The 126,486-nt window shown below is 37.2% G+C and overlaps 1 protein-coding gene and 1 long non-coding RNA gene across 5 annotated transcripts in view; one reads left to right on the top strand and one right to left on the bottom strand.

The window, feature by feature from the left end:
• The first annotated feature begins 19,003 nt into the window (after positions 1 to 19,003).
• On the top strand, positions 19,004 to 86,409 carry lrrc4ba (leucine rich repeat containing 4Ba). Of its 4 annotated transcripts, XR_015480892.1 has the most exons (5): positions 19,004 to 19,099; positions 32,152 to 32,323; positions 68,455 to 68,956; positions 79,025 to 81,343; positions 86,331 to 86,409. XR_015480892.1 is itself a non-coding variant. In XM_087244618.1 (4 exons), the coding sequence occupies exons 3-4, from the start codon at positions 68,711 to 68,713 to the stop codon at positions 80,966 to 80,968; spliced, it is 2,190 nt and encodes a 729-aa protein (XP_087100744.1). In that variant the 5' UTR covers positions 19,004 to 19,099; positions 32,152 to 32,323; positions 68,455 to 68,710; the 3' UTR covers positions 80,969 to 82,991. The 4 variants fall into 4 exon arrangements, 2 of the variants coding, with proteins under 2 accessions (XP_087100744.1, XP_087100745.1); XR_015480891.1 differs by lacking the exon at positions 32,152 to 32,323; XM_087244618.1 differs by lacking the exon at positions 86,331 to 86,409 and having other exon boundaries at positions 79,025 to 82,991.
• Positions 86,410 to 105,956: 19,547 nt separating this feature from the next.
• The window catches only part of LOC147845653 (uncharacterized), a 32,004-nt gene continuing 11,474 nt past the window's right edge, over positions 105,957 to 126,486 (bottom strand). The window contains exons 2-4 of the long non-coding RNA XR_015480911.1: positions 109,346 to 109,481; positions 107,918 to 107,973; positions 105,957 to 107,829 (exon numbers count right to left, since the gene is read on the bottom strand). This is a non-coding gene — a long non-coding RNA (uncharacterized LOC147845653). The remainder of the gene's footprint in view (positions 107,830 to 107,917; positions 107,974 to 109,345; positions 109,482 to 126,486) is intronic.

Genomic DNA, 126,486 nt, shown 5'->3' with positions numbered 1-126,486 from the left:
ACAGTAAGGTGATGATTTCAGAATATTCATAATTCATAAGATAAATTATTGTGTTTGAGACATTTGACATTGACAACAATATTAGACCATTTATTATCAGATTCCCTCTTGAATAATATTTAAGATCATATAGGCTAGAGTAGTTATATTGACCCTTTAAACATTTATTTTCATGCTGAACACTGTGTTCACTATGAATGAAAAAACATCAAATGTTTGACTCGTGATCATAACTAAAATGCGATAAGATCATTTAAATGTTGTGTGCACTTTCAGTTTCACTTTCACTGCAATGCACTAACGTTATGGCTGCCATTACTTTGAGGAAAAAACATACATGCAAGTCACCCCCCCCCCCCCCCCCCCCAAAAAAAACTGTTTTTTGTACAACAAACTGAATGTTATTTATAACTTTATTACCTGTTTTTCACAGCCTAAGCAGGTTATGTTCACTAAAGTGGTCATCATTTGCAGGCATGCATACGTCCTCTCGGTATTAAACAAACAGCTCATGCGTGGCTTTGCGGCCAAGAATACTTCATTACATTGACACAAATGACATTTTGGGGTAAATTATACCTTATAAATACAGTATGGGACACTTTTAACACCATTTGGAGGTGTCTGTGTTGCTGAGCAACGTATATAAAAATGAGTGTGAACGACAGTGTGTGGATGTTTCCCAGAGATGGGTTGCAGCTGGAAGGGCATCCACTGTGTAAAACATGCTGGATAAGTTGGCGGTTCATTCCACTGTGACAATCACAGATTAATAAAGGGACTAAGCTAAAGAAGAAAATAAATAAATGATTGAATTTAACTATTAGATTTTTTTCTTCTGTAAGTTAATTCTACTAATTTAATTTAATTAATTTGGTCACGTTGTCCTGTGAACCCCTGGGGGGTCCTGACCCACACTTTGTGAACCACTGATTTATATCCCACATCCTTTATTTTTGTTCTCTCCCTTTAAGGTTTTATGTAATAACCTGGTGGTTGTGTGATAGCAGCGCATGAGTGACTTAAATAGACTGAATGATAGGTTGCAAAATGCTTGATTCAGCCAAATGGTGTCACAGCGTTAAAATTAACCACTCCAATATGTCATGGAACCATACAGTGGACCCCAGTGCCAAGTAGTTCTACCAGATGGCAGCACTTGGCCACGCTTTCCTTGGCATAACACATAATCAGGCTGGACATAGACACAATGTACAACTACAGTCCACAGATATACGCAGATATCTTGGATCTGAGCGTTCACATATAGAGAATCTGACACTGAACCTTTCTGATTAAGCATCTTGTGTGCTGAACAAACATTTTTAATGACCACCTCATTATGCTTATTCTCTTCGAGCACCCGGAGGCATTAATTATGAAGCTTTGTGTGAGGCATTACTACATATCTGCCACATTAGAAATGCATGTTCTGAATCTGAGAACATGAGCCCGCAATGCAAGTTACCAACCAGTAGGACGTTCAGGAGAATTAACCAGCCTCCAGTTTGAGACTAATCAAGCGTTTCTACTTGCATGCACACTTTTGTTTTGCATTTTTTTGCATGCCTGCAGACTTCTTAGTACACAGACACACATTCTCACACAGACAGGAAGTGATGTTAGTCCCTGTCACCTGGGAGACGGAGACGGTTGCTAAGATACGCTGACACTGGGATCTGATTCTAAGCTTTCTCTCCATCCCTTCCTCACACACGCCGCATACACTCACGGATAGAGGCTCTTCTGTCTCGCGGTGACGGCTGCTCATCCCTTTCGCTGCCATCCAGGTCACGTCAACCACTGAACAACTGTGGGCTACGTGCCCTTGCTTTTTTCCTTTTAACTTTGCTACTTTCTAGTCTGCGGTTGTACCTATTTAAAGCCAGCTTGGTTTAGGCGGCACTTCTTGGGATATGCAGACTGTTTGCACAGTTTGATGGGTGTCGATGCACACTTTCTGCCTCGTTATTGTCTAAATAAAGCAATGGAGTAGCATCGCAATGAGTGAACGGCTGCAGTGCAGACAGTGATGACTGGTGCTTCCGCCTCAGTATATTAAACGTGAGGAGTCGGGCCATTCTGCTCACTCATCTGGAAGAGCGAGTATTGTTGCAGTTCCAGTGGCCGTATGGCTGCATTTAATCTTGCAACGTCTGCTCAATGGACGCGGAGCTGTGGCCAAGGGAATAAGTGGGTCATGGAGCAACCGAGAGTTTGTTTTAAGGGGGCGATTGGCTAGACTGACTTTTGCTTTAACTATAAAACAATGGCAGACAACAGTATTAGTTCAAAGAGGATAAAAGCAGGTAAAATAGATTAAAACTATCGTTTCAAAGCTGTCCAAATGTGACTGTTTACACGCATCAGCTGCCGACCGGAAGTTCTTCGCATTCTTCTTGTGCATACACGCAAAGCATCATGGGTAATTTTGCGTTCCAAGAAAAACGTCTATATGTCGACGCATTAAACACTACGCTATTAGCGTAGACTTAGCCAAAATATTAATAACCATGCTACACACATTAGCTATGTTTCAATCCAAAAATGCAAATTAACTTTATGCGCAAAACTGGAATGTTGCATAAAATATGTGCAAATAAAGCAGCATTTCCATCCAACTAAAGAAAAGAAGAAAAATAAGTCAAAGAGATCGTAAATCGTAACTTCCTGATCAAATGCTGGCAAATATCAACAGTAAAGACAGAATTTGCTGCGGTTGGAGAAGCTGAAGTATGAACTGTTGGAAGAGTGTTGTTTTAATGGAATGAAAACCTTCGCATTTCTCGATGCAGGTGTCTTTGGTCTTTCACTGACTCAGTAAGTGCAGAGAATAGTGTCAAACGCCAGTGTGTATAGACTATCCTGACAGAAAAAGGTGTAGAAAATCCTACACGATGGTAATAGTTTGGTTGTGGTGTTTACATGTCTGTGCTGCACTTCAATAATGCAACTAAAATCGGCATACTCCACGTCTAAATTCCATTTCTGTTTAGTTGAATTATGACTTCAGTCAGATTATGCTAGACTCTTAATCAGAGTAGTGTCTTATTCGTATTATTGGTGTCCCATGTAAACATACTTACTGGTAATTGCTATGAAGGAATGATGTTCAAATACAATAAGCCTTGCCCCCAATTCAATATGCTGTTTAGTCCTAAGTTCACTTGAACTTTAAATTGGTACACAAATCACCAAAAACTGGGAACTGAAGACATCCAACTGAGTCTGTTCACAAGTCAACAACCCACTGATTCAAATGGACTGCTCGGTCAGAGCCCAGAGTCAACAACTCGAAAAATGATCAATTCACAGCAAGTCTAAAGTTAACAAACCACTGATTGAAATGATCTGCTCTGAGTGAATTACCAGTTGGACAATGTACTGATTTAGACGATCTGGCTGGAGCTATCCAAGTTTATCGATTCAAACTATCTAAACAGAATCTACAGTTAAAGATTCACTGATTCAGTTGATGTATTCAAATCGAGTCTGCAGTTCTCAAACTATCTGTTCAGAGTGACTCTACGGTTTACTGTTCATTGATTCAGAGGATAGGGGGAGGTGTAAACGTTAATAACTGTAAGGGTTGGGTTTAGGATTGGGGTAGGTGTAGTCATTCTGCAGTTAATGAGTCTCTGATTAAAATGATCTTGGCAGTTAACAATTCACTGGTTCAGATAATCTGATCTGAGTGAACTATGCAAAAATCAGGTTATTTTGTACTTGGGTTAAAGTTGAAAAGGAGTACTTGTAACTGGAGTAATACTTTGTTTGGATATCTACTTTTTCTCAAGTGCTTGATTTGTGCAGTTCTCCACTACTGCCCCATAGATGTTTGTCTCGCCCTGACAGAAATGGTGCGGTCATTGGTCCTCTAGGGCAGAGTTGCCTCTGTGGTCTTAATGGATGTGCATTGACATGGCTCAGCGTGCAGGTGTTTTCCGGTGCTTTTTAAAGACCTTACCCATTCGACTTGCAAAACACACTGTCTGGGGTGAAGTCTGAGGTTTTCATGCCCATGAGGGAGCATTTGAAGGGTTGGTATTCTGACAGTGGAGATGTTTATTGGGTGTAATTGCACTGCTGTGGGGAAACTGATCTCTTTCTTGTGTCATGAGCATCTTGGCTTGGTGAAGCGAAGGCATTCGAGTTCCAATGGTGAGATGGGGCAAAAACTCTGGCCGTGATCGGGTCAGACCAATTTAGGAGGGAAAAACTGGACAAAGAAAAAGGTAATACATTTCTTTCACAGCTAGGCAATGCCTTCTGCAACTCCTGACCTGATGTGGTACAGCAGCTAACAGGCAGCTTAAGAAAAGGAAGTGCAACCGAGAGGTCTGATAGGAAATATTATTAACCAGTAGTATAGACAGGCAAATTATCATGCAGGCTCAGTGGAGTGTGGCTTTGATGGTACTCGTAATGGTCAAGACTTCACCGGGTCTTGATTGGTTTGGCTCATTCACTTTCTAATCTCACTATTATTCCACTCAAGGTTGTCGTGTATTTCTTTGTTTTGAAGAGGCAACAGAGACATTCCTGGCTCACTTATGTCTCAGACATGAGTCATTTATGTGAACAAGACATTAAGTGCCCCTATTAAGTATTGTAAAAGGTTCATACTTAGTTTTAGGGAGTCCTCAAAAACAAGCAGATATACACGCAATGTCAAAATAAAGTCTATTTATTTTACCTAATTATTCCAATGACTTCCGTTTGATTTGTTCAGCGATTCATTTTTCCGACCACTCTTTTGCGTGCCGCTGCAAGATCAATATGCAATGTGATTGGTCTACTGTGTGCAGCGCTTGCCAAAATCGGAACACCCATCACCATTACTCGATTACAACTCAAGTATTGAAATAAGCAGCAAACATTTTTCCTCAGTGCAGAGCACAACATCTTCGCACCGTGATGCAATACAATTCCCCTGAATCTGCTAGTGTCCTGGAGTTCATCCATGAAGTTGTGTGAACAACATCTGCGCACATCAGGCAATCGGTCAGAGCAGTAATGGTGTTAATTGGTCTGCTTATGATTAAAAATGATGTAGACCACACATTTGTAATAATAATAATAATGATTTGTTTGATTTGCATATTACTTTTCTGAGCACCCAAAGTGCTTGACAGATTTAGGGTGGGGGTCTCCTCAACCACTACCAATGTGCAGCATCTACCTGGATGATGCCTCTGGAGCCATTCTACGCCAGACTGCACACCACACACTAGCTTACTGGTGGATAGAAGACAGAGTGATGAAGCCCATTGTATGATATGATGATGGGTAGAAAGCCAGTGGGTAAGTTTAGTCATTATTTCAACACATTGTAATGCCCACTATGGTAATAGCCATGATACTGTGATGGATGGGTTTAGGGCAGGGGTGTCATGCAGGGCCGGTGTCCTGCAGATCTTAGCTTCAACTTGCCTTGACACACCTGCATGGATGTTTCTAGAAAGCCTAGTAAGAGCTTGATTAGCTAGCCTAGGTGTTTCTGGGGTTGGAACTAAACTTTCATGATCGAGTTTGGACACCCCTGGTTTAGGAATAGGGGGAGGTGTAAACGTTAATAACTGTAAGGGTTGGGTTTAGGGTTGGGGTAGGTGTAGTCATTCAAAACACACAATGAAATGGTTAATTTAATAATTAATAAATAAACATTTTCTATCATCAACTAATATTGGACAAGATTCAGTACATCATCATGCTACACGCTGCAAAGACGTAATTTTAATACATTTTTGGCTTTGTTAATTTTGAGCTTAATCTCATCCACTTAATTGAAGAATTTTGTTTGAATGAGGTAAAAAAAAAAATGTAAATATCTATTTTTGTCATCATTTATTACGATAAGATGTTATATATTGACAGGAAGTGAAGTTCCTCAAGAGAGAGAGGGGGATGGGATCAGGAAAGGTCAGGACTCTGGATGCCCAGAGCACAATTGGACTATATGTCATCGGACTGACCACTAGCTGACTGAATGAGGTAAAGTGGTAATTGCAGTGTGGCCTAAACAACAACACAACAGAAATATTGATTTTCATGTTTAATACTACTGTAGTTCTGCAGTAATCATGTGTCAACTAGAACTGTTTAATACCTCAATAAAGGGGGTTTCTTTTTATAATCTTAACTTTTTATTGATCATCTCATTTGCAAATAATACAGATAGATTTCAAGTATAGAAACGTTCAAAAAGACAGTGTCAAACAAATGTATATGCTTATTAAATAATAAATAATTTTTTTTTATAAAAGGGGCTGTGTTAAATTTTTATGTTCTCTCTTTATTCATTCATTCATTCATTCATTTTCTTTTCAGCTTGGTCCCTTTATTAATCTAGGGTCACCACAGCGGTGAACGCAAACTTATCCAGTGGATGCCCTTCCAACTGCATCCCATCACTGAGAAAGATCCATAAACACTGATTCACACACATACACTACGGACAATTTAGCTTACCCAATTCACCTATAGTACATGTCTTTGAACTGTAGGGGAAACTGGAGCATACGGAGGAAACTCATGCGGACACGGGGAGAAAATGCAAACTCTACACAGACATTCTAACTGACCCAGCCGAGGCTCGAACCAGCAACCTTCTTGCTGTGAGGCGATTGTGCTACCCACTTCGCCACTGTGACAGCCATTGTTTCTTTATATTGTCCTAATTTAAGAAAATAAATTTCAATCCACGTAGACCTGTAGGAAAAGTTTTTTGAAAGCTGCCACTCATCCTAACTCTGAGATCCACTCAAAGATTGAAGATCTTCTGGCTGAAATTTCTCTCGCGACTGCCATTTGCGCCTTCTTTTCTTGTGTAAATCTACCAGAGACCACTGTTGACTAACCGAACCCCCCACCCACTTCCCTCCCTTAATCCGACCGATAGTGTTTTTTAAAAGCACTGACTGACGCGCCCACCCCCTTCCCTAAACCCAACCGATAGTGTTTTCAAAAGCAATTGTGAAAAAGACAAGCCCTCACCTGATTTTTACCATGTTTTCAGGTCTTACCACAATCTCACCCTGTTATTTACTTGTTTATTTTATTTTTAGCCTGTTGTTTTTCCCGCTCTCTGGAACTGTTCTTTGGCAAACTCAAACCCCATCGATGCAGTCAACTCCTCTCTGCATTTCAAGTCCGTCGACGCACATGGCGACCTACTGGGTAACAGAGGAATAGCCGTCCACATGGAGGTAAGCAGTCAACTGGTATCGCAAATAAAAACAGAAGCTATCAGCTGCGTTATACCACTCCGTAGCGTTAGTTTTAAAGAGGAAATGCAGCCATACATAGCACTGGTTACATAATTTGTGCTCTCCAGAAATGTTTACGGGGGTACGTTTTCACAATGAGCCTGTGTTAAAAAAGTTGGGCATATACTCAGTCTGGGATATCTTTACCAGATAATTACGCACTTCTCTCTAATAATACTGGACTACTGGAAATTGCCATAATAATGTTGCCAACAAGCGCAGTGGGTAGCACTGTTGCCTCACAGCACGAAGGTCGCTGGTTCGAGCCTTGGCTGAGCCTCTTGGCATTTCTATGTGGAGTTTGTATGTTTTCCCTGTGTTCGCGTGAGTTTCCTCTGGGTGCTTCGGTTTACCCCACAAGTCTAAAGACATGTGCTATAGGTGAATTGTGTTAGCTAAATTGTCCATAGTGTATGTGTGTGAATAAGTGTGTATGGGTGTTTCCCAGTGATGAATTGCAGCTGGAAGGGCATCCGCTGTGTAAAACATATGCTGGATAAGTAGGCGGTTCATTCCGCTGTGGCAACCCCTGATTAATAATGGGACTAAGCCAAAAAGAAAGAATGAATGTTGCCACAATTCTGGATTGTTTAAAATATCTGCTCTATCTTAATGCTACATGTAAATTGACTGGAAAGGTAATGCGTTCCTTCACACAACATGAAGATAAGTAAATCAATATCTGAATAGGCTAAATTAAAACATGATCTGAGAAAGCTGTATCAAATGAACCTGCCAAATTTGGAGGCTTAACACTTTCTTTTACTTAATTTTGAGTAATTTAAGACTTGCATGTTTAACGATGGAAATATTTGTGAATGTAGTGCCAGAATCTCAAAGAGACTACATTATTATAATTCTTTCTCAAATTTAGTATCTCTTGAAACCCTGAATGCATATATATTGTATACCCCTGAACCAGAAAAAGCAACCTTTAAACAAGTTCATGAAGGGAAAAAATTATACTCTGTAATCACAGCAAAAAGGGAATAATGCATGGCTTAGGGCCTGTGTAGATTTTTTTCAGTGTGTGTGAGGGGAAAGTGTTTGTAGTGCAGTCCAGCTCTTGATTTGAAAAAGTAATGCTAAGCTTTCATCCAGAAAATATTTTCTGTCAAAGGGAACAGATTCATCTGCACATACTAAGATCTTAGCAATCAGCACAGGAAAAAAAACTGCTAGCATTGCACTAACATTTCACAGTTAGCGGGGGGAAAGTGTGTGTTGTGCTAATGCAGTAGTTAAACTTTAATGCAACTCTAAGTAACAGCAAGATGGACTGCAGAGAGTCACACCTGGTTACATCACACATCATGTTGCGTTTTATTGTTCAGTATTCTACCTTTCAAAACCGCATGCAAAGAACAGTAAGCCCAACCTTTCTGCCATCCAGAGAGGACAACGCAAGGGGTTTGACACAAACATGGCATGAATTACTTACTGCGTTGGATATATTCTGACATGCCCTTGAGAATAGCAAAATTTCATGTGGCTAAATCTGCTGACATTGTTCAAACCAACTGAGAGAAAGCAGGCTTGCAACATGTCTGGTGGACTTGTTTGCAGAAACAAACAAACAAAAAGACTCTGGAATGCAGACTACTTGAAATCTGGTGCAATAACAGAACAATTTCAACAATAATTCTATTTATATTATCTGCAACTTCATATTATATTCAAAATATGCGTTCACTTTTGAGGATGATTTTTATTTCAAGAATTTTTTTTGTAAATTCAATGCCATTTTCCTTGAATGTACTTCGAATACCTAGAATGCGTGTGTGCGTATAAATATCAAAGCAGTTCATAAGTGTATCACACTCTTCAAAATAAGAGTTCTACTTAGAGCTGTATCTTCCTGAATAACACTTAAAGCATAAATAATTCTTCGTGTGAGTTTAGGGGTTTTTATTTCTCGCCTTTTTGTTATTCAGATCTACAACAGACAAACCCATTACTGGATTTCTTGAACTCAAGTATCAGCTACACAAACTGTCAACTGTTTTAAAATGGCTCTGTGTTTTCACAATCATAATGTACTGTTTCTTATCAAACATGTTTTTCCGCCTATTTTTAATTTAACAGAACATGTGTGACCAGCTTTGTACAGTTGAGGATGTCTGCTCTCTGCAGGTTATGTAACAGAGATATTAAACTTATGATCCATACCAGTATGTTTCATTTAGCGCTTTCAATGCATAGTTTCATATGGAATCTTATGGAAAGTTCCATTTAGCATTAAAAAGGCTCCTCCTATTCTTATATGCCAAACCTAAACCTAACCTAAACCGTTTCCCCTAAGAGTGTACAAAGTGACAATATTTATTTATTTTTTTTATAAATACCTGAGGATTAATGTTTGTAATATTGGGTTATGAAGGTATATGTGTATTGTGTACAGTTTTTTTTTTTTAATTATTTTAAAAATATATATATATTATTTATATATTTGTTTATTCAAAATAACAAATGATTACTTTATAAAAATAATAGATTTTTAAAATTAAGTTCTGAAATGTAATATCCTAGACTAATGTTAAAAATTAAAAGAGTTTATTTAAGAATTCTTGACCTCATGAGATGGTAAATTTAAAAAATATATATTATTATACTTTCTTAATGCTGGACTACATATATTTATATTAGACTATATATATATATATATATATATATATATATATATATATATATATATATATATATATATATATATATATATATATATATATATATATATATATATGTGTGTGTGTGTGTGTGTATATATATATATATATATATATATATATATATATATATATATATATATATATATATATACATAAATTCTTGTTTTGTGAACAATAAATATGTCAGTCAATCATTGCTTTCTATTTTCAATGACAGGCATTATGCCAATGAAAAGGTACAAGTTCCGGTAACAAGTTCATAAACAAACATTGGCCATGAGACATTATGTTTTTTTATTAAATATCCAAGCCTTTTGCTAAAATATCACAAAGCATCCAATATGGGACATTGCTTGTCTTTCACTGTGACAAATTACAAAATTAAATGATTGATTTCTCTATTTAGTGCCTGCACTGTAAAACCCAACAGTCAACTTTATCAAATTAAATGAGTATAGGTTACTCAAAACTGATAGAAAGTTAATTCTACTCATCTTGAACTCATTGTTAAAGGTAATGAGTTAATTAAATACTACATTACTTCAGCTGAAATGGAGTAAGTTCACAGTACTCATATAGATTTTTTTTTTTTTTTTTTTTTTTTTTTTTTTTACTCAAATGGTTTGTAACAATCGTTTTCCTCAAATGGTTTGAGTTGTCTTACCTTATTGGGTTTTACAGTACTCAGTTGGTTTAAGTTCTCTTCATTTATTGAGTTTTACTGTGGTCAAATTGCTTTGTTTACTCAAATGGATTAAATTCACTGTACTCGTTAGGATTAGTTTTTGAATTTAAAGGGTTTGTTGCAATCGGTTTCCTCAAATGGTTTGAGTTACCTTAACGTATTGAGTTTTACAGTGTGTCAGTAGCTATGTTTCCATCCACCTATTTTATGCGCATTTGATGGAAACGTCATGATGCGCATAAATTTTGAAAATGCGCATAAAAAACTTATGCGCCTAACTGGGTAGGATAAACTTTTTATTCAATAAGAAAAGATGCGCATAAACTGCGATGGAAACACTTACCGCACAAACTCCAGCATGCGCATTAAAAAAGGTCATGTGATTTTGTTAAAAGAGATCATGTGATGATTAAAATATGTGTGAATGGATAAATAATCGTCAGGCTGAGCACATTATAAAACATTTGAAATGTTGTTTTGGTCAATATACAACGCCTTACCGTTTCAGTATTAGTGTTATTATATTATTAATGACCTCCAGAATCAAGAGCACATGTGCTCCGCTTCTGACACCTTCAAACGCCACTGCGCGCTCACTGCTTGTCAGGATTGTCTTCTGAGGCGCATTCATTTAGAAAAGATTGATGCTGCTTCTCCTACTGCTGCAAATGCAGTTTTTACTGTTGATATTTGGCGCCAGTTAATCAGGAAGTGACGATTTTGTTCGCTTTGACTCGTTGGATGGAAACGATGCTTCGTTCGCACAACTTTTATGCGATAATCGAGCATTTTTGAATGGAAACATAGCTAGTGTCCATCAAACTCTATGCCTATCAAAGTCTATATTAAACAGAACATTACGACAGTTGTATAATTATCAAGATTGTTTTTACTTCATTTCTACCCTTCAAAAAAAAATAAAAAAGAATATGAATATTTGAGAATGTCCACATCAGGTATGCATTGTTGCACTGATTTTTATATAATTTAACTATCCAGGGTCAACTATTGACCTTATGATGTGGTTACCGTATCTGAAGACGTTTGTTCCGATGTTGCATTTAAAGAAAGTTTTATGTTCTTAAACCAGTTCTGTGTGCAGTACTAGTTTCTTACACATCTAATCCAAAACACCCATTGCTGATTCCGAAATGTAATTTTAAAGCTATAACTGTGCCTTGAGCCATTAATCGCAGGCTAATGCATTATTTGTTATCCTATTTATATGCATTGTTATTCTAGCTAATAGAGAGAGAGAGAGAGGGAGAGAGAGAAAAAGTGTTTGCTTTACTTGTCAACAGCGTACCTAATAGTGAAGTTTAAGAACACTCCAATAATACAGAGGCTTGAGCCATTGACAGCAGACTATGCAGTTGTTAACGAAGTTATTCGAGGAGGAGTATCTTCGTGTTTTTTTGTTTATTTATTTGTTATTGTAAGTTGTCGAGTGATTTGAAATACCTTTAATTATTTGGCATGATGATATGAAACTGTAATACAATCAAAACTTGTAACTATTTCTCCTTACTGTGCAAAATAGCTGCACACCTTAGAAGATACATCGTATAATCATAATCATTTCAATCAATCATAATCAAATCATCAATCATAATCCATCATTTTTTAACAGACCAAAAATATAAAAGAAAATTAAAATGACAAATCTGTTAGGAATGACCTGTTAGCTTGGCATTGGCAATAATCAACATGTGACCGAAATGTTTGCTTTGCTTGTGAGTAAATTTCTTGTCACTTGATCTTGCTTTTTGAGAGTGTGCTGACTTTTTGCAGTTATTTCATGAATGTTTTTGAACAAATGAAGAGAGTATCACGTCATTGACCCACATGACAAAAGCAGACAGCAGGCAGGCACTGCAAAACTGAGCAGAAGCTCATCCTGCGAGCACCGTGTTGTCCCACACTCTGCTTTGGGAGTATTTCACTCTGCAGGTGAGGACACGGCAGTGAGCATTAATTCCGAAGCGTGGCGTGAAACGCACTGTGCTAGTAAAGCAACGTCGCCCTCAAAGGCCCCAGCGGTTTCCCGCAGCTCCCTGTGAAGGGCGGTAATCACACACACACAGGGCCTATAGTGTTCAGCGCGCTCGCTCTGTCTTCATCATGTGAACTGCATTAATCCTCCAGCCGGCCCGCATCACTGTTCATTTAATGGCCTGTGGTGTCCACATAATCAGTCACATCTCTGAAAGAGGAGGAATTACCTAGAAAAGCACCTAGTGCACATGGCCGGCATACACACACATACACTGTGCAACTTACACACAAGAATAAGAGTGTTAGAGGGGGGAGCTCAGAGCTAGAGAAAGGTTTTGTTTTAATTGGGGTGAAAGCGGAAGAGATGAGGCGATTGTAAATGAGGAGGGGGACAGCTTGCAGTCTTAATCAATGGAGATTGAGGGCTTTGACTCGGAGAGAGAGCAGTCAACAGGGAGACATACAGAGATCCAGGAAGATTTTAACATAGGAGGGTATCTGTGGGAGAGGGGAGGAGACTGGAAAGAGGAGAGAGAGAGAAACCGGAGGGAGGGAGGGAGGGATATCCACTGCACTGTTGTGTGACTGGAAATTTAATAGAGAGAGAGAGAGAGAGAGAGAGAGGAAGGAGCAGGATGCTAAAGCTGGACAAGCAAGAAGGAAGAAGAGAGAGAGAGAGAGTGAGCACCCACTGGTGTAGAAATCCAGGGTTGAGCTGTGGGCTGTGAACAATGCCTCCTCTACTACTGCATAGAGCGCAGTTCAGGGGCAAAAGGCAGGAAGGGGAGAGGTGTGGGGGGGTATTTTTAAGAGAGCTAATGGTATAGATGTGATGTCAGTGGAGCGAGTGCGCTGCAGAGAGCGACCGAGGAGGGAGGACGAAAGGGAGTTTGTTCAGGGGCATGCTGATCCTGTGGGTGCCTGGATTGGCCACTGGACCGTACGAGCCCCTCCGAGGAAGCCGTAGCTGAGTGTGAATATCATTTTAGGCTGAAAGACACAGCAGCTGTGTTTCATATCCGTCGACAGAAAAAAAATTCGAGGGGTAAAGGGAGGTAAAGTCAGCCGCAATCTCATCTCTCAGACTATCTGCAGAGTTGGAGGTGAAGAGTTAAACGCGGAGAGGCAGTGACTGATTCCTTGGGTCTGAATTTAGAACGTTATCAATTCAGTGCTAATCAGCCATCTGATATCCCTCATCCCTCTCTCTCTATCGCTCGCTCTCTCCTCTACTGACCTCTCTCCCTCCTCCTCTCACACCTCATTTACCCCCCAATTCTTCCCAGCACCTACTCAAGTTGTCACGCCTCCGTGTATCGAGCGATATCCCTCACAATTATTTATTGCAATCTTCTGCGCAACCTCGCTCTAAATTGGTAAGAAAAGGTGCTCGGTGGAAGTGTTTAAAGGCAGATGCTGGGCGCTCGTGGAGCGGGGGGGCGGATTCGGCTACTGTATGCACCTTGCCGTTGCTGTGGCAACGCAACATCCAAAGCGGAGCACGCGCGCGTTGTGGCCGCCGCATGCGTTCTGTACCTCATATGCACACCTACACAAACACATAAAGTGTGAAGCTGGAGATTCTGATGCTTTACTAGGCCTGTAGGCAGAAGAACAGCAGTCTTTCTACCTTAGAGCGCATCGATTGATTGACATGTGCTGTGTGTTCTGATGTGACATGCATGAAATATGGTCTCGTCTGCGCCATTGCTCTTCAAACAAGTAATTGCCCTTGGGTATATTTACATACATGTTACGCATTTGCATATTAACATTTAGTTAAATAGTGATTCGCTAAATAATTTACTAGCTTTCATATTCATTTTAGGGGTGACACGGTGATGCAGTGGGTATCGCTGTCGCCTCACAGAAAGATGATCCCTTGTTTGAGCCCCGGCTGGGTCAGTTGGCGTTTCTGTGTGGAGTTTGCATGTTCTCCCCGTCTTCATGTGGGTTTTCTCCCAGTGCACCGGTGTCCCCCACGAGTCAAGTTGAATTAAATAAGCTAAGTTGGCAATAGTATATGTGTGGGTGTGAATGTGAGAGTGTGTGGGTTTTTCCCCAGTGCTGTGTTGTGGCTTGAAGGGCATCCACTGCGTAAAAAATGTGCTGGATAAGTTGGCGGTTTATTCTGCTGTGACGACTGAAACTTAAAATTAAGTGTGACCCAAAATTCTCTCCAAGTATAACAAAGTATATCACAATATACAGTTGAAGTCAGAATTATTAGCCCCCTGTCTATTTTTCCCTCGATTTCTGTTTAACGGAGAGATTTTTTTCAGCAAATTTCTAAACTGCTCTATTTCTATTTTTAAACTGTTTTTCATCTAGCCTAAATAAAAACAAAAAAGACTTTCTCCAGAAGGAAAAAAATGTTATCAGCGATACTGTGAAAATTTCCTTGCTTTGTTAAACTTCATCTTCAACTGTATTTTGCAGAAAAACAAAATATCGCAATGTCAGATTTTTTTAATATCATGCAGTTCTACCTGGAATCTGGAATAGTTGGCAGTTCATTCATCTGTGGCGACCACTGATAAATAAGGGACTAAGCCAAAAAAAAAAAAAAAGTTCATTCATTCATTTTCTTGCTCGACTTTGTCCCATTATTAATCAGGGGTCGCCACAGCAGAATGAACCGCCAACTATTTCAGATTCCAGCTAGGGCTGCATGATATTGGAAAAATCTGACATTGGGATATTTTGTTTTTCTATATTGCGATATGCTTTGTTATACTTGGAGAGAATTTTGGGTCACTTTATTTTACATTTCAGTTCTCATTCTTAGCAAACTATTTCGATTTTTGTTTCAATAAAAGCACAGATAAATGCAGCAAAGCAAAGATAAAAGGGAAATAAACAGTGCATGCATTATGGTATTGTATATGTAAATGTAACAATTACACTGCAGTCAACTCAACATCGCATATTTTTTGCGATGTGACTATTGTGGATGCACATATTGTGGTATTAATGTTGAAACGATATATCGTTCAGCTCTAATTCCAGCAGAGTTATGCAACGGATGCCCTTCCAGCTGCAACCCAGAACTGGGAAACAGCTATACACTCTCACATTCACACACACATTCATAAACTACGGCCAATTTAGTTCATCCAGTTTACTTGTAGCGCATGTCCTTGGGGGGAGAAACCAGACCAAGGACTCGAACCAGTGATCTTGTGGCTGTGAGGGGACAATGCTAACCACTGAGCCACCCAAAATCATTTGTATACAATTTTTATTTGTTTAAACCCAAAATTAGTCAAATATGAACATGCTTAACTGTTGTGTTAAAACATTTAACCCAAGAGCTAGGATTGTTAATGTTTGACCATTTTTGACCAAACAACCCAGCATTATTTAGAGTGCATTCAAATATTTTAATGAACAAAACCTTAATACTGATTATACTACTTGACTGTTGAATACTTGATTCAGATTGGTTAATGAATGTCCTGAGGTGTGAAATGAAGTGCTTGTGCCCACCCACATTTCAGAGCTCCTAATTTCAGAAGTATTTTTTGCATTGATGTTTTTTTCACGTAGGGATATTTAAAAGGTCTTCTTAAAACCATTAAATGCCATAAACCAAACCAACCAACTAGGAGTTGATTCACGTTACAAATTTTGATTTGAGGCAGTGTATGAAAATCAAACAAAAAGACAAAGATACAAATGACTTCAAAGAGGCGAAGGGAGGGAGAGGGAGATCGACTCCACTACATCATTAGCAGTGCTTTATGGGAGTGGGCACAGCTAAAGGTTTCTTTGAGTGCAAGTTGCTCGATAAAGCTCTCTGATAGTTATTATTTCTGCACAACAACATGGATAATGTAACCTCTTTTGTGCAAATTCCACTAATAAACATGATTTTTTTTTAAAGAAGTTGCCATTATGTCAAATATGGTATAAGCTAATTTGGTAATGATTGCCTTAAGGTTTACCTGTGGCTTGTTTTAAAGGTTTTAAATTCAAAAAAGTGTCTATGGGAAGCCTAATCCTGTCAGTGTTTGACAGTTTTATTTTGTATAATGTAAACTACTGAATATATAATAATGAAATGAAATATTAGAAGCATACAAGTTTTTTTTTTAAATAGCAATATTGCTTCACTTTAATATTGCTTTCCTTCCATTGTTTCCTTTCCTTTCTTTCCTTCTTTTTTTTTTTTTTTTTTTTTTTAAGCTAAATAACATTGCTTAGGACAGATCTGACCAGCTCTGCAGTAGTTCTATGCTTCTGTTGAACCTATTTTTTTCCTTAAATTATTATTATTTTAAAACCACTAGCTTTAACATAATTTGCACAGGAAAAAAAAAATTCTATACTGGAAAATCATTCAGTCAGAGAGTCACAGCAGGCAAAGTTTGCCAAAAGGCATCACCACCTTATGTGTGTATTATTTTCTAATAATCTATCAGTCCCTTGTTAAGTATTTAACATTAAATTACTTACATTTCAAATGTTTTAAACTAAGTTTTCTGCCTGAAGTATAAAAGCATTGCCAAAATCATGTCCATGTCAGAGGAGCACTTCACCATTACCAAGCAACAACCTTCCATGCTCACCACAGGTAATTACTGTCATTTCTGTATGACAACATGAGGCTTTCATGCCTTCAGTTTAGACTCTGTATTATGCCTTTCAATGGCAACACTACCAACACAGCTTAGGTGGTGCATGTCATGTGATACAAATCTGAGGTCTCATACAATTCCCTGTGTATACAGTAGATGGAGGTTCAAGTTAAATGAGGATTTGAATGCTTTGTATTAGTTATGATTTTGTAACTACTGCAACCTCCAACCCTGTTAAAAGTTTAAATCGTGATATGAAAAGAAGTCTGTCTGAAAGTGTGGTTGACGTAATAATTTCAGCTTAGTTTAGCAACCTTGTTTAGACAACATTAAGTTTTTTCATCAACTTTAGGCCTTACTTGTCAATTATTTTGGCACGTTCAAAGCAAGAAGTGCCTCAGAATGTGGCATGTTGCAAGAACTGAGAGTTGTGTGAGTGTGAATTTGCAAAATGTTCACAATTTCTCAGTTGTCAGCATCAGCTTTCACAGTCCAAAATGAACATAGAGAAAAGAGACAAGAAAGACCAGAGGAAAAGATTTTAGTCACCGAATGGAACCGATAATTTTAGTAAGGAATTTTTATGTTAGTGTGTTGAACTTATTGGAAAATAATGCACGCTCAAGTTGGTGATGTGGTCAAGGCATGAAGCGAAGTGGCCATTACACCATGGGTGTGCATTATTTTCTAATAATTCAAGGAACCAGTGTCGATTAATACAGTTAAGCCATTAAAGACAATTTTTCAGTCGTATTTCAAGTCAGTTGTCAGGTTTTTGTTCTCTAACTACTGCTGTGCAAAATCAGAATCAAGGATTCAAAAGAATTCTTTAGTTAAATGCAAACTCAGAGCTTTTTTCTTTCCTTTTTTATGATTAACAGGTAGGCATACTGAATATATGATTGCTATGGGTTGGTCTGATTTTAGATGCTGAATGATCAGCCTCGCTTATTGTGTAACTGTAAACTTTCAGTAAACTTGATCTTCAATCAAGCAATAAATAAAAAAATAATTATATATATATATATATATATATATATATATATATATATATATATATATATATATATACATACATACATACATACATACATACATACATACATACATACATACATACACACACATACACACACACACACACACATACATTTATATATATATATATATATATATATATATATATATATATATATATATATATATATATATATATATATATATATATATATATATATATATATATATATATATATATATATATATATAGTTTCTATGTTTTTTTTTCAAAAAATTTTTTTCAATGTTGCTTTAAAAAATTCACTAAATTTGGACTAGGCTACTAGTTTTTGGATGTTATTGTAAGTTATTTCGTAAGTTATTTGTCCACATTTGGCTTCAGTGTCCTACTGACTAATTTAATGCATACAAACAATTTGTTATTATTAAACCACATTGAGGTTCGTTTGACAAACGATGGCACAACTGAACTTAACAGTGGACTGTTTTGGCCATTTAATATTTATTTCACGGTCCCTTGAGCCAGTTTGTAATATTTCCGTCTTATTGATTTTTTTTAGCACGTTGTAGGTACAGCATGCTCATTAATACGTTACTTGTACGCACTGTCGAAGTTGGCTGTTTTCTCTTCTTACGTGTATTTTTCCATCTGACCCGCCACTACTCGCAGGCAGACAGTGCTGTGCTTCCAGCTCTGCGAAAGGGTGAATCAATTTAAGAGAGAGAGAGAGAGAGAGAGAGAGAGAGAGAGAGAGAGAGAGAGAGAGTTGAACAGGGAGAGAGCTTGGGAGACGGAGAAAGACAGGCTAGAGGAGACATCGACTCCGCACCAGAGCTTTTGAAGGATATATTTAAATTAAAAGCAAAGAGAAAAGCGACAAGGTAAGCCTGAATAGATATATGTATATACACTACTTGAGAAACAAACCTTTTGTACGCATGTTCGCTAGTCTTAGAAATTTGTGCGCAATACCCTCGTAAACAGCTGCGTTTAAATGCATTTTTTTGGATTTGTATAGTTTGTCAGTTGTATTTATGGCCATAACAGGAAAAACCTTGTTTGCTATGTAAATGTGTGCAAAAGAATTAATGCGGCAGTATGTGTATGTATCTGTGTATGTGTCCAGTTGCGCGCGAGTGCGCTCACGCGTGTGTGTCCGGGCGTCGATGTACGCTAATGAATTTGTGCTGTCGAGACACCTTTTACCAATATTTAGTGACCTAGAGTCTTAAATTATGAAGGGATTACTTTAGGATATAGGACTACTGATTGCAAGACGGAGGATGCGAGGTAATTCCTTTTAAACACCTTGCCTTCTAAAACTAGTCTGCAAATAGACCGCAGCGTCTGTTATTTTATTCAGTGCTGGGAATCTCTGCAACAATTCTAGACTTTTCTACACAGCAGCACGTAAATATCGGCCGGTCAATGCGTATTCGTCGGAGTGTTAAAGGATGCTCACCAAATGCGCATTTTCTTTAGTTTACTTGTCACGCAGTTTTTTGGTTTACCAATAACCAGTGTGACAACTAAATCTGTTGCCTTCAAACTTTGGATCAGACTTAGGTTTGCGGATGGCGATTGATGTTTCACTTTGCAAGACGCATTGCCCAAATATTAAGGTATAAATACTGTGTGGCCTGTGATAAATCACTAAAGCGCGCGAGCGGCTTGTTTGCGTGAGCTCCACCGCTCGCGAACAAGAAACAAACAGATTAAGTGCAATGAATGAAGATCAACTGCTGTTATCGCTGACACGTGAAACGACGTGGTTTAAATCGTGATGTGTTGTTTGCGGTGCTTCATTTAAAAGAGAATTAACCCATGGGCATGTGCGTGCGTGTGTGTGTTACATGAGTGGTGATGACTTGGGCATCTGTTGCTGAAGGAACAGGGTGCAATTCTTCACACTGGTTTCTCATGCTGCATCCTATTTATGGAACGAACAAAGCTCTGCCTCATGACTGCGTGCTGTTGAGTAGTAATTGTAGATGCTGTCGATAAGATATGTCGTTGCTTTGTTTTGTCACGGGTACATTTGTATGCTAAGTTTGAAGTTTACGATGGGTGATCAGACTCTGAATTTGAGGCATGCTGTAAAAAAAGAAGTGAACGATTGAAGCTTTTTTAGAAGGCTTCAGGGGAGTGCATATAAAAGAACAGAAATGTGCTTTCATTATCATATAGGTTCCCTTGGCAACATAAGCCATGACACATCACATAAATAAAACTATTTGAACGCAAGCTTTGAGGGAGACATTTCACATTGAAGCCAGGTATCGCTGGACCAAAATGGCTGCAATCAGAATCATGACAGACGTTTGTTGGTAAACAAGTTGTGTTTCTGCTTGTCAAGTACTTTAAGATTTATTTTGTATGATTTCTTGGAACTGCTTAGAGCTGGAATAATTGTTGATTGATGGAAATGAGAGTCTTAGTCACCATTTACTTTTATTGAAATAAACCAGGCCTGTCATTCCCTAACATTTTGTTAGATAAAAAAAAAAAAAAAAAAAACTTGTGAAAGTTATACAGCGTTTGAGCAGCACAAGGCCAAGTAAGTGATGACATTACTTTGATTCTTGGGTGAACTACCCCTTTAAACTCTAGAGTCACCCAGGGCTGTATTCATAAAAACCATCCACCATGTTGGAATTAACGCACGTTAATAACTCTCTAATGCCTCTTGAATGGTTTGAAGTGAGCCATTTACCTGCTGTGGATTTTCCAATGGCTTCTCTTAACATGCTGGTGTTAAATTTAAAAGTGACATGAAGTTTTATGAATAATCATTTGAATGTCTTTGTTCACGCTCCAATCCTCTCCGTGACTCTGACAGCCTGTGCAATGTATCGCATGTGAAGTTATAACTGATAAATGATACCTAATGTTTTCTTTTTTTACATCAGCTTCAAGCTTCTCTTGCTAAAAGGCCTTTTTAAAATCATGCCTTTTATGTGAGCGTGCTAGTCGACCTTTGATGCCTCACCATACTTTTACGTTTCATGTGCCTTTTTTTAAACGTATGAAGGGGCTTTTAACTTCAGTGGGTCAAAAGGTGACAGACATCAGTCGTCAGAGAGGGAAAGGCGTATGTAGACGTGCTTTAGGGAGCAGTTCACAGAGAGCATTACACCCTCAACCCTTCTGCTCCAATCAGACCCTTCAGGGCTGCAACTCAGCAAGTTGCTCTTGAGCGCCTGCGGCAGATCTAAATCTAAATAATTAGATAATGATTAAAAGGTGGTTTAGAGACACGCAGAAAACGAGGCGATGAAAGTTGGTTGACATCAAGGAAAAACAAGAAGCAGCTGCAGAACAAAACCATCCGCTTTAGTGGGATTAGATTATGTGCATGTGGAGAGCAAGGTGCCGTTGCATAGTGTTGCATGATAACTTTGTTCATGTTACAGCCTTGATCATCTTTTAAAGGGATAAACTGCCAGAAACCCTTTTTCTTTATTTTTTGTTGTTGTTGTTTTAGGTTGAACAACAAACTTTTTTTGTTTAGAACCCAATAGATCTTTTATTTATTTGAAGAAACATTTCAAGTTCGGTGTAATATTAATACCAGGTTAAGAATATACTGTAACATTAGAATTTGCCCTCTCCTCTGGTTTGTAATGTAATGGGCAGCACACATGTCTTGATACCTCAGGCTGTTGATGTTGCCATTGACTCTGCAGATCTCTTGTATGCCCCCATACTGAATGTAACCCCAAACCATGATTCTTCCTTCACCAAACTTCTGTGAGAATCTTGGGTCAATGCTGGTTCCAATAGGTCAGTATTTGTGATGATTTGGATGAAGTTCAACAGATGATTCATCAGAAAAATCAACCTTCTGCCCTTTTCCAAACAATCAACTAGAAGTCAAGTTGTTATTTGATTTTACCACTGGTATCGACGACAAGACTTTTGTCAGGTAGTACATACACTAAAAATATCTGTTTATTATTGTATTTTGTGTATTCCATTTATTTAAGATTGTAAAAAAGGGCATTACTGTATGTTGATCTCTGCTCTGTTGACTTTCGATGATGAATATTCAACTCTACAGCTTAACAATAGGACTTTTATTTACATTTTAGTCATTTAAAAAATATAATGTATAAGAAATAATATATAGAGAAATAAGTTTGTAAAGTAAGAGAAAATGTACTTGCAGTTTATTACAAGGTTTTTATTACATAATTTACAAGACCATCCCAGAAAATATATCACTTTAAACTATTAAGAATGTTCATAAAATTAAGTTTAAAAAATGTCGGTAGAAAGATCAAGGTCTTAGAATGTGATTCAAAAGCATTTAAAAAAATATGAAAATCACAAAAAGATGAATCACATAGTATGGAAAACTAATTTTTTATTTATTTATTTTCTTTATTGTATGCCAAAATATTAACATCAAAATGTAAAAATGCGTTACAGAGTGTCTTCAAAATGGAGTGTAACAAAGAAATTAATATAGAAAAACAAACAAATAACTGTTAATTTACGGATAATTTTTACAGTGTAGCGTTGTATAGTATAATTTTGATTAACATAAATAGCTTAACCTTTTCTTAGGAAAAATTCCTGGTTTACTATTAACTGTTCATAACGAAAGTAAACAAGGGATGATCTGTTACAAGGTTTTATAAGGACTGTAAATATGATGATTTAAACAGATTTGCAGCTCGTAAGTCATGCAAGTACTTTTATATACTTATAAGTATAAGCTATACATTTCTTTTAAATCTATAAAACATTTTAATTATATTGTTTTTCACAATAACCTTGATTTTTGACTTTTATTGAGCTTGAAAAATTCAGTTAATATAGCAATCATTCTTATCCCTACAGGATCTGCATGTCCAGGGAGAAAACCTCAATTTGGAATGTTTAATTATATATTTATTTCGCTTCACCCTTGTTCACCTCTATTTCCATTAAGAAAAATCAATGATGGATGTGTACAGTAATGCATTAATTAAACCGGAACGCTCTTTAATTATTAGAGTCATAAATCTGTCTTGTTTACTCCTAGACAATGAGAATGATAAGCAGAAACACACACTCACACATGGGACATGGTTCAGCACACCTGCACACCTGTATCTCAGCAAGAAATTTAGATGACTCACTGAATGTTCACACTAACACACCACTGAGTTACCTCCCTCACAGGCTTCTTCTTTTACATACCAGTGTTCACTTTACTCCAAGTCTGTTTTTTTTAAAGCCCAACAATAAAAGGCCTTTTCTAACTCAGAAGAGGCGTAGGAGGGTTTTGTAGCATGTTGGATGATGTTAGCCATTCGCTAGTCTTTGGTGTTTTTGTGCCATGGGATCTGGAGCTAAAATTTGGCTGATGACATGCAGAGAAATTGTGCAGTATGATATTACCAATTGTAAGACTCCATCTCCGTCCGTATACAGTGGGTTTGACTAAAGCAGTCATTGTTGAAAGACTGCGAGCTTTCACAGACCTTTGTTTGAAGCCAAAAAAAAAAATCCGCCGAATCTTGGTTTTTATTTTCCATAAGCCATTACATTGCCGGACGATTTCCCCTGGAGATAACGACATAGGCACCACTTAGGCTGCACTGACCGTATTTGTAGTCTGCATTCAAGGCCGTATAATACTATGCGAGAGCAGGGTGTTTAATGCATCTTGCAACGTGTTACGTCTACTGCCTGACTGAATTATGACATTGAGCAAAGTTATAAAAGTGTAATGAATAAGTCTAAAGCGATGTCTAGGGACAACAGTTACACCATCATGGCAAGTGCGAGACACTTCTGTCTTATTTTAATACACCACACATAAAATATAAATTCCCCTTGTTTAAGAGAAAGAGAAGGATGACCATTCTTGGCTGCCTTCTTAATGTAGCTTGAATCCTTTTTAAGTAGAAGCCCAGAAATCAGAGTTTTTATGCAAAATGCCTCGGTGGTGGTCAAGTTTGAGTGAAGGCCATCTTTAGGCTTCAGTCAAAGACTGCTGAATTGAGCACTGCCTAACTTAGCAATCCGGTGTTGTCGATATGGAGATGGTGTCGTATAAATCATCACATGTCACCTTGTGTGCACAGACGCAGGGCTGAGGTGAGGCGGTGAGTGGTCTGCATACTCTGGCCCGCTTTCAAAACCAATAAATGAGGTGGATTGACCCGACCGTAGTGCTGATTCTGGCCTCCTTCGCTCTCCCCGCAGAGTGGGGGGCGTGGAGGAAGAGGACCACGGCATAATTAGCCATGATTGCTTTGATTGAGTTCCCCGGTCCAGGCATGTGTGCTGGTCCTTCAGGGGAACAATGAAGACTGTCAGACCTTTAATTATCGAGTAATTGTCAGTAAGGAATGGCAGTGGTTAGCGATATAAAATTAATACCGTAATCCAACCCTGAAGTGACATAATTGGAAATAGTGGAAGAGTCTCCCAAGGCAGGAAGCATTCGTGGTGTTCGAGTCTCCCATGGCGAGGTCTGGAAACCCACTGGAGCGATGGAAGTGCGCTCATGTGGAGGTAAAAGGCTTTGGGGATGGGGGGACTGGGGCGAGAGGTCTGTCATGTGTGAAGAGAGGGAGGGGAACATCTTGATCGTGTGTTGGAGAAGACGGACAGTGGGCATGGATGGCCAGTGCTGAGTTAAGTAAATTGCCCATGAGAGATTATTAATGAGTCTATGTGGAATTGAGGCGAAGCAGGCAGCCGTGTGTTAATAAAGCAGTTTCTCTCTGTTTAGATTAGTATACATTAGCAGATTTGCATGTCTTGTTCATGCATTAGCGCTGGTGTGGCAGGTGAACAACGCAAACAACGTTTAGATTTGTTTCAGGCTGAGCATCGAGGGATTTTAAGGTCACATGCGGTTCTGTGATGTATTTTTGGGATTTCGCTCTGTAAAATAAGTTGAGTCATGACAGATGCTGGCCTCTGTGCGGCTATTTGAAGAAAGCTCGCCAGCCGAGATGCTTTCAGAACGTATTCTCTGCACAATGTGTTTGTAGTGACTGCAGCCATGCTGAGGTTTATCCATGCGTGACTAATGCTAACTGCAAGTGATGGCGCTATGTTTAGCTCATCATGTTTGACTCAAAACACAAAGAACTGTACATCTGGAAGTGTTTTAGGCATGATCCTAACACGTATTGGCAAAAGCGCCGGGTCAACTGTGAGTCAAGCGAAGATTCAGCCGTGTGTTCATAAGTCATTGATTCCAAGGCGACACGAGGCTGTCGTAATATGATGCTATCTAGATAATGGATTGTCACATTGATATTCCGTAATGGAGACTGTCAGGAGCTGCTTATTTCATGGTAAACAGCCCGAGTCTTGACTTGTAAGGGTGGTCAGACAATGGCTCGGTCATGTGTGAGTAAAGCGGACTTGGGGTAATGCAAGTGGTCAGGCTATGGTTAGCTCATGTGTTTGGAGAGGCAGTTTGGTAATGAGAGCATTCAGGCTTCAGTGACCTCGCAATGCAAGCACTATGGCGGTGCCGTCGCATTGAGCTACACTATCTGGAAGGAGTTTGATTCGGGTCACCGAAGGAATAAGTGAGCCAGGGCAGGAGGAGAGCTCAGCGCAGCAGTGTAAACTCAAGCAAAGGGGCTTTTCCTGATGGAAACGTGCATGCAAGAGGATGTGCTTTTCTATGTGAGAATAAGCACGTTGGTTGGGATTTACCAAGCAGGCCAGCCAGAATACAATATATCAGCATGATAGTGATGATGTCTGATTAGACGTCCCAGATTCAGTGCCTCATCTGGGCAGCTTTTCGTGCGGCTTTATGCAGACACTCTCCCTCGGGGAGAGTTTATGTACTGTGAAGTGGTGGTCTTCATGAGATGTGTGTTTAGGGATCATCTTAATGCCGTCTACTGGGGTGGGAGGACTTTAGGGCTGTCCAACATAGTATGGACAAAATAAAAAGCCTATCATTTCATGATATGCTCTAGGGCTGGGCGATTAATTGAAAGTAAAAGAAAAGTAATCGACAATCAGAACCTATAATCAAACTATTTTTTCCGGGGTCAATTTTTTCAATTATTTCCCTATCACGTGTGGAGTCATGTGACCCTATAGGCCGATTTATACGTCAGTGTCAAGTGAATGCGAATGAGGTGCAAGTGCACCTCTAAAAATGTAACTACAAAAGACTGTAAATAAAGGTTACTACATGTTGCAATGATGCGTTGCACAAGCTCTGTGATTGGTTGGCTTGGAATTGGTGCTGAGTGTGGACAAGGCAAAAATCCACAGGACAGGAGCGAGCCCGTTGGAGTGACGAGTCCTGTGAAGGACCTTGATGTATACTTATGTTTAAAGGAATGTCTAACGAGGCTGATTTATACTTCTGTGACCACTTTGCAGCCACATCTGAACTCTGGTCAAGTAGGATGATTGACCCATTCTTGAGCCTTACTTTGGACTTCATAGATGATGATGATTGGAAGCTGTGCCAGAGATGTCTTGGGAAGTCATATTTTTCATTATATTAAAATCATTTACATTAAAATATTTGTTTACATGTTTACAGAAGATGCAAGAAATGCACTGTTTAAAATATTATTTTCAAGTTATTTTATTTAGAAGAGAAACTGATTATTTTCTATTTAAAATTAGAAAAAACACTGAAAATAATTGATTTTGTTTTCAAAAGTTATATGAACTTTATATAATTATATTATACTACATATACTATATATTAATTAACTTTTATAAGAAAAAAGTGACTTTTTTGTAGGCAATGTGTGTTTTAGTTTCAGTTGTTCAACGTTGATGTTCAATAAATAATCATAGATAGTAGTTAGTGTGTGTTCCCTTCAGTCAAAAATCTCTTACTTGTAAGATGTGAGCATATTTACTGTACAAATCCTGTCAGTGAACTTTGAGGGCAAAAAAATTTAATAAATGAATAAAATAATCGTTGATTATTCGTAACCGAGTTAAAATGTTCCATTAATTGAGATTTTGATTTTAGGCCAAATCACCCAGCCCTAATCATGACATATCAGGATATTAGATGACTTGTATTGTTATGAGAGTTCTGTCATATCACCCAGCAAAAGAGGACGTAGTCACACACACACACACACACGCACACACACACACACACACACACACACACACACACACACACACACACACACACACACACACACACACACACAAAAAAAGAAGCATAGGTTGACAAACATGCTAAGCAAAAGATAAAGAGGTGAATGTATTCCATTTAAATGAACGTCACTTAAATGATGACGTATATTTGAGGTAATCATTCCTCATTGCAACCCAGCACACCTTGACCACTGTGTCGATGATAGCTCAATGCGGATCAATGCAGTGCTGTTAAATCTGTTTAGCTTCTGTAACCCTAAGTGTCAAGATTAAAGTGAGATGACTGACAAGATCATGGCAGAGGATTTGGTGTGTGACAGATCCTGGGAGTCGGTGACAAATATATTATCTTGTGAAATGTGTGGTCAGTATCGTCACTCATAATACAGAGAGTGCAAGTGCTTGTCAATTAGAAAGTATAAGTTATGAATGCATTTGGAAGTGATTTCAATACCCCATAGTGGCTCCTTAATGTATGCTAATTGTACTGTATGCAATTTACATTGTGATTAATTGCGTTATGCCGAAGTAACATGGATCAGTTGGTTTTAGCTGGTTTTAACATTTTGCTTGGTTTGTTTGGCTTGGTTTTAACATTTTGACTAAAGCAGTGCAATGTATATTTATTATATGTAATATGGTAGTGGGGTAGTTTGTGGATAGAACAGTGATTAACCAGCAAAATTAGAAATAACACTTCAATCCCAACAGGTTGTGAAGAAAGACATTAAATTATGCAAATTTATTTCACCATTAAATTTGAGAAACATAATGAAATCTTATATTTAAATCTGTGTCTATTGTAAATAGACTTACTGCAAATCAACTGTCCCGCTGACAGAGGTTATTTGGACTGGTTCTGCTTACCAATGACCATCTGTAACAGTTAAAATGTCTCTTTAAACACTTCTTTCTGGGTAGTGTTAAAGTTACATTAAAACTGGTTGTGTTCATCATGCTACAAGAGTATGTGCTATACATAGGTCCATTACAGAAAGAGGTAAATTATGAAAATGGCACCTTTGCTCATTTACATTTATTCAGATTTAAGGGTGAGTGAGGTGTTTATGAAAGTGATGAGGGAAGGTGAAAATTTGAGTTCCCTTCTTGATGTGAGAGTGTTGTGGAAAAAAACTAAAAAGAAATAGCGAAGGAGAATGGAAGAAATATGGGGAAGGGTAGAGCAAGGTAGTTCAAGAAGACAGAAGTGTCCGTAGTGTGACGTAAACCCAGTTTAGGTGATAAATCAGAGTCTTGGCTCCATGTTTAGAGTGATTATGCAGAGTGCCATCATGCCAATGTGCGGTCCTTCACCCTTACATACACTACTCTTTCTCGTTCTCTTGTTTTTCTCAGTACAGTACAGTACAGGCCTCTACAAATAAGGATGGCCTAATGGCCTGGGGCCAGTTTGAGAGAGTTTTGAGCCAGTTGACGGAACTGTCAGTTCCCCCTATCAGACCAGTGCCATGCTGTCACTGCACATTACAGTTGTTGAGCTTTTACATGTTTTTTTTATTCCTCGTAAACTTAAACATGTAGACTCATGGGATGTTTTACACTTTGTTGGTGTATTCTGATGATTAAAAAAAAAAAGACATTCAGCAAGTAAGAAATATAATTTGAAGTTGGTGTTAACGTTTTTGTAATCTTTAATTTAAATTTAACAAATTTCATTCATTCATTCATTCATTCATTTTCTTGTCGGCTTAGTCCCTTTATTAATCCGGGATCGCCACAGCGGAACGAACCGCCAACTTATCCAGCAAGTTTTTACGCCGCGGATGCCCTTCCAGCTGCAACCCATCTCTGGGAAACATCCACACACACACTCATTCACACACTCTCATACACTAAGGACAATTTAGCCTACCCAATTCACCTGTACCGCATGTCTTTGGACTGTGGGGGAAACCGGAGCACCCGGAGGAAACCCACACAAACGCAGGGAGAACATGCAAACCCCACACAGAAACGCTAACTGAGCCGAGGCTCGAACCAGCGACTCAGCGATCTTTTTGCTGTGAGGCGACAACACTGCCTACTGCGCCACTGCTTCGCCTTAACAAATATCATCTTTAATTGGATTTCTTTTCGGCTTAGTCCCTTTATTAATCTGGGGTCACCACAGTGGAATGAACCGCCAACTTATCCAGCACATGTTTTACGTAGCGGATGCCCTTTCAACTGCTACCCCTCACCGCAAACACCCATTCACACTCATTCACAGTGATACACTATGGACAAATTAGCCTAGCCGAATTCACCTGTTCGCATGTCTTTGGACAATGGGGGAAACCGGAGTACTCGGAGAAAACCCACATGAACTTGGGGAGAACACGCAAACTCCACACAGAAACAACAACTGATCCAGCCAAGGCTCGAACCAGTGACCTTCTTGCTGTGAGGCGACAGCACTACCTACTGTTCCACCGCATTGCCCCCTTCATCTGACAAAACTTTTCTTTTTCACTAGCTTTTAAGACATCACATTCTGGTTACATAATATTAAATATTTAGCTTTTATTCATATTTAGATTCAATTTAAGATATTTACTTAATTATTGAACAATTCTACGTTTTATTTTACAATAAAAAACGTTTTGTAATGTCCAATTCTTAGTTGAAAAAAATCTCTTGTGAGGATTTTTGCTTTGAGAAATTACATACAAATATCAACCTTGTCATGAACAAAAATGTTTTCATCGAAACCCTTTCTAGGGGCTTGTATTTTACAGTACTGTAAAAATACGCAAAAATGTTTCTGTCAATGTTTTTAACGTTTTTATTTTAATTTCATATAACGCATCCATAACTGGTTTTTCTTCATATTCACATTCAAAGATGTTAAATAAAATATATTATTTTCTTATTATTTGTATTATTTTTGTTGGGGTTTCTACAAATTCTACAAAGTATGTTGTATACTGGCGACACAGTGGTCAGCACTGTTGCCTCACAGCAAGAAGGTCACTGGTTTGAGTCCTGGCTGGATCAGGTGGCATTTCTGTGTGGAGTTTGCATGTTCTTTCTGGGTTTGCGTGGGTGTCCTCTGGGTGCTCCATTTTCCCCCACAGTACAAAGACATGCGCTATAGATGAATTAAATAAAATCGTCATAGTGTACGAGTGTGAATGCGAGAGTGTATGGGTGTTCAGGTCCTTAGCCAGGGGGGTTCAGCTGGTTTGGAAGACCCACCCTTCACTGACAAAGGTCCAGAATTTGTCCCATACATGAACTCACTTGTCCTATTTTGACTGCCATGCCATCATAAGTAGTGAAAATAACTAATCGAAAAAAGGTTTTAAGACCAGCGGAATCCTCTGTTGGCTGTTGCTAATCAGTTTGATCAATGCTAACACATATTTTTCATGAGTCCAACATCCAGCTGTGCAAGAAAAATTTAACAGTCATTTTTCATTACCATATTGTTTTTAAAGACAGAAAACATTTTACAGGTAACTTTTATTCTAAATCTTGGACCGTATTCCTGAAACAAAAAACTGAGCTATTATCAGGTGTGAAGCCCCAAAAGTGAACCATATTAATATTCATTTGAACCCTAACTTGGCTGGTGCTGTTATCCAGTTTCCAAATGCACTTTTTTTTTTTTTTTACAAGAGAGGCTATAGTTAGAAAGATTATGAGGCTCTAAAATATTATTATGGTTATTATTATGATTATTATTATGTTTATAAGTATTTTTTTATTCAAATGGCCAAATTCTAACTGAGGACAGCTGAATGTGCTTTTGGTTTGTTTATTTGCCTAATAAATGACGATAGGCCACAGTTTTTTAATTTAAGACCTTAACAGCTTCCTATTTTTTTCTAATGATATATTATGTAAAAAATATGTGTTTTAAAATCAAGCATTTTGTCATTTTTTTCTTTATTCTAAATCTTTAGGAAATATTTTTGGTCCATCAAAAATTGTGGTTATGATGACCATCTGACAAGCTAATCCAGCTAAAAATAGTGCTTAAAATGTCACAAAGGCAGCATTTAAATCTTATAATTAAATAGAAATTGAGGTGAATAACTGTAAAAAGGTCTACTTTTTGAGAAAAAAAGAACCAGCCCTTACAGCAGGCTGGCTACGGGCCTGGTGTTTCCCTGTACTGGGCTGCAGCTGGAAGGGCATCCGCTGTGTAAAACACATGCTGAATAAGTTGGCAGTTCATTCGGCTGTGGCAACCCCTGATGAATAACGGGACTAAGCCGAAGGAAAATTGATGAATGAATGTTGTATACTGTAAACTCATACTTTTTTTGGTAACATTCATGACACATTTATTTCCTTCATTTAAAAACATAAAACATGTTTAAAGATTGATATTTTTCTGATCCCTTACCTCTATGTTTAATAGTTTTAGAAAATATAAACTGTTGTTTTAATAACGCATTACCATATATACAGTCTCTGTCAAATTAAATTTCATGTTTTTCTGGGAAATATCACATCCATAACACTGGAGTTGCTCTTTTCTCTTTGTCTATTTATTTAGCCATCAATTTTAGTTTTTGCTGTCATTTCCAAAGAGCTTAAAACATGTTTAATAAAATGATCCAGTCATAAATCAGAATATGTCACTAAAAATAGCTTTTTTTATTTAATTGAGATGGTGCCAGTATAAATGTTGGCATGTAAGTACAAATCTGAACCGCTTGAGCAACCTGGGCCAGCGCGAAAAAGCTTATTATTGAGCCCTGCTGTGGGTGTTGGAAGTCTACAGAGAGTTGACTCAGGCGTGCAGAGTTATTTATTTCATTAAGTTGCCCGTTCGTTAATTATTTGGTCGACCTTGTCATCTCTCCCTGTTTAGATACAGCCCCATGTAGCAGCAGTGGCAGCGCTGAGAGAGAGAGACAGAGAGAGAGGGAGTCCCAGGTGGGCTTCTGAATTCCCAGAGCAGAGTGATGGAGTTGCCCCAGACTCATAGCCTCAGAGCTGGGCTACACTCATCAGGAGCTCCTGTGATGGTGACACGCAAGATGGTGAGTGAGCCTGTTACTATAGCAACCCCAGGCTCTCCATTTCACCCAGTGTGGGAGAGAGACTGATGGAAGGAGAGCATTGAAGAGAAGCTGCCATGAGCTACAGAATAGGGGCTTTCAGGAGGGTCTGGAGAGTGATGCGCTGCTGTTAATGGGAGAACATCCTGGGGTGGGCATTTGGAGATGTTCTGTGTGGGCAACTAAAGATTATGCGAGAGGAAAGCAAATTATAAAAGTTGCTTTGAAAATGACCAAATCTAAAATCTAGTGAAATGATGGCTGTTATACTTTCATTTACTTTTATTTAAGAAGTCAACCAGATTTGTGTGTCTAGATGTAACTGGTGGCTAGCTCTCTGCAACTCTCACATGGTTACCCACTGAAGCTAAGCAGGGCTGTGCCTGGTCAGTACCTGAATGGTAGACCACATGGGAAAACTACTGGCGGAAGTGGTGTTAGTGAGACCAGCAGGGGGCGCTCAACCTGCAGTCTGTGTGGGTCCTAATGCCCCAGTATAATGATGAGGACTCTATACTGCACAGTGAGTGCCGTCTTTTGGATGAGATGTTAAACTGAGGTCCTGACTCTCTGTGGTCGTTAAAACCCCAGGATGTCCTTTGAAAAATAGTAGAGGTTTAACCCTGGCATGCTGGACAAATTTGCCCACTGACCTCTGTCCATCATGGCCTCCTCAATGGTGTGCGATCTGGCGCAATATGGCTGCCATTGCATCATCCAGGTGGATGCTGCACACTTGTGGAGGATGAAGAGATTCCCACCAAAAATGTGCAAAGTGCTTGAGTGTCCAGAAAAGTGCTGTATTAATGCAAGGAATTGTTATTAATTATTAACTAGACATAAAAAGCATGTGCTAAAAGAAGTGTGAGGGTTTATTAGTCCAATGCCCCTTTTCTTTGAAATTTGTGTAACAAAGGCCACCTTTAAAGTGCTCAGATGCTAGAAGCCTTACATAAGGATGCCATGGTCTTTAGCCTCCTTGGTAGAGCAACCGAGTCTGATGCTGAAGGTAGCCAATTCAATCACACCTCAGAGTGGGTTGGGTAGTATAGTACCAGGGGGTTTACATTGGTGCTGTGACCTGAATGGGAGTGAGGTTTAGGGGGGTAAGTGTAGCAGAGGCCAGCTAGTGAATTGCTGAGCTGGTAAACCTCACTCCTCTGACCTCTAAAGATGCTCTAGCGACAGACACTAGTGCACATGGTCTTTAGCCTCCTTGTTAAAGTAACCAATTGCCATGTAGAAGGTTGCCAGTTCAATCCCAGCTCAGAGCGGGCGGTATAGGACCAGGGTTACACTTGTATCCATAGATGTTCTGTATATCAATTCAATTACCACTTTTTTGTAAAATAAATAAGAAATTTAAAATGTGTAGTGGTTGATTTGTAGTAGAGTTGCATCATAAGTTAATCATATCACACCGGTGGTAGGAAATATTCAGATGAGTATCAAGCAATTTTGTAGTTACATTGTAGCTGTAGAATTTCAAGCTTATTGAACATCTTTATTTTATTAAACTGACTTCCCAAGTCTCCTGCATATTCATAGGGGTGATTACCAGATGCCCGCCAATAAGATATAATATCCCAGAAATGGCAGCGACCACCCCCTTTCATCTTCTTATGACTGCCCCTGCTCTTCACCTTCCAATGACCCCACAGCCCCCTCCCATTCTTTATCTTTGTATGACTCGAGTCGGCCCCCTCCTGCTTTAAAGTAGTCCTTCCCGTGGTACTACTTAGGGCAGGCTGGGAAGTGTGTTATTGAAAATTGTTAGTTTGTTAAAAAATAGATATTTTTATTTGAAAATAATGCAACTTTGTAACCTCTCATTTAATGAGATTATTTTCCATGCATTCATGGCTAATTTTTTTATTGATAATTCATTTAAATAATGAAGGCTCCTGGGAAAAATGTTGGCAGAGTGAGTAAAAATATTACAGCTCTAAATACCTACTGCCCTGTTGAAACAGTTTTTTATGGTTGTGCCCTAGTAGGGCTGTCCAATAAAATCGGTATCGGTATTTATTGACTGAACACCATTGTTAATATTGATAAATAAAAAGGTCAGTATGAAGCACAATAGTTATATTAAAATGTGGCTCCTTAGCATGCACCTTTGAAGCAATGCCAATAAGCTTAGGGTGTTGGGTTTGTCATTTTTAATGGAGCCGGCGCACACATGACACTCAGCCATTTTCCAGGTACACCTAGTTAAAAAAACATAAGAACTTTTTCAAATGCTGCGAGCACACTGCGATTCATGTAAGTAGAACTGACCAATCTGCTTTACATTTTGAACAGAATGTACACATTTTACTAATGGCAGACTAATTACCTCAAACACAGCTCATCCAAACACTGCAGCGCTTTTTACTTTTCTCCATAAACTTGCATCAGTGCTGCAGCAATGGGTTGTCCATTTGTCATCCTCTGAGACAACGTTTGATGATTATCTAGTTACGAGAGACGCCATAGAAAATGGTGAAAGAAGCCACACACTCACCACTTTAGGTCAGAATAACAACACGCGCATAAATAAGTGCCGTATAGCAGCAGTGAGGAGTTTGTAAATTAAAAATAATGTAAGGATTTCGCCAGAGTGGCTTTTTGATTTCTTTTCTTGTGCATCCCAGCCACTAGCTCCCCATCTTAAAGTTTATTTTGCATAGGGGGTAATGTAGTCAATCAACTTCACAATTTGTAATATTGCAGTATGTATTTGAATAATGATGGCTGGTTCCTTTACCTAAAAGCTCAGATTTGACTATCTTAATTTGTGTTGTTGAAAGGGTTTGAGGTTTACTGTATCATTATTATTGACACCTTACAGATGCTGATCTACCTTTACCAACGTTCACACTTTGTAACATTTTATTTATCAAGTTTAAGAGTCTCTTTAACACTCATGTTTGTTTTATTATAAGGAGATCAGACGTTTTGTTTAAATGTTTTTGACTAATTAAACCTTTTTGCTTTAGGAATGTTGGTAAATTATAATAAAATGTTTTTTTTTTAAATCCTAATATTCCCAAATGTATTGTTACAAAATATTCAATAATTACTAATATCGAATGATATAAAACATGATATCGTGATTTTTTTTTTTTTTTTGCAATATCACCCAACCCTATGCCCTAGGTAAGGCTTTACATTGAAAATGTGGAAAACTGGTTTAAATCCCCTTTTTCTGTGGTATTTTACCTAATTAGGAACTTGATACTTTTGAACTATGTTTAGTCTGTTTTCAGACAACAACTTGGACTTAATCTTGCAGCTTAGACTGACTCCCCATTATACAGTGCTGACTGTTGACACTCAAATAGCCAATAATCAATTGGGAAAAATGTACAAGCTAAAGCTAAAAGTGTAATTTAATTGATTTTCTATGGGGTGGTAAATCAGCCTGTCTGTAGCCTCGCCCCTGAAGTGATGGAGAGAGAGAGAGAGAGAGCTGAATGAGGGAGGAGGTGGACAGAGAAGAGAATGGACAGAGATGAATATGTCCACCTACAGAACAGTGAAACAAGCCGACAGGTTCATATGAGGGAGGAGACCTCCAAAGAAAGCACTGCAGCATTGGCTGTCAGATAAACGCAGCTTTTCTTCTGCTCTCCTCTGTTCATGTCCATCTCTCCATACCTCCCTCCCTGCTGCTTTACTCGCCCGCTTTGATTCTGATGGCACTGCGCTGAGAGAGACATGGTGTCTGTCTCCACGGTGACAGGTATCCATGGAGACATCCATCAGTCAGTATGTGTCAGCGTTTCCATGGGGAAGTGGATCTGGGGGTGTTTGTCAGCGAGTTTTGTGCCGCACTCTTATCATGTTTGTCATAGATGGTGTTTATCTGTGTATGTATTAGTCATGGTGTCACTCAGAGAGTGGGGTGCAGCCTTATGGCCTTCTCAGAACGCCACCAAAGTGTGTTTGAAACAATAGACCCTATTCAAAAGAAGTGATGACACAAAAGTTGAAACCTTGAAAGTTTTAAGATTTAGATATATATATATATATTTTTTAATACAATTACATAAAAAGTGGTTAACACTTATGTCAGGTGTTTCTAATGCAGTGGCTATGGATGGGACAGTAAATTTTATATTGTTCTCTGTTCTGGCTGCCATTATAAATCTCACTCTTTTTTAAAAGTTGTGAAAATTCAGTTCAATTCATGTTTATTTCTATAGTGCTTTCACAATGTGTATTGTGTCAAAGCAACTTAACATAGCAGTTCTAGTAAACTGAAACTGTGTCAGTCCAGTTTTCAGAGTTGAGGTTCAGTTTAGTTCAGTTCAGTGTGGTTTAATTTTCACTGCTGAAAGTCCAAACACTGAAGAGCAAATCAATCGATGTGCAGCTTCACATGTCCCAAACCAAGCAAGTCAGCAGTGACAGTGGCAAGGAACAAACTTCACCAATTTGAATTTAAATTTTAACAAATAATAGTGTGGACTTTTTCTTTTTTATTTCAGCAAATTGGAATGCATTTTGTTATTATTATTTGTGGTACTCATTCACTGCTCTTTAAGTTTACCCAACTATGTTGATTCTGCTGCTTATAAACCCTTACACTCGAAAAGGAGATATCTTTAAACCACTTTCTACTGTATACCAGTTTAATGTGCAGTTATGAATACACTATATGTGAATTGCCCATGTCAAATATACATTTAAAATATTACAGTTTTTCTCAGTGACTTTGGTGCATTTCTCACTACACTATTTACATTTGCACAAGAGTTAATGCATTTCTCAAAACACTTAGTCATTTGTGCACATCATACTAGCAGTTTCTCATTTCTTCCAACACATTGCAAATGCTTTTGGACATGCATCAACTGCTTTCATACAACTCTTTGCTGTTTTATAACATTAACATTTGCTTATGTCATGTCAGTCAAAATGAAAATTACATACAAAAATGTTGACCTAGTTGTCAAAATATGTCAAAAAAGTTTTATAAAACAATTAAAATCTTTTTTCCCTGAAAATGTCTTTTAAATTGAACAACTTCATGAATGATTCACAGACCTAGGTATGTTGGTTCAGTTCCAATATGTACTGCAATATTGTTTACAGTTGTGCACAGCTCTACCCAAAGGAAGTTTCTTCGTTGTAAATAAGGGTGTGTTTATTCTTTTGCACAATGCTTTGAATAAATTAGAATTGCAAAAAAGCATATGCAGTAAACATGTGAAACATACATATTCAGTGTCTTGTACTCAGATGCCTCACTAAATTCAGTGATGTCTAACTTAACTGTAGTTTTCAAATGGCTGTGCAAACAGTATATAGTGCTGTCTTGAGCATTTTCAGAAAGTGTCACCAAAATCTGATTTTATTGCATTGGAAAAAGTTTACAGAGTAAAGTTTCATAAAACATGACAGCCATTTGACTATCCTGTTCATAAACATTGGTGTCAGGACTTTTTATCTTAATGACACTGACACTTTCATTGACATCAATGCTTGCTTTTGAGAAATGAGCTCTCCATTTTGAGCAAGTGACACCCTTTTGCAGGTTATTATCTAGGTTTTGCAGTTTGTGCTAATTGTTTTGAGAAATGCATTAACTGTTGTGAAAATGTAAATATTGTAGTGAGAAATGCACTAAAGCGACCGAGAAAAACTGTAACTGATGTTTATTGTAGCGGTTAAAATAGAGTAAATCAGTTTTGCATTTAGAACATTGCTCTGCCTGTAAGTGGTGACAAGTAACTATTAAAAAATTGGATTTGCTATTGTTTTAGGCCAAAACCAAATCTGGCTCTTTTCAATCACACAAGGGCATGAGCTGAACATATGAAAAACCACATGTGCTTGATAGACACCAAGGTTTCAATCAAAAATCAAAACAGTACAAATAATACCAGTAAATGGGGAAAAATCGGCTATCTTTGAAATGCCTCTCGGCAGTTACTCTGTCTGAATAGGAAAACATCACATTCTCCAAAACTGTTTGCCAAGCTTATAGTTAAATGTCATATTAGGAATCAATAATACAATTAAACAAGAAGTTAAGTGTGGTTTAATTCGACTCACATTCAGGGACTTTTGCACTCAATGAGGTTTCAGGTGAGTCATGCCAATATCAAAACATGATGTGTACAGACACTGTTGATCACCGATTGCTCCAAGAGAATCATCACTACTAGCATCATTGGATTCACGGAGTGAGACACCCATCCTGCTACATTTAAAAAGTCGGCAGGTGCCTTTGCTTAAGAACCCCATTGCATTGGTAGCATCCATTCGTTCTGTGTTGTGACTTGGTTTGCGTCATACTTTCGTTTATATCACTTTTATAATGATTAGAACAACTGTGACATGCAGGCATTAAATATTTTTTTCAAGGGTATCATTCAAATTTGCTGATCCATCCAGAAATGCAAAAGAACAGACTGCAGCAAATAATTGTCAAGCAGTTGTAACGTACAGTCCGGAGGTAAAATTCTGTATTGATTCCTAAAAGGGGTCTGGGTTCTGTTTCTGCGTGACTTTATGAATCCTGGCGTCAGCAAGTCTGTCACTCTTGGCCTACTCACACTATGCTATCCGAATCGTGCCCAGGCCTGTTTCCCGGATCGTTTGAGAAGTGTGAGTGCTCCGAATCAGGCTCAGGCACGGTTCACTTGGCCGGCCCTGGCCCTGGCCCGGTTGGAAGAGGTGTGCCAAAGTGCGGTACACTTGTAGCCCGAAACTGAAGACGAGACGTGACTTTACGTGACTGTTTGATATGGATTTATTAATCATTCTTACTGTTTAATGAAAGCAAACGGTCGTAGATTATTAAAGACGCAAAGCCCTCACTGCACGACAACTGCATCTTTAGCAAACCTCATAATTCCTGCAGCACGAGGACTTTATGATTGTTTATGAGCGTCAAAGTTGCTGATCTGCTTGGTGAAAATATTTGACTGTGTCACTGCATCCCAAACGACTAAAAATATATAACTAAAGAAATCTTCACTCCACAGCGCTTCTTAGGGCGTACTCACACCATGTACAGTTGCCTTAAACCGGGCCAAAGCACGCTTGTCCCCACTCCTGTCTCCCCCGATGGCCAGCACTCATTTTCAGGCCTGGGCATGCTTACCTCATCGATGATAATGATGTATTATATAACTTGTATTAATAACTTGTTATTATTAATCATTATCAATCATTAACTGAACTAATTTCACTATACAGTTTTCTTCCATGATTTGATTTGTTGTCTAGTTATAATTGCATGAGAATCATAATCTTTTTTTGTGAATTATCAAATTGTGTTTCGCAATTTGTTGTAAGTAATGTGTACACCCAAAGCGGTTTACAATCATGAGGGGGTGTCTCCACACCACCCCCAGTGTGCAGCAACCACTCGGATGATGCAACGGTAGCCACAGGACAACACCGCTAGTGCACTTACCACACACCAGCTATAGGTGGAGTGGAGAGACAGTGATACAGCCTGTTCTGTGGATGGGGATGATTGGGAGGTCATGATGGGTAATTATGGGAATTTGGCCAGGACACCAGGTTTACACCCTTACACCTTATGAGTAGTGCCATGGGTTTTTAAAGACCACAGAGTGTCAAGACCTCAGTTTAACATTTCATCCGAAAGACAGCGCTCACTGACAGTTTGGTTTCTCCTTCAATTTACTAGGAGCCACAGTATGGTGTCTCCTTCTCTTTACACAGGCAGCAGGTTGAGAACTCCCTGCTGGCCTCACTAACACCACTTCCAACAGCAACCTTGCTTTCCATGTGGTCTCTCATCCAGGTGCTGACCAGGCTCAGCCCTGCTTAGCTTCAGTGAGTAAAGTCTGATACTGCATCGAGTAATCGTTGTGACTCATGGCACCTGCCTTGCGCTAGCCGTGCATTTATATTTCGGCATGCTGTTTGTGTTGCTCTGCAATAACACTTCTGAAACGCTAGCTGGCAGTAGGTTTCTGTTTCTCTGTGTCGAGTTTCTTCGAGGGTGTTTTGTTTTTTCTGAATGCTTGACACAAGCAAGTTTCTTGACGCAGAAGTATAAATCAGCCCTAACCGGTCTTGAGCTGCAGGATGATATGGCTGTGGTTTTATCTCAAATTTATTTAATTTATCTAGCTCTAAGCTGATTTTCATTATATAAACAAAAAGTCATTCTTCAAGAGTCATTCTTTAAAATATGTGTTCCACTCATGAACAAGAAGTCATGTTTAAAACAACATGAGGATGAATAATTAATGACAGAATAATCATGTTTAGTTGATTTACCCCTTTAAACTCATGCAAATACACTCGCCAACATGTTTGTAGAGAAAACACATCTAAAAGGAGCTTTTATTTCACTATAGAACACATCCACACACCCCGCTGGCAGTCTGTATGGACCTAGCCTGCAGAGTGAATGAGAGAGGGGATCAAATGTGCTGAAGTAAGTTTTTGTGGAAGGCCCTGGAAACACGGATCACGGAGATGAGCTGGCAAGGCTGCGACTGCACTGCCACTGCAACAGTGTGATAGTTTACATGCTTCTGTAAATGGCTGAGAGACACTCTGATTAATGGCTGCTGCTCTGCTCCCCTCCCAGCCAAACAGGAATCAAGTGTATCAACACTTTTAGCACTGCAAAGTGCCAATTAATTGTTTGCCAGAAGCACGTGTATATATGTCTCACAACCTAGGGGTGTTTCGCTTCACAAAAGCTCTTTTATTGCAGAGATAGTCAAGCGGGGAAGAAGAAAAAACATTGGCTGCACACCCCGGCAACAGCAAAGATTAAAATAGAAAAATGAAAGTTCTCCAAATTAAAAAGCCTTGAGCGTTAAAGGTTGTTTAGCCCCTATATGGACATTTCTTTTCAGATGTAGTTTTCTTTCCATAAACAAATGCAATTCATTGTCATCGTTACCCTCTTGAATGGCCTTGTGGTATTTATTATTGTTTGGATTATACATATTTTGTTGCATCCACATTTTTGGGTCATTGTGAACTAGCCTTAAGGGAAAACTGTGAGTCAGAAATTTCCAATAGAAGTCTAGAGGATGTTCAATCATCCACTATAGTGAGACAGTTTGTTCTTTAGAAAAGAAAGTGACAACCCGAGGCAGATCAGGCTGAAGGACTGTTTTGAGTTTGGTGACTGCAGCTGCGAAGTTCCTTTTACAAGTTTTGTTCAGATTTGTCATCCGAGGAATGGGGAAGATTGGCTTCCAGCTCACCTGTGTCATCCAGTGACAGGCATATTTAGAGCAGGAATCATTTGATGACGTTAAAAGGCTCTATTTAGGGATCAGTCGGTATGATTTAGTTGTTGTTGTTTTTTTTGGAGTAGAAGAATCTCATGCTCACCATTATTTTAATAAAAATAGTGAATTTAATTTGTTTGCAGTTTAAAATAACCGTTTTGTATGGTAACATTTTTATTCCTGTGTTGGCAAAGTTGAATTTAAGTACTATTGCTCTAACTTTGAGTGACATGGTGGCTCGCAGCAAGAAGGTCACTGGTTCGAGTCCCAGCTGGGTCAGTTGGCATTTCTGTGTGGAGTTTGCATGTTCTCCCCGTGTTCCCATGGGTTTCCTCTGGGTGCCCCGGTTTCCCCCACAGTGCAAAGGCATGCGCTATAGGAAAATTAAATAAACTAAATTGGTCATAGTGTATGTGTGTGCATGTGTATGGATGTTTCCCAGTACTGGGTTGCAGCTGAAAGGGCATCGGCTGTGTAAAACATATACTGGATAAGTTGGCAGTTCGTTCTGCTGTGGTGACCCCTGATTAATAAAGGGACTAAGCCGTAGGAAATGAATAAGTGAATGAATTAGAATGAACAGTTGCTTAATGTTTTTGTTGAAACCTTGATGCTTTATATCAGTAATTGGTTTTATAGATCCCGTTAAGTGCTTCAAAATGTGCATTTTTTATTCAGTGTTTGATGAAATCTCAAATTAAACATGAAGATAGGCCTTCTCCCCTAAAAAAAAACTGCCTATAGATTTCATTTTTATCACAGCTTTGCCACTGAGAAGGGTTGAGATCAAACATATCAAATAAAAAGCAAATGAGAAGCTTCTTGAAGGGGCAAGACATGTCAGATACTAGAAATCATTTGAAAATCATTTGGTCAGAAAATTTAATGAGGAACTAAAGTATGAGATGAAGTCAAAAAAGAAAATTGTTCATACATTAGAAATAATAATAGATAGCTTATAGATATCCTTAAGGCTGACATGCTGATGCTTGCGTCTAAAGTGCTTGATTTTATTTCACAGGGACTTTTATGAATGTAATGGTGTTTAAAAAAAGCACTTTCTTTTACAATATTATACCTGACAAAAGTATTGTCACTGATCCCAGTTGTAAGAGCAACAAATAATAACTTGACTTCTATAGTTGATCATTTGGAAAAGTGACAGAAGGTAGATATTTCTGATAAATCATGTTAAACTGCATCCCAATCATCACAAATACTGAAAAAGACTGGAACCCTCATGAACCCAAGATTCTAACAGAAATCAGTCAAGTTTGGTGAAGGAAAACTTATGGTTTAGGGTTAAATTCAGGTTGGGGGCATGTGAGAGATCTTCAGAGTGGATGGCAACATCAACAGCCTGAGGTATCAAGAGCTTTGTGCAGCCCATTACATTACAAACCACAGGAGAGGGCAAATTCTTCAGCAGGATAGCACTCCTTCTCATACAGTACTTCAGCTTCCACATCAAAATTCCTGAAAGCAAAGAAGGTCAAGGTGCTCTAGGATTGGCCAGCCCAGTCCTCAGACATGAACATAATTGAGCATGTCTAGGGTAAGATGAAGGAGGAGGTGTTGAAGATGAATCCAAAGTATCTTGATGAACTCTGGGAGTCCTGCAAAAATGCTTTCTTTGCCATTCCAGATGACTTTATTAATGAGTTTTTTGAGTCATTGCAGAGATGTATGGATGCAGTCCTCCAAGCTTGTAGGAGTCATACACAATATCAATTCTTTTTCTACTGCAGCATGACTTTTTATTCTATTCTGGACATTGTTTCTGTTAAGTGACAAGACTTTTGTCTAAGCAAAAACCTTACTGTCATAATTAAATATTTAAAAATCAAGGCATGATCATATTTTATTTTGGTAAAATAGTGTAATCTAGAGGCCTTTGCCTTTCATATAAGCCACTTCTGATACCAATGAAGTCAAGTTATTATTTGTTGTTCCTAAAACTTGGATAGGCGATAAGACTTTTGTCAGGTAGTATTTGTTATTCAAAGACTGATCACACTGCTTTGATATACGTTAAAAAAAAGCTTAATTAACAGACAAAACAATAGTGACCACATGATAAACGGTTTCTCACGTTTGTGTGGTGTGACATTACTCTCAGATTTATATAATTTAGTCAGCACATTGTTTCAATCTTTCTGTAAAGGCAGTTCAACTGTGCTTTGTTTGTAATGAGGGCACACAGACCAAACTCTTACTGATGTGGTCTGGAACTTCATGAAAATATTATGTTCACTCTTTGCTAATGTTGGAATCAGAATGCAAAGACTGTTTTTCTTGGCACAGCACAGCGTCGTCTTGTCTTCAGAGCCATCTTTATAATTTGGTTTCTGTGTAGACATGAGTCTGCCTCTCTTGTTATTTAAGCATGAATTGGTGGGCAGAGCCAAACAGGCTGTGATGTAGAAGCAGGACTTGATCTTCTGGAGAGGCGGAGTTTAGTTACACTGTTACATAATATAGTGGCACGTTCCACAACCTGTCATTTCAGCACATTGGCTCCAATATAAGTATAGACTAATGAGAAGGATTTGTTTAGCTGTACAATGACCTCATATCTCCAAAGATCAATGTTGATATTTTTTTCGTTCATGACATAAAATTTGTATTTATTTTAACAAAAATGACCCTGGAACACATAAAGGGTGGCACAATAACAAAGTGGTCAGCACTGTTGCCTCACAGAAGGTCGCTTGTTCGAGTACCAGCTGGGCCAGGAGGCATTTGTGTGTGGAGTTCGCATGTTCTCTCCATGTTTGCATGGGTTTTCTGCTGGGTGGTCACAGTGGAATGAACTACCTATTACTCTGGCATATGTTTTATGTAGCGGATGCCCTTCAAGCTGCAACCCAGCATTGGGAAACCACCCATATAGCGGATTTAGTTTACCTAATTTTTCTATCCCAGAGAGTTGTAATGTACCACTTGTTTTTGAACTGTGCAATAGCCAAAAAAAACATCTTGTGGGGGAAATATATATTTTTTCCTTTATAGTATATATATATCAAAAGTCAAATATAAAACTATATAAATATATATATATATATATATATATATATATATATATATATATATATATATATATATATATATATATATATATATATATATATAATTTTTGAATTAGTAAAAGGCATTGCTATTAGAGTACACTTAGAAATTATGATGCATTAATTTTTTTTAACGCTTTGAATTGCATTATGGGACCTTGCTCTTTCTTCTAATGTTTACTGTTGAAAAGTAGCTTTTATTGACATTTATAATAGTTTGAATGGATATATTGTATGGATTGTTGTTGTAAATTCCAGTACAAAAAGCCTATTAATAAACTACCCAGTACACTGACTGCAAAAAAGGCTTTTCTTACTTAGATTTTTTGGTCTTGATTCAAGTCCAAATATCTAAAATCTCTTATTTCAAGAAGCATTTTCTAAACAAGCAAAATATAATGTCTTGTTTTTAGAAATAATATGCCATTATTGAGTGAGTTTTTCCTTAAAACAAGCTAAAGCTTTTAAAGGGTAAGCAAAATAATCTTATTTTTCCTTTCGACATAAGATTATTTTGCTTACCCCATTGGCAAATTATGTTGCTTGTCTTAAGGAAAAACTCTATATATTGTTTATATTGTATATATATAGTATATTGTTTTAAACTACTGAAATGTTAAAGTCATATTATTAAACTGTGGAGTTAAATTTTCAACATTCAAAAGCCCACAGGAATCAAGGTCCCAATGCAATTTATAACCATAAATAAACAGATAAAACCTGTAAATCACATAATAGTGAACCAGGTGGATTCAAAGATATTTTTATAGTTTAACTTAGACAACTTTAAGCCAATTTCTTAGTATTTTGAGTTTTTTTTTTAAAAACCCAGATTCTTGATTTTTAAATTGTTGCATCTCGGTCAAATATAACCATATCCCAACAAACCGTACATCAATGGAAGTCTTGTTTATTCAGGTTACTTCGTTCATTTTTTCAGCTTAATCCCTTTATTCATCAGGGGTTTCCACAGCGGAATGTTATCCAGCATATGTTTTACAAAGCGGGTGCCCTTCCAGCTAGGAAACATCCATGCACACTCATTGACACACATACACTACAGCCAATTGAGTTTATTCAATTCACCTGTACTGCATGCATTTGGACTGGGGAAACTGGAGCCCCTGGAGGAAACCAACACGGGGAGAACATGCAAACTCCACACAAAAATGCCAACTGGCCTAGCCAGGACTCGAACCAGCACCCTTCTTGCTGAGCCACCTATTCAGGTTCATGTGATGTGAAATAAATAACTAATTTACACTTATAACTTGTTTTGTCTGCTTACCGAAAAGCCAAACCTCCAGCCCTCCAGTTGCATCCTCAAAGTGAGAAATGCTTTCAGGCAGTTATTATCAGGAGTCTCTGAGAGGAACTGTTAGTGTGAGTAAATCAAGGAGTGTTTGTATGTTTACATGCGCTTATGATTTTATCTGTGTGTACTTAACATCTAATCAGATGAGGCTCACTGAATACTTATTTTCTCACGCACACTCAAGGTTTCAAAGTGTCCCGCAGGTGTAAGTTGTTTACACGTCTGCATATGTGCACAGTATCGCACAGTCACCTTTCATCCCCATCCCTAACATCACAGTACAGCTGAGCGCTAAAACTTTATGACACATGCGAAAGGAGGATCTCTCGACCACCATCAGCAGGCCCATCATTCCCAATCACATCCCATCAGATCTCATCCAGCCCCGCAGTCTCTCACAGACCCCTCCAGTTGGGACACGCACAGATCACATGCTTGGCAGACGGCAGCGCAACTCTGCAGTGTAAAACTGAAGTGTGAAAGTAAAATGGAGGTCGGCTTTAATTTGTGCGACCTGTACGGAGGTGTGCAGGAGTCACGTCGCCGGCTCGCTTAGCCGTGGGTAGAGTATTGACTGCCACCATCGATTTACCTGTACAAACATTCAGCCTGGAACCACATGTAGAATATTTCAATAACCTGGGGGGCTCCTCTCCCCCGAGCCTACACATAAATCAAGCACTACACAGCCAACACAAAGCAGGAGAGTTAGCATACTATTAGTCATGTCTCTGACCGCCGGAGCCAGCCGCAATGTGCAAGCGTGGAGGAGTGTGTGTGTGTGGGTCGTGGGCATGTGACGTCAAAACCTCATTCACTGGTTCAAGTCTTGCACTTGGGTCAAACAGCTGTCCAGTTTGCTGAGGGCTAAATTGCTCCTAAATGCTGAGATCTTGATGTTTGAAGTCATGGAGGTTGTAACATTTTACTGACATTATTTCCAAACTCGTTAAAGGTCCCATGAAATTAAAGTTTTTTACATGTTAGTATTAGTATTGTTAGTTTTTAAGATATATAAGCTACTTCACACCAGATCAGTGACGAAATTTGCATTTATAGGATATAAAACTGAAATAAACATATGAAGCTTGTAGTTTGTCACTTCCACCTAAATGGAGCAACGTAAAAAACATCGCCCCAGTTAAATTGTGACGCATGAAATCATATATTTACGGGTCCAAGCCTCTACTCATTTGAATTGAGAAAATATTTGTTTATGACACCTTTGTAGTCATATCACACATTTAAGTGAATTTTATTTAAGAAAAATATTTTAACAGTTTATAAAAAAAATCATCATTTTCAATCATGATTTTTGATAGTATTATTAGATTGCTTTGTAAATGTTTATTATTCCCATTTTTTGAGTCTACCTATAGTTTGATATATCGCTTGGACCCGGACGCCACTTCGAGTCACACTTAACAAGTGGATACTTTAGTTTCTCATCATCTCATCTCATTGCCGGCAGCTATCTCTCTGCAACTCTCTTTGGTCTCCTACTGAAGCTAAGCAGGGCTGCGCCCTTTCAGTACCTGGACGGGAGACTACATGGGAAAGCTAGGTTACTGCTGGAAGTGGTGTTAGTGAGGCCAGCAGGGGGCACCCAACCTGAGGTCTGTGTGGGTCCTAATGTCAGTATAGCAACGGGGACTCTATACTGCTCAGTGAGCGTCGTCTTTCGGATGAGACGTTAAACCGAGGTCCTGACTCTCTGTGGTCATAAAAAAAAGTAGAGGTTTAACCCTGGCATCCTGGCCAAATTTACCCACTGGCCTCTGTCTATCATCCTCCCTATATCATAATTGGCTTCATCATTCTGTCTCCTTTCCTCCAATCAGCTGGTGTGTGGTGTGCGGTCTGGCGCAATATGGCTGCCATTGTGTCATCCAGGTGTATGCTGCACACTGGTGGTGGATAAGAACCCCCCCCCCCACCCCCACCCCACTCCGACCCCCATTGTATGCCCAGAAAATATATAAATGTAAGGAATTTTTTTATTAATTATTATCATCAAATCATGACCAATCAAATGCTCTTTAAGCAGGAGTGCTCAACCCTGTCCCTGGAGATCTACCTTCCTACAGAGCTCACTTGCAACGTTGATCAAACATATCTAGCTTTACTTACTAAGTGCTCCTTCTGATCCTATTTAGTTGGTTTAGTTGCGTTTGATTATGGTTGGAGCTAAACTCTGCAAGAAGGTAGATCTCCAGGAACAAGGTTGAGCACCCCTGTTCTATAGTATCTGACATGTCCCACCCCCTTCAAGACACTTCTCTTTTGCTTTTCATTTAATGTGCTTGATCTTAACCGCTCTCACTGGCAGAGCTATGATAAAACCAAAATGCCACTGGCTGTTTTATTATTATTATTATTATCATTATTATTATTATTAAGGGGAGGAGCTACTTTATGTCCCACCCCCTCTTTATGTGTCAGCTGAGATTATGGAAAATATAACATATAAAATGCACATTTTAAAGCACTTCATGGGACCTTTAATAACATGCCTTTAGCAGTGGATGTATTTTTAAAAATACACCATTTGCCCTTTTTTTTGTTTACATTGTAGGGAAGGTTGTGAAGTTTAAGCCTGTTTATTGAGCATTTTCCCTATTCGACAATTTTATATTCATAACAAAAAATATTATTGTATTAAAAATACTAAAATAATGAAATAAGCTAATCAAAATATGCATAAATTATAATGAAAAGCTAAGAAAAAATTATTAATTTAAAGAAGTTTAAAAGTGAGTGGACAAAAAAACATCAGTTTACAATTTTTTTTAAATTGTAAATTAGAACACAACTTGGTACCATTAGCTACAAAAATCACTTCTAATTGGAATTTGAGGTAAAATGAAATCCTTTTCCGCTCCAGCTTATAGACACATTTCAAAATAGTGTATTTAATAGAGTATGTACAACCTGATCTCACTAGGAAACCTCTGCATTTTATCAGTTTAGTGGCTAATTCAAAAATGTATGATTATAAAAAGGAGGCGTGGCTCTTAACCCCACCCCTAAACCGAACCATCATTGGGGGATGAGCAAATCGTATTAAATTGTATGAATGAGATCAAACAAATTCATAAGAGGTAGCCACTAAATTAAAAAATTACAAATTGCCATGAGATTGTGTTGCATATGTGTAGCATATGTGTTAAGTAAATGAAGAGTTTAGATGCAAAAACCTCTGTGTCATCTGAAATTTTCCTCTAAAATGAGTATTTTTATCAGGCTCCTGTGTGTATGTTCAGTAATTACACCTTTATGGCATAGAATAAGTCCTTTTCCTAGTCTTTAAAGTGAAATGTCTCAACATAAACAAAGGAGACAGAGAAAAATGAAAATTTCAGACGGTGCTTATATAGATCACACAAATATAGATCTGATAAATCAGTAAATTGAATATAATACCGTTAAGCAAAACAGAAATTTGAAATAAAAGTGAAACGACTAGTGTTTTTAGTGTTGACCATCAGAATCATTTAGTCAGCTCGTCTAGTCTTGCACGTAGTTTAGAGCCATTTAAATGGCCTTGTAGTCTCTCAGACCTCAAACATGATGATACGTCAGTGCAAGGACAGTATAGTGGACTTGCTGTTTTCATTTCACTTCATAAATGTGAGTTCCCATCTTAGTATTTTCGGACAGCTTGATAAAAAGAGAGCCTTTTGGTTGGATATGTGATTTCAAGTCTCTTTTAAGTGGCTGGGTGTCATAACGTTGCACAGCGAGCACATTTATTTATGTAAAAGTCCTGGCTCAGTGCATCGCTGAGGCTGTTTTACTAGGATTCAGCATGGCAGTTTGAAACCCCAGGACTAGAACAATAATGGGAGACAAGATGGGGATGAAAATAAGGCTGAGCATACTCTTTCTTAACCAAAGATCAGAAGACTTTGTAACCTAAGGCATGCAAAAAAGACTGCAGCTCCTCTTTGAGGTTTCCAAATCGATAAATAATGGAGGGAAAAGTTAAAACCAGTTGTAACACAGACCTTATTGTGGTTGAGTACTGACGGATGCACTTTTGCTGCCCATAGTGAAGCAACAGAAAGAAGAAAAAAAACAAAAACATGTCAGCCTTGCTCCCATGTGACCGCCTAAAAATAAAATATCGCTACGCGTCACATTACATTAGCACAACTGAACTTAATTCTTCCTAGAAATAGAAATGCTATAAACAATGGGTTAATAATTTATTTAGCTATGAAGTGCTTGATATAAATGTTGATATTGAAGCATAAAAAGTAGCAAAGATTAATTTTTATAACCTTCATTTATTTATTTATTTTTCAGAGAGAGAAAATAGTTTGATGTTTGATTCTGAGCTTGCAAGGTGGATTAACACATTTGGTTTCTAGAATGCTGAATGCATCAACCATTTTAAGGATTTGTATTTTGTAAGGAGTACCTTAACATTCCGACAGTGTAAAACATACTAATAAAACTAAAAGAATCAGTTTACTTTTTCATCTACTCGATTAAAATGTAATTATTTTAGTGAGCACAATTTAGTTCACTACAATGCTTTAAAACTAGTTCATCTCAGTTAAGGAAGTTCCTTAGTACTTACACTGAAATTAGTCATTCGCTAAAATGTACTTAATGTGTAAATACAGTACTTGGTTTTACCTTGTACTCGTGCTTGATTAAATACAAGCATGTAATTACATTACACTGTTGAACATACCTTACACCTTAACCCACTCTTAAATCTGCCCATACCACCAAACCTGTCCATAACCTTACCTGTATCCTACCACAAGAGCACCAGAAGTGTTTTGCAATACATTATGAACACAGTAAGTAAATAATAAAAAAAAATAATAGTAATTATATATATATATATATATATATATATATATATATATATATATATATATATATATATATATGTATATATATATATATATATAAACACAAAGTAGTAAGGACGCTTTATATAAAATGGCACCAAATGTTTTTTTTAAATATTGTAAGAATGTTTAAGTTGTGCAGTTTATGCTGTGGAAAAAGGTATTCAAGTATCATAGAGAAGCTAGTTTATTGAAAAACCCTTCTTATAAAACCCCAATAGAAAAAAAAAAATATTTAGGGAAGACAATACACAACTCTTAGTGCCAAACATCACTCCCAGTCACCTAAAACACAAAATAGATTATGAAATACAACACCTAAAAATTCCCCCTAAAAGAGTTTCTGTTGTTTCTGGATCAGAATTCAAATAAACTGTCAGATAAAATTAATAATGACAGATGACAGAAGTAAAGGATTACTTGCAAACAGTGTGCTGCAAACAAATCATATACAGTAGATAGAATTTTTTAAGATTCTCTTTCCAGATACTGATTGGTCTCAACTGCTTTTTCTTGGCTAGTTGTAGTGAACTGTGGCGCTCATGGAGTGTCATGAATGTGCAGCCATTTAAAGAGACTGAACAAACTCTTTTCATTTAATAAACATAAAAAAGGCAGCACACATTGAATAACACTGTTCTGTGATATGTTACCTTTTTCTTTTTCGTTGCCATAAAATGTGATCAAGACATTTTTCTCAAATTGAAAATGAATCTGGATTTTACATATATAAAATATATGTCACACATGCAACATAAACAGTGGGGGAAAGTAAGTATTCAACACATCACCATTTTTCCCAGAAAACATATTTCTAAAGGTGCTGTTGTCTTGAAATGTTCACCAGATGTTGGTAACAACCAAATAAATCCATATATGAAAAGAAAACAAATTCAATTAGTTTACAAATTAAGTTATGTGTAATCAAATGAAATGACACAAGAAAAAATATTAAACACATGAAGAAAGGGAGCTGTAGAAAGTCAGTGAAAGCCCAGACAGCAGCTGAAATCTCTCAGTAGTTCCTCAGCCACCCTCTGCCCTTAGTCATTGTAAATTACTAACATTTTATTTTTGGCTGAACCAACCCTGCTAGCATTAGGCTTTTTTTTTTTTTTTTTTTTTGTATGTATGTTTGCGTATTTACATTTTTTATCCAAAAAATCCTCATATTCACAAACATGCACTCGTTACAAAGTTCAGTCATCATTCACTAACAGATGAGTTCATCTTGAGTGACAGGCAGTGTGAACTTTCTGTCTTTAAGTGAGGAACATCAGGCACATTTACTCCTAGAGCAAAAAAATGGAGGAAGAAAAAAAAGATCTTGCTGGGGTTTTGCGCTCTGTAATTTTTGGTCAGAAAATTGACCTGTAGATTAGTATCGAGGATGTGCAAGTGCCACTAGAAACTCCACTTAGAGCAGAGAGTCCAGGTTTTCAAGTCCTTACTTTTTTCACATCTATATGATTAGCGGCATACAGGTATTCACATAGATGCAGTATGCCTTAAACTTTGGCACATCTAAATTTAAAGGAGTAGTTACTTCATCATTTATTTATGTGGTTTTAAACCTTTATGAGTTTCTTTCTTCTGTTGAACACAAAAGAAGATATTTTGAAGAATGCTGGAATTTGATAGTAGGAATGAAAAATGTTATGAAAGTCAATAGCAACCAGCATTTTTCAAAATGTTCTTTGTGTTCTACAGGTCAAAATACACTCACCGGCCACTTTATTAGGTACACTTTACTAGTCCCGGGTTGGACCCCTTTTTCCTTCAGAACTGCCTTAATTCTCCATGGCATATATTTAACAAGGTACTGGAAATATTCCATACAGATTTTGGTCCATGTTGACATGATAGCATCACGCAGTTAATCCATGATGCGAATGAGCAGCCTGAACCATTGATACTAAGCAGGATGGATTCATGCTTTCATATTGTTGACGCCAAATTCTGACCCTACCATACGAATTTCGCAGCAGAAATCGAGACTCATCAGACCAGGCAATGTTTTTCCAATCTTATATTGTCCAATTTTGGTGAGCTTGTACGATCTGTAGCCTCAGTTTCTTGTTCTTAGCTGACAGGAGTGTCACCCAGTGTGGTCTTCTGCTGCTGTAGCCCATCCGTCTCAAGGTTGGACAGGTTGTGCTTTCAGAGATGCTCTTTTGCATACCTCGGTTGTTATTTGAGTTCATGTTGCCTTTCTACCAGTCTGGCCATTCTCCTCTGACCTCTCGCATCAACAAAGCATTTATGGCCACAGAGCTGCCGCCCCCTGGATATTTTCTCTTTTTTGGCCCATTTTCTGTAAACCCTAGAAATGGTTGTGCATGAAAATCCCAGTAGATCAGCAGTAGACCAACAGCCATCCCACATTCAAAGTCACTTCAATCACCTTTCCTCCCAATTCTGGTGCTCGGTTTGAACTGCAGCAGATCATCTTGACCATTTCTTCATGCCTAAATGCATTGAGTTACTGCTTTGTGATTGGCTGATTGAAAATTTGCGTTAACAAAAACTTGGACAGGTGTACTTAACAAAGTGGCCAGTGAGTGTAAGTTTTGAACAAATGAAGGAGGAATAAATGATGACAGAATTTTTATATTTGGGTGAACTATCCCTTTAAGAATTAACCAAAGATTTACTTGTGCATTTCAACATTAAGTATTAAATATTCTAATAAATTGAATTGTCAGTTCTAATTTTGTAAGTTGCAGCACTCTGATATGCATAATCGGTGTCTTTATTAATACAGCGTTAAATTAGTTTTACAAGTCACGTCAGGGTCATCATGTCTTCATAATTGCAATTACATACTAAAAGCATCTGATAGCCTCTAACTAACTTCTATTTTAGAATTACCCTTCTATCTTAGCCTGCAAAGACAGAGGAAACACTCGGAATAAATCCATCTTAACACTAAGAAGAGATTTATGCATGTATGTGTGTTTTTTTTCCCTCCTGTAATGTTTGCATAATCAGAGTCTCTCTCCAATGGTGTAGAGTTTGTGTGGAGTTTATGTTAGCTCGCTCACTGTCTGTGCTGATGATAAGGTACTTAGCCGACTGCTGAGCCTAGTTAACTCGCTGTACGGCTCTGTGTGAGGAATGTATGGCCCAGTTATTGGATTTAGTTACATTTCATTAACATCATCGCAACACTGAGGATCAGGAGCGTTTTGTGTTACTTGCACCATTGATCTCTCTGCGCTTCGCACCGACTCCATCGTCAGACATTTTTAGATATATTGCTCTCTGAGTGCCAGAGGCTATTCTGTATATTTTCATGTTTTCGGAGCATCACAAACATTTTATTGATGTCTTGTTCTGTAAAAAACTCTGCTTATTCTCTAAATGCAGTATGCTTTGGTCCTGGCTGAGATACTGCAGCCACCCAGCGCGTTCGCTGGTAGCCGCCACTGAAATTAATTGTCACCATTTTATTACAGGGGAAACAATAACGGCTCAACATACACATTGTTGTTGTGCCAGTGCATCTGTCAATGGCAATCTGCCGACCAATAATTACCATTTTTCATCATAGGTCCACATGTTTTGTTGTGTAACAGCAGACGGATGGGTTATCTCTAGGGTTTTGCTTACACGGCAGAATCCTTTATTTTAGCAGCCCCCCTTGTCTGCTGTACCACCTCAAACATCTCCCTCTTAGAGGAATAAACACAGTTGCTGGACTGAACTGTGGAGTAAAAATAGAATAGCTGTGTGTTTTTTTTTTCTTTCTTTCTCCGCATCAGCTGGCAGACGTGTGGGGGGGAGAGTATGCTCATGTTTTTGCTGCTTCCTTTTGAATCTCTCGCTGTAGTATGTGCACTGTTCAGGATGAGATCTTAAATGTATTGCTGAGGCATCACCTTTTTGATACAGATGATACTATTTCTAAAGGGTTTGTAGCTGAAGCAAGGAGGCCACATTGCTAGCCCCAGAATCCATGCTAGTGTCTTATCCTAATTTTGGTCCTTCTCTCAAGAGGAAGCAGCACTCTGTGTGGCTGCTGTGTACTGTATCTGTGTTGAAAGTAAGACGTGTGCGTGGGAGAGTGTTGTCTATATGAGAGGTTAAAGGTGATGCACATCTTCTGTTCTTTTTTAAAGTAGTGGTTCATGATCTTTTTGACTCATATTAGTCAGTATTGAGGGGGGGAAATAGTGAAGTCTGGTCAAGAACTGTGACCATCGAGGAGCTTTACTGCTTGCATTATTGTTGTTTATTATTCTGGCAATGAACAATAAAATCTCAATGTCCAATCAGAATCCACCTGATGTTAAAGGATTAATTCACCTAAAAATGAAAATTTTGTTACCTACCTTTTCAATATCCTAAGACCTTTATTAATAATCGGAACATTAAGATATTCTAGATGAAATCTGAGAGCACTCTTATCCTCTATAGGACCTTAAACCTTTCAAACCGCAACCCCTAAAATAACAACTCTAGTGACTTGCAACCCCCACTTTGCTTGGAGGTATTATAAACATACAAGTATTGCACACAATAGTGCACACAAACCAATAGAAACTATATAAACCTGATCATATTGACAACATAAAAAAGAGCAGCAGAGTAACCACCATATCATTTTTATAGTCATTATTCATTTGTGTAATTTGATATTAACCCCACTTAATGAGAATGGTGGGCACAATGTTTACAGCACAACACTATTTTTGGTATAATTTTGGAGAACACCGCTTAGAGATCATCTCCATGGTCAGTCGTGGGCTTTATTTTTAATGCTAATGAGCGACATAAAGATGTCAAAGTTAAACATTGTGCCATAAAATCAATCTTCTGCAACTACTGCTGTTGCTTTGATGTTTATCTAGCATATTAAGTTCAGGGTCACAATCCAATGCAAAAAATTCAAAGGCTAATGGCTTTTTATTTGCATGTTGAGATTTTTGGAAATAACCAAGCATAATTCTATAATTAATAATAGTATAATTACAGTTGAACCACTGAGGTCGCATGGAATGTTTTGACGATATTTTTGGTTTCATGTGGCTGTATATGGAGGATGAAGGAGCTCTCAGATTTCACTAAAATATCTAATTTGTGTTTCAAAGATGAATGCAGGTCTTGGGGATTGTTTTCCTTCTCTATGTGCACTCTTAACCCTTTTTCTGTTACTGGATTAGGCTAAAACTTGGCCAAAAAATGTATAGCAATGTCTCGATTTTGGCTGCTTGTAGTGTTTTTGGTCATATGACCAACTTTGAAATCTCTCTTTAAGACCAGATATTACATTCAATCTTTTGGTCAACTTTTCTTTTCTTTATTTATTATTTCCCTTTGGCATTGCGGCATTTTAAAACTTGTTTTTAAAATTGTTATCTAGAATTTGTGAACTACAAAAAGCTTTTTCACACTTTCTTATCAACACTCTGTATTGTAAAACCCTTGTGGTAGAAGCAGCTGGACATCCAGACATTTTGTTTACTACAAATTTAAGCAAAAATACACGCAGTGCAAAGAAATTAATAATTTAAATATTTATTTAAAAATATATATTTTGAAAAGGGGGTTTCCTACAACTGGCTTACATGAACATAAGTTCGAAAAACCCTGTTCTCCTTTTATTTCTCCTTCTTTCCAAAACACTACCCTGCTCTAACTGGTCAGATGGCCCAGACATCCATTACCCTATCTGAATTTGAGCTCTAGAGGTTTCCTCTGCACTTGAATGCCTGAGCTTTTATCCTTTGGAAGTGCAAGCAAAGTGAAAAGTGGCATCCTATTTTTTTTGTCATATTGATGACAATAATCAAAGTCTTCCAGGCCTCTGCTACAACTGCAATTGAGAGTCAAAATAAACTGTTTGCGGACAGTCATTTAAGAGCATTGGCTGGCATTATGCAGATTTATTACAAACCTATGTCAATATAAAGCTGGAATTTAGATGAGAATCTGTTATTCTTTTGAGTTCATCCCACACTTTTATCTTTAAAACATTGCAAACATTATTTATATTCACAGACAGTGAGTTTGCACACTACTACATGAAAGGAAATATTAGGGGGGAAAACAAAAGTGGCTTTTTAATTAAATGCACTGTATTCATTGCCTGTTTTAATCCACCAGCAGCATTATGAATTTGTGCATATGCCTGAAAGTGATATCACTGAGGAAATATGTTTTTAAAGTTTGGTGAAAGGTAACCATGGAAACTCTGTGTAGATATGAAACCAAAGTGGAGATCCTCTAGCATACAGATAGAAAACACAGGCTAAAGGGTTAATATGTTCAGTACAGCAGGTTAACCTTTCATTAGGCTTAGAAGCCAACAACGTATTTACACATCGGCTGGACACATTCAGGATGGAGGGAGTCTGAGAGATAGGGTGTTCATAGAAAATCAGAAAGGATAAAAACAAACAGCGGGGTTTGAACAGTGAGACAAAGCATGCGATAAAGGGCTCAAGGTGGGTAGAGAATTAGAGTATGTGTGAGGCAGTGGCCATAACAGGATCATGGCGTCTCACGTGAGCACCACTAACACATTTTGTGCAAAGGGAGCCAACGGTTCAAACCACATTTCCCAACAGGCTCGCACGTTGACTCAATTTCCTGTCATTGCTGTCATTCTGGACTCCATTTCCCATCAACATCACAGCAGATGCCATCTCCCATTACAGCCAATTAATTGGCAGTTTGCACTCTGAGCTAATTGTAGCTCTTGTCAATCATGCATGAAGATGACACAACACAGATAGATAAAATAAGGTGACCGTAATTTCCAGGATGATGTTTTAATAATTACTTCATGGTGCGCGCTCGTGCCCTTTTCCTTTGCCTCACAAAATACAATGATTCGAACAAGCTTGATGAGATTCTGCAAACATCAGGGACCGAGCCCATGATCCATTTTAAACATCAGACCTAACCTGGTTAAGTCATACTGTTAAATGCATAACCTCCTTGCACATGCAGGTACCGTTTCCCAATGGCCCACATTGAGCTGTGCACATGTATTTAACAATAAAGCTTTATTATATTGGCGATATGTTGTTGATAACACTATGTGAGAGTGTTAGCTTTTAATATATAAGGTATATTTAAAGCTCCATTTATATTTATAAAGTGTGCTCCATTAATTAATTAAACTAATTTGTTTAGGAATATTTGAAAGGCTAGATTGAGATTCGAAAGCTATACAGGAAGAGTTCCCTGTGAGAAAAAGCCTGGGCTCTATTTTAAGGATCTAGGTGCATAGTCTTAAGCGGATGGCGCAAAAGCATTTAAGGCGTGTTCTGAATCCCCTTTTGCTATTTTAATGAGGAAAAAATGCGCTCTGTGCCCCAGCACATGGTCTAACAGGGATGTGCTTATTCTCTTAATGAGTTCCGGGTGTGTTTTGAGCATAACATGCATTAACCAATCAGAGTCTCAGAGAGCACATTTGCTATTTGATAGGGCCCTCTAAGTAACTTTTTACGGAATCTTTAATGAGTTATTGACATGAAGCCAAAAACAAACCCAGATTAAGTGAACAACACAACTAACAAATTTTTCTGTCATTTTTAGCATTTAATTAACATCTAAGTTAAGTGACATCTCAGTGAATTTATTTTATTGAAGGTAAAACTTTTTTTGAAAAATAAATGCAATATTTTTAAATATGATAGAATCTACTTGAAGCGGTGGTTCTATAGAGTTTGACTTAAAGGCCACTTACAAATAAAATATTTTATATTTCTGCTGATCATGAAAGCTGCTCATTTTTAAACATAACTGATGCAATTTAATGCATTTAATTAACAACAATTATTTTTACCACAAGTTATTTTTAGAATTCCTGAACTGTATGTGATTAAAGTGATAAACTGATTAATAAACAAGTTATTAAACTAATATTTTGCAATACCATTACCTGCCAATGGTTGGTGACTTGTGAAAATGTACCAACCATATATATTTACATCCACACAGTATAAACTTTATATGTTGTTTTTTGTGAACACAATTTTTAGACAAGTAGAAAAACATCACAACATAACAAAAGAAGTGATTCATATAGACCACGAAACTTTACGCTACCTGACAAAAGTCTTGTCGCCTATCCAAGTTTTAGCAACAACAAATAATAACTTGACTTCTAGTTGATCATTTGGTATCAGAGTGGCTTATATGAAAGGCAAAAGCTTTGATCATGCCTTGATTTTTAATGATGTAACCAGAACAGTATGGTCTGACTTTGCTTAGACAAAAGTCTTGTCATTTAACATAAACAATGTACAGTAGAGAATATAAAGTCATGGTGCAGTGGAAAAAGAATTAATATTGTGTATGACTCCCATGAGCATGGAGGACTGCATCCACACATCTCTGCAATGACTCAAATCACTTGTTAATAAAGTCATCTGGAATGGCAAAGAAAGTGTTCTTGCCGGACTCCCAGAGTTCATCAAGATTTTTTGAATTCATTTTCAATGTCTCCTCTATCTTACCCCAGACATGCTTAATAATGTTCATATCTGGTGACTGGACTGGCCAATCTTGGAGCACCATGACCTTCTTTGCTTTCAGGAACTTTAATGTGGAGGGTGAAGTATGAGGAGTGCTATCCTGCTGAAGAATTTGCCCTCTCCTGTGATTTGTAATGTAATAAGTAGCACACATGTCTTGCTACCTGAGGCTGTTGATGTTGACATCCACTCTGTAGATCTCTCGCACGACCCATACTGAATATAACCCCAAACCATAATTTTTCCTTCACCAAACTTAACTGATTTCAGTGAGAATCTTGGGTTCATGCTGGTTCCAATAGGTCTTCTGCAGTACTTGTGATGATAGGGATGCAGTTTAACAGATGATTCATCAGAAAAATCTACCTTCTGCCACAATTTCAAATTATTAACTAGAAGTCAAGTTATTATTTGTTGCTATTACAACTGGGATTGTCGACAAGACTTTTGTCAGGTTATGTATGCACATTATTTCATTAAAAATAAGCAGAACAAATGAGGGAAGGTTATCAATTTGCCATTATATTTTTTATACTATACGTTTATTTATTTAATTTATTATATAAATAATATCTCAAAAATAATAGCTTGTATTTTCTCTCTCTCTTTGCTTTTCAAATCTACAATAATTACCGAAATTCTTGAAGATGTTTTCATCTCCAGCAATGATGTAAAAGGCAGAACACAAGGTCTGAGCTATTGGAAGCACATTCAGGACTGTTGAGGGCTTACGCACCTGGTTACCAGCAGATGCGGTCAGGAACAGTTGAGGCAGGTATTGCTGCAGGTAGCAGTGACTGTATTAGTGATGCTTGAGTTGCAGTGTTTATAGAAGAGGGCCTGGGGCATGGCTTCCTGGTACATGACAGCTCTACAAATGGCTTTTGCCCATAACGGCATGCTAATGCTTACAGTAAAACACTGGTTATGGTCACAGTCAAGCAGCAGCAGGGGACGTCACATTTGTTCCCCTGACTGGAGTCCGCGTGTGTGTGTTGAGTTGAGTTGAGGTTCATCACCTTGTATTTGCACTTATTAAAGAGAGTGGGCGAACATTTTCATACAGAAATCATGAGTCACTTACATTTCATCTAAATTTAGGAGAAATATTAAAATCACACATCATTAAATACTCAGACTCTGGGAGGCCATTTAAGCACTGAATCTGTGGAGCTGAAACTGTTTATATTAAATAAGTGAATAAGTGTCCCTACTTCAAAATAATGCACATCACTCTGAAATTTGGTTTGTCTAAAGTGTTGGTAACTATTCTTTTAGTTCCACTCAGTAAATGCAAGATTATGCAAATATTTATAATAATATGCTTGCTGTGTTCAGTGCAGTGCATGAGTATTGAAAAGGATGCAGATGGCAACTTTGATTTTAGTCATAATCCATGCGTTTTAATAAAAAGTGTACCTTCTTTTTTGGTCATACAGTATATGCAGCTAGCAGCAAGTCTTTTGGGGCTGTCTGAATGCTTTTTACCAATGTATTGTGTATATACTATGAAAACAGTTCAGTCAAAAGTATTTTAAATTACCTTTAAAATTGGTCAATGTTTTAGACTCCTCTATTTAGTGTCATTCACTGGTGATCAGGTTGATAGAAACACATCTTAATATCCTAATACCCCATTGTAAAGAATCGTATGATCAATTAGTCCTGACAGCATGTTTTGTAGGTCATTGTTATGTAAATGTAATGTGTATTTATATAGAGCATTTATTGTGAATGGCCGTACACCCAAAGCACTTCACAATCATGGGGGGGGGGGGGGGGGTCTCTTCACACCACCACCAGTGTGCAGCATCCACTTCGATGATGCGACGGCTGCCACAGGACAACGGCGCCAGTGCGCTCACCACACACCAGCTATTGGTGGAGAGGAGATACAGTGATAGAGCCAATTCAGTGGAAGGGGATGATTGGGAGGCCATGATCAAATGGGCCCATAGAGGGACTTTGGCCAGGTTACACCCCATCTCTTTCACGAGAAGTGCCATGGGATTTTTAATGACCACAGAGAGTCAGGACCTCGGTTTAACGTCTCATCCGAAAGACGGCGCCCACTGACAGTGTAGTGTCCCCTTCACTTTTACTGGGGCATTAGGACTCACACAGACCACAGGTTGAGCGCCCCCTGCTGGCCTCACTAACACCACTTCCAACAGCAACCTAGTGTTCCCTAGTGGTCTCCCATCCAGGTACTGACCAGGCTCAGCCCTGCTTAGCTTCAGTGAGTAACCGGTCTTGGGCTGCAGGGTGACATGGCTGTAGTTTAATTTAAATTATTAAACTAAGTTAATCATGTTCTAACTTGATTGTATAAGTTACGCAAGCTGTTTTAAGTCAGTTTAACATAAAAGTTTAATAAACTTAATTTGATTGAGATTTAAAAATGAAGGTAACCGTGATTTCCTACAGTGCAGGTGTAAATGGGGTCTGTGACTGTGGCTCAAACCTATACAAGGTTTTTTTTTTTAAAGGCATTTTTTTCCACCCAAAATTTAAAATGTACTCTTTATTTACGCCAAAGTGGTTCCAGCACTGAGTTTCTTTCGTCTGTTGAACACAAGGATTATGTATTTTGAAGAAAGCTTAAAACCTTTGCCTTCCACAGTAGTTAAAACAAATACTATGGTTAAAGGTTTCCAGCTCTATTCAAAATGATGAGCAAATGATGAGAGAATTGTTATTTTTGGGTGAACTGTCCCTTTATATCTTGTTTTAAGGATGACATTTTTGGCTTTTCTTCTTTTTTTCTTTTTTTGAGGGGAAAGGATCTTGCATGTACTGTATGCAAGATTATGTAAGAATATATTTGCAAAGATTGAGCAATGTTTTAACAGCTTATAATAGTTGACTTCATTTTATTTTAACATCCATCTGCTTGTAAATATTTCCACTTTGTGACTTTTAGAATGTCCTGTGAACTCTTGAATGAAGACATCACCTCACCCAAAAATAAAAAAAAATTTATCACCCTCAAGATATACTAAACTTGCTTTTCTACCATGGTAAGATGGCCATTAGCTATGTTTCCATCCACTTATTTTTCTACGCCTTTTGGAATATCACAAAAAAAATGCTTAATGTAAATGCCAAAATGCACATACAATTTGAAAAATGTCCAGACAGCTGCACTACACAAGATATTTGGCCAAAATGGTCGTGCCTAGCTGAGCCTGGTTTCTCTTGTATTTTTTTTGCCTTTAAAGGACTAACCAGCAGACCGACAACACTGTAAAACCTCTTAAATGTTGTTTTGGCCATTCAAAATCCCTCAGCCAAGTCTGTCATCAAAGTAGGTCAGAATTACTCCCAGAAATGTCCTGAGTGTCTGCTTTGTCAAAAAGTCTACGTTCATTGCAGTTCAGCTTCTTTATCTGAGTCCCACATCAGCTTGATATTTGGTACCTGTTTATCAAGAAGTGGCGATTTTATCCTAAGCAATATTCTATTATTGTGCTCAAGTTTAATTTGCATCTTTGCATGAAAGCATAGCTATTAACTTCCAGTGTTTTTGCTCAATTTTAGGGCAAGTAAATAATCCTAAACTATCCTAAAAAAAAAAAAAAAAAAAACTGTCTGAAATTAACGGTTGAGAACTGTGCCTTCAAATAAAACACATGTCAGTGATTCAGCATGTACATTTAAAAATGTTAAAGAGGTTTAATATGTATTAATTAGATTATAAACCTTACCATTTCATGAGTGAGTATAGATTATAGATTAGTATAGATTATAGAGTGAGTATAGATTAGTGAGTAAGTTCCCCCAACTTTAAAATGATTTTAAGGCGGAGACAGATTAGGAGAGACAGGGCCATCATCGCAGCTTGCGCCTATGGTTTATATATGGTGTCCTCCACCATTCAGAGGAATTTGTGGGTACAAGAGAGATTTCAGGTCTAATGGAAGAAAATTGTGATCCCTTTCCTCCTCCATGTTTCCTTTTGTTGTTCCTCTATCGTCTCCTCACTTGCATTTCCTTCTACATCATTAAACCGCATAGAAGTACCACCACATTGTCACAAGCTTAATGACGTACAAAAAGGAATGCCTCAATAAATCTGATATCACTGTTCACATGATAGCTGTATTGTCACGTAATGTTTAACAGTCAGAACATTTCTTAACTCTGTCACATATGAGCAAAAAAAAAAAAAAAGTAAATTGGTTAACATTTAACTGGAAATGTAAACGGGGCCATAGTGTCTTGTTAGGGCACAGAGTTACGATGAAACCTGCTTACCTATTGTTTAAGCTTGAAATATTTATATTATTTGCTATTTAATTACCTCATGTGGAACTCTGAATCTGTCTCTCATTTCGGAGTCTGCTACTGTCCACCGGAGGTCACATTTTAGTAACAGACGCATGCTTTGAGAATGTTTCTGACTTAAACATGCAGTTTTCCTTCAAGGCAACCTGAGTTTTAAAATATAATTGGCTGACGTGGCATTGGGCGGGTTAAAAGAACCAACACAAAGACAGACGTTCTGGCTTGTAACTCACATTTTCAAAGCAGAATATCTGACATTGTTTTTCAGATAAACAGGAATGTTCACTTGGCATGTTTCTTAAATCTCTGCATTTTATGGTATTTCTATGCTTCAGAAGAGTCCAAAACTTATATACAGCACCTTTAAACTCTCATATTTTAAAAGACATTTGTCCAGTAGACTATTGTACTCAATACAAAGAAGGGAATAAAGGGGAGTAAATATTTTAAACATTATTTGATGTTATTTCTATGTGTTAAAGAAAAGACAAGAATATGAGGTCATATCTGCTGACACATATTCATTGCAGGGTCTTAGGTAATGCCTGGTTTTTAAAGTGTAATGTGACCTTTAAAAAAATAAACAACAAATAAGATAAAATAACGCAAATTTATGTGCATACAGACTTGTCTGGCAGAAACGTAACCTTTCCCGTACACATGAATAAGAATACTTGCACAGTTACTAGTGAACGAGGCATGTAGTGTGTTTACAGACATGCATAAGTGTGTGTTGTCATTGAACTCTATGTATATTCCATTGACTGTTCAAACTAATTTTATCACATCACCACCACATGCGCATATACACACACACACACACACACACACACACACACACACACACACACACACACACACACACACACACCAGTTCGGTTATCTCTTCTCTCTCTATCTCTGCCTGTTTTATATTCATTCCCTTGTGTTGTCTTTCCTGCATCTCTTCCATCTTTCTTGTTGTTTTTGATGCACCTATGCTGTTGTTCTCCTCCTATCTCTCTGTCTGTTTCATATTCATCCCTTTCTATTAAGCCTTCCTCATGCTTCTCTCTCTGGGAGAAATTATTAATATTAATGTATCTCGCTCTCCTCTTTTTCCTCGCCCGCTATCTCGTCCTCTTAACATTTCCCTCTCTCCATATCTGTTCCTTACTGTCTGTCCCGCGTTCACATTTCACTTGGATCTCTCTCTCTTCCTCTCCTGCTCTCAGTCTCAGTATTCATCTATTAGTGTTGATGATTCTCTTCTATCCCTGCAGCTGTACAGTCATCTATCAGTTTAATAATCTCTCCATCCTTCTGCCTTCTGCCCTGCTCTCTCTCTCTCTTCATCTCTTGTCTTCCTTCCTCTCTTATTTTTCACTGCACCGACTGTAAAATCCTGTGTTAAATGAACATGCATGTCAGAGTACGATAATTAGGACCATCATCATTAGTAACGGCCCGTGTCTCATTGGATACCCTTATATAAGGTTACTGGAGTCTAAATAACCTGCAGTGAGAGGGAGCGGAGCCCTCTTGCATGGGGTTCGGCTTGAATTAGCCATCCATCAGCCAAAGCACACTGCACCAGTTAATGCTGCTCTAAGACCCCATGAGCCTCAAGCCTATGGACATAAAGATTAGTACCATAGTTCACACGTGCAGTGTTATTGTAGAAAAGCGCAAGGGAGCCAAGCGTGTAAATCTGGTGACGGTGAGTAGCCAGATCCATTCTGTCTTGCATAAATCTTAAATGCTTTGTAGCACACATTACAAGTTTGATACATTTTTGCCAGATTATTGGTTACATAGAAAAAAAAAAAAAAACATAATTATATATATTCCATATTATTTAACCAATAAATTAAATGATTAATAAATTATTTATTAGGGGTGTGAACCTACTTTGGTCTCATAGTTCGGTTCAGTTACGATTATTAATTCAATTCCATCAATTTGGTTCAACTCGATATCTCGGAGCATCACAGTGCTATGACAATGCTTTCTATACACAGTTTGATATTTTACTTAGAAACACAATTATTTTTGTGTTAAAATTGATCATTTATATTTATTTTATTTGTAATACATTTTTGTCATTTAATACAAGCAGTCAGATATATTTATTGTACCTTTAGTTTTGTTTGATACATTCAAAAAAGTGTTTTCTTTGAGCAGGTCAAATTAAAGTACATGCACAGAACAACATGAACAATTAGAGCAAATAAACTAATATAAATATTATCCCATTTGCTTTTTAAGCGTTCTTAAACGCCTATGATTGGTCACACGCTCAACAGAAAATGCTGCCGTTGGCTCTAACGGTCATTGCGGCTCTGGTGCTGTTCAGTGACATGGACACGTATGTTAAATCAGCTGATCCATTAAAGGTGGCTACGTGGTGGAAAAAATCTCAAACTGCAGACATACTCATGTCTGGATCCACAAGTAACATTATAACAGCAGAGATAGGCGATAAAATGTTATCTTACAAACACGCCAGCAGTTCAAAGGGGCCACAGAGAGTGTGAGAAAAAGAGAGAGAGAGTTTCAGCTTCCATTTTTTTCTAGCTGGGTTCTGATGTATTTCCCTGTCAGTGAAAGACTGTCCAGCAAACTCACAAGCAGTGAATTGTGCTCAGTTCTCTGCTTTTTAAGCAGTTGGAGCGTTTTAATTACTCGCGGTCTCCTCTCTCGCCATTGTAATAATAAAATTGGTCTTCTGATATTTACCTCTGTAAACATTTTATTTTTCTCTTTGTAATTCTGTAGTAACTTAATGGTGAAAATGCTTTTATAGTAGGAAGATTGTCTCATTTCATGGATGATGCTGAAATAGACACAATGACATCAAAATATTCAAGCAAAATCATTTGCCCATTGTCTTGGTAAAATGTCCACAAACTCTTAAAGCTGATCCAAGATCATGAAAAAAATTATGAAACCTGTAAGTGATTTGACACTGGGGGCGATCTAAATCCGTGGTTCCCAAACTGGGTGGCGCAGTGGGTAGTACGTTCGCCTCACAGCAAGAAAGAGCTTTGGCTGGGCCAGCTGGCGTTTCTGTATGGAGTTTGCATGTTGTCCCCGTGTTCGTGTGTGTTTCCTCTGGGTGCTCCGGTTTCCCCAAGTCCGAAGACATGTGGTACAGGTGAATTGGGTATGCTAAAACTGACTTTAGTGTGTGTGTGAATGGATGTTTCCCAGTCATGCGTTGCGGCTGGAAGGGCATCCGCTGCGGAAAAAAAAAATTGCTGGATAAGTTGGCGGTTCATTCGGCTGTGGCGACCCTTGATTAATAAAGAGACTAAGCCGAAAAGAAAATTAATATTTTAGCTACAACCCACAGAAGACAAAAATAGTAGTTTTTAATAGTAAAAAACAACAATATGCAAATGAAAATCCATCAGCCTTTACATTTTTTTTTCATAGGATCAGTGTTTACGTTAACAACACAGCAATAGCATCAGCAGACTGAATTTATAGCACCAGGATAAACGTTCTAACACCTTTTACATTTAAAATAAATACAGGCCACAACTGATTGAGAATGATCTTTGATTGGTGGCCTTCAAAATCAAACCAAGAATAGACTTGTGTTGAAAACATTGTGTACGCCAGTCTCTTTATCATTCATTCATTTTCTTGTTGGCTTAGTCCCTTTATTATACTTTTTCAGCAAGTTTGTACGCAGCGGATGCCCTTCCAGCCGCAACCCATCTCTGGGAAACATCCACACACACACATTCACACACCACGGACAATTTAGCCTACCCAATTCACTTGTACCACATGTCTTTGGACTGTGGGGGAAACCGGAGCACCCACAGGAAACCCACGCGAACGCAGGGAGAACATGCAAACTCCACATAGAAACTCCAACTGAGCCGAGGCTTGAACCAGCAACCTAGTGACCTTCTTGTTGTGAGGCGACAGCACTACCTACTGCGCCACTGCTTCGCCCCCAGTTTCTTTAGTTAAGGTTAATACTAAATTAATAAATGACTATAAAAATGATATGGTTGTTAGACTGTTGCAGTTTTTGTGTGTTGTCAATATGCTCATGTTTATATAGGCCTATTATTGTGTGCACAACGTTTGTATATTTATAACCACCTCAGAGGAATTTGGGGGTCGGAAATCACTAGCATTGTTATTTTAGGGGTCGCAGGCTGAAAAATCTGGGAACCTCTGATCTAAATAAACCCATGTGGATTTTGTGGTGTTACACAGATTTTCAACGATTTTCAAGATTTCCTAAACAGTTATGATGCAACAAAGCCTCTTTTACTGAAATCACGTGACCTTGCCAATTTGATACGCACTCTGAACCAATGATCTAAAATAAAAGATTCGTAAAGATTCTTGATGGAGTGCTTCAAACGCAGCCATCACTAGTTTGAACTGCGAGAAGCACAGCAAAGTTTTAGGGCCATGCAACTTTCCCATTTTGTGCTCAGATGGACTAAATCTTTGAATAAAATAAGTTTTAATACAAGCTAAATGCATGTTTATTGCAGATATGAAATATATAGACAACAGGTTTACTCAATTCACCTGTTTTGACCCTTGCATGCAGCAGCTACTTAAATGATATTTTGCATGTCTGCTGGTTACATAAAGCATGAACACATATCAAGAGGATCATTAACGCGCACAGACAGAGAACCTGCGTGCATTTCTAATGTACAGTAGCACTGCATATGAAACGTCTTTAGTCTCTGCATCCCTAAAAACCATTTTGTTCCTGCCAACTTGATGCATTCATTTCCTTGAACATTCATTTGATTGCAATTATGTTATTATACCTCAAATATCTGTCTTTGTAAGAGTAACAAAACATGGCTTTCTTCTTTGTTTCTCCTTTGCAGTAAAACATGTATTCATCACAAAGAGGCCTGTCAAAGAAGAGGAGTTGTTAAGGCTAAGGCGACACAACTTATGTAATTGTATCCATATAAAAAAAAAAATAAGCAAGGACAAGATAAGCCACCGACCAAGGAGATGGAGGATTTCTGCTAAAAAAAAATGCAGGAGTGACATCTATTAAAGAGACGTCATACGAAAGACACTGGAATAAGCCTATCATCCTCTTTGGAATAAAGGAAGGGTCATGACCCAGTTGCCATGCGCATCACCACGGTGACCAGCCTTCCTAGTCCCTCCCCCCTCCTCCTCTTATTGGTCCAGCTGCTGTTGCGGCTCCTCCTCCCAGGTCAAGAGGCAGTGGGGGCCGCCTCCACCTGTCCTGCGGTGTGCAGCTGTTCCAATCAAGCTAGTCGAGTGATTTGCGCAAGACAACACTTAGAAGAGGTGCCCGACAATATATCGAACAACACACGATACCTCAACCTACAGGAGAACACCATACAGGTAAACCATGTCTACTTTGGCTGGGGTTGTTTATTTTTCAGGGCTCCAGACTAATTGGTCACATTTCTAGTACGACAAAATTGTTATGCTGGCGAAACTACTGAATGCCAAAACTGATAAATGATGACATTTTGTTGCGCATGAGATACATTAAAGGTTGTAATGAAATGGTGCTACTTGTTTGAACTAGTGATGGGAAAATATTATTATATCCAATATAATAATAATAATAATAATAATAATAATAATAATAAATTCCTTACATTTATATAGTGATTTACTGGTCACTCAATTCGCTTTACACATTTTTATGGGGAAATTTCTTCATCCACCACCTGTGTGCAGCATCCACCTGGATGATGCAATGGCAACCATATTGAACCAGACTGCACACCATTGGTGGAGAGGAGACAGAGTGATGAAGCCAATTATTATATGGGGATGGTTAGGAGGCCATAAAGGACATGGGCTAGTGGGAAAATTTGACCAGGATGCCAGGGTTAAACCCCTACTCTTTTTGAAGGACATCCTGGGGTTTTTAACGACCACAGAGAGTCAGGATCTCGGTTTAATGTCTCACCTGAAAGACGGCACTCACTGAGCAGCATAGTGTCCCCATCAATATATTGGGGGTTAGGACCCACACAGACCACAGGCTGAGCACCCCCTGCTGGTCTCACTAACAACACTTCACTAACACAACAGATATGTTTAAATGCAACAAAACATGCAGGCATAACATGCATTGGAATTGTGAACTTTAAATTGAAAGTATACCTCATAATTTATTATATAACTTAGAATGTTTGTTCGATTCTATTGTGGGCTCTGCAAAACGGGCCAACATGAGACAATATACTATTATTCCTTTGAATTTGACAAAATTCATTAAAGTCTCATTAAAATGTCCACAAACTCAAAGTTGATCTGAGATCTGGAAAAAAATAGAAAAACTGTTTAGTAATTCAATACTGGGGGGCAATCTGAATGAACCCCTGTGATTCAAGTAAATTTTATAGTATCTGCTTGTTTAGTGTGACGTCACTCAAAACGGCTTCCGGGTCCAACCGCTTTATCAAACTGTATGGGGAGACTCAACAAATGGTAATAATAAATATTTATATAAAACCAAAATCAAAAATCATGATTGCAATATACAGTTGAAGTCAGAATTATTAGCCCCTCTGTTTATTTTTTCCCCAATTTGTTTATTGGAGAGAAGATTTTTTGGTAACACTTTATAATAACTACACACTATAAACCATTTATTAAGCGTTCGCATCTAGTGAATTCATTATCTGTTAAGCATTGACTCTACATTAATAAACGTTAGTAAGCAGTTTACAACTGCAGCTACAAATGCTGTATTCTTGACTTACAACCACATGTATAATGTGCTTAATAATTGTATTTTCATACTTTGTTAATGATTTATTTTTTATTACTAAATTACCAGTTGTATTTAAGAGTAGTTGGAGGTTTTTAACATCATTCAGAATGAGTTAGTAAATGATTAATAAACTGTTGAAATCAAGGTTTATACATCTTATTATTCAGGCATATGTTAATACTTACCATGTATGTTAACAAATGCTTTATTAACTCAACTTCATGCAGTTTTATGACCTAATCTAAAGTCAAGACTATTTATACTTCATAAATCCCTTATAAATGATAATTAAAGGTTTGGTATCAAATGAACAATAATCATTGCAATCTTATCTAAAAAGTCAAATTATTGTAAATATTAACCATTGCTGAATAACAGGATTGTCAAAATACGACATAAAATTCTATAAAACAACAATAATATAATAATTTAACAATATAAAAAGATGCAATGTTTAAACTGTACAGTCATTTTATTTTAGATTAGGTTGCACAGATTTACTTTTCATTTGATACAGTTTGATTAGTGTATCTTCAAATGAATAGAAATGAATAATGTTGTTTATGTACTTCTTTCCTTTATAGAATTTAACTGACTCTTTAATTGTCATTTATAAAGCAAGAATAGTCCTCACTTTAGATTAGGTCACAAAACTGGATGAAGTTGAGTTAATAAAGCATTTATTAACACATTAGTTAAGTATAAATATATGCCTGAATAATAAGATATATAAATGTTGATTTCAATAGTTTATTAATCATTTACTAACTCATTCTGAATGATCTTTAAAAACCACCAACTATGCTTAAATAACTGGTTTGTATATAATTCAATACTTTATTTAGTAATAAAAAACAAATCATTAACAAAGTATAAAAAAGTACAATTATTAAGCACATTATACATGTGGTTGTAAGTCAAGAATACAGCATTAATAGCTGCAGTTATAAACTGCTTACTAACATTTATTAATGTAGAGTTAATGCTTAACAGATAATGAATTCACTAGATGCGAATGCTTAATAAATGATTTATAGTGTGTAGTTATTATAAAGTTTTACAGATTTCTTTTTAACACATTTCTAATCATAATAGTTTTAATAACTCATTTCTAATAACTGATTTCTTTTATTTTTGCCATGATGACAGTAATTTCCCCGAGATGGGTTGCAGCTGGAAGGGCATCCTCTGGGTAAAAACTTGCTGGATAAGTTGGCGGTTCATTCCGCCGTGGCGACCCCAGATTAATAAAGGGACAAGGCCAACAAGAAAATGAATGAATGATGACAGTAAATAATATTTGACTAGATATTTTTCAAGACACTTCTATGCAGCTTAAAGTAACATTTAAAGGCTTTACTAAGTTCATTAGGTTAACTAGGCAGGTTAGGGTAATTAGGCAAGTTATTGGATAACGATGGTTTGTTCTGTAGACTATCGAAAAATATAGCTTAAAGGGGATAATAATTTTGTCCTTAAAATGGTGTTTAAAAAATTTTAAACTGCTTTTATTGTAGCCGAAATAAAACAAATAAGACTTTCTTCAGAAGAAAGAATATTATTAGACATAGTGTGAAAATTTCCTTGCTCTGTTAAACAACATTTGGGAAATATATATATAGATATAGATTCAAAGGGGGTTATATATATATATAAATTTTATAAATTTTTAAAATATTGATGTCTGTGATGTAGCATGTCCAGAGACTGGTGTGTACACCATGATTTTATATAAAATTAAAATGTGTAATAGGACTACAAAGTGGTCATAAATGAATATTTTCGCAATGTAAATAAAGAGCAGCTTGGACACGAAAACAGTATTTCATATAGCACAACTTAACAAGTGGATTGCATTGCCCCACCCCAGTGGAAAACAATTGAAAAAACGTAAACCATTTTTTCAAACAGTTATGACATAACAAAGCCTCCTTTACTGAAATTACATGACCTTGCCAATTTGATACTCTGAACCACTGATCTGATAAAAAAAAAAGATTCGTAAAAAGATTTGTAAAGATTTTGAAGCTTCATGATGCAGTGCTTCAAAAGCAGCCATCACTAGTTTCAACAGCAGCAGTTCAGAAAAGTTTTTAGTGCCATACGAACTAGAGAAAATGCGATTCACCGAAAAATAGTTTAGCTGACCACTAAACATCCATTAGGGTATGTTTGATTTATTTAAAGGGCTCTCTGAAACAAGCCTAAAATGGTTTTGAGTGCCACCATTCTCCTCAACACTGTGGAAAACATCTGAAACACTGGTTATGTGTACATGAACACAAATAATACATGTGTAATCAGATTGACTGTGTAATCATATTCTAAAGCAGGAGTACCCAAACTCAGTCCTAAGGGGCTGGGGTCCTGCAATGTTTAGTTCCAGCCCCAATCAGACCCACCTGTGCTGGCTAATTAAGCTCCTACTAGTTTTTCTAGAAACACTAGTGCAGGTGTGTTGAAGCAAGTTGGAGCTAAAATCTGCAGCACATCACCCCTCCAGGACCGAGTTTGGGCACCCGTGATTTAAAGCATCCGACTTAATTGATCCGACAGAAGTTGATCCAAATTAAAATTTTATTGTATTTGAAGGAGTAGTTAATTCCTTTTCTAATCCAATCCAACAGTATAAAAATGAATACGTAAACCATGGGTCTCAAACTCTATTCCTGGAGGGCTGCAGCGCTGCAGTTTTGCTCCAACCCTAATCAACCACAGCTGATATAACTAATCAATATGTTCAAGACTACTAGAGACTGTTAAGCAGATGTGAGTTGGAGGTGGTTGAAGCTAAAACTAGATCTGCAGCCCTCCAGGAATCGAGTTTAAGACCACTGATGTAAACGCTTGAATTAGACTACTTTTTCAATTGTATACAGAAGTCTCTAGGACATATGTGTAGTGCACTGTTAAAATGTGTAAGCCTGGATGTATCTTAATAAATGCATGATAAAGCATTTAACACCACAGGCTATATATTTTCATTAGGCTGCTTAATGAAGCACTGTATTTTAAAAGCACACTGAAGCCTAAATATAAGTTTAAATCAGCCCTATACATAATTTAATTAAAACAAAACTAATACAGCAGAAGTAACATATTAGAAATTAGAATTAAAAAGTGAAATGAAGGAAATTTGGAAAATACAATTAACACCAAAAAGAGTGTATATAGTTTATAGTCATTTCTTATTAAGTATACAATAATTGTTGCACCTTTCAGTCCTGCATTCACTTAATTTTATTATTATTAGATTATACTAACAATAAACTATTAAATACTTTTCTTATTAATGTGCATAAAGATCACCCTGTCTGGGGAACGAACTTTTGAAATTAAAACTAAGAGACACATGTAGCCTGCTTAAAAAATACAAAAACAATAAAAGTTTTTTAAATTATGCTATATCCAAACAGTACAAGTTTTAAACAATGTATATAACACACAAATAAAAGGATATTGTAATCAGACTACATTTAGAGTACATGTAAACAGATCTGCAATCAGATTCAATTAGTTCAGATTGATGAAAATGGGTGCATGTTAACATAGCCACAGTGGCTGCGTTTCACTCCACTTGTAGAGCTACCCTTTCCTTGTTCCCTTGGAGGAATCCCCATTGCCATTTTAAAGTGAATGAGGGAAGCTGACATGGACATTTCAGATATTTCTTCTGTTAATAAGTCATATTAGTTGGCATTTATATTTGATACAGACTATATTTTATATAGACTAAAAGTCTTTATAGTTCTTTTGGTTTGAAAAACGTAAAATTAGACAACTTTTTGGGTTTTACAGTGTACCACAGTAAAAAAATGTGAAGGTAACTCAAACTATTTGAGAAAACGGATTAAAACAATAGCTTTAAAGTTCAAAAACTAATCCTAATGAGTACTGTGAACTTAATCCAAATGAGTGAATGAAGCAATTTGAGCACAGTAAAACCCCATAAATGGAGAACTCAAACCAGTTGAGTACTGTAAAACTCAATAAGTTAAGGCAACCATTTGTGGAAACCGATTGTTGTGAACTTACGCCATTTAAGTTGAAGTAATGAGGTTTTTAATGAGTTCAAAACTAATTTCAAATGAGTAGAATTTACTTTTTAGTAAATTGACTACACTCTGTTGGGTTTTACAGTGTAGTGAATGTTATACAGTACATTACATCATCATGATCTGCAAATGTATAAGATATAAATGTAAAGATAAGATTTTTTTTTACCATTTTTTACAGATCAGTTTAAGAACTCTAAATCCTTCCATACAAACTTTATTCATATTATTATTAATATGATAATCAGCCCTTCTGAATCATATGTTGGTGCCACTAGCACCAGTACTCTCGATTGTTAGTCTGGAGCCTTGTGTTTGTTTGTTTCTTAGCTTTATCGACTGTCAGTTTCACTAATGTTGCTTGAACACTTAGCGCTAATGGCTCAGCCTTGCTCAAATATTTAGGATTCAGTGTGGAGTCAGGTGTTAAAATGACCTACTTTGTGTGAGAAGATTTAGATTTATTCTCAAGATGAAGATAACAGTAAATACCCGGCTAATCCTGACACTGAAAGTGTTAACCAAAAACTAGCTTATTAAAAAAAAAATAATAATAATAATAATGCTGTTCATCAAGCCTCTACTTAAGCATTGAACATTCTGATTTGGTTTGTTGTGTCCTCGAGCCCCACTTGAAATGATTAAAAATCTAAAAATGTTTTAATACCTGAAGGCATCCTAGATTCTTTGGCTTCATTCTCTCCCGTAGCAGTTTACCACAAGAGTGCAGCTCTGACAGTTTCCACCCTCCTCTTCAACACCCCCAACCCTGTGTGTTTAGCACCCTCCTCCCTCCCCTGCTCCATATACAGAGGGGATTGTGGCAGTAGGCCAGGAGGAAGCTTCTCGCTGCCCAAGAAAAGCAGTTCTGGCGGCATCAGATGCACAGAGACAAACACTTTCAAAGCCCGTCCTGTTTAGGAAGTGTCAATATTCTCTAGTCTTTTCAGTTATTTATTTATTTTTCCAGCCTGGTTAGTGCATTATTATAATCTGATAGTTTTTTTTGTTGTTGTTGTTTGTTTGTTGTTCTTTGGTTAAGTGAAGTTGACGTGCTTCCATCTCTAATTAGAGAAATTCACACATGTAGCCCTAATTGTGTTGGGTTACTGAAGCGATGGTTCACTCAAACAGAAAAATTCTCTCATCATTTACAGTTAAACAGTAAAGTTTTACCATTTTTAAATCCTTTCTCTGGGTCAAGCAGGAGCACTTTAATCTTAGCTTAGCATAATTCTTTAAATCAGATCATTACCATTAGCATCTCACTCACAAATGACTGAAGAGTTTCAAGAATTTTCCCATTTAAAGCTTGACTCTTACATCATGTAATATGTTTGCCTTGAAACTATAGTCTCATTCTGGAGCAATAACCTTGTCATATCAGCCTAGAACAGTGGTTCCCAAAGTGGGGGTCGCGGGACAATGACAGGGGGTCGCTTTGTGATTTCCAAAATTTAACTTAATTTTATTAAACTACAATATTTTAGCCATAACCCACAGATAATAAAAAAAACAACAATATGCAAATGAAAACCCATCAGCCTTAAAATTATTTTTAATAGGATCGCTGTGTTTATGTCATATTAACAACAAAGCAATAGCATCAGCTGCAGCAGACTGATTTCATAGCACCAGGGTAAACTGTCTGACACCTTTATGGCAATCAAATACATTCAAAATGAATACAGGCCACAACTGAACATTGAGAATGATCTCTGATTAGCAGCCTCCAAAATTAAACCAAGAATAGACTTGTGCTGAAAGCATTGTGTCCACCAGTCTGTTTAGTTGAGGTTAATATTAAATTAAACAAATTAATAATTGACTATAAAAATGATATGGTTGTTAAGACTATTGCACTTTTTTGTGTTGTCAATATGCTTGTGTTTATATAGGCCTATTGTTGTGTGTGCAACATTTGTATATTTATAATCACCCAAGATGAATTTCGGGGGTTGCGAGTCACTGGCATTATTTTAGGGGTAGTTTGGAAACCCCCGGCTTAGAAAATAACAACTGTTGATGTTCTGTTGATCTAAATACACAATGTAACTACAGAATAGTCAAGCTTTAAATAGAAAAAATTATCAAAACTCTTTTTTTTTTTTTTTTTTTTGAGCAAGATGCTTATGGTCTAATGTCTAATCCGATTTAATGATTTATGTTATGCCAAGCTAAAAGTACTACTGCCAGATCTGGAGATCGGCTGAATTTTTAAAAAATGATCAAATTAAATTATTTTTATAATCTCAAAATTAAATGAACCTTTTTTCCTAAAAAAATTAAATAAAAAAAAATAAAATAAAAAAACTGGAGTGTTTCTTTAAAACTAGTATACTAGTTAAAAATGATGTCCTAATTTGATGTCTGGAATTTTTACACATTTAAATAAATAAAATAAAAAAATTAAATATAGATTTGTTTCATTGTTTAAATAAGTGCTAAATGAAGAAAAAAAGATTAAGGGAAAAAAAAAGATTGCATTTCTTAACTTCTAATGTCGCTAGTAAACACTCAATGCTGTATTTTGCAACACATCCCATAATTTCTAAAATTTCAGCCTCTACCAAATGGTAGATATGCGGGTCTATGGTAAAAGTACTGGAATAAATTCCTGTACTATGAAAAATCTGAAAATGTGTAATAATGTAAGACCATAAAAATAATCAGAATAAAACATTTTTGAATACTAAATAATCTTTTTTTTTTTTTTTAAGTATGTCATAAAATATTTCAGATTCTCATTTAATGTGTTGTTGTTGTTGTTTTTTTACAGTAAAACCAAAATTAAGTGTAGTACAGCAACAGGATAATGTGTTTTTTTTTTTTTTTTTTTTTGTAAAACGACAATGCTGTCTATGTAAACCAGGAGTGTCAGCTCGGTCCTGGAGGGCCGTTGTCCTGCATATTTTAGTTCCAAACCCAAATAACACACCTGAACCAGCTAATCAAGATCTTTCTGGCTCTAGAAACTTCCTGGCAGGTGTGTTAAAGGAAGTTGGAGCTAAACTGTGCTGAATTACACCTCTGGTGTAATCCATTATTTAAACAGTCATTTAACAGTTATTATTTAAAACAGTCAAAATATGGTCAACCATTTGGTAAAGCAGTCAGTTAAAGGGTTACAAAAAACAATGTTTATGTTGAGATGGTTTCAAAACCCATCAAAGGCTCATATCTTCTGTTTATATATTTTGAAAAATGTTGGAAACTGGTTGACAATTATATACATTTTTTTTTCCTACTATAAATTTCAGTGGCTTCTGGATACCAATGTTCTTCAAACTATCTTATTTTGTGTAAAGAAAATGAATGAACTAATTAATTGACAATGTTTAGCAATGGTATATGTTAAACATAATATTAAAATAAAAGTGTGTTGTCAATTTATTTTAGATTCTCCTAAACAAAGAGAACTGGTAAAAAAAAAAAATCTAGACCTAGTAGCTGGAGCTGCACTCTTAGCAAGGAGACAATATTAGGTCTTGAGTATTGCAATTGACAAAATAGCCACATACAGTCATTTTTAGGGCCAAGCACTTGAGGAGCACAACATGCTTTTTTGACATCTGCTTCTGCTGTTAATTAGTCAGAAATAAGATTTTTTTTAAGTAATGCTTAAGAAAGAACTGCAACACCAATATTCTTGAAATCTCAAACATTCATTTTACCAAAACAGTTACATTAACAATTAACATAATTTTGACAATATTAAACAGGACAAATTATAATGTGAGATTGTATAAAACTGAATATTAATATTTATTGAATGATTGATAAATTGATTGTTAAAGACATGCATGCAAGATGATAAGTGGTGTATGTTGTGTGCATGAATCCTCATGCAGCTGTGTGGTGAAACCTAATGTAGTTATTTTCTTTACAGTTGATATTGATATTTTGCTATAAATTCCAAAAAATAAAAACATCATTAAAGTATAGCAACCCGTGCTGTACTGCAGGTCTTCTGAAGCCATATGATGACTGCAAAAGAACTAAAACTTATTTCATTATTCATAATGTTCCCTTCAAAAATCGTGCAACAATGCCCTGTAAGTTTAAAACCAAACAGAATTCGTTCTTGCTTGTCAGAACTGAACATGGTTCAAATGCCAGTTCAAATGTGTCGAATTACATTTGAGTGCTGCAGCGGAGGGGAAGATTTGCCGTGAACAGCAACTTAAATGATATTCTGTTCCTTGCTCAAAGCTGTTATATGGCTTCATTTTAATGCGATGTTACAATGTTGTATTTTCTTCCTATTTTATAAGCATTGAAGAAATGGTTAACAAGAACAGAAAGAAACAGATTTTTCAAAAATTGGCTTTTGTGCTTTATGGATTAAAAATAACAGCATACGGTTTTGGAACAACATGAGGTTGTGTAAACGATGACATTGTTTATTTTTGGGTGAACTATCCCTTTAATGTGTGTTACTTCAAACATTACGAGTGACAACTTGCAAAACATTTTATCTGAAAATCACAACAGTCAGTATTTGATGTACTTTTTTCAACTTGTGTATGACTTGATATTTTCTAAGATATTATTCCTTCACAGGAACAAAGTTATCACACATTACTCTAATCCTAAACTTGTACCTGTAATTTTCTCACTTAGGTGATAAAATCAGACACATTCAAGCATTTGCGGCATCTGGAGATCCTCCAGCTCTCCAAGAACCAGATTCGACAGATAGAGGTTGGTGCATTCAATGGCCTTCCAAACCTCAACACTCTGGAACTGTTTGACAACCGCCTCACGCTGGTGCCATCGCAAGCTTTTGAGTACCTTAGCAAGCTGCGGGAACTGTGGTTACGAAACAATCCCATTGAGACCTTACCAGGCTACGCATTTCACCGCGTTCCCTCGCTGCGGCGTCTTGACCTGGGAGAACTCAAGAAGCTGGATTATATATCTGACGCAGCCTTTGTTGGACTCATCAATCTGCGCTACCTGAACTTGGGTATGTGTGGCCTGAAGGACATCCCTAACTTGACTCCCCTGGTGCGACTGGAGGAGCTAGAGTTGTCTGGGAACAGACTGGAAATCATCAGACCAGGATCTTTCCAAGGCCTGGAATCTTTGCGCAAGCTATGGCTCATGCACTCTCAGATGTCAGTCATTGAGCGTAATGCTTTCGATGATCTCAAGAATCTTGAGGAGCTCAACTTATCTCACAATTCCCTGCACTCTTTGCCCCATGACCTTTTCACTCCACTTCAAAAGCTGGAGCGAGTGCACCTTAACCACAACCCATGGGTTTGCAACTGCGATGTGCTGTGGCTAAGCTGGTGGCTAAAAGAAACTGTGCCGAGCAACACAACTTGTTGTGCACGATGCCATGCACCCCCCTACCTGAAGGGAAAATACATTGGGGAATTGGACCAGAGCCATTTCACTTGCTATGCCCCTGTCATTGTGGAGCCACCCACCGACCTCAATGTAACGGAGGGCATGGCTGCCGAGCTCAAGTGTCGCACTGGTACGTCTATGACCTCTGTGAATTGGATCACACCAAATGGCACCCTAATGACCCATGGCTCCTATCGTGTCAGGATTTCAGTGCTGCATGATGGCACATTGAATTTCACCAATGTTACACTGCGTGACACTGGACAATACACCTGCATGGTGACCAACTCAGCTGGGAACACTACGGCAACTGCTGTCCTGAATGTGACCGCAGCAGACGTTAGTGTCAACTACACCTACTTCACCACAGTCACAGTAGAAACAGTGGAGACTACAGGAGAGGAAGATTCTGCCTTGCGTACCTTTAACGAGACTTTCATCCATATTCCTGGTCCGACCCCTTCTGGGCATCTCTGGCATGAAGTTGTTCCCACAACTGCCTCTTCTCTCTCAATCTTTGGCTCATCGTCTTCTCCTCGAGCAACCAAACCCACATTCACAGTCCCCATTTCTGAGCCCAGTTACCCCTCTGGACTGGATGACGTGATGAAAACGACCAAGATCATCATTGGTTGTTTTGTGGCCATTACCTTCATGGCTGCTGTCATGTTGGTGGTGTTCTACAAGCTGAGAAAGCAGCACCAGTTGCACAAACATCATGGGCCGGCACGAGCCATTGAAATCATTAATGTTGAAGATGAGATTGGAGCTGGAACGGGCCTGCGTGGCAGCGGCATCTCAGGAGGATCCACAGTACCCCAAATAGGGTCTGGAGGAGGCGGACAGAGTTTGCGGCTGCACCATCCTGAAATTGTCAACCTCCCCAACCTTGCACGAGCAGACCATCTTAATCATTACTACAAGCCCCATCACTTCAACAATAACATGATGGGTCTGGGCCTTGGTGGAGGCCTAAATAATAACAACAACCCTTCACCCTGCTCCCAGGTCCAGACACCCATCTCTTGCACGCAGGTGCCAGTCTCTGCAGGAAGTACATCATGCTCCATACCTTCTCCAATGCCTCTGCCAACCCTTGGCATCCACGGGTCACTGAAAGGCCTGATGGGTAAAGGGCAGAACCCACAGATTGAGCCATTGCTCTTCAAGAGTGGCTCCAAGGAGAATGTCCAAGAAACCCAGATCTGAAGTTGAGAAAGTGAGGAAGGGAGAGGGGGAGAAAGGTAAATGTGCATATAAGAAATGGAGAAAGAATATCAGGGAGACAGAAACAGATGAAGGGTATTGGCTGTTCAACCCCTATGGGTATGTTCTCAGGAGTAATGAGAAAGGCAGACCCAGCATTGTATGAAATATTACCTACACAAGAATACAGCTGTGAAATCACTACAAAGTACATATGCTGGCAAAGAGTGGGAGTATTTCTAGAAGGAACACAGGCAACCAAACCAGAGTTTAAAATCAGTCTTGCCATACTCTGCCCCGCACGCATCAAGGGGGATCATCAAACATCAGCAAACAAAACTACACCTGCCAACAAAATATAAATCGATAGTTTTTTTCGTGCAATGCAAGATTGATAATTACGTGCCAAAACTGCACCAATCTGTGCCAAAGCAAAATCTTTGCACATCAGCATCACTACGCATATGTACAGACATATTTCAGAAGATGAAAAGACCTGTGTGTACATCACACCACATACAGAACTCCACCAATAAGGCAGAGATGCTACTAAAATGAAAATCATATGCACCATTAGGTAGGAAGTGTATATAGAAATACATGGAAACCTTAGGTATATGGACAGTGGTTGAGAACGGAAGACCACTTGTGCAGATGGTTTAGAGAAGCTCCGGTAACAAAATGCATCATTACGATTTTGTAGTACTATGATGGAAAGATGGATTAGTAGACCAGCACTGTGTAGAGGGCTTGTGTTTCAAGATGATGACGGACACAGTCTCTCCCCTTTCTCCAAGGCTTTCACGGTGGAGGGGAAGAGAGGAAAAACAAACAAGAACCTAAAGCGCAAAAAGACAAGTGAAAGTTATACAAATTTTAAAAGAATATATAAACTATGAAAGTATACATGATATATAAATATATTTTCATTCAGAGAAATAAATTATGAAGAATATTTGCATTTTTTTCTGACTGAAAGCCACGGCTTTTGAAGAATTAGCAGCTGCTGCTGTAGCTCTGTCATTGAAAACTCCTTTCTCTCCATAAAAACAAAAATGCGCCTGAAACTGGTACGTCCTCATGGGACTTAAGGGCATCCTGAGGAGACTGAGGGACAGGGATGGATTTGTGGAAAATATGTTTGATTTCAGATCATTTGGCTTTGTTTTATAAGTGTTACAAGGTTCCCCTTTTCTATACCTAACAGGGTAAATGAGGAGAGGTTACTTTAATTTGCATTATATATACACAATACTGTCTAAATCCACTGGCCTATAGGATCCAAATTGGGTCGATTGGTTATCACCATTATCAACAGAAGACAATAATGATGATACTATGTAATGCAATGAAGGGGAAAAAACACTGTAAAAGTTGATCTACATGCTGCTATTCTGAGAAAGAGTATTTTAGTGGGACATTTTTATTGAAATCAGAGTAAAAAGAGGCTCTTGTTGACATTACATTACCTCTGCTATCATCATTATTGACAAAACATCAAGTGTCAAAAGCATAGCGGATTTGGTGTGTTTCTTTGTTTTACCTAGAGGTGATGTTTGTTTTCATTGTGTAAAAATGATTGTCACTACTGCTGATAATCCCCTCAGAAAAGCTGGAATAACAGTGGACGTACTGACAACGACTTGCTTGAAGCACTATGAAGCCACAACAACTCCAAACACGGAAATAGATGGGCCTTAAAATGGCCCCCTAAATGGCCTGTCCCCTGTTTTGTACAAGACGAAACTTTACCAGGACCCTGCTTTTTTGCCATTGTGATTTAACAAGATTCAGAACAGAACACAAACTCTGGTGAATACTGCAGGGGTAAAATGGATTATTGCGAACACTTTGTCCAGACATGTGGACGAAACTACTGTTTGAGAAAAGCGAACAGAGGACCTTTTGAAAGGTAAGAGAAAACCCACTCAGTGAGCAAGATTGGAGTTTGGAAAGCTTTTTTAAAAAAACGAAAATGGACAAATAAATGAAACTATAGAAACTTATAGAGCTCTTTTAAAACAAATCTATTATGATAATAAGTGTCTTTCATTATTTGTTTTTACCTAGTTTCTTTTTGTTTCTTTTTCAAAATCAAGTGTTATCTTAATTGTAATATTGTTATTGTTATTATAATTAGCTAATATTACACGTTATAATTATGAAAAATGTTCTGTTAGCAGAAGTCACTTCGAAATTTAAAAAAAATATATATACACACATATATATGGCACACAAAATGGCAACTGAAATTGTGAAACTTGGTGGCATTGATTTGTTCTGTTTTTCTGTTTCTCATGTATTTGAGGTACCACTGTATGTAACCCCTTAGAGCGTAAGCTTTGTGACAGTTCTCCCGAGATGCAGACAGAATGTGATTTGGCTGGTGGTAGAGTTCTTCTCTGCAGAGAAATAGATATGAGAGAGAGAGGAAAAAGAGAGACCGGGTTTCTGATACATGCCTGTTCTCAGAATGTCACCCATTATCAGTGCCGAGAAGTGCGACTGTGCCATGTCAACACCCTGTTGCCACAGCAACACGCCTTCGCACTAATGTGCCAAACACTGTCAGAGCCAGGGTGCCATCTTTGTGGGTCCCTGTGCCTGTGTTTGTCAAACCTTGTTAGCCCACAACACGTACAAATATCCACACGTGAGCACACCACCGTGTCATCCGACATATTGGCGCACCCATACTCTAGCACAGCGTCCCAACAGGTTCCTATGGTGAGGTTTCCCTGGCAACTGTTGCTGCTGCGACAGTCCCCCCCTCCTCCAACCTCCACCTCCATCACAGCGTTCAGGTCTCCAATGCAAATGTGAGGACTGAGACAGTATAGGACGCCATTTATGAGGGCATAACCGCGTTCTTAAAATCGCAAATTAGCATTTTCACAGCACACTGCATATCAATAAAGCTCCTTAACGTTGACATTCATGAACCTTGAGTAGCAGTCATCGAAACGTCCCTATCATTGATCTTCCATAGGCACATCGTCCCCTACACTCAAAATTACCATATTCACGGCAGCATTTGCATATGTTCATTTGCTTGGCGGGTGATTAACATACACATCTGCTTGTGTGTGTGTTCATATGTGTGTACCAGACTGTAATCGTATTACATTTGTGCTCAAGGCATATGCTTTCTTTCCAAAGCAACTCACAAGGAAGTATTGCCAAGCAGACTGGTGGTAGGACAGGGCAGAGACTGTTATAACATATCACACATCTCATGATCTTCACCTAGCCTGCAACCTCAGATATCTCCGAGTCTTTGCGAAGCATGCGAATGCTGTGACAAAGGTAGGAAGACAGGAGCCCGCTCTCTCTCCCTCGTAGCACTGCGGTATCTGAGTCACAGGGCCCGAAACACACACTCATACACATCGAGCCGACGGATCTCCGCTCTCTCATAAACACGCTTTGCAGAGAAAGACCATGCCCACCAGCTGGTTAGGACTTATGCAAAGAGCACCAGAGAATGTGGTGTTGCGGGTTTTGGCTTAACCATGGGTCTGTGTGCGAGTGTATGAGAGCTATGGGAATGGCCATTCTAGCTTTTATAAGCTTCTCCGTTTACACCAATGTTTTTTATTGTTTTCGTTGCCCTCGGGTGTCTGTGTGTGTGGGAGAGAGCAAGTTTGTGATGTGTGTTTTACAATAAGAAACTCTGTTTCTTTTTGGTGTGGGTGTTAGTGACATCTCTGTGTGTTTATTTATTTATTTTTGCCATATTTCAAGACGGCGAGAGTCAGACATCCATTTTAAATCCCCGGTTTAAATCACTTTAGCGTATTTTCCTGACGCTTCCGGCTTCTGTGTGATCTTCTGAATGGAGAAAAGGCATCAGTTGGGATTTTTTCTAAAACCCCAATCGAAAAGTCAGGGGGCAGCCGTGCCAATTTCCAACCGGTTGAAATAGAGGGAAGTACTTCCTATTAGCGGGTCGTGATACATAATTCAGATGTGCGACGATGGTCCCCATTTTGTGTGTGTGTGTGTGTGTGTTAAAGTTGCAGTCATGCTCAAGCTTTGACAGACAAATCTAGGGCAGCTCTTGCTTTTGGGTGTGGGGGGTAAATATAATATTCTAGCAATTACTTCAAACATTTGTATTTGGTCGTTTGCGCTTTGGTCTTGGATTCATCAGCAGAACATCTATAGCACTAGTCCCTGAGATGTCACAATGTGAACAACAAAACCAAGCGGAGCTCGCAAACAAGCAGCTTCTACTCACTTCAGAGTGTGTTGCTAGAATATCAATTACAGTTTAAAATCAGACTTCAGTCCTACTGCTGGTGGAGGCTATAGTGATGGTGGCTTTCTAAAGCAGCTGCGAGGGATGGTGTCATTCTTCATGTGAAACACTGCTTCATTGTAATTATCATGGCTAGACAGAACAAGCAAATCTTTCATGGCGTGGTGTGGATGACACTCAAGTCTTTAAACAGATTTTGCGAGCTTCACTGACACCCTGACACTAATTCTGCCAATTGTGGGGCTGGATTGAAAAACAGCATTGTTCAATTGTTTAGAAAAGAAATGACGCATCAAGCTTTATCAGGGCCAGTGGTGTAACCTATGGGACTTGAACAACTCAGAAATTTTATAATAATACAATTTAAGTATAGCCAAAGGCTCTACAATACACAAGACATTTCACTTGTATAGTTTTGAATGGGGAAAAGTGTAACAGTCAATATGGTGAATGAAGCCCCGCCTACTAGTACAAGAGCCAATCATCGATCGCTATAGACTGATGCTTCTCTGGGGCAGAAGCTCAGACCACTGGAATGTCAACGAATACTTGCGAAATATATCCACAAAAGCTTAAAATCTGTACTTTTAAATGAACCAAGTGCACTTGAAAACGAGATTTTTGGTTTTGTAATCTGTATGAAATAAATGTGAGGTACAGTCCATCCTGTCAAACGCACATCACGACAGCAGGATTTTTTTTAACCGCCCCACAAAAAGCAAGTTTTGAATTACTTCAGAAGAGCAGCGAGACCTGACAAAACATTATCCTGAGGATGATAATGTGTAGAGCGGCCATAAATGAGGTTGGCGTCGTGATCTTGTTTCGTTTAAGTGCGCAAACGCTTTAGCTTGGGCACCCTGAAAAAAATGCTGATTTTGTTTGATTCAAACGTTTAGAAACTAATCTTATGAGACAGTTGTTGCTTAATTTTATTGGTGATTCCAAATATTTAATGTAATCATAAGCTTGGCAAACAGTGTTGGAGAGTTTGATGTTTCCCCATTCAGACAGAATGCCCGAGAGGCGTTTCAAACATGGTCCCTGAGTTTAAATGACTTGCCTTAAAGCAGGGGTGTCCACTGTCCACCCTCGGTCCTGGAGGGCCGGTGTCCTGAAGAGTTTAGTTCCAGCCCTAATCAAACACACCTAAACCAGCTAATCAAGCTCTTACTTGATTTACAAAAAAAAAAAACTTCCTGGCAGGTGTGTTTAAGCAAGTTGGAGCTAAAATCAGCAGGACACCGGCCCTCCAGGACCGAGTTTGGACACCCCTGCCTTAGAGGTACTTTGGTACAGCAATCAAGTACAGTTTATCAATTTGAATGAAACGTGGACAAAACCAATATTATTAATAATATCATTTTAATCATTTTATTTTTATTATCTTGCATCCATTAAATAGGTCCAAAACAAGACACTTAAACAATTAAAAAAATAAAAATAAAATAAAAAAACATTTTCACACATTAATGCACAGTTTCAGGTTCTTAGAACTTTGATCAGAGAAATATCTGGCATCAGAAATTTCCCACTTCAAGTATGTTTCCCCAGATTACTATGGTGAAGTAGCATTCATCACCAAAAGTCTAATCTTTATCTTTGTCTAATTCTAAAATGCACAATGTGAATAAAAGCAGTGCTGAATATTTAAATTAAAATCAATATTTTGGTGGAAAAGCTACAATATTTAAACTCCGCTATTCAAATATTTGAGGTTTTCCTCATGAACATTAAAACCAGTGGCGGCACCAGGGGGAGGCTTGATGGTACAATAGGCTTGTCAGAAGCCCCAGGACAGTCACTTTTTCTTTTAAAAATCACAAGAAAAACTAATGTTACTTGAAAGATACCAGTGTACTTGTTACAACTCTTAACAAGTTTGCTGTTAATCTCAACAACAGATGAACTGTAATATGCTTCTAGTGTTTAGCTACTATGAAAAATTGGCTTACCCGGAAATAGTTAAATTCATTTTCTGGACTTTGTCTATTGCAAATAATAATAAAATTGGCAAATGTAGCCTGCGTTTAAAGAGAAGTTCCTACTGTGAGATCATAAATTGTAATTTGAAATAATTAGAAAGTTGAAATTAAAAGTTCAACTAACCGTGTCATAGGAGAAGTTTGATACAACTGAAAACAGTAAAGCATGCCCTTTTTAAAGCTTCTGTTTATAAAAAATAAACACCATTTCACTGAATTTGCTCGCTATTTATTTATTTTTTAGCACCCCCTATGAAGTGTTATGCACCGCAATCCCTCTCATCTTCCTAAGAATTATCCTGGAGCTGCCACTGAAATCATAAGATGAAAACCTGAAGTAATTATGCTGAAAGTTCAGCTTCACCTTCAAATGCTTAGGTGCATCCCAAATCACATACTTTTGCTCTATTCTACGCCATATTGTAGTAGAAGTAGTGTAAGTAGTGCATTCACACTGAAAACTCTGAAAAGAATAAGTGCACTGGATGATGCACTTATTCAACTGGTTAAACGAAGTGTGGAATGATGGACACAAAACACACTCAACGGACACTGGTATCCTCACGTAGTGGAAGGGGCAGAGCTTTTGGGCACTGATGTTTTATAACTTTACCTATTTTGGATTGTAAAAGCAAAATTCTCCTATGAGAGTGATTATGCCGCCTACTGATGGTGAAAGCGCTTATAGTCATGGCAGGTATTATTTGGTAGTTTGGTCATTTACTTAATTTAATTTGGCAACCGTCACATGTCATCTGGGAAACGGTTTAAAGTGTCTATAGTGTGCCATTTGGGACACAGATCTTGATCTTGGCGGCACCAATATTCTAGTGGTTAGTGCATCAAAACACGGCACTATGGTTTTCACGGTGAGCAGAGTTCAATTCCTGGCTTGAGGTCCTTTGCCAATCCTTCCTCTCTCTTTCTCTCCGCTCCCCATACTTTCCTGTCTATAATCTCCACTGCCCTTTCCCCTTTAAAGGTATAAAAACCCCTAATAAAAATGCTTGAACCACATAAAACAAGTTACTTTAAATTTCAACAATATTTTTTATCAAAAAACAATAAGTATATGTATGTGTGTTTATAAATACTACAAAAAACCAAGTTAAAATTAAACAGGTTTTGTAAAAACAAGCAAAAAAGTTCAAATCAACAAATATCTCATGCATAATTTATTAGATCATGTTTTCATGGCCTAAAAAGACAAAGTCATGTTGAATTGGTTGTTATTGTAATTTGCTGCAGAGCATATTACTGCTTTCTGCCATCAAATGCCCTCAAAACTACAGTACTAAGGGTGAAAGTGAGTAGATCCTATGGAGCCAGATCAGTGTCAAAAATAATAATTACAAAATATAATTCATACATCCACAACAAAATTAATGTTTAACAAATCCAATTCGTAAGTTCAAAACATGATTCATGAATGCAAAAATCTGATTCCCAAATTAAAAACACTATTTGTAAATAAGAATGGTGATTTCAGTTTACAAATTAGATTTGTGTAAGTACACAAATCCAATTTATAAATACATAAATCCAATTCGTAAATTAAAAACATAATACTTAGTACACAAATCCAATTCGTAAATTCAAAACATAATACTTAATACACAAGTCTAATTCGTAAATTAAAAGCTTGATTCGTAAAGACACAAATACAATTTATGAATTCGTAAACCCAATTCATAAATTTAAAACATAATACTCAATACACAAATCTAATTGGCAAATTAAAAACACGATTCGTAAATACACAAATCCAATTAATAAATACACAAATCCAATTTGTAAGTTCAAAACATGATTCGTAAATGGACAAATTCTATTCATAAAATCGGAACACGATTCGTAAATACACAAATCCAATTCGTAAATAAAAAAAAATTATTCATAAATACACAAATCCAATTCGTAAACTGAAATCACGATTCGTAAGTACACAAATGCAATTTTTAAATACACAAATCTAATTTGTAAATTTAAAAAACAATTGGTAAATACACAAATCCAATTTGTATAATCACAGCACGATTCGTAATTACACAAATCTAATTCGTAAATTCAAAACACGATTCATAAATGCACAAATCCAATCCACTTCGTAAACTGAAACCACGATTTGTAAATACACAAATCCAATTTTTAAATACACAAATCCAATTCGTAAATTCAAAACATGATTTGTTAATACACAAATTCAATTCGTAAATTCAAAACAAAATTCTTAAATACACAATTCCAATTCGTAAATTCAAAACACAATCCGTAAATACTAGTGCTGTCAATCGATTAAAAAAATTAAGTAATTAATCGCACCTTTTTAAAAAAAAAATAATCGCGATTAATCACATTTAAAAATTCTGAAACTTGTATTTTTGGCTATTTAAATTTAAAATTAATGTAAACGCAAGACAAAGGATATTTTAATTTAAAATATAATTTTTGTTTAACTTGTAACACAGATTTCTTCTTGTAAACAACATACCCACAATAAACCATCAAGATCCTGGCTTGACAGCCATATTTATAACAGAAATTAAAACACAGGCATGTTAATGACATTTAAATTTCAAAACAATCAATGGCAATAAAGAAAACATTGATTTCCATGTTGGATTCTAAGTGGACTGCAAAAAAATGCCAAAATACAGGAATTGCAGATATAGAAAATGAAAAATTATAATAATAAACTATAGAATACAAACTGTTGCACTCATTGTAAAGTTTTATTGCTGTGAGTTGAGAACATTAGTTATAGAGTAGAAGCAATTTTGCTTAATCCTCCTTTACATTCATCCAGTTGCTAAGACTAGGAGTATCCTGCAAGTGCACAGACACTCCCAAATGCCCGCAAATGAATGATAATTTCTTGCAAACCAGTCTGTAAATACATTGCACACCCCTTTCGCCCCTACTCAGATACGTCGCTCACTCCACCCCTGACACCCCTCAAGGGACCTGACACAGAAACACAAACACTCAACGCACTGCCGACGTTTTGGCCCCAACGGCCTTCCATACTGGAGCGACTCCCCTCAGATTCAACACGCATGATCACGTTCATCAAATTTGCTTAAACTAAGCGTCCTAAAGTATTACTGTATTTCAAAAGGATTCTAACACCACAACGCGAAGCATACGCTTTCGTTGCGTTTAATGAGGAAACACACTAAACTTGGAAGGCTCATGCTGAAAGGCAGAGTAATGCCCTGTCTTTTACAGCTCGAGACTTCACCAGAGACGATCTGAGTACATTTACATAAGACACCAATACTCCGATTTTAATATGATTAAGATAATACTCCTATTAAAATTCTACCGTGTAGCCTTAAAAGGAACCTTACTTTAAAGGAACACCGAGTCACGAAATACGGAGGATTTTCTTTCTGTTCGCCATGCGGTATCAACTTACAACAGAAGTTGAAAGTTAAAAATGAAACACCCGAAATTGCATGAAACTCTGGATAACCTGTGATGCAACTAATAGTTTTATACTGGAACTTGCCTTCAAAAAGTGCTTCTTTGGTCTTATCCACATTTATTGCATGTTGAACACACGTCCACCACAACAGGAAGTAAAAAAAAACCCTGCAACTTTGTTAATTGCGTTAATTTTTTTTTTAACGCGTTAATTATTTTAAATTAATTGCATGTGTTAACACGTTAATTTTGACAGCGCTAGTAAATACACAAATCTAATTTGTCAATTCAAAACAAGTTATGTAAATACACATCCAATTCATTTGGCCCAAATATTTATGATTTTTACTTGTGAATTAACAAATTGTGTGTCGTATTAATGAATTGTGATTTGAATTTACAAATTAGATTTTGTAAATGTGAACTGCTGTGATCGTATGATTTTTATTTTGTAAATGTATTATTTTTGAGACTGATCTGGCTCCATAGATCCAGTGTGTTGTTCAACCCTGAAGACTTATTAAGCCCCTGAGATTGAGTGTGTGTGACACATTTGGAACTGAGCAATAAAGCAGCTCGGGTGTTTGTGTGTATGTGTGTTTGTGTGGCAAAAGTCGCACATAACGATTTATTGCGTTATCCAGCGTGTGTATGGTTTGTTTCAACATGTGCCTCATCTGCCATTGTGGTGGTTGTGTGGGTTTCTGGATACCCATCAGGACATTTATGTGCGTGTGTGTTTGAGGGGCTTTATGAAGAGAATGAGATCAGTTGTTCACGGCGTCTTTTTGCGTCATTGCACTGATCTGTACAAGAGCCCGCAGCAGCTTGTCAAACACTGATTGCCACTGAACACACACACATACACTAATGCAAGATTGTATCCTAGACCCTCACCTCAGTCAATAAAGAGCACTTTTACTCGCCCCCTCCCTCACGCACACACGCGCCTACAGACAGAGGCACTGATAATTACATGTGGCACCTCAGACTCAGAAACCGCATCACTGTCTTCAGTGTGATTTTCTACAGTTTGTGCCTTGTCATCTAAAGTAATCCTCCATGATACAAGCTTGGCAAATGTCAGTGCCACTTTTGATTGGATGCCACTCGACTGACAGGTAAATGCACATGGGCAAGACATGTATGTGGTGCTTCTGCTTGTCCAGAGTGATAACCTGACAGCCATGAATTTATAATGCATGTATCTTTAGGGAAGGCTATGCAGTGCAGTTTCTTTGCACGCAGTGACAGAATAACAGTTTGACGGTCATCTTTACCCAGCATCAGTCTATAGAAACATTCATATTTTAGGCTGGGGAGTTGGTTTTGAGTTCTCAAAGTTGCAGTGTGTGTTTTTTTAGTAGTAAACTCTTATATCAGGGAATATCTAAAAGAGATTGCATTGTGGCTTGAGTTACCTGCTTTAGCTACAGATGTTAAGCTTCCTGTTTTGTGTACTTTCCTGTAAACATTAAAAATTATGTTTTCTTTAAAACAAATGCCTAAAGCTGCCTTTCCACTGCAGACCAACAAATAATAAGAGACAGACCGGAAGTAGTTAATTTCCAATGGAGAGTCGTCCGGGAGTTCCGATCATCTCTGTATGCGGAAAATTCGGATCCGATTTGCGCTGAAGATCCGTTTAAATATTTGAATTCCTGCGACTATACCGTATGCGACTGGCCGGCCAGATGTGATGTATTACAGTGTTATTCAAGCAGATCCGTGCATGCAAGATGAGTAATAGTAGATTTTTTATTATTTTTGGAATCAGAAAAAGTGTAAAAAAAAAAAACATTTCTATTCATAAGACTAATTAAAATATTATTTATTTAATGTTGTTTCCACATTCACTCTAAAATGTTTAGAGGTCTAGTATTCATTCATTAATTCATTCAACCATGGTGAAAGTACAGAGAAAAAGGTTCTTGCTTTTGCACTCCTTTATTTCGCACACCACGAGAATCAGCGTCTCTCCCAGTGCACAACAAAACTTGCACGCACTGCACGCGACAGACCGGAAATCATTAATTTTACAGTGGAGAGTAGTCTGGTAGTTCTGATCATCTCCGTATACGGAAAATTCAGATCCGATTTGAGCTGCGGATACATTGAAATTGCTGCGACTAGACCGTATGCGACCAGCCGACCAGATGTGATATATCCCAGTGTTGTCCAAGCAGATCTGTGTGCGGACACAGTATTTTTTCGTTAATTTTTAATTTTAAAAAATCCTTTTTAAATTAACATTTCTATATGTAAATGAGTAAAAAAAACATAATTTTTTATGTTGTCTCCACATTCCCTCCAAATTTTTTTGAGGTCTATAAGTTTCTTGCTTTTGCACTCCTTTAAGCCTCATTGACACTACGAGCGACTCACACCGGCAAATCAACAAGCGACCGTTCATTTCAGTGAAGAGTGAGCGACTTGCAGCAACCTCAGTCTACGCGAGCGACCGTTGCCGACCAGATGGGCGTGTTGGGTGACGCGACAAAGTTGAGAATCATTCAACTTTTTTGTAAACGAAGAGTGACTTTCTTGAGCGGCAATATGAGCACCAGTAGAACTCGCGCGATCCTCTCATTTCTTGCTCAGAGGCCTGTTGTATTCGTGCTGTATATATCTACGCAGACATGCATTTGAAGCAGGTTGTCATCCAGAGCAGCAGAATCAGCTTCTCTCCCATGGTGCACGACAAAACTGAAAAATCTGTGCGACTACCACAAGGGGACGCATTCCGACAGTCGTGTCCGAATGTCGTGTGCAGTGGATAGGTGCTTAAGACGGTGTTTGCTAATAGGAGCGATATTCATTGCCAAAGTTTAGTTCACAGATTGTTCTAAATGATAGTTCCCTCGCAATATTGTTTGCTTCTTTAGTCCTGTGTGTCATGTTTTTTTAGACGTCTTCTGCTTTTTTGGTTTAGAAATTCTTGTGGCTCAAATTCAAAGATCATGTTCTTAACCCTCCCGTCATGTTCACTTCCTGCCTCTTACTGTAGTGTTCCTGGTCAAAATTGACCAGTCTGTTTTAACTGTTCTTAAATTAGCACAAAAAACTTTTTCTGAATCAAGTTTTTATTCAACAATCTTTAGCTGTGAGCAATCTCTCAAATTAGTGTTTACCATGAATTTATAGAATTAGACAAAATGACTGTACTGAAACTACAAATAGTGAGTTGGAGTGGTGTACATTATATGGGATGTTTTTACAGTTTAATGAATGAATATAGTCTGGAAATCCATTCATTTCCTATGGCGGTCACTTTTGACTGGGAACACCACAGGTGTACAACAACATTGACTAAAGCACTCAAAAGAGTGAAAGAGGTGATCCTCACTTTTTAATGCGTCAAATGCATAGTGTAGAGGATAGCATAAGGCCTTGATGCAATCAGATGTAAAACACAACATTTAAGAGTGTTTTAAGTCGTAAATCGGTTATATTTGACCTGAACACAACAGAAAGGTTAATCACTATCTTTGGCTTATTTTTTAAAATGTGTGGTTCTGATTGCAAAAACACACAAATATTACTATTCTCAAAAGGGATTGAACTTCCTTAAAAATAACACAATTATTTTGGGACTGTTCAATCATGGATAAATAAATTAAGCACAGCTCACACAGACATCACTTTTAAACCAAGCAGTTTTATCTTGGTCTGTGTACAGCTAAATCTGCATGCAGAACATTCACCCTACTGTAAAACTGATTACACAAAATGACTTTTGTTTTTGTGAAATTTCTTAGAAGATTGTTGAATGTGTCTTCATCTTTGCTGTGTGAGAAAACTAGAAAGTGTAATAGTTTGAAGACACTATCAAATGATCTTTTCTGGAATTATAGATTATCATTTCTGACCTGTCTTATAAAACAAAATGTAAGTCATTTTCTCAGATTTGCCAATTGTGCATGGAAAAATAATATCAGGATAATTTTTTTAAACATATTTCAACGTTACCTAAATTCAGTAGACTCTAGACTTGAACCCCCTTCACCTAAGATATTAAGACTTGCTTAAAAAATAAATCTAAAGAAGTTTTGTTCCTCGCCACTGGCTTGCTTGGTTTGGGACTTGCGCATCAATAGGTTTGCTCAGTGTTTAGACTTTCAGCAGTGACATTTAAACCACACTGAACTGAACTAAATGTAACTCTGAAACTGGACTGACACGGTTTCAATTTACTAGAACTTCTATGTTAAGCAGCTTTGACAACAATCTACATTGTAAAAGCGCTATAGATATAATATAAAGATAAAGATGAAGTGAATTAATTAAATAAGAAACTAAGTTGTTTTTTTCTTACCCCATTGGCACTTACTTCTTTTTAAGCATAAATAAAGCAAACGAGGTTTAGGCTTAAACAAGCAAACAAGAATTGCCAATGGTGTAAATATAGTCTCAGAAAAGTCTTAACAGTTTACTCAGTTTTAATGCTAAAGTAGCAAAATCCTAAGGATATATTTACTGGAGAATGACAAATAAAAATACTGATTATGAGGATGATTTTATGCAGTGTAGGTTTGTGTAAATGTGTGAAAGCATTCTGAATGAGTCGGCCTGGTTAAAACCGCTGAATAAGCATCTCAGCTGCTCTCCGAGGATGAATTCTCAGTTGAGTTTCAGACCGCACACCACTTCGGTCTCAACACGGTTTCTGTTTATGTGTTTTGGACATAGTAATGGTTAGATGCCCTGTATGATGTTACTTTGAATGAACTTGGAAGGTAACAGTTTATGTTAGAGAAGCAGTCCACTAGGGGAAAAAAAGAACTTTGAAGTGGACAATCTGTAGGCAGCCTGTGGAGTGGCTGGTGAGAGAGCAATGAGCGGTGACCTGATCACCTTATGAAAAACCTGCTCATGCTGAGATGTCAAAAAACAAACCTACGCCAGAGCTGCAGGAGAACCTGCTCTAAGTTCTGGGGGTCAGAGCGCCAGTGTCATCGGAGACTTAGCAAACTGAAGGATCTAAATGTGACCCAGTTACTGTTTAGCGCGGCGGATCACTGAACAAGATTTGCAGAAGAGGCGAAACAAAAGCTTGCCGTTATCTCAGCACATTACACCCCGCACACTGCTTTTGTTTCAATAACTCTAAAAGGCACAGAGCAGCATAACAGTAAACATTTATCAATATGAAATAAAGTTTAACTATAATTATTGATTTTACTTTAAACTTCTCCCCCCTTTTGTCAGCGTTCAAGTTTTTGATTTATGTTCGGAGAACAGTCATTTTTGTAAAGCAATTTCTTTTCCATCCTTCCCCATGTGGGATACTCCTAAAATCCCAACCACAAAGGACTTCTCTTTACACAGCATTCATGCTGTAGCCTGAAGGTTTTTATACTGTATGTTTGGGTGTCAGGGACCACCAGTTTAGGATGATACATTTCTTAAAATAAAAAGGCAGCTATGACTTTTACACACATATATATACTCTATATAAATATGTTTGTTGCTTGTTCAAACTACTTATTGAACAATGAGCTGAATTAACACAATTCTTGAATGTTTTGGGATAACTTATTTCTTTAATGTTCCACATCCACGTTACTTAAATCGATTTGTGTTGGGACAACATGAAGGAATTGTGTGGAACCCAGCATTTTTTTTTTTTTACAGTGTAGTGTGTGAGATAAGTGTGACACTCTGAAGGGAACCACATTTGGGCCACAGGGGCATTTACACAAAAACTTTAACGTAATTTGATTGTTTATTTATAAATAACCCTGAGAATACAAACCTCCAAAATGCATATTCTTGAAAAACAAAATCTGTGTAAATTGGGAGCATTATTACCACATTCTTATGCAAATGTTTTTTAATACAAAAGAAATTTATTTGTATATGTAACTCACCGGTCCTTTTTATTGCAGTCGGTTGCTCTAACAAGAAGGCTAAAGACCATAGCCTCTAGCGTCTATCACTAGAGCACCTTTAGAGGTCAGAGTGGTGAGGTTTATCTGCATAGCACTTCGCTAGCTGGCCTCAGTTACACTCATTCCCCTAAACCTCACTTTTATCCTGGACGAGCCCCCACATAACACACCGGTCCTACTGCTCCCAACCCAGCCTGAGGTGGGAGCAAACCAGCAATGATTTGAATGGGAGTTATTTGCTCTATAAAAGGAGGCTAAAGACCGTGGCCTTTAGCATCTGTCACTAGAGCACCTTTAGAGGTCAGAGTAATGAGGTTTACCTGCATAGCCTTTCGCTAGCTGGCCTCCGTTACATGTCAAATAAAAATCGCAGGAATTATTACATTTATTTATAAAGCAGAATGAAATTATAATTTATTTAAAATTCAGCAGATGTGAAAAAAAATAAAAGACCAACGACATTAAACATTTATGTCTGTGTTGCACATTATAACTTTAACAGCCCTAAATATATATTTAGACCTTTTTCTATTTTAATTTCTCTGCACTCCAAATAAATAGTTGCAGGACTCTACACTCTCACAAATAAAGGTACAGGAGATGTCCTTGTGGCCGTACCTTTTCAAAAGGTACATGTTTGTACCTGAAGGGTCTGTAATGATAACTCAAAGGTACTTTTTAGGTACATTTGGGCACTAATATACACCTATGAGGTACCACTGTGGACTCTTTGGGTACAAATATGTATCTTTTAAAAAGGTACTGCCTCAGTGACAGTTCCTGTACCTTTGTCTTTGCTACACTCAAAAATAATGATGCCTGTGGGACACTCTCTGTTACAGTAAAATCAATTACTAAATTTCTAAATGAATTACAAGAATATTAAGTTACTTTAGACCACAACATCATAACAAGAACAAAATAAATCAGGATGTCCCTCTTCAAACATACACCCATGTGCTAATTCTGCTGATGAATCTGACAAAGCAACAACTCAAGAGAGAAAAATGGAGCAAGGCTGGCTGTCATAGGACGTTGGGACATGTCTTGTCACTTTTCATTACGTCTCATTTGACCGTGCCTCATTTGCCATCGACTTTGTGAACTAAGAAAGGTAAACCTTCGTACATCTACCAGTGTGTGGGCACGTGTGACGTGTGTGTGTGTGTGTGTGTGTGTGTGTGTGTACTCCTAGATCGTAGGTGTCAATGCGAGCATGCTGACAGCCAGCATGTGCGTTTTCGTAAGATTGTGGACGTCCATCCGTCCGTCTGCTAAATTGAGTCATGTGTGTTTCAGTGCATGCGGGACATTGCTCTCCTTGTATGTCAAGCGTTGCCGTGGGATGTGATGACCTCACTGTTAGTAACCTGCAGGAATGAGAGGCGCACAGCTGACATCCCCCTTCTCTCTCTCTCCTTTTCTCACCCTCTTCCTCCTTCCCTACATCTATATCTTCTGACATGCGGAAAACGCATCAGACCTTTTCCTTCTGAGTCACCAGCTTTCAGAGAAATGATGTGAAATGAAGAGAAGATACTTTCCATTCAGTCTTTTAAAACAGTGTTTCCCCCACCCTGTTCCTGAAGGCACACCAACAGTACATATTTTGGATATCTTCCCTATCTTACCCATTAAATTCAGGTTTTGGAGTTTCTTCTAATGTTCTAATGAGTTGATTCGGGCGTGTTTGATTAGGAAGAGGTTGAAAATGTGTACTGTTGGTGTGCCTTCAGGAACAGATTTGAGAAACACTGATTTAAAGGGATCATTTACACAGAAAATGTAAAGCCTGTAATCATTTACTCACCCAAAAAACTAGAAATGTTTCTTTCTATTGTGGAACCCAAAAGTTGAAATATTTTAGGCTGCAGGAGCATCATAAAAGTGGTCCGTTTGACTCATGCACTGTATTTGAAGTCCCACAGTATTTGTGTGTGATGAGCAGTCTGAAATTCAAGCCATTCACTGATGATGTTCCTCTGGTGGGCTGTTTTCCACTGTTAAATGGATCATTGAGTCTGCGAGTTGAATTAAAGCGCTGAATCAATCTGAATCATTCAGAGCAAACAATTCAGAGTGGATCTGGGAACTAGAGCAAATGATTCATTGTTAAGATCTTCGCATGAATCATTTGTTTATGAATTGAGGATTTCTTAGGCACGCACACGGTTTATTTCAGATCGTTTCTCACACAGGTCTCACTGGTTTTAGTTGCTCCTGTTTTATATACATAAATAAATCCAGTACAAAAAAAAATGTTCAATGAGATACAGGTGCAGTGGATGAATTTCAAAACAAAAATGGCCCATCTATTGCTGCATGTTACATCTTGTGTGAATTATAAATCATAATTCATTTTTTTTAAAAAAGTCATTTAAATACGTGAATTGGCAATTAACATTGATCTTTGCATTTAAATTTATATCCAAATATCCAAAATAGGGTGACACTGTGGCTCAGTGGTTAGCATTGTTGCCTCACAGCAAGAAGGTCGCTGGTTCGAGCCCTGGCTGGGCCAGTTGGCATATCTGTGTGGAGTTTGCATGTTCTCCCCTTGTTCACTTGGGTTCGTGCTCTGATTTTCCACACAGTCCAAAGACATGCGCTATAGGTGAATTGAATAAACTATGGCTGTACTCTGTGTGTGTATGGATGTTTCCCAGTTCTGGGTTGCAGTCAGAAGGGCATCCGCTGTGTAAAACATATGCTGGATAAATTGGCGGTTCATTGATGAATAAAGGTACTAAGCCAAAGGAAAATTAATGAATGAATATTCTTAATATAAATAAGCATTAAAAGGATAGTTTGCGCAAAAATAAAAATCTGTCATCCTTTAATCATTGCATTTGTTCCAAACCTGTCTGAGTTACTTTCTTCTGTTAAACACAAAGGAAGATATACTCAAGAATCTTGGGAGAAAAAACAGCTATTGACTTCCCTTTGATTCCCACTATGGATGTCAGTGGCTGCTTTTTTTCAGCATTCTTCAGAATGTCTTGTATTTTGTTCAACAGAAAGAAAGAAACTCAGAAAAGTTTACAACCACTTGAGTGCAAGAAAATGGTGAGGAAATGTTCACTGTTGGGTGAAATGTTTCAGCTGATTGATTTGCAGTGATGGAGTAATGCACTTAAATGTACTATTTGTAATAATTAACCAATAAGTGATGTTGGGAGAAGTGAATTAATTTAAACAGATTTTGTTTCATGCGATCAGCCATTTACTGCAGACATCACTCTTTTGAGGTGCAAACTCTGGATCAAACCCTGCATTGACCTAGCGGGTTTAAATGAAGCACTGTAAAACCTGAGCCCTGTGTTATTTTTTTATTATTATAATATTTGGTTTTGTCATCTCTAAATCTACTCTGAAACTCAAGAGGTTGTTCGGCTAGCTTTGTGTAACAGACTTCTGTTATGATACTTTTACAGTGCTTTTAGTCATTTTATAGATTTACCCCTTTCTTTATATTGAAAAGATGGTTAGAATATTCTCTAAATACAATATTTCTTTCTGATTTATAACAACATGAGACTGAGTACATTAACGTGGACACCAATAATCCGATTTTAATATGATTGAGACAATACTCTGATTAAGATTCTACCATGTAAATGGCAATTTTAGATATATTTAGTCTGATTAAGGTCATAATCAAACTAAATCAAATTAAGACGTGGCGTATGCTGATTTTAGGCAAGGCAAGTTTTATTCGCATTATAAGTGTAGTACAGACATGTAAACACCTCAATCAAACTATTACCATCTTGTAGGACTTTTCACCCCGTTTTGCAACAGAATATTTCATACACACATGGCTGTTTGACAATATTCTCAGTACCTACTGAGTCAGCGAAATGCTTCTCATTTAGCATGCAGTATTAAAGTCCATTAAAACAACACTCTTCCAGCAGTCCTTACTTCATACTTGCATCCAATACCTCAGTTTGTCATGCAAGGGCATGAGAGAAATATTCCTGAATGAAAGTGAAACTGCGGAACTGCAGTTAAAGTCAAAAAAGAAAAAAAGAAATGGCCAAACTTACATGAAACTCCGGAGGAAACATTTATATTGTGATGACGTTAATCGAACTGTGTTATAACATGCAAATTGGGATCAAGAAAGGAATATTCAAAAAGCAACTCATGTAAACACCTCAATCATATTATTGTCTTATTCAGGTTAACGCAAATAATACGATTACTGATGTCCATGTAAGCAGTCATTGAAGAAATCATGACATGATTTAAAAACTTGTGTAAATAATTCCTAATTCATTTGCCATCCAATCTTATGAATCACTGTAAACAACAAGTATTATCAAAAGATTATGCATTTTGGTCATTTATTATATAAGTGGTTTAGCCTGAAAACACAACATTCAAGAATTGGTGTATATCCTGAGCTATAGGCACGTATGGCTGCAACCAAAACAACACAACAAGTGGACTACAGGGCCGTATAGCCTAAGGTGCATAGTGTTTCTTTACAAAGTGACTTTCCCAGCTGCTAGCCTAGCATTAATAATACAACATTTTTAGTTGTTTTTCCTAGATGTGTGTGAATGGGGATCATTTTTATCTGTACACAAATGTTTAGAAAAGGCAAAGACATATCTTTAGATGTGTAAACCTACCCTTCTTTTCCCAAATCCATCCTTCATCATTTCATTCTCTCACTTTTCTACCACATCAGCTTCTCGTTTATCAGTTTTTCCCCGAAGGGCCAGAAATTCACGACTGTCTGGTGTCTAACACACAAACACACACGCTGCAACCACAATCCTCTCTTGAGAGGAAGGGAAAAAAAACAGAAAGACAACAGAGAAGCAAACTGATGCCTCAGATATTTCCTTCCCTCTGTTCAATTAAACATTCCCCCATCTGCCACTTTGGGTTGTCTGAGGCCCTCTGAAATATTGAAAGTAGTTGTTAATGTGATTGTTTCTCCTGACTCTGTTTGAAACTGTTAGATAAAACGCTCTGGAATGTGTGTATTATTAACATCTGAAATGTGTTGTGTGCGTGCGGGAATGTGTGCGTGTTTATTTGAGTGTGTGTGTGTGTGTGTGTGTGTGTGTGGAGGAGGGCAGATTCGTTCTGCTGTAATGGTTCTGTGCCAAATCTTTTTCAGACCATTCAATCTCTGTTCATGTGCCATACTGATAAATTTATGGAATAAAAGATGTTCTTTTTTTCACAAAATGAGTATTGAACTGTGGGTGGTTATTTTGGATGTTTTTCATGTCAAAAACAGGATCAAACAAACAACGAATGCAAAATGGGGGATGCGAGAACACAAGTGTGTGTTTGTATGTCTGCTTGTATCAATTTAGATGCACATTTTGAAGTCGACAAGAAACGACGTTTGCTGCCAATTTGCATGCGGTTATTAAAAATGTACATGTTTCTCAGTGAAACATGATATTCTGTGGGGTAAAAAAAAAAAGATGGTGTGATTTAATATGTACCCATTGGGATTTTATAAAAAGTGAAAGCAAAAGACGAAGAAGAATTCATTTTTATCAAAGACCAGACCAGTGTTGGAAAGAAATAATGATTTGTGGCCCTCAAAATGAACAAAAACTCCAAAAAATCATGATTAGGGGGCAAAGTTGTTAAGGCATTCGCAATTAATGCACAATGAATGTGTGTCAATTCACAGCATTACATTTAGTTCTGCACGCATTGCATCACATTTCTTTTTAGCTTTTTCTATTACAGTGCTTAGCCTTATAACCAATCATGCAACAAAGAGCTGATAGAATGGAAGTAAGATTTTTTTACAGCAATGGTCTCTTTATTTAAAGAAAATAAATGGGTTAAATAAGTAAAGTTAAAAATCAAATAGGATAAAGAAGGAAAAAGGAAATTTTAAAAAATACAATCAACAGCAACTATTAGTTTTAAATTAGAATACACTAACTGCTAATAACTATTAGTTCTATATAAGTATCTATATCTAGTTCTATATTAGTTCCATTTTTACACTTAGTCGTATAACCAATTATGCAACAAAGAGGGGTTTTTATAAAGTTTTTTTTAACAAAAATATTTTATATATTTATATTTTTTATCTGTTTATTAAACTTTTACAGATATAACAAAGTAGTTTTACAGAGAAATTTAAACTAATGTTATTATCACCCCTACCTTATAGTCAAGTTACGGTACATTAGAAATAGGTACTTAGTAAGTACAAGAAATTACACTTATCTAAGAGAGAAAATAAGAAAAATAATAATAATAATACAAATAACAACTACAATAAATAAAAAAATATTAAAATATATAAAAAATTGAAATAAATAAATACAAAAAAAATCATTTAAGAAATACATATTTAAACATAAAAAACTTGTGTATATGACTTATAACTTGTTTATAACTTTTCAGACTGTGTTTGTCTGACAGAAAAAATGGCATTTACACTGAGGATGGCTTGAGGAGGGTGTGTAAATTATGGGGTAATTTTAATTTTGAGGTGAACTATTGCTTTTATAATAGTGCAAAATACATATGACTAATGCTGAATTTTTATTGTACAAGAAAAAAAAAAGAAAAAAATCTCAGGTCAGCTGTTTGCAAACCAAATCTGAGTGAATTATTACTTTGTAGAAAGGATATTTTCCCCCCTTATTTCCATCATGTATAGGGCTTACTTCATACTGTAAAAATCGAAGCGCTGTGCTGAAAATCATGTTTACTATGTGTGATTTGATTGGTCATCTCAGTCATTTTGACAGTGATGAGTGTTTTTAAACCACTGAGACACACCAGCCCAAAAATAACTCTTAAAATAACAACAGTATCAACATTAAAAATGTCCGCATCTCTGGCTATTTCGCCTCTGCACTGCTGTATCACACACATTAAGAGAGTCAACCGGGTTCATCGTGATCTCATGTTGACATGAAACATCTGCCTCGGGGATTGGTGTGAGTTTATGGGTGTGTCTCAAAAATTAATCGGTGTGTTGTGTGTGTTTAGCAGCCATTATGTCAATGTGTTATCACAGCTTTGACACTAGAGCTGTGACTTGTTAGCTGCGGGGTGTGTAGGTTGACCCCAATAGCTGACCTCTGCCTACGCTCTGCGTGTGTGTGTATGTGTGTAATCATGTCTAGCCTGAAGTCAACATGTCTTTTGTGCTGGGTGTGGGTTTGCTACGGGGTCAGCATCTGAACAATACAGACTCAGGGTTACAATTTATTGACTAACCTACGGGTGTGTGTGTTGATATACGAGTATGAGGGTGACATTGCGATTGTGCTCCTCTGCATCTGTTTGCGTTTTGCATATTAGGTACAAAAATGAGGGACATACAGAACCTTCTTTCAGAGTGGCACTGTGCTCTGCATGCTCCTGCATAAAGGTTTCGGCTGACGTTTCATTCCACCCCATTGGAGGAGTTTCTTATCACCTGAATTTGTGCATGTGTTTATAAACTGCAGGTCTTTGTGAAGGCAAAGCTGAAATAGGTCAACCAAAAGCCAGCTTTGGTGGAAAATAAATAAATAAAATTTATATATTTATTTATTTATTTATTTATTTATTTATTTATCAACCAAAAGCCAGCTTAGGTGAAAAATGTTAATAAAACAAACAAATGAATAAATGAATAAATAAATAAATGAATAAATGAATAAATAAATAAATAAATAAATGAATAAATGAATAAATAAATAAATAAAATAAAAATACTTTTTAAAAGAAAGATGAACCAAAAATTAGCTTAGGTGTAAAATGTAAAATAAATAAATTTAAATAAAATATATACATTTATTTATTCATTTATTTTTGAAAAAGGTCAACCAAAAGCCAGCTTAGGTGGAAAATGTAAAAATAATTTAATAAAAATAAATTAAAACCTATACATATTTTATTTATTTATTTTTATTAAGAAAGGTCTACCAAAAGCCAGTTTAGGTGGAAAATGTAAAAATAAAATAATTAAAATGAAATAAAACCTACACTCTTATTTATTTATATTAAAAAGGTCAACCAAAAGCCAGTTTAGGTGGAAAATGTAAAAAATAAATGAATAAATACATACATACATAATTTAAACAAATAAATGTATAGGTTTTATTTTATTTATTTAATTAATTTATTTTTAAATGTCAACCAAAAGGCAGTTTAGGTGGAAAATGTAAAAATAAATAAATAATTAAAATTAAATAAAATATATTTATTTATTTGTTTTTTTGTTTGTTTGTTTATTTAAAAAGATCAACCAAAAGCCAGCTTAGGTGGAAAATGTAAAAATAAAAAATAATAAAAAAATATTTATTTATTTATTTGCAATAGAAATTGCTTGTAATTAATTTGGACTTAGTTTAAATATAAAAATAAATGTATATTTAGTTTGTTTATAAATTAATTTTTTGAAACTATTTTATCTTTAATCTCATGGATCTTAGGATAACACAAGAAAATAAGGTATGTTTATTATGTTTTACTTTGAATTGAGGTTTTGTCTTTATTTAAATGATTACGTTATTGAATTAGCTTTCATCAGCCTTTAATTGGCTGGAATATTATTTTATATTACTTGACCTGCTGGACCTATCGATTGCCTGTTCTCCGCACAACACTAAAGATAGTTTTTCCTTGGTCTGTGCTATTCTTTTTCAGTTGTTTGGAAAACAAGACAATATACTGCTTATAGCAGTCTTTCCAGATCCAACAGCATACTATTTCACAAATTTGAATTTTGTGAAGTGCTTTTGTCCTATGAAACTTGTCTGAAACAAGTCTGAGGCTTGAATATGGTTGTATTATATGAATAAGTAGTAGTTAACCATATAGTGTTTTGCACAAATGGTTCCAAATGTAAACTTTCACATTAATCAACTGCGCTACAGCAAACCTGATGTGATGAGTTTTAAAAATGACCAGTGCTGGAATTACTCAAACTATTTCTAAAGAATGTAGTGTAAATATTATTGAAGTATATGTTGTAAATACTACTCAAAGTAGGAGTATAAAAAAGCAGCCTCTAAAGTACTCAAACTTAGTAAGTATTAGGCGGTGAAAATTATTCCACCTTATTGACCTGATTCTGCTATTCAGTTGCCTATGGGAGAAATGACTAGGAATAATCAATGGCAACATGCTCTTCAAACAAGTGTGTTCATGACTATACATAAAAAGTAGATAAGATAGAATAAGAAAATATCAGTTTGCAACATCAAGCAGCATAACGAGCTGTTTTTAACGTTTAAAAATCAATGGAAGTGAGTGAGACAATAAGTCAAGCAAAATATTCCAACGGTGCCGCTAACTTTTACGTGAAGCATAAGGTCAATAACCTGCAAATAAAAATTTTTTTTTTTAAAAATTGAAAGTAGCTTACCTCAGAAACACCCTTAAAATAAAACGGCACTAACAGTATTTCAGGAATTGAAGATATGGACTATGGATTTCAAAATGTGAAATGAATTTAATGTGACATTACATTAATAGATTCACCTACAACAAACAGAGATTGCATGTTAATGTGTTTATATGAAGCAAAATCCATAACATAAGAGGCAAAAAATCTAGCTGTGATGATATATTAACACATAGGTTATGCACTTGAACTATGACTAATGATTGCACCGTAAACCAAGCTCGTGCAGCACTAAAAGAATACATACAATTTGTGAATGTATTTGAAAACGTAACATTCTACAGTGCATTTTGTTATTTTTAGGCCATTTAGCGATCATGCAGTAGGCATAATTTATCTTCTCATTAGTGACATGCATTCTAAATCATCTCACGGTCATCGCGTGTACAATTTCAATGCTTCACTGTGCATATTTGCTGCATTTACAAAGCATCTATGTCTTGAGGTCAGTCTGTCTGATGCATTTTTTCCAAATAACAGGACTATTTTTTCTTGTCTATGGTTGAGAAGTAGAAAAAAAAAAGAAGTAAAGTGACTGTAGGTTGAAGGAAAATTATGAAGTATAAGTACCAATACAGCACTAACAATGTACTCAAGTAACACACATTTAACACTTTAAAACCACTTACAATTTTAAAGAAACTACTAAGTTATAATGGTGTGAGTTTTTAAATTTGTTAAAATGCACCAAGCTCTGCCACTCTCCCCATGTTATTAGGATGGAGTTCAGAGGAGGAGACTGAGAGCTCTTGATAATGCAGATGTGACCCACAGCTCACCCAGGGTGCCTGAACCACTCGCACTGTATAAATTATGCAAGCAGCTTAACAATCCCCTTCACACCACACATACAGTACTGTACATACTAGTGCTACCACAGCCTCAGCTGGGCTATGTTTTCATATTCACCTGTGTGTCTGAGCATGCAGAATGTTTGCACTGCTTCCCCAATGATGCAGACTGCACAGCATCCCTGAATCCTTGATCATTGTCATGTGCCTCCAAATCTTGTGTAATCGCCTCCAGATCGCCTCCAAACAGTGGCTGCGATGGTCAAGGTCTGGTCAAATCAACAAAATTCCAATCAAAACCAAAAAGTCAGAGAGTCAGTCAGAAATGCTTTCTTTTCTCTTTTTATAGCTACACTTTAAATTATCTCTCCATGTTTGGTGTTGTGAGGAGTCTTTAATTTTCCTATTGTACTTCCAGTGAAATCAAGCAGGTCACATTTTTTTTGTATGTGTGTTGGTTTAGTATTGACCCTTGTTTCCACTCTTGCACTTCATAAGCAGAACAGCTCTCACACTAAAAACTACATCCTACGTCTGTTGAACTTTATAATTAATATATGTGGCAGCTGTTCTCTGTAGTTTTTGGGTTGCAGTTCAGCCGAAAAACAGGTCATAATTTTTTTTTTCACCCACAAATCGGAACAATATTTTATTTCACATTGTTTTAGTTGTTATTAAATGCAACTAAATGTATTCACTGTATAAGAATGTTAATCATTTACACATAGAAACAAACAATAACAATTTTTTCACCATAATCTGTACACTCACCGGCCACTTTATTTCTAATCAGCCAATCACATGGCAGCAACTCAATGCATTTAGGTATGTGGACATGGCCAAGACAGTCTGCTGCAGTTTAAACTGAGCAGAGCGGGGAAGAAAGTAATTTAAGTGAATTTGAATGTGGCATGGTTGTTGGTGCCAGACGAGCGGGTCTGAGTATTTCAGAAACTGCTGATCTACTGGGATTTTCACGCACAACCATCTCTACGGTTTACAGAGAATGGTCCGAAAAAGAGAAAACATGCAGTGAATGGTAGTTCTGTGGGCGCAAATGCCTTGTTGATGCCAGAGGAGGTCAGAGGAGAATGGCCAGACTGGTTCCAGCTGAAAGAAAGGCAACAGTAACTCAAATGACCACTCGTTACAACCAAGGTATGCAGAAGAGCATCTCTGAATGCACAACATGTCCAACCTTGAGGCAGATGGGCTACAGCAGCAGAAGACCACACCAGCAGCCACTCCTTTCAGCTAGAAACAGGACACAGAGGCTACAATTTGCACATGTTCACCAAAATTGGACAATAGAAGATAGGAAAAAATGTTGCCTGGTCTGATAATTCTCAATTTCTGCTGCGACATTCAGATGGTAGGGTCAGAATTTGGCATCAACAGCATGAAAGCATGAATCCATCCTGCCTTGTTTTAACGGTTCAGGCTGATGCTGTGAGGGATATTTTCTTGGCACACTTTGGGCCTATTAGTACCAATTGAGCATTGTATCAACACCACAGCCTACCTGAGTATTGTTGTTGACTATGTCCATCCATCTATGACCACACTGTACTACTTCCAGCAGGAAAACGCACTGTCAATCTTAGACTGGTTTCTTGAACATGAGAATTAGTTCACTGTGCTCAAATGGCCTCCACAGTGATCAGAAGTCAACCCAATAGAGCACCTTTGGGATGTGGTGGAACGAGAGATTTAGATCATGGATGTGCAGCCGACAAATCTTCAGCAACAGTGTGATGCTTTTACATCAATATGGACTAAAATCTCTAATGAATATTTCCAGTACCTTATTGAATCTATCCCACGATGGATTAAGGCTTTTCTGAAGGCAAAAGGGGGTCCAAAGGGGTACTAGTAATGTGTGACTAATAGTGGCCAGAAGATAGTGACAACCTTACGGTTAACCAAAACTAAAGATAAACAAATAATCTGACACTTAAAATAAAATAATTATTAACAAATTTCAGAAGAAAAATAGTTTAAAATAATCCTGTTGTATTTGTTTTCTTTATGCATTTCGTTTTGTGACCTACCCAAAATATGGTTTTGTTCCAATGAGTTTAAAAGGGTACAAGTCACATGAATTCTCCGTTTTAATACTTTATTGGGTGCCTTTTATTATTTTTGGAGCTTGACAGTGTCTGGTCACCATTCACTTTTATTGCATGGAAAACAAGCAGATGTGAAGCCCCTTATTTTTTATTCCTCGGGGGAAGTAAAAGTCATGCAGGAATGGAACAGAGTAAACGTTTTTGGGTGAACTATTGCTTTAAGACGATATTAGATTCCCTGTCATAAACTCCGTATTACTGCTGCCTTTTTAGTCCTGAGCCGAGTATCATTTTCACTCTGTGAGCTTTAAAACCTGTCTATCTTTCACGGCCTGAGCTATAAGAAATTAATGCAGCTGTAGCGTAGGTCAATACGGGTGTTTGATCTCTGTGCTGACTTAAGCTCCATCCCTTCCATATGCCATTCCCCCAAACAACCCCTCCTCGTCTCCCAATCCGCTCTGCTCTCGTACAGTGGAGACCCGGGCTAATCATCTATCCCATAACTACCCTTTCAATCTACCCCCCAGCAAACCCTTGGCCCACTTTATCCTTACCTTTACATGACAGTTGGTCTCAGTATATTCACAGGCTTTCCTGTCATTATCCAGCTCTGTCCTCTGATTCTGGTGTGTCATCATCTCGTTCCCCCTCTCTCCCCTTTGTTTGTCCTTTAGAAGGACGTTTGTTTTCCTGTGGGGAAGAGGAAAAATCGACGCTGAAAGATGAGTTATTGATTGCAAAGCAGGGAGCATGAGTGAGTGAGTGAAGGAAAGAAAGACAAGATGATAGTCGGAGAGTTAGTACAATGACACATTAACAACATAACAGCCATCTAATGTCAGATGCACCCAATCCAATGTTAGGCTTTCATTTAGGATGGTTTCACTTCTGGGCTTGCCTTTTTGGAACAGGACATGTTTTTTTTTTGTTTTTTTTGACTTTGCTCAGTTAGTTTGATGGAAATCATCCTCAAATCGGCACCAAAACTATCAGTCCGACAAGTTACTTAAATGGTCTCACCTTTGTAAAGGGTTAGTTCCCCCAAAAATGAATATTAACATTATTAATTACTTTTCATTAATACCAAAGAGCATCTTCAAAACAGACCATATATCTTCAGTGGTTCAATCTGAATTTTTTTTTTGTGCACATAAAACAATAATGACAACAACATTCATCATTTGAGTGCAGGATCATGTGCTGTGCATAGTGATGCATTGCCTCAGATCATCATCATCCGTTTGATTCTTTTCTTTCTGGAAAAAGTGGAACACCTGTGTCTGTGTGAAGAGCATATCTTTGAATTTACCAGTAATGCTGTTCCAGTCATCCGAAGACAATTTACTGCTATTAAGCCACAGCCACATTGCATTTTCAACCCCATTGACTTCCATTCATACTGTAGGTACAGTACGTGCATGCACCAGACCGGAATCGCAAGCTCATGTAACTAGTTTTGCATGTCACAGTTTTCAAAAGTTTAAACTAATTTGTCACGTGTATGTGTGAGACCAATAGATGATCAAAATATGACCAGACATGAATTTCTCATGCTTAAGCTCTAGTGTTCCAACCAATTAAAAATTGGATGGAAGAATGCATTTTGGAAACAACAGTGCACAATTGCACTAAAAATATCAATCGAAGCATTGATTATTAAAATTATAAAATAATGTTGCGAAGAACGGGGTGACGCAGTGGCGCAGTAGGTAGTGCTGTCGCCTCACAGCAAGAAGGTCGCTGGTTCGAGCTTCAGGTGGATCAGTTGGCGTTTCTGTGGGGAGTTTTTATGTTCTCCCTGCGTTTGCGTGGGTTTCCTGCGGGTGAATTGGGTAAGCTAAACTGTCCGTAGTGTATGAGTGTGTATGGATGTTTTCCAGAGGTGGGTTGTGGCTTGAAGGGTATCCACTGAGTAAAAACATGCTGGATAAGCTGGCGGTTCATTCCGCTGTGGCAACCCCGGATTAATAAAGGGACTAAGCCGAAAAGAAAATGAATGAATGTTACGAAGAATGCCACAATAAGCACATGGAGCTCCTGTCTATCATTTCTCATGGATGACTAATAGGAACAAAATCCTGGAAATAAACCTAATGTGCATGAAACAAAGAGATGAGTTTAGTTGTACGTGACAAAATTCAGTTTAGGAATTTTGTCTTAATTGTGAAAGTTAACCAGTGGCACCTGAATGAGTAGCAGGAGTGAAACTTTTAAAGTAAAAGAAAATCAATCTGTGCAGGTACTAAAGTATTTGTAACTGCAAAAATCACTGCACCATAAGTGGAAAAAGCCAATTACATACAGTTGAAGTTAGAATGGTTAGTCCCCTGTTGAGTTTTTTATTTTTATTTTTTCCAATTTTAAATATTTCCCAAATTATGTTTAACAGAGCAAGGACATTTTCACAGTATGTCTGATAATATTTTTATCTTCTGGAGAAAGTCTTATTGGTTTTATTTCGGCCAGAATAAAAGCAGTTTTTAATTTTTAAAAGCCATTTTTAGGTCAAAATTATTAGCCCCTTTAAACTAATTTCTTCAATAGTCTACAGAACAGACCATTATAATATGATAATTGTGTAAGGGAGCGTATTTGAATAAAATATAATCCGTGGTGTAAAGTGACAAAATTACAAATACTCATATTACAGTAATTGAGTAGTTTTTCTTGGGTCGTTTTAGAAATGTGTACTTTTACTTTCCCTTGAGTACATTTTTATTGCTGTTTTGGTACTTTTACTCCACTCTTTCCTCCAACCTGCGGAACTACTTAATTTTTTTTCTTGTCTATGAGGACAGGCAAAATGCAAAAATAAAATAAAACAATCAGTCCTGTGATTCCCGTCCTATCAAATAATAATAATTTTGCATCATTATGAAGAACATGAAAACATGTTTTCAGGAGGATGATGTCCAACATCTTTACACACAATGTTTAGACTTAATGTCACTGACGATTTCAGTCATCGTAATGTAAACATACACCACCGTCAAATAGTCTGAAACAATATCTCAATGCACTACAAAATGATATGTTTATACACACACACACACACACACACACACACACACACACACAAACACACGCACACATAAATTGCATGTAAAACATCAGCTTTCCACAGTTTAATACTCGCTGCGCTTGAGTACTTCTTAAAGACCTACTTTTTACTCAGAGTAATATTTACAACAGATACTTTTACTCCAAGTAGTATTTCTCAGTATTTTTTCCAAGACTGAAATTAAAAATAAAAAAAATAACAAGCAAAGTTAAATACAACAGACAAAAAGAAATTAAATAATCACTGTATAATAATACTATACCGTTTTAAATGAGTACAAATGTACAATTAACCTTTAAGCTACAAATGTTTAATTAATTGTGCCCAAATGTTTGTTTACAATACTTAAAAATACACATTAAAACAGGGTGATGAAAACACAGCTACATTAACATTTGAAAAAGACAAACAATCTACAGCTCTGAAAGTGCCCTAAATATTATTAATAGTGCCTTATGGTTACATAAAAAGCAGAGTGTGCATATGCAGTCTATGACTACAAACAGGCTCACAAAAAAATATGCGCGAGACAGCTAAATTTACAAGTCTCCTGGTTCACACCTCCAACAGACAGAAGATCATTTGAGGTGATGGGAAGACACTTTCAAATAAAACAATAACAACAAAAAACAATGTTTTCTCTTTGTAAATGATCTGCAATTAAGGATTCGAGAAACAGAAGGGGGGGGGGGGGGTGAGTTCAGTGCAGAAATGACAGAACATCAGGTTACATCACAAATGTCACCACGGTCACTGTTGCTATCGGAGATTTGCTGTTTCCATGGCACTGAGGGGCTTGAGGATCTGTGTGCTCAGAGTTCAAAATCATTTTTCTGGGTGCAAGCTTACAGAAATGCAAGGCACTCAAAGAAAATGTTCTGTTCTTACTGACGCCATATACAGTACATGTGTTAAATGCATCTCTGTGTGTCAAGGCGGTGTTATGCCTTAGTCATGAGCACACTTACACAAACGCTTCCATGCATGTTAATGGTCAGATGGCCAAATCAATACGCATGTTCACATTCAACATAGTGGTGTGGTGCCTTGGTTGCAGGTTGGATTCATTAATGCACACGTGAAAAATACATGTACTTACAAATGGAGCCTTCATTCTCTGCTTTAATAGAGAGCTGGCTTAATTTGTCTTCATAAGAATAATTTAGCCAAATCACTCATGGCTTACTCGTGTCTTTTCAATATATATATATATATATATATTGAATATATATATATATATATATATATATATATTGAATATATATATATATATATATATATATATATATATATATATATATATATATATATATATATATATATATATATATTTTTTTTTTTTTTTTTTTTTTTTAATAAAAGGTTTTTAAAAAGGATGGTGCTGGTTTTTAGATTATTTGTATTTTGAAAAAAAATATATAAATATATTTAGAATTAATATATGCATCTATACATTACATACATACATACATGCATACATACATACGTATGAATCATAAGAATTATTAGCCCCCTGTTAATTTTTTTTCCCCAATTACGGTTTAACAGAGAAGATTTGTCCAACACATTTCTAAACTTAATGGTTTTAATAACTTATTTCTAATAACTTATTAATTTTATCTTTGCCATGATGACAGTAAATAATATTTGACTAGTTGTTTTTCAAGACACTTTTATACGGCTTTAAATGGGACATTTAAAGGTTTAAATAATTAGGTTAACTAGGCAGGTTAGAGTAATTAGGCAAGTAACTGCATAACGATGGTTTGTTCTGTAGACTATCAAATATATAAATAGCTTATAGGGGTTAATAATTTTGACCCTAAAATGTTTTTTTTTTATTAAAAACTGCTTTTATTCTATCTGAAATAAAACAAATAAGGCTTTCTCCAGACATACTGAGAAAATTTCCTTGCTCTGTTAAACATAATTTGGGAAATATTTAAACAAGAAAAACAATTTTTCTAATAATTATATATATATATATATATATAATTGCATATCATTACTATGATGTTTGATTGATAAAAAATGACCATAGTTTAATTTGTATCAACATGAGGGTCAATATGCAATCAAACCTTTTCAATTTCTGGGAAAACTCATCCATTTAAGAGGCCATTTCAACAGGTTTCAGGAGGTCACAACAAGCTGCATTCAATTAAATCAGAGATATCAAAAGCACTTCTATTTATGGACAAAACCAAGAAAAGCCTTTGGGATGAGACAAGCTGTGAGGCAGAAGATGATGAATTCTGCATATAAATACAAGTGATACCAACACACACACACACACACACCTGTTGATGCCTAATCCAGTACCTGAGCTGATTTACTGGCATGGTTATTTACTCATTCTCGTTACACACGCGCCTACACACACACACACACACACACACACACACACACACACACACACACACACACACACACACACACACACACACACACACACACACACGCACACGCACACACACACACACACATAGGTGAAGCATGAACTCACTGGAGTTCAGATGAAGTCTGCTGGACTCTAATGAAACTGCATTATTTATGGAGCGATCTGACAGGGATGCCTCGGCCATTACACCCATAATGGCTCTTTTGGATATTGATGAATACTTGCCTATATTTGTATTCACGTGGGGAACCAATGTCACATCTTCCCAGTTACCCTGGATACCAGCATCAGCTAAATGACCCAACAATAATACTGATAACAATAGCAGCAGTGTTTAAAAGGGAGTTTGGAGCCGGCGGGGAGAGCAGACAGGAGGAGAGCGAGATAAACCGGTGAGAGACAAGAGGAGCAGAGGAGGAGGCGTAAATACACAATTGGTGATCAGTGAAGTAGCATTAGCATTGTTCACACATCCCCAGCAGCCTCATCTCTCCTTCTCCCCTCCTCCCGCTCTCCTTTTCTTGCTGCAGCGTTGCCTGGCGACCGAGAAATGTGGGAATACCTCCGTCCTTCAGAGAGAGAGGAGCACGAGGAGAGGAGGTAACGCGTGGGGGTGAGAAACCGTTCAGGGGAGAGATGCAAATGGGTCATTCCATGAGATCAGCTGCTTTTCAACTTAAAAAAAAACAAAAACAAATCCATAAGCTAAAATTAACCTATAATAATACTTGATATGTATGAAATAAGGACTTAAAGTATGCCGTTGTGTTTTTTATATTACCTTCCATACAGTTTTTATTAATCTAAAAAAAAAAAAATCTGCAAACTTTTGAAGATTAAAGGTCCTGTGAATAGTAATTCGATGTTTGATGTAATCTCAACTAAAACATGAAGAGAGGGTGGGACAGAGTAGCACCACCCCTTTAAATAAAACAGCCAATAGCAGTTTCTTTTAAATCACCGCTCTACCACTCTGAGATCGGTTGAGGTCAAACAGGTCAAGATTTTATGAGAAACTAAAGTATGAACAGGGTTAGGGACCAGGGGGTGACCTAAGTCGAAGCACACTCTAAAATTCCAAACTGAACCAAAACAAACCATTACAATTAGCTTCAGATTGGCAAGCAAAATTTTGGACAGTGCAACTTGCAGAACCTCTGAAGTTTTTAAAAAAAGAAACAGCAATCACAACGTGTATCAAAAAAAAAAATTGTATTTTTAAATACTACAAAATACTTATACAAAAGAAACATGGCATTTCTTTGCAAATCTTTTATCAATTAGACCTATTCGATCAATGCCTTCACTATTAAACTGACTTAGGCTGTTGCTCAATATGCGTTCTTCAGCGGTCTTGAGTCCTCATGTTCTCCTGTAATGTCATCATCAGCAAAAGTTCAGTTCCAAAACTCAAGATCGCAAGAATGGAGGACGCGTGAAACTTCCCAGATGTGTCCTTGATATCGAGGATGCACCGATGCAGACTTGAGCACCGAACTCGCTCTAGAAGTCCCAGAAGTCATTGCAGCTGGAGATGGGGAGTGCAGCAATTTATATAGGTTTATTATTAAAGTTCAGAGATATAACCTATTTACCTCAGGAGTTTCGTTCTTCCAACATAGCAAGACAAGTCTTCACAAGAACACAAGTCCGTTCTCTGCATTCTTGGAATTGATAAACAGCCTCTGTAACTAAACAGTGGACATACTGATCAACTACTGGCATTTGAAACAGGCAATGAAGTATTCTAGAAATCGCCACTATAGGACTTTTTTTTTTTTTTTAAGTTGTTTGTTTTAACGACAAACAAACGGCATCAGCAATCCACCCAAAACTATTATTATTTGTACAGTATACACTTTCTCCCAAGATTTTTTCAACTCTACTTTAAATAGAAGAGTTATAAAATCCAACGCACCATTCAGAGGGTGCATTTAAATGATGTATTGATGTAGACTTCTTAAAAAGTATTTTAAAAATACAAAAATCCAAGACACTAAAGTATTTTGATACAAAATATTGCATTGTTTTCATCAGCCCTATCAAAATAAAATTTACAAAATACTAATTTGTATTTAAAATGCGTAATTGAAGTGCTTGTATCATAAATTCTGCCCATCCAAGTATGAAAAAATATATATATAAACATTTTTAGTCCATTTAGGCAGAAGTGACAAACTGCAAGCTTTAGATATTTATATGCGTTTTATATTTTCTAGACGCAAATTGTCACAGCATCAACAGTTTTTTTTTTTTTTTTGACCCAAATGTGTAGGTGCCATTTCAAAATAATGTTTCATTGTAAATTCTCATTATAAAAATATTATAAGAGATTGTAAAAAACTAAAATGATAAAAGATTATAATAAAAGAGTGGGAGAAACTTGTGTTTTAACAGTCTGAATAACAGTTGAGGGATGATGCAACAAGTGACGTCACTGAAACGTGACCAGGAGTTTGGCCAGGCTACCTGGTTGACATTAAATCAGGAAACACCTAATTATTTATATTTTATAAACAAAAATAATGTATACTAATGCCAAAAATATTGCTTAGCAATCAGGAATGACTTAAAACACAGGTGTCAAACTCAGTTCCAAAAGGGCCGCAGCTCTGCACAGTTTAGTTCCAACCCTAATTAAACACACCTGATCGAACTAATTGAGTCCTTCAGGCTTGTTTGAAACCTACAGGTAAGTGTGTTGGAGCAGGGTTGGAACTAAACTGTGCAGGGCTTTGGCCCTCCAGGAATTGAGTTTGACACCCGACTTAAAAGAACATGCACATTGAATTTTTGTATCATTTTGACTTTAATTAGCAAAAATGTTAAGTTTGCTGAAACAGAAATTACATACAGCTTCATTACACATTAGCATTAATACAAAATTTAGCTATTTAAAATAATGTTTTGTTTATTTAATTGCATTCATGTAATATCAATAAAAGAATATAAATCATGGCAGCATGATGGCTCAAGCCTCATTCACACAACGAGCGACTCGCAGCAGCAAAGCAACCTTTGACCACCTTCGTTACCCAACATCAATCTTTAGACTACATATCACATACGGACCCTGAGGACAAAAGTCATTCAACTGCACTTAGTCTAGCCTAAAGCTAATCTGAAGACGCTGGACTTTTACCTTATGTACAGGTGTAGAAACGAGCAAAAAAAAAAAAAAAAAAAAAAAAAAAAAAAAAAAAAAGAGGTAAGATTTAGTTTTTGTACGTTACAAACTTTTGTGCTAAACAAGTAGCGTTATTGATGGTAATACAGTCACTTACTGCACTGACCATAAGGCAAAGCAGCACCTGCTCGCACTAAATACTAGGCTTATGCTAGTTTTGTTGAATAAAATCAGTAAACTATGTAAATGAAACAAGACAAGATGCTGCGGTGCCAGAAACTTGTATTATTGTCAGCTATAAGTGAGGTAATGGCTAGTTTTTAAAGTAACTTCTAGGGTGTTTGATAATAACAGTGCCTGTGCCTTAATCTGCATACTGTCCATCCTAAATGATTGAACATTACAAAATGTTATATACCATTTAGATGACAAAGGTGGATATGCACAGTGAGACACAGGGATATCGATGGTTCACACAAGTCATTCATAATAAAGATTCTTTCAGAAACGAATTGCTTCATTCATTAGAATTAGAAGTAAAGCAGGAGAGGGGTTGTGTTTCAGTACATGGATTAGATCAAGTTTAACAGGGAGGGTGGACAGATGCTCTTTGTCGGCAATGCTCGTGTGGTCTCTTATCCATCAATATAAAAAAATAACAAAACAAAAAAAGACATATGTATTGTGTATATATCTTGGGCTCCGGATGGCCACAGTTCTCCACTGCACCTTGGTCCCACATTCATTTTTAAGGAGCGTTACCCTGTACTAAAATGGCAGTTCTATTGACGCATTCCTTCCAATAGACAACAACATCGTAGGTGATATCTAATGTAAATATTTATGGCGTGTGGGGTTTGCACGTTTTTGAAATAGTTGGCTTTAGCTTTTGACAAATATTAATGTTTCTTAGCTCGTCTGCACTTGCTCCATTAAGAAGTGATTGCTATTTGTATTTTCTTCACCTTATTTGCATCATGTACAGCGCTTTGGTCAGTCCTCCTAGCAGTTTTGAAAGTGCTTTGAAATTCATCATCATTCATCATTTCATAGGTCTGCAAAAAGGCACCAATTTAGTCAAATGACCCAAATAGGGGAAATGAGACCTGCCAAAGAACAGTCAAAGTTGCGCACGCGGGCAGAAACAAGTGACATTTTTTGAAGAGAGTCATCGGTGTGACTCAACACAAGACGCAGTTTCTGTTCCCCAGAGCGTCGCTATATGTTTATCGGTCTCTCCCTCACATTTCTCACACTACCTCCTCATGCTATGGCGAGGCTGTCGTTACTATGACGACTGGCGGCCTAAAATAGTTAGCCGCTCACCCCCTGGCGCTGTTTTCTTCTCTTACCTCCCCACTCCGCCAAAACCTCCGCCGTACTGCTCACTTTTTTTTACTGTGGGACGCAATCCGGAGGGGCCTTTCTCTCTCTTTCAGCCTCACTTTACCTTTCTCCTCCCTTCATCCCCGCTCTCCCTGCAAAGATTGCATTCAGATTCATTTTATTGGCAGCTTGTGTTTCCATGGCAACATCTTGAAACCATGGTAACTATTTGAACGGAGCCAAACGCTCTTTCAAAACTGCTGCATTCATTCCCCCTTCTCCCTCTCCCTCTCTCTGAGCGTCTAGTCAGCCAGTGAATGTGTATGCATGCGACTGTGGGTATAAATGAGCATGCGACTTGTTTGCTTGTGAACACGTATCTACTGAAGAACACATATATGCAGATTCCACAGGTGATCCATTATGATGGGAATCCATGTAAACATGCATACGCATGAGAAATAGGGAGTTAGTTCAATATCATCAGGTGGGAAATGTGCTGTCAGCCTTCTGAATGTGAAAATCATTATAACAACATACTGTAAGGCAGGGCATAGTACAGGTCACAATGGAAAAATCGGTTTAAATGCCACACTCTGCCGTTAAAAACAAAGTGATGAATCTTTAGTGTGGTTTATGCTGGTGGAAGAAAGCTATTGACAATTATTATTCAAATCAGGAAGCTAGCATTTGGGTGTATTTGTCATGTTTAAATGGATTCCAAGTTGAAGGCAAATGACACTGATTACTGATTTAGACATCAAAGAATACCTTATACTACTTGAAGCTGTCGAATTCTTGGTTGTAAATCTGACTGGTTTATCCTAAGGTGTGTGGTTATTTTTAAGGAAAGGCAAAGCTAAAGTAGTTCAGACAGATTCAGCGGCGTAGCGCAGACTGTGTGGGACCCCGCAAGAGTGAAGCAAGGACCCCTGCAGAGTTCATCACTGTTGAAATTATATTATATACTATAATATTATTATAATTTATAATTCAGGAACAGCATACGCTATATCTAGTCAAAATGCATTCAAGTGAAACATATCATCAGCGAAGGATTTTGTCCTTAAAGTACACAAGAACAGGAAGTTGCGGAGCATATTTCAGTATGTTGATGCACTTGAACTGAAACGGATTATTGAATGTGGGGGGGTGGGGTTGGGGGGAGATTTCTTTTTCATAGCCAGAGTATATACAGGAATCAGGTAGTGAAGTTCAATAACTTTAAGACCTTTTTAAGACTCTTTCGATACATTTAAAGACATTATAACCACTTTAGGTTTCAACCGGAAACACTGATGAGACTTTAACTTTCAGTACATTTACTAAATATTATTGTAAGAAACTAATCCAAAACTAAGATATTATTCATATACTGATTAAAACTCTATTAAATCTAGCTAATTCAGCAGGTTGGTGCCTATAGAACTGCAGAAATAATGGTGATCCCTTGGTTACTGCAGTAAACAAAGCAGCATGATGCAAATCTAGCAGGATTTCATAAACTACTCAGCATTTTGATATTCGCAGATTTAATTCAGGCAAACTTTAGCATACAACTATACATTGCAAAATCAAAAACTATATAAGGTTTAATACCTTGGAAAATAGCATTAAAGACTTTATTAATTTTTAAGGGCCTTAAATTTCTTTACATTAATTTATCAACTTTTAATACTTTTTAAGACTCAGTGGACACGCTGATAGCAAACTAATGGTAAGAGAGGCGCGGTTAAGAAAATTGTGGCTGAAGCATCAAACTGACATCAATCAAAGTCTGATCATTCGCTTTCATGTTTAGAGTGGTGGTCCTTCTCTGTTGAAGTTTACCTAAACAAACTTTTGTCCAGCAAGAATTAACCATTCACCTAAAGAGCAATGTGTGTTAGCAAAATAAACAGTTAATTTTAACGTTCAAAATAGACTACTCTAATGGACAACACCAAAGCATAGTAAGAGCTTGATCAGTTCAGGTGTGTCTGATAGGGGTTGGAACTAAACTTTGCAAGACGCCGGCCCTCCAGGACCGAGTTTGGACATGCCTGATCTAGTGAGTCTCGGTCATTTTTAATGTGCACGTTCGTGATTTCCGGAGGTGTGGCTTTGGACGGCAGGGGAGGGACTGTGATTCAAAGATATTAGGCTAACCGGTTAGCATTTAGGCAAATCACCTACACCTTTAAGATATAAAACAAAACCAACATTAAAAAACAAAACATATGGATATGTTTGCAGAAATGCTGCAATTTACCACCATCATGTTGACGAAGTCATTGAAAAAAATGCAAACACCTATAACTTTATTATAAAGTATATTTGCAACTACACAGACTATGTAGGTCTGGCTATGGGGAATTGATGTTCTTTGCATGCCACATTGACATTACAGTAGAGCTCTTTCCGCGTTATTTTGAACATTGTGTAAGCTTTCGTTTCATGTGTCAGAGCAGAAGAGAAGCTCTCAGAAGCACACGTAAACATCACATCTTTTTGATTTTCCCAGCATAAATGTCCCAAGCCCTTCATATAAAATCATGTCTATAGGCTTTCAAAGACAACCTGTGAAGTAAAGCAAAGTCTCTTTTTGTGTTTCAAGCAGATCAAATATTGGCAAAATAAATAAAAAATGAGAATGAAACTTAAAAAAAAAAAAAAAAAAAAAAACACAGGAAAATGTTCCATTCTCATTTCAACCATGTCCTAAAAGCCTGTGTTTGGACATCTCTGTTAAACATAATTTAGCCTAATTTTCATCCCAAGGTTCTGTTTGTTTTTCTGTTTCAGCTTAGTCTTGCCGCCTGGTTATAAATCTAGCATTCATGGATTGTACAGTATCTGGAGAGATGAGGGGACCACTTATGACCTTTCCACCTCTTTACTAATTAACATGTATGAACTCTTGCTCTACAGCATTAATGATTAAGCATGAAGGTGTACTTGAACTCATTGTCCCAGCTGCGGGATAATGAATGGGGAACAAGAATGTCCCCAGAGATATGCGTTTTGTTCTAGGACAATTACACAACAGTTTTTTTGAACTAACTAAATATGGATTTTATAACTTCGAGCATGCTGAAATGAAATGCACACAGCCTGGTAAAGATTTCATCAAGTAATGAAGTGAAACGTTGATTTATGAATCTTGTTAATAGGATCTTCCCAATAATGGACTGCAGAGGATTCAGCGAAGAAAACATGCTATATTTATTACTTTTTAAAAAGAGAAACTGCACATTTATTTGCACTCGTATCCCTTCATTGGCATAGTATTCGTGGAGCACTGAAAAAGCATTAAGAACATATTAAAGGGAACCTATTTTACCCCTTTTACAAGATGTAAGATCAGCATTTGCTGTCTTTAGAATGTGTCTGTAAAGTTTCAGCTCAAAATTCTCATCAGATAATTCCAGAATCTGCCTATTTTGGTATCTGAATACATTGTAACTGTTTTTGTAGCCCGTGGCTTTAAATCCAAATGAGCTCCTTTTCCCCACCAACCGTTCCCAAATGAGTTTCTGCTTCTCCATGCGTTAAGTCAGATAAACAGCACAGCGGCATAAACAGACTCGGATCATGCTGAAATAAAGCTTATTACTCAAAAATACCAAGATTTTGATGCATTTGTGGTGGAGTATGTTCAAGCCTTTTTGAAATGATGAGTCTCACACAAAAGCCATTGGAAGACCTCTGTGAAGTTGGCCACCACCCAACACAAAAGATCAGCAAAATAGTCTCGTTTGTTTGTGCTCCGTTTGTGCAGCACAATTATTTGTTTGTGCCGTTTTGAATTTTGTGATACTAAAATAATATTTGTAGGTCATTCAGCGGTCACGCAGCCCCCAACATGCTTCAAATTCACCCCAAAGAGTCCCATTTGTTTGTGCTGGTTTGTGCCAGTGAAAGTTCCGTTAGTGTCGTTTTTGTTATTAAAATATTATACATTTAATTATGGGCAATGACGTCACCAGCCCCCTAACATGATCCAATTTTAACGAACATATGCTCATTTGTGCTTTGTTTGTGCCGGCGAAAGATCTGTTTGTGCTGTTACTGTTATTAAAATGTATTTGAAGCATGTGGTGGGGCTGCATAACCACTGAATAACCTACAAATATTATTTTAATATCTCAAGAAACCAAAACAGCACAAACTAATATTTTTGCAGCAAAATTGAATGAGACCGACGTTTTGTGTTGGGTGGGGGGCCAACTTCACAGAGGTCATTTAATGTTCACACACACATACGCGTTTAACACCATGCGGTCAGGGTGATTATAGCTGTTAATTACATAACGATTTGACTATTTTTGTTGTTTTAAAAACGCTTTAAACTTAGAAACTGGGATTGAAATGTCACAATTCTTTGTTATTTTTATTTGCGAAAACAAAATTCTGTGGACGTGTATACATATTATTATAAAAAACATGGTGCCTGTCAATCAATTCGGTAGGAGGGGAAAACCACACTCATACGTCATGTTGCCATGGGCCTCAAAATCACTTGGATTTGGATACTATTTTAATATCAGGAAATAAAAAACAAACAAACAAAAAAAAAAAGACTTACGATTAGGTTTACATCACTCCAATGACACATTATATCCACACATAGTTCTATCCAAACGGTTTACAAAAGTTGATTTTCATTATACTGTAGGTGCCCTTCAATGCAAAAAAAAATTTAAAAGTATAACTGTTAAAAAAAAAAAAAAGAAAAGAAGGAAAAAAAAAAGTTGAACCTATTGTAATCCATTTAGAAGAAATGTAATAGCCAGGTGTCAACCAAGGGTTCACAAACCTGGTCAAATGTTTTTTAACGTTTTTAATTTGACAATTAGATTTTTAGGCACTCATTTCCATATTAATAGAACCCATGTTTTAGATGTACCTTTGTGACATTTTCGGTTTAATTTAATCTGACTGAGGGTCATTATTAATCTACTGAATCAGTAGCGCAACAGACACCTCTTGGAACAAACTCTTCTGACATGTAACAACACATTTGTGTGTGTGAGGGAGTGAAATTGCTGCAACCAAAATAGACTCTCGCAGCTTTAGTTGGTCTTTTTAAGGAAGCTAACCAATCAGGAGCTTTAAAAAGGAGCCACGAGAAACCGAATGAGCCGAAAGATACAAATGCTTTCCTTTCTAACACGCTGCCAGCGTTTACAGCAGAGCACACATTTACAAATGGCCCATAAGAGCTGAAGGAATATATTGCTCAGCATAACGTGCTGAGATCTGTGAATGTTTGATCATGAAAGCCAACAGTGTTTGTTTGCTAGGACAAAAGTGAGCCAGAGAGAGACGCTCATGAAGGATGTTAACTTGATGTTGTGTGTTTGAACATTAACACATGGACAAACCCAACTGCTGGGTTACATTTTGAAATTAAAATACTAACCCAGCAGTTGATCATGTTTTACCCCATTTGTATTTAAACAACCCAGGATTATTTAGCACACATAACCCAAATTTAAGCAAATGTAGTGTCAGATGGACTGCCCACTGAGATTCTACTGACTGTATTGCACATTAAACTTTAAAATACTGTCTGGACAACTAATCTAACCAGTTAATCAGTGGATTTGCCAAAGTGCAATGATTTTCTCACTTGTTCTCTTCCTTTTTCTAACACATTAACTAGATTTCAACAAGCAAAATGGTTTATATTCATTACATTTGTTAACCAGCTATTGTGAATGAATTTTCTCCAATATACTCTGTGCAGCTGTTTGCAGACTAATGATGTGTTCCATTTAGAATCTAATGTTGGAAAGGTTTTGACTATAAAATGGCAAAAATGTGGACAATTATGTTTTTAAATTGCAAACAAATGGACTTCCGGTTATGTCACAGTGCTAACTTTAAAAGTTAGTAATTAGGTCCATTTTTGACCCAAATTAGGATTGAAACTACCCATACACTGTAAACCCCAGAGTTAAGGTAACTTAAACCATTTGAGGAAAACGATTGCAACAAACCATTTAAAAAACTAATCCTCATGAAGTACTGTGAACTTAATGCATTTGAGTAAACAAAGCAATTTAAGCACAGTAAAACCCAATAAATGAGAACTCAAACCAACTGAGTACTGTAAAACCTAATAAGTTAAGACAACTCTAAGCGTTTGAGGAAACCGATTGCTACAAACCACTTGAGTTCAAAACGGGACAGTGACGAGGACGCCATAGTGACGAGCGTCTTCCAGTAGAATGTCTAGAACTTCCGTTTACAGCGTTTACAACATGTTTGTGATCTGAAAATGGGTTTTATTAGCGTTTTGAGTGGATTATGGAGTGTTTTTGTGACACAACTTTAAAGGTGTGTGCTAAAGTTGTTATAATCTGTCAGATGTGGTTCAAGCGCGAGAGAAGCTATTAGATTGCATTTTTACCCCCCAAATGATGAGTCCAGGAGTTGGTGATAAATAGAATATTATTAACTCTCATAAAATGAATCATCATCTGGGCATCCTGAAATTTTAGTATGGATATATAGCTTATTATAATATTCGTTTCATTAATAATAAAGCACACGGTCAGTGTAAATTTGTTGTTTACTTTTGCATATGATAGAACATTTGGAACCAGAAACTAAATGTATGATGTCACACATTACTGATTATACATTTATTTATAACACATACACTATATACAAATAGCCTGAATATTGGCTCATATATTTAATAATTCATGAAACGAGATAAACCAAATTAATAATGTATTTGCACAATATATTTTAGAATATAATGAAATAAATGGGGCATCACGGTGGCGCAGAGGGTAGCATGATCGCCTCCCAGCAAGAAGGTTGATGGTTCAAGCTTCGACTAGGTCAGTTGGCATTTCTGTGTGGAGTTTGCATGTTCTCCCTGAGTTCGTGTGAATTTCCTCCGGGTGCTCTGGTTTCCCCCACCAGTCCAAAAGACATGCAGTATAGGTAAAATAGGTATGCTAAATCTGTGTGTGAATGACTATGTATGGATGTTTCCCAGCGATGGTTTGCAGCCGGAAGGGAATCTGCTGAGTAAAACATATGCTGGATAAGTTGGCAGTTCATTCAGCAGTGGCGACCACAGGTTAATAAAAGGTAAGCCAGGGGAAAATGAATGAATTAAATAATATGCTTTCAGGAGAGTGGCTTGCATCTAAAATTTTGTTGGGTTTTATTAAAGAAATAGTCATTACCAACTCATTTATACACCCTTAAGTGGTTATAAACCCTTAAGATTCCTTCTTGAATTGAATACAAAATATAATCTGAAAAATGTTGGAAACTTGTAACCACTGACATCCATAGTAGAAAAAACAAATACTATGGAAGTCATGGTTACAAGTTTTCAGGTTGCTTTAGAGTATTTGCTTTTATGTTCAACAGAAGAAATTAAAATCTCAAACTAGTTTGGAACAAGTGAATGATGACAGAATTTTCATCTCTTTATGCATGTATATACACGCATTGAATTTTGTTCTTATTCGTCTACTTTGTCAAGTAAATTACCGACCTCTGACTAGAACTCAAACATTGACATTTTCAGATTCATTTAAATGTTGAACCCAAATTAAATTTCCTCTTAAACATGCATCATTCAGAAAGTTCATAATTCCCAGTGGCTAATAAATAAATGAGTATTAACTTGTAACCACTAGTTACTGCATGGTACCAAAAATAAAAAATAAAAAAAATAAAAACTATAAACTTTACTATACGCTTAAAGTAAATGGTTGCAAAGAACGTGCATGGGCTAAACTTAAATTAAATTGACTAATTTTCAACT

Source organism: Danio rerio, chromosome 3 (assembly GCF_052040795.2).
Source record: "Danio rerio strain M-AB ecotype USA chromosome 3, GRCz13ab, whole genome shotgun sequence".
NCBI lineage: Eukaryota > Metazoa > Chordata > Actinopteri > Cypriniformes > Danionidae > Danio > Danio rerio.
This window is presented reverse-complemented; position numbering and strand designations above follow the sequence as displayed.

What these genes read in the sequence shown, in the direction of transcription:
- lrrc4ba (XM_087244619.1), top strand. Translation starts at nt 68,711, where the DNA reads ATGCGCATCACCACGGTGACCAGCCTTCCTAGTCCCTCCCCCCTCCTC. An exon ending in TACAGGAGAACACCATACAG is followed by an intron (nt 68,957 to 79,024) that starts GTAAACCATGTC and finishes TTTCTCACTTAG; the next exon opens with GTGATAAAATCAGACACATT.